Source organism: Limanda limanda, chromosome 17, assembly GCF_963576545.1.
Source record: "Limanda limanda chromosome 17, fLimLim1.1, whole genome shotgun sequence".
Taxonomy (NCBI): Eukaryota; Metazoa; Chordata; class Actinopteri; order Pleuronectiformes; family Pleuronectidae; genus Limanda; species Limanda limanda.
Window position 1 is genome coordinate 17685974 of NC_083652.1, and position 139401 is coordinate 17825374.

At 43.0% G+C, this 139401-nt stretch overlaps 11 protein-coding genes and 2 long non-coding RNA genes across 22 annotated transcripts; 7 read left to right on the forward strand and 6 right to left on the reverse strand.

Moving 5' to 3' along the window:
- Positions 1-1271: 1271 nt before the first annotated feature.
- Positions 1272-2111, reverse strand: rln3a (relaxin 3a). Its single transcript, XM_061090647.1, has 2 exons — positions 1952-2111; positions 1272-1552 (listed from the first exon to the last, which is right to left on the reverse strand). Exons 1-2 carry the CDS (start codon positions 2109-2111, stop codon positions 1272-1274), a joined length of 441 nt encoding a protein of 146 aa, XP_060946630.1.
- Positions 2112-4514: 2403 nt separating this feature from the next.
- On the forward strand, positions 4515-17110 carry rfx1a (regulatory factor X, 1a (influences HLA class II expression)). 4 transcript variants are annotated; one of them, XM_061090308.1, is made up of 18 exons: positions 4515-4720; positions 7017-7397; positions 7569-7678; positions 7762-7860; positions 8457-8551; positions 8644-9067; positions 9796-9977; positions 10779-10898; positions 11176-11312; positions 11475-11593; positions 11796-11902; positions 12003-12154; positions 12858-12955; positions 13321-13470; positions 13845-14053; positions 14475-14628; positions 14726-14771; positions 14858-17110. In XM_061090308.1, the coding sequence occupies exons 2-18, from the start codon at positions 7037-7039 to the stop codon at positions 15016-15018; spliced, it is 2724 nt and encodes a 907-aa protein (XP_060946291.1). In that variant the 5' UTR covers positions 4515-4720; positions 7017-7036; the 3' UTR covers positions 15019-17110. The 4 variants fall into 4 exon arrangements, with proteins under 4 accessions (XP_060946291.1, XP_060946293.1, XP_060946292.1 ...); XM_061090310.1 differs by lacking the exon at positions 4515-4720 and having other exon boundaries at positions 6111-7397; positions 8644-9016; XM_061090309.1 differs by lacking the exon at positions 4515-4720 and having other exon boundaries at positions 6111-7397; positions 7765-7860.
- A 2123-nt stretch (positions 17111-19233) lies between these two features.
- Positions 19234-25623, reverse strand: LOC133023017 (far upstream element-binding protein 2-like). Of its 2 annotated transcripts, XM_061089934.1 has the most exons (18): positions 25438-25623; positions 23742-23844; positions 23572-23631; positions 23399-23435; positions 23189-23241; positions 23015-23086; positions 22850-22907; positions 22389-22560; positions 22112-22210; positions 21930-22028; positions 21738-21840; positions 21422-21543; positions 21044-21337; positions 20825-20940; positions 20646-20734; positions 20094-20300; positions 19443-19630; positions 19234-19303 (listed from the first exon to the last, which is right to left on the reverse strand). In XM_061089934.1, exons 1-17 carry the CDS (start codon positions 25564-25566, stop codon positions 19449-19451), a joined length of 1995 nt encoding a protein of 664 aa, XP_060945917.1. In that variant the 5' UTR covers positions 25567-25623; the 3' UTR covers positions 19234-19303; positions 19443-19448. The 2 variants fall into 2 exon arrangements, with proteins under 2 accessions (XP_060945917.1, XP_060945918.1); XM_061089935.1 differs by lacking the exons at positions 19234-19303; positions 19443-19630 and having other exon boundaries at positions 20228-20378.
- Positions 25624-26001: 378 nt separating this feature from the next.
- Positions 26002-37463, forward strand: atad5a (ATPase family AAA domain containing 5a). Its single transcript, XM_061090863.1, has 22 exons — positions 26002-26062; positions 27067-27130; positions 27232-28988; positions 29483-29567; positions 29661-29792; positions 30070-30211; positions 30299-30541; positions 30705-30850; positions 31110-31260; positions 31445-31711; positions 32168-32264; positions 32549-32631; positions 32727-32860; positions 32946-33117; positions 33249-33416; positions 33542-33784; positions 33872-33936; positions 34042-34231; positions 34602-34744; positions 34865-35751; positions 36219-36377; positions 36716-37463. Exons 2-22 carry the CDS (start codon positions 27080-27082, stop codon positions 36792-36794), a joined length of 5394 nt encoding a protein of 1797 aa, XP_060946846.1. The 5' UTR covers positions 26002-26062; positions 27067-27079; the 3' UTR covers positions 36795-37463.
- A 526-nt stretch (positions 37464-37989) lies between these two features.
- adap2 (ArfGAP with dual PH domains 2) lies at positions 37990-42414 on the forward strand. The gene is made up of 11 exons (XM_061090864.1): positions 37990-38080; positions 38690-38814; positions 38938-39029; positions 39278-39366; positions 39605-39717; positions 40490-40639; positions 40739-40822; positions 40958-41020; positions 41362-41439; positions 41542-41770; positions 41900-42414. Exons 1-11 carry the CDS (start codon positions 37993-37995, stop codon positions 41926-41928), a joined length of 1140 nt encoding a protein of 379 aa, XP_060946847.1. The 5' UTR covers positions 37990-37992; the 3' UTR covers positions 41929-42414.
- Positions 42415-43529: 1115 nt separating this feature from the next.
- On the forward strand, positions 43530-57495 carry LOC133023202 (mitochondrial Rho GTPase 1-A). 2 transcript variants are annotated; one of them, XM_061090172.1, is made up of 20 exons: positions 43530-43876; positions 45426-45484; positions 45613-45694; positions 45902-45945; positions 46048-46101; positions 46246-46298; positions 46811-46919; positions 47571-47672; positions 48282-48380; positions 48568-48676; positions 48849-48969; positions 49095-49179; positions 49419-49564; positions 49705-49805; positions 50004-50134; positions 50323-50406; positions 50578-50700; positions 50790-50992; positions 51667-51789; positions 56340-57495. In XM_061090172.1, the coding sequence occupies exons 1-20, from the start codon at positions 43840-43842 to the stop codon at positions 56455-56457; spliced, it is 1983 nt and encodes a 660-aa protein (XP_060946155.1). In that variant the 5' UTR covers positions 43530-43839; the 3' UTR covers positions 56458-57495. The 2 variants fall into 2 exon arrangements, with proteins under 2 accessions (XP_060946155.1, XP_060946157.1); XM_061090174.1 differs by lacking the exon at positions 51667-51789.
- A 3086-nt stretch (positions 57496-60581) lies between these two features.
- c17h17orf75 (chromosome 17 C17orf75 homolog) lies at positions 60582-65738 on the reverse strand. The gene is made up of 11 exons (XM_061089644.1): positions 65727-65738; positions 65466-65623; positions 64923-64997; positions 64396-64521; positions 64151-64281; positions 63915-63973; positions 63704-63823; positions 63505-63569; positions 63238-63377; positions 62712-62815; positions 60582-62487 (listed from the first exon to the last, which is right to left on the reverse strand). Exons 2-11 carry the CDS (start codon positions 65606-65608, stop codon positions 62272-62274), a joined length of 1179 nt encoding a protein of 392 aa, XP_060945627.1. The 5' UTR covers positions 65609-65623; positions 65727-65738; the 3' UTR covers positions 60582-62271.
- Positions 65739-66787: 1049 nt separating this feature from the next.
- LOC133022836 (BUB3-interacting and GLEBS motif-containing protein ZNF207-like) lies at positions 66788-73008 on the forward strand. 2 transcript variants are annotated; one of them, XM_061089742.1, is made up of 11 exons: positions 66788-66888; positions 67087-67213; positions 67286-67424; positions 67905-68087; positions 68352-68427; positions 68521-68591; positions 68707-68861; positions 69058-69150; positions 69986-70213; positions 70441-70579; positions 70827-73008. In XM_061089742.1, the coding sequence occupies exons 1-11, from the start codon at positions 66848-66850 to the stop codon at positions 70988-70990; spliced, it is 1416 nt and encodes a 471-aa protein (XP_060945725.1). In that variant the 5' UTR covers positions 66788-66847; the 3' UTR covers positions 70991-73008. The 2 variants fall into 2 exon arrangements, with proteins under 2 accessions (XP_060945725.1, XP_060945726.1); XM_061089743.1 differs by lacking the exon at positions 69058-69150.
- Positions 73009-73460: 452 nt separating this feature from the next.
- LOC133023189 (uncharacterized) lies at positions 73461-75605 on the reverse strand. Of its 3 annotated transcripts, XR_009683043.1 has the most exons (5): positions 75545-75605; positions 75302-75389; positions 74777-74843; positions 74649-74687; positions 73461-74496 (listed from the first exon to the last, which is right to left on the reverse strand). It is a non-coding gene; the product is annotated as an uncharacterized LOC133023189 (long non-coding RNA). The 3 variants fall into 3 exon arrangements; XR_009683044.1 differs by lacking the exon at positions 75545-75605 and having other exon boundaries at positions 74777-74840; positions 75302-75501; XR_009683042.1 differs by lacking the exon at positions 75545-75605 and having other exon boundaries at positions 73462-74496; positions 75302-75501.
- Positions 75606-76015: 410 nt separating this feature from the next.
- On the forward strand, positions 76016-77733 carry LOC133023039 (uncharacterized). 2 transcript variants are annotated; one of them, XR_009683037.1, is made up of 3 exons: positions 76016-76079; positions 76320-76396; positions 77617-77733. It is a non-coding gene; the product is annotated as an uncharacterized LOC133023039 (long non-coding RNA). The 2 variants fall into 2 exon arrangements; XR_009683036.1 differs by having other exon boundaries at positions 76065-76115.
- A 5304-nt stretch (positions 77734-83037) lies between these two features.
- On the reverse strand, positions 83038-85940 carry LOC133023697 (zona pellucida sperm-binding protein 3-like). Its single transcript, XM_061090768.1, has 10 exons — positions 85575-85940; positions 85382-85497; positions 85205-85308; positions 84954-85128; positions 84229-84346; positions 84059-84141; positions 83813-83982; positions 83494-83655; positions 83326-83394; positions 83038-83246 (listed from the first exon to the last, which is right to left on the reverse strand). The coding sequence occupies exons 1-10, from the start codon at positions 85938-85940 to the stop codon at positions 83038-83040; spliced, it is 1572 nt and encodes a 523-aa protein (XP_060946751.1).
- Positions 85941-88144: 2204 nt separating this feature from the next.
- LOC133023698 (uncharacterized) lies at positions 88145-90255 on the forward strand. Its single transcript, XM_061090769.1, has 4 exons — positions 88145-88190; positions 88251-88595; positions 88679-88785; positions 89786-90255. Exons 1-4 carry the CDS (start codon positions 88145-88147, stop codon positions 89996-89998), a joined length of 711 nt encoding a protein of 236 aa, XP_060946752.1. The 3' UTR covers positions 89999-90255.
- Positions 90256-96137: 5882 nt separating this feature from the next.
- LOC133023801 (trinucleotide repeat-containing gene 6C protein-like) lies at positions 96138-131923 on the reverse strand. Its single transcript, XM_061090871.1, has 20 exons — positions 131861-131923; positions 126289-126391; positions 125461-125482; positions 115545-115901; positions 106554-109148; positions 104834-105028; positions 104140-104315; positions 103953-104030; positions 103615-103833; positions 103089-103235; positions 102569-102688; positions 102224-102307; positions 101838-102078; positions 101571-101735; positions 101060-101236; positions 100513-100662; positions 98939-99157; positions 98157-98230; positions 97638-97777; positions 96138-97549 (listed from the first exon to the last, which is right to left on the reverse strand). Exons 2-20 carry the CDS (start codon positions 126349-126351, stop codon positions 97171-97173), a joined length of 5601 nt encoding a protein of 1866 aa, XP_060946854.1. The 5' UTR covers positions 126352-126391; positions 131861-131923; the 3' UTR covers positions 96138-97170.
- Positions 131924-139401: the final 7478 nt, after the last annotated feature.

The window sequence follows — 139401 nt, forward strand, 5'->3', positions numbered from 1 at the left end:
CACTTTTGGATGTTCAGCCAAATCCAAAACAACTGAAGGAACTGTAGGCACAGATTCTTAAAAAACGTACAGAAAAAGAACACATAAAAGACTCCATACTCCATGCTCCTGAGGTGTCATCCAAGTGTCTGATATTCAAATTCAACTGGAAATAGTGAAACTATGTTTTAAGCCTTAATATCCGTGGACGTGGCTCCAGGCAGGAGGATAACAGTGGACATTTAGGGAAAAGGAGTAACAAAACACACAGACTAAATCTTGTACCTGTGTCCCAGTCAGGACACTCATGGGCCCAATGCGTTCCCTGGCCCCCTTACCATAAGCTTAACTAAATGCCTGATGCCACACACACACACAAAAGCATTTATCACTCCTAAATGAAGGAGTGAAAAGTTTTTTTGGTTCTGTTTTGTTTTCCTACAATATATCTTGGCAATGGGGCTGGCACTGACAAAAAGCCTATCTGTGTATTAAGTAGATAAAAAAAGCTCAACTGGAAAGTGTTGCTTACACATTTATGCAATCATATTTACCGTTGTTTATTGTAATATAAAGTATAATAGTATATGTTGTAGTTATAACATGTTGTTTTATATGCAAATAAAGAACATTTACTTTGGATATTTTAAGTAAATTTTGTTGAAAATACTTCTGTTTAGAAACTTTTACTTCGGATCTAATTACCTTTGCCACAGAAAATGTCTCTTTCGCTCTCTGATCTATCAAATGTAAAATATGAAAGCACAGGACATCTTAGGCAAAGTGGCCTTACGCTATGGTAATGTAGGAATGACGACATATTAATAACATACATTTTTTTATTATGGTCGCTCAAAAAAACAAATGCAAGATACTAACATTCGGCTAACATTTTTAGACATTTTTAGACAGTAGTGACAATCTATTTTGCTGTTGATCCAAACAAAGAAATTCATTCCCTTGAGTTCTAAGGTGCACAATTGAGAAAGTAATGCAAAAATACAAAATCGATACATTCAGTTGAATTGATTTAAGAATGAATAAATTGGGCTGTTTATCACAAAGCCTGGAATGCATTTTGACACATGACAGCCCTTTCCGTTCAGATACTAAAAATTCAACATTTCTTACAGCAAATAAAATGGTTTAACTGAAAGACACTGGCTATAAAATAATATAAATGCAATAGGATTTACGTGCATTGAAAAAAGGACTGTGTGTATTTGAGTATCTGTTTGTGTATTAATATATGCAATGTGCCGGGATTTCACTCAGACGGGGGAGATCAACTCTCAGCAAAGGGAGCTGATCTCACTCTTGCTGCAGCCCCACTTGCAGCAGGCATTGGACAGACCCACCACCACATCGCGGCCCTTGCGGTCAGCCTTGCGCAGGGCCTCCAGGATCTCTTCAGTGATGAAAGAGCGGGTCGGCCTGCTGAACACTCCGTCCTGGCTGTCTCTAGGTGGGACTCTAAGATCTCTGTTCCTTTGGAGAATACTCTCCAGCGAGTTGGGACTCAAGCCTTCGAAGGACTCATCCTGACGGGAGCTAAACGGGTCCTCTGAGTCATCTGCGGCAGAGGTTAAAAGAATATTTAGAGGTTGTTTTACCAGTACACAGGTCACAAGTCTCATCTTATAACCTTGCAGACCACAAATGTAGCTCTCTGATTTCAGCATAGTCTTCACATGTTTTAGTCAACATATTAAATGTCAATGGCAATGTCAATTTTATTTATACACCACATTTAAAACAACTTGGATGACCAAAGTGCTTTACAGGAGTTATGGTACAACAAAAGGACAGTAAAACGTAAAACATCATGTAAGTGCAAGTAATACAAATAAAATAAAAATAATTAATGTAAAATAATAAAAATGTAAGCATTTATAAAATCAGCAGATAGAATAATCAGCTACAAATAAAAGACATATCAAGGTGGTGAAGATGTGGCACCTCCAAGTCTCACCTGCGCTCCTGAGTGATCGTTTCCATCGGGAGCCCCCACAAGTGAAGATGACCGCCCGGATGAACTCACGGCCACAGAGCTTCACCCCATATGCTGGGTCCTCCTTGGGCTGAACCCCAGCCACCAGCAGACACACAGCGAGTGCCACAGCTTTCCACATACTGTCCCAAGGAAATTCAAGATGGCGAGATGTGGTTTAAACGACGGTAGATTATTTGCTTTGAGCAGTACTTGGCTTTCTGCCTCCCGGTTTGCAAGAGCTGTGCCTTTCTAGGTGACCCAGGCGTGGTTTATAAAGGGGTTCGGAGCCCTGAAAGGGAGGAATACATATTACGTACGCACTTGCAGGCCTTCTACGTGAGGAGAACGGATTCGAAAAACAGATACAGTCAGTGACCTTTATGGAGACAAAAAGCAGACCAAAGGTGGCATAATTAACAAATATATCAAAGGCCCCTATGATCTTATAGTGTTTCAGCATGTGAAGCACTTTGCACCTTTGGTTTCCCATAATAATATAATGACGTCATCAGATCAAACTTACATTTAATATGTAAAACGTTGGGTCATGTGGTGATTATGCATGAAACATTTAGAACACTGACCATTTACAATGCTCTGTCTCTGTATATTTCCCACATTTGCAGATATATAAAGGCTATAATGTATGTAGGCACTGCAAAACCATCTTTCATGGTCTTGTGCCGCCACTTGTACCAAAGATTGTTGTGTAGGATGCATGGACTTTACAGTCTAAATAAAGTAGTCAAACTAAAGTGTGAAATAAATACAATTTATTGTGAATGAATACTGGCACAATAAATAGCTCAGGAATCATCAAAAAACAGAGTCCTACAGGAAGAGCCTTAAAAATTGGAATTTATTTCAAAAATAAAAATGATAAATATTATAATAGTGAGCTGACATTATCTGAATACATGGTACAATCGTTTTCGGCCTAATTACGCATGTTTCCATGAATTCCCTTGATAGGATTTAACACTCATAGACACCACTATGGGGATATATTCAAGGCAGTGTGATTGATATCATAATTATTTATAGCAGCTTAGCCATTTTATTCCACACATGACCTGGTATAACTTCCACATGTATAATTTTCATTTTCTCTTGAAAATTGCTTTTCCCAAAGGTGAACTGAGACAGGACCAGTGACATTTTCAAAGTCAGATAACATAGAAGTTTTATTATGAGTCAGACTGAAATAAAACACATTTTTATCTGAGTATCGCCATAGCCAAAGGTCGCCCATTTGGAAGATTACAATGGGGATGATGAATTTGTAATTAATGTGACGATGACATGCAAACAAAATGGCATTTGAGGAAGGTGTTTCACCCTGACACTCATTAACACAGTGTCAAAGAAGTGACCTGTGGCGGTCATAAGCGCAATATCAAAATGCTAGGGACTATTTTGTTACGTACAATGAACACAAAACGGCTTAATTTAAACTTATATTCTCTGTCAACTTTGGTAAATTAAGAAATTATAACTACTACTAAAAGAAACAATAATTTCAAATAATTGCTTTCAGAAATTTTGCATCTCTATACCCTTCTGCTGAGTAATGGCTAAGAAATGACTTACAGTTTGCCGATCGTCTATCCTGTGACACAAGTAGCGTGTGTTTCATCTAAATTGCGCAAATTGTTGTTGTCATTACCCTGGAATGGGCCCTTTATATCTTAATACGTGAGATTCAAGATTCAAGATTCGAGCTTCCAAAGTTTTTTGTCACGTTCACAACATTTACATTTAGCAGTCACTGGCAATTAAATCTTTGGGTCACAGCCTCTCTTCTAGCAATGCTCAAAATATTACACAAGCAAAATTTATATATAATTATACACCTAAAGAAAAAAAAATTATGTTTACATCGGGAGCGGATCCTCTCCAAGGCCATTTATTTTTACAGTAGCCCAGACTGGACAAACTAAACACCTTTTGACTCTTTTCACCACAACTAAAGCTACCACGGGTTCTCTGTCATGATTGGAAGGGGAGAGTCAGGAGAGGTGTGTTCAGCTGCAACCTGCAACTTCACCACTAGATGTCACTAAATTCTACACGCTGAACCTTTAAATTGTTTAGTTCGGTCGATAAATTTGTAAACATCTTGTTTCCAGGACAGTCGTAAAATTTCCCACAAAATGGGCGTGGAGTGCTTTGTAGTGAAAAAAAAGAAAAATAAATTCTGTCCTTGTGGCTTTAAGACAGTTTGTCCGCCTCCAGCCAATCAGAACGGGGGACGGGGGAGGGAAGGGAGCGGGTGGGTAGCAACAGTTGCCCTGGTGAGGACGAAGCGCCATAGCCACGGTAGCCCTGGCGACAAGAACCCAGCAACGAGAATCAACAACAACAACAACCGAATCGCCATAAAAATAAAAGAAGACATTTTACCGGTGGGAAACACACACGTGGAACCAGAGGTGAAGCTCTTAACATGCAGGGAATATTTTTTTTTTTCCATATCGGTTAATGATTCAGCTGAATCGGGCTATTGCTTCCCCCCCCTCCCTTGTTGTTCCAGTAGCCATAACAGGCATCTGTCTCCACAGTGTTAGCCGAGGTTAGCCTGCGAGCTAGCCGTGGTATCGATAACCACTCGGGGTCTTTTCTCTTTGAATGGGGTCGTTTGTGTTCGCTCCTCGTTCGGGTGACAGCGGATTGTGTGTCTGCCATGACGACGCGGCCGCAGATGCATACTCAAGCAGGCCGTTGTTATGGCGATGTCAAATGCAAAAGGTACAAAATGGCGGTTGTTGTAGAGACCAGCTAGCTTGCTGGGTAGCTAGCGCCCGGTGTAGCCCACGGTTGACGGGGGGCGAGGTACAAATAGCGGACGTCTTGTGTCGTTAACGCCGTTTAACGTGGAGTCGATGTCGGTTCAACACATTTTTCTCTTTATCCCCCCACCCCCAATGGTTTATTCAAAATCAAACCACCGGGTGCCCAGCGTCGCCCGCACTGGGAGGAGGCCAGTTTGGGTCAGTCCAGTTCAGAGAGTCACTGGTCAGACAGGTCGGGGTTGAAGGAGAGAAATGGAGCAATCAGTGAAAATGGGGGAAGTGGAGACAGCTGTGGGCCAGAGGCGGACATGAGCACCGAGGGGCCAGGGGGGATGAGGGGGTTCTGCAGGTGCTTTTCATTCAGCATGTCACAGCTCTGTCGTGTGAGCAACTTCATTTCCCTACAAACAGGGTTCACTGTCGTAGAATCCCTCTTGTGGGTTAAAAGGCCCGGGTCAATCAGTCCGTGCACAAAGTGTGAATATCTGGTGTTTATTGCCACGCAGGTATACAAGGAATTTTATTTCTGTTGTTGAATTTGTGCGAGTATAGATGTAAGAAATATAAAAAGAAGGGGAAAACAGCAGGGGAGGGATTGTGCATTTGTGCAATACGTTGTAAGCATGTGTTATATCTCACGTTATTGTGTGTCTGACAGGAAGCATAACTGTAAAACACTGCAGAGGGAATGCAATGTGGTGAGGGGGGTTTTCTTATTTGGATTATGTTATTTCCTGCTGTGTGTACGTGTGAGACAGGCCACAGGTTTTGTGTGATCACATTTCAAGTAAAGAGACACTGAAATGCGTGTTCCCGTCAGGGCTCCTCCCCCACACGTCAGGTGCACCTGTCCTCTCCCCTTATGGATCAGCATCAAGGCAACAAACGACCAAGTCTCACAGGGATGAACCGTTGAACACACAATGTTGCATCTGATGTTTACTTATTGTTTCCCACTTAAACTCAGTGGTGGGCAGTAACGAGGTAGAAATACTTTGTTTCTGTACTTAAGTAGATTTTTCACATATCTGTACTTTACTTGAGTATTTCTTTTCCTGACGACTTTTTACTTTTACTCGTTACATTTGAACAAAAATATGTGTACTTTCTACTTCTTACATTCTCAAACTGGCTCGTTACTTGAGCAGCGGAGGTTGGTTCTCTCTCTCTTTCTCTCTCTCTCTCTCTCTCTCTCTCTCTCTCTCTCTTTCTCTCTCTCTCTCTATCTAGGGTTCAACATTTTTACATTATATACATTATATTCATATTGTTGTTAAAATGTTTCAGTCAGTTGAGATAAATCTTGAGGAGAAACATTTTGGGTTGTTTTGTGTCTGTATAGCCCTACTATAAAAAGCACTTTGCATTTTTAATTTTGGTACTTGTACTTTTACTTTTGATTCTTAAGTACATTTCAACACCAGATACTTTTGGTACTTAAGTACTTTTAATATGAGCTACTTTAAGACTTTTACTCAAGTGATTTTCTGACGGGAGACTTCTACTTTTACCGAAGTCACTTTCAGGTAAGATATCTGTACTTTTACTCAAGTATGGCTCTCAAGTACTTTATACACCACTGCTTAAACTTTAAGATAACCTGCATCAGTCATCACTTGCCTCATGTCCAATTTTTCCTTACTCTATAATCGAATAACTGTACTACCAGTAATACCTAAAGTCAATTTTACTTCCAGCTGTGATGAGATAGAAATTGTCTTAAATCGAATATTTACCCGTCTTTCCCTCTATGCCTTGTCTGTTCCTGCCAGAATGATTTGACAGAAGCTTGTTAGATCAAGAAATATTTAGCTGTCCTAACCAAGAAGAACCTCTGCAAAGATCTACAATTTCATTTTGATCGGCAACACTGTAAATGTACATGTACACACTTATCGACTTACCAACTCCCTAAATATGTCTGAATATATTCATAAAGAGTCACACATAATTATCTGAAAATTCAACGCAGATGTTGAAAAATGTTCCAATTCTCAATGACATTTTTTTTCTGGTTCTGCCCCCTAATCTAGATTTGCATCAAAATTGAGTGGCCTCTTCCCTGACCTATACTTCATCCTTCCATTAAGATTCATGGTGAACTGTTGAGTAGTTTTTGTGTAATCCTGCTAACAAACGAACAATCAACAATGAAATCATGACCTCCTTGGCATAGGTGACCCGGACCAAACTGTTGTATATTAAGGATCTCTGATATTTGTAATAATTTGTCACTTGTTTCTTCTTCCTAGGGTGATTCCCAGCTCTTGTAATGGCCACCGCAGGCTACGTAGGCGAGATCCAGCCGGCAGCCCAACCCCAGGGGGCTGGTGTCACCGTCACACCTGGGCAGCCCGATGCCAGCTCCACCCCTGCAACTGCCCCTCAGTTTCTGGCTGAGATTCAGACTGCTGTGGCTACTCCCACTGTCGTCACATCCACGGGCCAAACTGCTCCCACTGAGCAAGCCACTTCCATCATCATTCAGAAGCCTGCAGCTGGTAGTCAAGCTCAGCCCACAGCACAGGCCCAGTCACTTCAGACTCAGTATGTGACGGCAGAAATCCAGGGCTCCCCTTCAGAGACTGGAAATGCTCAAAGCACTCCTCAGTACATCGTTGTAACAGTCACGGGTAAACCCTGAACTTCACATACTGCCTCAATACATTAACATTTAACTTTCGTACTTAATCATGCCTGAAAAAGTTATATCATTTATCTATTTGCTGTCATCCATTGATGGAAGCAAAAACGAATCATGTGTTCTGCTTGTGAGATCCTTACATTTGCTCTATCTCCTTCAGAGGGCTCCCTTCACTCAAGTGACAGTTTGTCGGACTCTAGTCCTCCTCCAGCTGTGGTGCAGACAGGTGTTCCCACACAGGTTGTTCAACAGGTGCAGACGGCTCAGCAGGTAAAATACACTCGCAAACACCCAGACAAGCACACCAGGAAATGGCCGGTGACTCTTAAAACTAGATTGTGTCCTTATCTCAGCAGAGGTCTGTGGTGCAGGCCACCTCCCAGATAACCAAGACTGAGCCAGGGACCCAGCTCAGCGTCACCAGTCTACAGCCTGTTCATATCAGCCAGGAGGTAAGCTGCAACCCTCTAACACAGTTCGAAAGTGGTGGTCTAATATGATGTCTGACAATCATTTGCAAGACCATCATTAATTAGACCCTGGTCATCACCTCTTGTACTACAAAACAGTATCACATGTGACCTTTATAGCATCTGCACATTTTGGTTTACTATTGGTCAACTAATCACATTCGTGGTCAAACCTGCCTTTGTCGGCTTCCAGCTCCTCCCTACCAGAGCAGTAACAGCTTAGGTCAGGTAGAAAGATCATCCAGAGTGCCTGGACTTGGAAATCAGTGAAAAGCTCCTCCACGTCCTCTTGGATCTCCTCCAGTATAACCAGTAACTGGTAATGCAAGACATTACAACAATTTTCCAAGTAGGTAAGGGACACAAGGGACCGCTGCTATTGAGTTGAGGGTATCGACATTCTGTTTGGAAAGTTAAACAGTTAGACAAGTTAGAAATATAAAGGGCAAAGTATGGAAAAACCTGGGAGGATCCCCCTCAGGCGATACAGGAAATATGGGCTGAGTATCCGAGGAGGGATTTATTTGATGCGTGCGTTTGTGTTTGTCTGCGTGTGTCTGACTCTGCCTTCTCCTTAGGTCCAGCAGCTCACACCAGTGCCAGTTCAACATGTTTACACCAATCAAGTGCAGTATGTGGAAGGAGGAGACACCAACTACACCACCAGCACCATGTCAGAACAAAACTGCATCAGTCATTTTCAAACATATGTCCAGACATCATTTTTCGTATTTTCTAACCCATCTTTCCCTGTCTTTTATCTAGTCGCTCCAGCACCTTCCCTTACACTGACACACCCCTGTACACCCAGACCACAGCCGCCCAGTATTATGAAAGTCAGCCAACTTCAGGCTCTCAGGCCTCCACCCCTGGCACTCCTCTTACCGTCTCTGTGACGGCTGGCACGACAGGGGGCTTGTCCATGTTTGTGGCACAGCCCACCATTGCGGCAGGGGGAGGAGCCACAGTGGTGACCACAGGTGGCACCACCAATGGGGCAGGGGATGGGGCAGGCACCAATGGTGGCACAGCAGGCAGCTATGTGATCCAGGGGGGTTACATGCTGGGCAGCAGCAGCGGAGGGGCAGCTGGCAACAGTCAGAACTACTCACACACCGCCCGCGCCTCCCCAGCCACTGTGAGTATTACAGAGGGCGAGGAGAGTAGCGTGCCGTCGGCAGACAAGAAGGTATGCAGAGGCGCCAAGCGCAGGAATTCCCTCTCGTTTTGTTCTCATCAACACAACCTTTAGTAGCACACACTGACATCGCATCCCAGTAGAGTTTGGACAAGTGGAAAGCACAATTAAAAATACTGAGATTCGTTTTAGAATCAGAAAATGTGAGCTGCTGGGTGATATTATAATATACTATTGTTGATCACAATAACACTTGTTGCAGCATACAGAATTTTTAACTGTGATTTCCTAATAGAAAACAAAACCATGACTTCATCATTTTCATATCATTAGCGTGCATGTGAAGTGGGGCATTATCGATTTGCCTGAAATGCCCCAACATTATATTGTTCATGACAAATCCATCATACAGAACTCCCATTTGATAATGGTCAACAACTTATGTCCAGCAAACATCCCATCAGTATTACAGATCATTTATCCATTGCATACCAAAGTTGAATGCCACGGCACGCAAACAAATGTATTCGTGTTTTCCTTCCCGAATGATCAACAAACTGAAAATGTGAATGAAGTTTTACGTGTTTGTATAATTTATCGATTTGGAAACTGTGTGCGCATGTACCGTATATCAAGCTGAAAACTCAGTGTAATGCAGTTGCAACTTTGCATGTATGTCTATGTGTGCACATACAGTATGAGTGTTTTTTTTCCCTTTGCATCTGTTTTCTTTGCTAACTGCACCAGCTATTTCTTTTTTTTCTTTGCCTGTTTGTCAGGTACAGTGGTTGCTGGACAACTATGAGACAGCTGAAGGAGTGAGTCTGCCGCGTTCCACCCTCTACTGCCACTATCTGCTGCACTGTCAGGAGCAGAAACTCGAGCCTGTTAATGCTGCCTCTTTTGGGAAACTCATTAGATCTGTTTTCATGGGGCTACGCACACGACGCCTGGGCACTCGGTAAGATGGGTGATCAGACACCGCTATAGAAGACATAATAGACCATATGCACACGCCCACTTATTTCCCTCTAATACACAAGCTCCCCAGTTGACATTGAAGGGCTTTTATTCGCATCTTACTAATGTGAAGACTTAAAATGTATTTTTCCATTAAGGTGGTTTCTGCTGAAAATCTTTTATATTATCGAAGTTTTGAATGTAACTGTGACATCACAGAGAGAGCAGGGAAACAGACAGAAAAGTGCAGAGACGACACTTTTCCCAACAATCTTCCTACTACAGTGAAGCACATTAGTAGACCAGAGCTTCGTGGCTTACAATTTATTTCACACACACTCTATGAATGCAAGTAATCCATATTGATCTCAAAAAGTGCATGCACGAAAAGTTTTTTCCTGCTGTAGAACAATGGAGATTTTTCCAGGAATATCAGCAGAGGTGTTTGTGTAGAACTAGTGTAGGAAGAAATGTGGGTAGAGGTGGAGACAGACAGTGTGTGTGTGAGTGAGTGACTTTGATAAAGGCGAAGAGAGTGTGAAAGACTGACGTTTTAGAAATGTTTTTTCTATATCTGTCAAATTAAATCACATGGTATGGTTGGTTATTGTATTTTATGAAATTAAAGATATGCATGTATATATTAGTCACTACTAATGTGACTTTGAATTGAGTTACTGTCACTTTATTTAGACAACATAAACTTGCTCCTCTCACATCCCTTTGCTTTTGTCTCTGTAGACCTAATGTGTTGTAATATGTTCAATGTCAAGTGAAAACATGTTTTGCCTGTTCCTGACAGGGGTAATTCAAAATACCACTACTATGGCCTGAGGATCAAGGCAGGTTCCTCTCTTCTCCGTCTCATGGAAGACCAGCAACATCTGGCCATGAGGCAGCAGCCCTTCTCACAGAAACAGAGGTACACACATAGTTTCCACTTCTGGCTCCATTTCTCTGTAGTTGTTTTCTTCCTCTCTTTCCATTTCCTTTATATGGTCACAGCGTTGACTCATCTTTTCTGCCCGTCTCTCACACAGTTTTATGTTTTAAAAAAAATCCGGTTGGAGGTCCAAGCACCTTTTATTGTTAATATGATAAAACAGAATTGTTACTTCTTTTTACTTGAATACTTATCTCTCTTTTTGCTGAATATGTATCTAGGCTGTCTCATGTAGATAACTCCTTGTTCCCACCAGGTTGAAGCCTGTGCACAAAGTGGAAGGAATGACAAACGGCACTGCGGCAGGAGCAGGCCAGCAGCAGCAGCAGCAGCAACAGGGGTCAGGACAGGTGGACATCAGCACCCAGGTTCAACAGTACCAGCAGTTCTTAGGTCTGTTCAGTGAACAAATATCTGTAGCTATGAAAGTAATGGCTTAATGAATGTGATTGAACATGTTTAAATAGCATGCTATAAACAGGTCATGCCAATTGCTCTGTGCAAGTGATGTGATTTCTCTCTGAGTGTCCAGTTTTCTCGTTTCCTGTGTTTCAGATGCGTCTAGATCTCTACCAGAGTTCGCAGATATCGACCTTCAGGAGAAGTCTCTGCCGGAGGGTATCGAACTGGAGCACATAAAGAGCTTTCAGCTGCTGTACAGAGAGCACTGTGAGGTAAGCAGCTGAAAGGACACTGGTTAGTGAGTATTAATGAGTGACTTTTCTATCCAGTTGCCATCGAGTCAGTCGTAGAGAGTCAAAGTTCTCAGCCAACATCAAACAGGAAGTCCAGCAGTTAAGCATAGTCCTGACATTGTGTGCTTGGTCATTCATTATCGGTCAGTGATGTATGAGATATTTGTGTTTGTTCTTTCAGGCCATACTGGATGTGATGGTCAACCTGCAGTTTACCCTGGTGGAGACACTGTGGAAGACCTTCTGGAGATTCAGCCAGAGCCAGGATGGAGATCCCACCTTGGCTGTGTGAGTGGTTAAATATTAAAGGCAAACATTCAGAATTCAGTTTCTGTCCTTGTGGCAGTAGCAGTACTATTTTCATACAAGCTGTGTGCCTGTCTTGCAGTCATGATGAGTCAGAGAAGCGTCTCCCTAAGTCCTGCCTGGTGATTCTGTGCAAGTACGACCCAGTGCTGCGCTGGAGCCGTGACTGTGACAACAGCCTGTACCAGAGCCTGGTGGAGATCCTCATCCCTGATGTCCTCAGGCCCATCCCCAGTAAGGCCCTACAATTAGTATGCATTTGCAAAATACACCTTGACTTTCCTGCTGTGAAAGTGACCACACAGAAAAATCAGATAATAATATATGATTTAAAAAAAAATTCAACTTGACTTCCAGTTGGCATTAAAGCATATTGTATATCTGCATACCTACAGCACATGCAAATATAAATACCCAGGTAAGGGGTCTTCTTAAGCCCAGGTGTCAACTACTGGAAGTATTAAGAACTTAAATGTCACTACATACATCCAAAGGCCCAACTGTCCCATTCTGAAACCACTTTTAAATTGACAACCGCCTTGGCGGAGGTAATGAGAGAACAGAGGTCAACGTTTCACATGTACAATCTATAAATGGCACATGGAGAGAACACATACCACAGACATGGCTAGCGTCTGATGTTGCCATGTTAAAGTAAGGAATACATTCCTGGATCCACCTGTTTGTCCCAGTTCACTGGACATTTGAATGGGTTCTTCCTCGGGTCATGCCCCACCTCATCTCATAATTTCATAGAAATTAAACTACATTAAATATATTTTATATAATACAGTACATGACCAAGAAATCTGTTTATCCTGCAAATCTTCACTCCATGTGAACATTGTGTTTGATAATCATTGACCCAGGCCCATTCACAGGCAATCTGAAGTGAACATGATTAAACTTTATTTTCTCTTCTTCCTCCTTCTCCCAGGTGCCTTAACTCAAGCCATCCGTAATTTTGCCAAGAGCCTGGAGAGCTGGCTGACCAATGCCATGATGAACATCCCAGAGGAGATGGTCCGAATCAAGGTACTTGTAGAGCGCTACAAATAATACATATGTGAAATAAGTGAAAACGTATTTCTGTTTGAGAATATCTCCGAGCATTAAAATCTCTGTGTGTAGTAACTTGCCTTTTCATATCAAGTCTCACAGTTTAATTTACTTCTTCACCAGGATGATTGATCCTGAAAGAGTTGTTGAGTAAAGGCTTGTAACACTTGATCAATAACATGGAACTGCTCATGAAGACCTAAGTAATGAAATAACCCCAAAGCTGGTACATGTGGTTGTTTGCAGAGTTATTTGTATGTTTCCAGGTTATTGAAATGAAGCGTGTAAATGTTTTGATATCTGACCCATCTTTTCATTATTTGCATGACATGCTTTTTCAGGTAACTTCAGCCAATGCGTTTGCTCAGACACTGCGTCGCTACACCAGTCTGAACCACCTCGCCCAGGCGGCCCGCGCTGTCCTCCAGAACACAGCTCAGATCAACCAGATGCTCTCGGACCTCAACCGCGTTGATTTTGCAAACGTCCAGGTCGGTTTAGTCTCTGAGTGCTGTGTGCTGGCAGCATGCATGTCACCTCATATGAGTTTCAGTGTTCCTGGTTGAGTAAACTTCTGCTGTAGCCTGTAGTGTTATTATGGTTTCTGTGACAGACATTCTGTCTTTTGTGCAACTTCCCTCTCCAGGAAATGTAAAACAAGCTCTGTCATTTCAAAGAAACGCTCTTTCTCCTTCCTTCAGGAGCCTCGGCCGGTAGCAGAGAACTCTTTGTAGCTGCCCTCCCTCTTCTGTTTAAAGTGTAGCCTGTGTAAATTTGAATTCATCCAGCAGACCCTGGATGCAACTAATGCCAGATGTGACAGCCTCTTACTGACCCACTGACATGTCCTGTCTGCCCTTTGCAGGAGCAGGCTTCGTGGGTGTGCCGGTGTGAAGACCGTGTTGTGCAGCGGCTGGAGCAGGATTTCAAGCTGACCCTTCAGCAGCAGAACTCCCTGGAGCAGTGGGCTGCGTGGCTGGATGGCGTAGTTTCCCAAGTTCTTAAGCCCTACCAGCACAGCTCTACCTTCCCGAAGGCCGCTAAGCTCTTCCTGCTCAAGTGGTCCTTTTACAGGTTTGTTGCAAAAAGTTGATTTTGGAATCGAAACTTTAAGGCCAAGAAATTACGAGGGTTTTTTCTTTCTTTCTGTAAGCGGTTAGGTATTTAGCGGATTAGTTTATTGAAAGATTGATTGCTAAACTCTCTCTGGTCCCAGTTTCTCAAATGTGATTCTGGTTTTTCAATCAATTGAGAAACAGAATGGCCGATTATCTTTTACATCAGTTTATCTTCACACCTTCATCTAAAATAAGGAAATTTGAGGTAATAAAGTAACAAGGAACAAGGAACATTGAATTCGGAGGTGACTCATTCTTTACCTTCTGAACGTTGTCATTGTGAAACAGTACTTCCTGTTTCTGGTTATAGAAGATGTGATATAGTTACAGAATGTATTTGTAACAGTTCCTTCATTCCCACCGTCCCTGCTCTCCAGTTCCATGGTAATCAGGGACTTAACCCTGCGGAGTGCAGCCAGTTTCGGTTCCTTTCACTTGATCCGCCTGCTCTACGATGAGTACATGTACTACCTGATTGAGCACAGAGTTGCCCAGGCTAAAGGAGAAACCCCCATCGCTGTCATGGGAGAGGTATTATCAGACACACACACACACACACACACACAAGCAAAGACACAAATAACTGAAATAAGCAACGTAAGCTAACAAATTCCCTTCTTGCTATTAGTTTGCCAGTTTAGGCCGGGGTCTAAACCAGCTGGATCCTGACAAAGGTACTTCCCCTCTTCGCAATATCTCAGATTATGATCACGTTCCAAGCATTGTTTCTGACCAGCTGCTTTCCCCTTGTCTATGCCAGAAGAGGAAGAGGAGGAGGATGAGGAGAGTGACGAGGATGGTCAGGAGCTTTGTCTTCCCTCAGACGGGGTCGTGCTTGGAGATGAGTCTCTGGAGCCGCCTGCTAAGCTGGCCAGAACTGACCAGAGAGTCCTCTTCACCACCGGATCAGCTGACGACTAACCACATAGTAACACTGCTAGATGTGGGCTGATTATATTAATCATACAGACACTTAAATGTACAAAGAACACTAATTTATACACTTGACACATGTATATAGATCTTGTAAATGTGTGTGCACACCCCTCGCTGCATACTGTAACTGTCCCACTTGTTTACACACACAAACACGTACACACACACACACACGCACAATCAAACCACGCTCATGCAGTAGCCGCTGCTGCCTGAATGGCACGACTACCTGTTGGCACCATTGATTCAATACAAAATCATTGTTTCTGTAACAGGATGTGGTTTCAAAAAACAGACTCTCAACGCAAAGAAAAACACAAGGCGTTTTCACCCTCAGCTCTACGATCTTCTGAAAATACGAACTCAAAGCCAGACATGTCATTTTTTTTTTCATTGTATTTCAACCTGTAGCCTTGCCGAGAAACATCTGCTCACTCTGGATCCTCCTGAAACCGTCACTGCCGTATCAAAGTGATCTTGAAAATACTGTGATGTGTATGTGTGTAAAAGTAAATTCTAGAGAGTGCCGGTCGGGACCTTTTACAGTCAGAGGTTTCTGAATTTAGTTACTAATTCATTCAAAGGAAAAACACATTTGTAAAGACAGGTGGTTGGGATTGTGTGTGTGTGTGTGTGTGTGTGTTAGTGTGTTAGTGTGTGTTCGTGAGTGTGAGGGGTCACACCGCTCTGCTGTGATTTCTGGAGGCTGACTGAACATTGCTTTTGTGTGTGTGTGTGTGTGTATGTGTGTGTCTGGTTGTGTGATTGTGAGTCATGCACGTGTTGACTGGTTTCCTCTGTAGATATTTTCTAAGGCTTTCAAATGTTCTTGATTTGGGAGACGTGTAGATTCTCTGTTTGATTTAATTTGCCTGTAAAGAAAACATAGTGGTGTTCTTGGAGTGCCTGTCGCGGCTGCTGCACACACTTGTAAAGATAAAACTACAGCTGTGGAATAGGGGCTCTCATTAGTTGCTGCAAAAAAATCCTTTCTCTTTTTATTGAACCGCTAGTTCCACGAGAGAGGTACTGTTTGTGTCATATATTTAAAGTGCTTCATTCCTGCTCATCTACTAAGCTCCTCTGTTGCCTCATTTTTCTTTGAAATATAATTTCCTTGCCTTATTTTGATGCATTTTTCCACGTGTGTGTGCCAAACCTGTTTACTTTGATCCCAGATCCTGTCATTTATGAATTTTCTCTCTATGTTTTACGGAGGACTGTGCCTGAGTAAGAACGGTGATAAACTTATATTCTACTGTATATTTATCCACTATTTTGAATTTTGTTGTCACTAAGTGAACCTCTCGTGCCGTGTATGGTGCTGTGTTGTCACACATTGTAATCAGCCTTTGTGTGCTTTCTTGATTTGTGGTTGTACGTTCAGTTATCAGTCCTATCTCATACCTTTTTTGACTTTTCCGCAAACCCTGCCTCTTTGCACACTTTCAATTGTTGTCTTTAAAGCTCAGAGAGAGTCCATCTTGTTTTCAATAATCCTTTACGTCTTAGGTGTTTGTTTGTTTTTACGGTGCTGTGCATGTGTCAGGCTTCTTGCTCCGTTCAGTGTGGTTCAGAGAATTTTGCGAGAGGGGAAATCTCTGTCTGCTCTCCCTGCACAGTCCACTGAGGCTCATCTCCCTCGTCTCTCTCTGTGATTCCGCCCTCCAGCCAATGGCTTTTTTTTGGGTCAAACATACATGTTTTTACACTGTTCATCAGTATTGGTTGTTGCAAACATTTCCTTTTACCTGATTTGAAAAGCTATGTCTTGAAATTGCTGCAGTGCACATCTTTGACGGGCAACGCCAGCCTCAAACCAGCACATCACCCTCACATGGAGTCTGATGCTACCACGGCAGGACAGTACATATCACTCCAGTCTTTTAATGTCAGAAAGCATATAGAATGGCCATTGTTTACCCGGTAAGATAATGTTTAGTCATTTCTTTTTATAGTTTATTGTTTCTAATGTAAAAAACAAACTTGAGAAAAAAAAAGATGTTCAGTGGCAGTGTTTTATGAATTTGGTCTGCTCTAAGTATGACTGTGCCTTTGGAGGTGGTAGAATGCAATTCAGATGTTTTTAATTTTAAAGATATAAATTAAAGAATTTTTAAAATTGCAATTGCGGCCCCTGCTGTCGATTTTATTTTTCTCAGCGTCGTGTCTCAATCTACATCACTGTTATAAACTCTGTGGCTAAAGGATGAGAACGGGATAGTTTCTGACTCACAGCCGCCACAATCTTGCTCTGTTGTGTGTAAAACTCATGACTTCCTGGATTCTGCTGTAAGTTACCGAAAGTGACAGTGGGACAGATGCCACAAAACCTTCAGTCTGTTTTATGAAAAGAAAGCCAGCTTTTCCTGGATTTACCAACATATAAGTTGTGTTTTCAGGCAAATTGGAAAGTTTGAAATACTTAATGTGGGAAACACAGATCAAAGTTGATAAAATAAAGTAAAAAAGTACACTATTAGTTTTAAAGTATCCGCATCTTTTTATTCAATTGAGTATTTCAGTTACCCTTTTTAAAAAGATGGATGATCTTTATAACGGTATCTTTATTGTGAATAAATGGGCTTTCATTTTCTTTGCATTCGTTTTAGAGAATCTGCAGACATGTGCAAGCAAGGCGACAACAAACATTCACACATTTTAAAGTAATTGACATATGCCCCTTTTTAATTCAGAGTATTGCTGCTGGTGGTCATTTATTAACAATATCAACACTGTTGCCACAGGGAGGCGCTGAGAATACAAGAATCATACCTGATACATCTCAGACAGTCACGTCCAACAGCTTTTTTTTTATATTGCTGAATTTGTGTAATATATCTTGAAATGGGACACAATGGAAGACTAAATTTAATTATTTTGCAAACAAACGACATCTGTGTGCGAAACGTTCATCAGGTTCTCGTTGGCATTCTTCAAACAGTAAAAAGCAAAACATGCAGCCTTGAGGTGAAACAGCTGAGTGGAAGGTTTGAATGTCGCCATATGCAAAATATTCCCATTGTAGACCTACAGGGGGCGACAGAACCTCCACGTGAAAACATTAAAGGTCACTGCATGGAAAAGACACATTTGCAGTTGCTTCAAGGTGAAATCCCACCAGATGTATATGTTGGCTTTAAAAGGCCTGACAATCTCGAGCAGTAATAACAAACACAAAGCTGAGCAAATTTTAAATCATATTTTTCCTCATCATCTTGGCCCTCCATCCACAGTAAGCCGGCATTTGTTTGTCTAACCCTAAATGGATATTTGAAGATGAACATAAAGGTGATTAAAACTACAAAATGAACAGAGGCAAGCAAAAATGGCAAAAATTATCCAAACATACTTTCAACCGAGGCAAAACAAAGATGCATAACCTGTAGTAAGGCTGTTCATTCCTTCAACCTACAAGTGATGTAAAAAAAAAATCTCCTACAATCTTTGAGCACACAAATATTTAGTACAACAATCTTCAAAGTAAAATCTCATAAATCCTGAGTTCTACTCTTCATCCATCAAACAACTCATGGCTTTACATCTTGGAGAATACTTCCACATCAGCACAGTTAAGGTCTTGCATGTCACCAGTAGAGGGCAGACTGAAGCTCCCCTGCAGGTGAAGGGTGTTCCTGCTCTATTAATGCACAAATTAACATTGTAGAATTGTCGTACTAAGTAAACCTGTTTAGCTCGTACAAAAAAACATTTTTACACCAAGCAAGCCTTACTAGAGGAAACTGAAAAACAAAAACACAACAATGAGCAAACAAATGAGCTTTAAAAAGGATTTCCGTGGATTTATTACTTTACCAAATACACAAGGTGATCTGAATTAATTTCAGTAAATATACAACTGAGATACGCAGGTTAGGGTTTTATAATTACTTAGTTTTCTTGAGAAGATAATAAAAGATATATGAGACACAGACGATTTGGCGTTTCAAGGCTTCCGTTGTTTATAATGGCAAATGTAAATGTATGTAGAGGTTTTAAAAAGCTGTGTGTACCTGACATGAGGGGATCATCAGTCTTATCCCTTCCCTCGGGAGCAAAACACTAGAACGTCTGCTCGGTTCACATTTTAAAAGCCAGGTGTGATTGGTTCTGGGGAAGGATTGGACTTTTACTTGGAACAAATGCGAAACAAAAACAAAAATAAAACTTAACAACATAGATCCTGGCTCAAAGTTCGGGGTTTTCCTCTTCGTCCTGTCTTCTTGATTCTCTCCAGGTTGAGACTTTCCGCTGGGAACTCTCACTGCCTCTAAAATACAAATGGTTGAAACCATGGACAGATCAGCTTGTTACCAAATGTTGCAAATTGTATGAATTTAATTTAAAAAAAAATCTCAGATGACACTAAAGACACATGATGAAAACATTGCAGCAGCCTCAGTACCAACCTGTCCTTACTGGGGAGGGGCTGGCTGCCCAGGAGCCTGTCCTGTCGGCCCATAGTACGCAGACTGCTGCCTGTAGTACTCGGCCCAGGCTGCGCTATAGTCCGGCTGACCTCCCGTTGTGGATGCCGCTGACCCTGCTGCTCCCGGAGCTGCGGCTGCAGAGCCAGGGACGGAAGCTCCTGTCTGGCCTGGAGGTGACAGACAAAGGATCAAAATAAAATGAATTATTATTATTATTAACTAAGTTTGTCACACAGAACTAAAAGTAACCCCCCACAGTTTCTGCAGAAAACAAACTGAGCTCCCTCTGACTCTAATTGCTGATGATAAAGTTTTAAAAAGGTATTTAAGCAAGAGATTGAATTGTTGCAAAGACACAGAGCAGGATCCTTAGGAACATGAACCCAAATATACCAAAACTCATTTAAATCCTAATAAATGTGTCATAATCAATGAATTTCTTTAATCAATCTAAGATTTGGGCTGTACCTTAAATTGACATCAATTCAAGTTTGATTTAGTTCATTCACTTGATGAACATGATGATTTTTAAGTGCTCATTAAAATGCTATAAATGGCACAAAGGTAAAAAACATCTTTAATTAGCTTGTTAACAGCTGAAAAAGTTACAGACGATCTTCTTTGTCTCACCCATCTTCTTGTAGTACTCCTCCCAGGCCTTGGTGTAGTCTGGCTGCCCCCCCGGTGTCTGTGCGGGCTGGGTCTGGTCGCCTGATGTATGGTCTCCTCCAGTTGGGTTTGCGGGGTACTGGGTCGGCACAGCCCCCGACGGCTGCTGGTAGTACTGAGCGTAGTATGCCGCCCAGGCTGCGTTAGGGTCATTAGCTGCTGCCTTGCCTAGAAAAGACGCAGGGTGGAGGGGGTGAGGTCCTCATAGGGTGAGGGTGAGCCCCTGCTACTGGCCTGGAGACCGGGCTTGCAGACCAGGGGGAAAACAGAGACAGGGTTAGCCAGAACTGCTTTAAGTGCAGGAACTGCATCTCAACACATCATTTCCATCAGTGCTCTTGTGTACCTTACTCAGATTTCGCAAAAGATTACTCATCAGAAAGGACAAGGAGGGGTCAGAAAATGACCTGGGATGAAAATACTGTGTTGGGGTTGATAAGTTGCTAAGATGGGTAAAAATAAATGTTAATCCCAGGAAAATCAGGAGAGGCAGTGAATTCCAAGGAGACTCACCTGGGTCGTGGTGTGCCTGGGGCTGCCACTGCTGGTAGGTGTTGCTCCAGCCCTGAGGATTGTACTGGTGAGGACCTGGAGGACCACCACTGAGGAGAAAATGTTTTATTATTATCAAAGATGCTCTAAAAGGTCTGCTGCTCTGAGCTAATGTTACACATAAGTTGAACTTCACTTACTGTGGTGGTCCAGGGGCCCCAGGCGGTCCAGGGTTGTAGGGGTTGGGGTTGTAGGGACCCAGTGGACCAGCAGGACCTGGTCCACCTGGCCCTGGGCCCACAGGACACAAAGGACCCTGGGGGACACATCAAAGTCACACATCATATGAAGATACAAGTCTATGAAAAATAATGGCATCTCGTTCCAAAAGAACACACAAAAGGATTTAAGGTATGTACTTCAATCTTTTCCTCAATGAGCTGCTTGGCGTGGTCGACCTGCTGCGGTGAGCCCCTGATGATAAACAGCTTGAAGTTGGGGTCTCCGTTGGGGGGCGGCTGTCTTGAGATTTCCACAAATGCCCCCGTCTGCTGGTTGATAGACTTGACATTCTCACCTCCCCGGCCAATCACGAGCCCACACTTGTGGGCAGGAATAGAGAAGGTCATTTCCCCTCCTGGGGGACCCCAGTCGCCTTGTCCGCCTCCTCTGCCCCTGTTACCTGCAGGCATGCCTGGAGGACCTGGAGGACCCTGTAGATGGAGGAGAGAGCCTCATGACTACAGCACTTTTAGAGTGAGACAGTTTGTGCATGTGTGAGAGAGGGTGATCCATACCCCCTGTCCCTCCTCCCTGACCCGGATGCTCTGCAGCAGGTCGTTGATGATCTGGGCGGCATGTTCGCAGCAGTCAGGAGGCCCACTGATGTGCGCAATCTTCTCTGGACCAGTCCCATCATCTGAGAGGAAGATTTAAGTCTGCATTAGCTTTATTTTTTACCTTAATTTAAAAATATTAATGTGAGAGTCTGTTGTGCTGAACTCACAAAATTAATTCACATAATCTTGAAAGCTCTTTAAAAATGTTAGATCACTAAAATATGTATTTTTTTTTTGAAAAATAATTTCATCCATTATCACCACAGGGTCTAACCTTGTTTGAACTGTATCCGAACTCCAGAATCATTCTGGATTTTCTTGATCATCTCTCCATTGCGTCCAATGACAACACCAACGGAGTGTCGCGGCACCGGGACCTGAGTTTAACACATAAATATTTACAGTATAAGCTTAGATTTGGTTCAATGGCAACTGACCCTATTTCCAAACACACACACACACTCACATCCATGCCACCTCCCATTCGGGAGCTGAAGTCATTTCGTTCACTGAAGCCGGCGTGGTCTCTCTCCCTCAGAATCTCCTCCACCATTTCCTGGGCTTGCTGAAGGGGATAAATATGATAATTAAACTCCATGATTAATTCCATTTCAATTGAGATTTTGTACGATTTTTTAATATTTTCACCTGGACTTTATATGGGTCTCCAATAATACGCAGGGGTTTGTCAACATTAGGTCCCTGAGAGGCATCCTGGATCAGGATCATCTTTACTCCTGCACGCTCCTAGAGTATCACACAAACGAACATGGTTTTATAGGCCTTTACTGATGCTCCTGGATTTTTTTGTCTGACTTTATTTATAAACCTTTTTCAAAAAACAGCTATACTGCAAAAGTGGGAACATATATCCTGAGATAATCACAGTTTCCAAACATGCTAAAGCAAGAGCCATGCAATGTACCTGTAGTTGCTTGATGGTCTCTCCTCCCTTGCCAATGACAAGGCCGGCCTTGCCAGCTGGGATCATCATTTCATGAACGGTGCCATTCTGCCCATTGGTGGACTCGTGATAAGAAGCAGTGGGTTCGCCCCTCCCTCGTGACACTATCTCATCCAGCAGCATCCTGGCTTTTCTGGTCAGAGAAGAGTTGAGCAGTTACTCCACATCCATTTTACAACACCATGACATAAAGCTGTCAATAGGGTCATTATAGATAACCAGTTAATAATGGTAGGATAGAATGGGGCTTCAGAGCTTCAACAAAACTAACAATATGATATGTTTGTATCCTGCCTCCAACTCTGACTAATTTTGTGATTTGCATACACAGGTTAACGGGACCAGCTTCATTATTAGTGACCATTTGTGATGGTACAAAATTTCTTGGTATTGAGCCTATTTGGAAAAAATGTAAAACTTACTGTATCGAGTCCTGGGAACCAGTGAGAGAGACACTCCTCTCTGGAAGGCCTCCACTGTCTGGACACACACAGAAACAGGACATAAGTGAAACCAAAAGGAAAACTACATTATAAATTGTAAAACTATGGATAACTGTTTGGACTCCGCAAAAGTGCAGCAAGTACCTGGAGCTATCTGAACCTTGCAACCTGACTCCTGTTGTATTTTACTGATCTGTTCACCTCCACGGCCAATAACTGTGGAGGAAGAGAAAAGAAAAAGAAAGGTCCTGTTTGTCTTATATCACAGAGACAGAGTGGCATCAGTATGGGTAAAAACAAGAGTTAAACCTCACTCACCTAGTCCCACCATGCTGTCAGGGACATTGTACTCCTCTGTGCCGGAAGAAGGCCTTCATCAGCAAGGACAACGACAAAGAGTGAAAAAGAGGGGGAAAAAGATAGGATATGACTTTTTTTTCTTTTATTTTGCCACAATTTTGTTTTCCCCCCAGTCACGACAAAAGCCGCTTATTATTTCCCAATCAACTTAAAGCTATTAGCTCTCACCTTTGTTGCGCAAGAGCAGCAAGCTGTGCACCAATAGCTGAGAGATGACAGCAAAAGAGAGAAACATAGAGATGTTATCACGAATATCGACAGACAAGGACAGTTGAAGTCTATATTAAATATTGTCAACTGTGAGTCAGTAAACATAGCACCACTTCCTGGGATGGACTCACATAGTGCGTTTGCTGAGTCGAAGTCCCTTTGTGCAGCCAGTTTCTTACTCTCTGGTTCATCTGTCAAGTGCGACAAGAGACAACATATCTGCTTTAAAAACATCTTATGCATCTAAAGACATAATCAACCAAGAAACAAAGAGGTGATGTGGCAGTGTGGTCACTGCTACCTGCATCCTCCAGCTGTCGTTTCGGTGCAGTGAATGGAAAGCCATCGGATGCAGCGATGATGTTCACGGGAGGACCGGCATCACCCCCAATCTTAGCTGCAATCTGAAGCACAGGCATAAAAGTCACCATTATCACCAGAGACACTGATATCCCTTTTCCACCAAGGAAGTTCAAGGGCAAAAGAAATGGATCTTGGACAGAAAATCTGGTGCGACCATGGCACCTACACTTCGCTGGGAACAGGGATTATCATGACCATAAGATATTGTTAAATAGGGATGACAAAGAGAGGCAGTAATTGGCTGTGGAGGAAAGAAACTGTCTCCTTGTTGTGTGTTCATCAGTTGAAAAACTAGATGGAGCCTCACAGACAAAGCCTATGTTCAAGAGAAATGGATATATCGACGTATAAATTGATGTAATGCTCTATGGTAAAGGCAAACTGGTTCTTAAACTCTGAACCAGCCCTAACACTGGTTCCCCTTGGTCACTAAACTACTCTGATATGTGAGTCAACACTCATATAATGCTGTAAGGTAATTCTGGATAGGAAAGCACATTCAATCACACTATACAGCCTTTATCTAGCACTAATGTACAGCACAGTATATTACTACAATTTGTACCGTGTTCATTCAGGAAATTGTAGTTGGAGACGGAAAATGTTTTAATTACTCTACTCTTCATATATTTTAACAGCCTCTTAGAGAAAGGCAATTAAACAATATCAGGAATTATTGCAATATCACAAAGGTTCAATATATATATATGTATTGATATGTTAAAACAAACTGAAGAAAAATCAAAGGAAAGGAAAAGAGAACAGGAAGTAAATATACAAAAACATAGAGGTCATGATGGAGCCTCCAGTAAATCTTGCCTTGTGTTGTGTTCTCTGACCTTATGGAGGCGAACCAGTTCATTTACAGATAACAACCACATCGCAGGTAGTTTATACTCGTTCTAACATGTATACATTAGTTTAGAGAAAGCTAATAAACTTCATTTACAATTATCTAATTCAGATTTTCGTCTGTGCAGCCCACTCTCCACTGCAATTGGACACACGCCGACGTGTTTATAGCTGAGGGAGATCGAGCTTTGTTGTGCTGTTGTTACACAGTGAACCTATGTGTGAAAACATGAAGCTGGGTTAGCCCTGAAGCTGCCAGGTTAGCCCTGAAGCTGCCAGGTTAGCCCTGAAGCTGCCAGGTTAGCCCTGAAGCTGCCAGGTTAGCCCTGAAGCTGCCAGGCTAGCCTTGCAGCTACCAGGCTAGCCCTGAAGCTGGCAGGTTAGCCCTGAAGCTACCAGGTTAGCCCTGAAGCTCCCAGGCTAGCCCTGAAGCTACCAGGTTAGCCCTGAAGCTGCCATGCTAGCCCTGAAGCTGACAGGTTAGCCCTGAAGCTGACAGGTTAGCCCTGAAGCTGCCAGGTTAGCCCTGAAGCTGCCAGGTTAGCCCTGAAGCTACCAGGTTAGCCCTGAAGCTTCCAGGCTAGCCCTGAAGCTACCAGGTTAGCCCTGAAGCTGCCAGGCTAGCCCTGAAGCTGCCAGGCTAGCCCTGAAGCTGCCAGGTTAGCCCTGAAGCTGACAGGTTAGCCCTGAAGGCTACCAGGTTAGCCCTGAAGCCAGCAGGTTAGCTCTGATGCTAACAGGTTAGCTAACCATCCGTCCACACAGCCCATCTCAGTCCTCACCTGCCGGGCCCGCTGCACCGCGTCTGCGAACGCATCTTTCTGGATGGCCGCAGACCCGTTCCCAAGAGCCGCCTGCCCGCCGGGAGGAGCCCCGGGGCCAGGCGAGGGGTCCGTGCTGAACTCCGACATGTCGACCAGGCGAGCGAGCGGATGTCAAAGAGACACTGGACAAGAGCTACACAGGAGCGGGGGGGGGGCACAGTCGAGAAGTAGAGGTCGCTGTCACTTTATCCTTCCCCCTGGAAACGCGACTCCGGCCGCCATCTTTGTTGAGGGCGGAACTGCGTCAGCGGATGACTGACGCGCCGCTCCTCCGTGATTGGCGGATTCGGCCGATGCCAAAGGTCACGCGTATTTTGGCGCCCTTCGTCCACGGCGGGTTCTGGCGCGGTTTTGAAAGCTCACGTCCAGAAAAACGTATCGTGGATTTTCCCACTCGGAACCATTCGGGTAAAACGAACCTTCCAGCGTCTGGGTCCACGCAGCGCCGACATGTGCGGGTCCGGGCGGGGAGCTGCGGTGAAAGGAGGAAGGAACTGTAGCTAGCTCGTTGTTGTTGTTTGTCTCACAATGGACGTGTCCTCCGTCAGGGGCTGAGACTCGGAGACACTTCTCTGGATCGTCGGTGAGTGTTGTCCTCTCCCTGTGTGTGAGTGTCGGGGACAATGTGTCCCGCTGTCCCCGGGTGAGACCACACTTTTACACATGCTGCCTGTGAGCATGATCATATTACACAGTTTACTTCACAGGACTGTAAGTACATCAACATATGTTTCTGCTCGACACCGTTATCCTCGTCTGTTTGCACGTAGTAGTTACTCGGTAGTGTGTTTTTGTTCTACTGTATGTGTATTTGTGTAAAGTGTAGTTAACACCGGAGTCAGATTCCTAGTACGGGAACACACACAGGACAAATAGAGCTGATGCTACATCATGTTTACAGTGTCAGATACTGACTGATGAGGAAAGGGTTCCTATAAAAGAAGCACTTCTAAAACACCAGAGGTACAATATTATTATTTTCTTTAATGTGCAACAGTACCAATCGTTTGCAACAATACTATTCATGTTTTTATTACATCGTTTTATCTCAATATGTGCAATATCCCATATTACACCTTTTTATCATGAATACTTATTTCCATCTTTGTGTAGTATCAGTTTTTCTGTCTCCTGTAACTTAGCTTATTTGAATATAATTTCTATTAGGCACTGGTTCTGCATTACTCTGCATTTACAATACGCTTTATACTCTTATTTATACTCAGGTTTTCTATTTTTATTGAACATTGTGCAGTTTAATCTTGGATCAAGCTGGCACAAGAATTTCCTTCAGGAGTTTGTAAAGTCTTCTCTTATGTTTAGGTGATAACCAGCAGGTTGTTTTGCTGCTAACGAGCACTTGTAAGGGTATTTATTGCCTTTGTTATCACATGATGCCTTGTGTCATGGCACTTTAGCCTGTGTTGATTATAACAAACAGGAAAGTAAGGGACGTGACAGACTGATTAGGAAGGCCAGCTTGGTCCTAGGAGACCCCTTGACCCAATGGAGGTGGTGGCAGAGAGGAGAATGATGGCTATGCTGTGACCTGCTGCTATGTGCATAACAATGTTTCTTTTGCTTTAGATCTCTTCAAATTATGGCTGGTGTTGTGGCTATGGCATCTGTCATTGAGGATTTTGACACACAGGTATCTTTATGATGATTATTTTAAAGCTGGTGTGTTGCATATAATTTCACTTCATTCACATGCATGCTCATGTTTGATTCACTCCGTCACCTGTATTACAGCCTTGCAAGAAATCCCGCAAAGATGGTGGCAGTCCGGTTGTTAAGACAATCACAAACTATTTCTCTCCGGTGGCCAAGCCTGCGGAGAAACCCTTCTCTCCTCCTCGGTCAAACAACATCATGGACTACTTCAGCAGGAGACCTCCGACCTCCAAAGAAAAGACCAGCCCGTCGGAACAGTCTAAAGAGAACTGTCAGACATCTCAGTCTACCGAGAAACACAACGGCTCAGAAGCAGCAGTGAAACCGCCATCTCAGAAACGGGGTAGAAAGGCCATCAAGGCTGCTAGAAGACTTGTGGAGGCTGAAAATGTTAGCTCGACAGGGGAGATGGACTGCGTGATTACGGATGAACCAGAGCAGTGCAAGGACTCAGCAGCGGAGGTGACCAGTAGCTGTGGGGTGCTTGGTAGTGACACAGCAGCTCTGTTGGCCCAGCGCAGCGCCGAGGCTTCTGACAGTGCTGGGACATCAGAGAGGAGTGTCGCTGTTAAACAGACTGAAAAAGATGATCTTGACAATGGTTCCCAGTGTGGTAACAAACTTAAACCAGAGCTGAAGAGCATTCCCTCATCTCCACCTGTACCTGTGAGAGATAAGGCAAAACAGGTTAAAACTGGTGCACGGAATTCCAAGAAGAAGCATCAACAGGAGGCAAAGCAACCAGAACCAGAGGAGAAAGAGGCAGAGACCTCTCTGTGTGAGGTTGACATGGAGATTAATGAAGATCAGGCCTTACAGTCAAGAAACAGCACGGTCACAGTATCCTTTGAGGATTTTGTGCGAAGTCAGAGTCAGGACAAAGATGGAGAGGGCAAAGACGAGGAAAGTGAAATCACATCATATGCAGAGGAAATGAAAAATGATCAGTCGAAAACTGTGGGGGCTGCGGAGCCATTACTCCAAATCTCACCCCGAACTGTAACCATCCAGGCTCAGGTGCATGCAGTCTCACCCAAACGGGAAGCAGTCAAGGCTGTTGGAAAGTTAGCTTCTATCTTTAGCAAGAGAAAAGGGCCAGTGAGCCCTGCAGAAGCAGTATCATCTCCCCCGACAGAAGCTGAACACCAACTTCCATCTACCTTGCTGAGTGTCAAAAGGAAATCCAATGTGGTTCTTCAAGAGGAGGACCTAGAGCTGGCTGTGCTCGAGAGCGAATCCACGCCGAAGTGCACCGTGGTGGAGAGGAAGCAGTTCATGGCTGCCTTCAAACAGCCCAGCCTGGACGGGTCCAAAACCAAACCTGTGAAGTGTCAGGGGAAGCAAAAGCAACCTGGAGAGAAGAATTCAGATGATGCAGCAGAGAACGATGCTGAGGAGGACAGCGTCATCCCTCTCACTGTTGAGCAAGTCCCGGCTGACTCTCAGGAAAACAGTGTACCTAAAAAGAAACCAGGAAGAAGAGGCAGGAAGAAGGCTAAGGACGAAACTGAGGCTGTCACCACCTCACTTACTGTGGCTGCTGCTCCTCCTCCTCCTGTGGAAGAAGCGGTAGTCATGATCAATGATGATAAAGAAGAGGAGCCCGCCATCCCACCTGTGAGGAGGTCCAGAAGAGAGGCTTTAGTCAAGCAAGAAACCAAATCCACTCCTGTAAGAAAAACCAGAACACATCCCAAGTCAAAGGATACGGCTGGTTCTGCAGCTTCCCCTGACGGCCCTGCCCAGATGTCCACCCCAAAGACACGGAAGTCCAAGCACGGAGTCTTTGTAGCACAGATGGTGTTTGAGCCTGACACAGAAGAAAGTCCGATCAGGTAACACATGCTCATGCTTGTGATTTGATACAACAATGCGTGCTTTTGAAATCGTTATGGCAGTTAGGAAGGTTATAATGTTTAGCGAGCTGTTTGTTTTATTTAACCTAACATCATCAGTATAAACAATAATATTTATTTATATAGCACCTCTCAAAACAAAGTTACAAAGTGCTTTGCAAACAAAAACACAGAAATAAATTATAATAAAGAAAAGGAACATAAAATGTGTGAACCATTGAAATGATTTAAAAACTAGAATTTAGTAAAATCAGGGAATGTGGTAGAAAATGTGTACGAAACCTGCAGTGTTACACAGCACAATTCAACAGGCGCAAAAAAACCAAAGCCTAGAACATGAAGGTAGGTTTATTCATTATTAGACTGCTGTGGCCAAAGCTATGTGTACCTAATTATCTGGCAAATGGAAATATATTTTAATGTTGCTTATGATTTTTTTGTGTTGAATGAATGTTTCTTTCTTTTTTCACAAGGATTAAATTTACTAGGATCCGTAGAAATGTTTCTGGGTCAAAGGCTGAAAGTGGAAGTGGCATCAACACGTCTGTGGCCACTAAAGTGAGTATAATGTTTTTCTTATCTCTCAATGTAATGAACTTGGCAAGGAGAAAAATATTTGTAATAATATTCATAATCTTTTATCTTTTCCAGACATCAAAAAAAAGGAAGCAGGCAAAGAAGTTGGTGGAGAAAGCCAAAGTGATACAGCAGAGTAAGAAAAGTGCAGTCAGGCGTTCGTCACGAAATGAGGCGTCCTCTAAGAAGAGCTACTCTGAAAATGAGGTACAGTAAAATAATGGAAATTTCATTTCTCAGTTGAAGTTTTTTTTTGATATCGTTGTGAAATTAGGCTGTGTTAGTGGTGTGAAAATCTGCTCAAGCAGGCAGTGCTGGGGTCTGACTCCTCTGGCTTTTGTTCATAAGCACAGGAGACTTTTCTTGCCCTGTCATCTTCCTGACGAGCACTACCCTTTCCTCACTTGTCTCGATAACATTAGGTGTTAATACTTTTTGTGTCCACCGATTGGTTTTCTAATAGGATTGTGATTTGTTATGTCAGGATTCTGTCATCTGCCTGGAGGAGGACAAGACTGCCACCCGGGTGGCACTAGAAAAGAATAAAGCCCGGAAACGTATGCGAAGTCTAAATGATGTTCTTGGCAAAGCCTCACCAGCTGGCAAAGAGACCAAGGCTGTCCCAGGTAGGTCTCCCACCCCAAACAAGCTGTTGTTTCATATTCTGTAATCTGTCGAAATATCATTTAATGGTGCTGTATTTCCTCTCATAGCCTGTAAAGAGAAGAGTTCTCGGAAGGTGTCCGGAGTGATTTCAATCTTTGATGAGGGCAGCCGAGAGGGCTCTGAAAACTCGCAGGACAATGAGCAATTCAAGGCTCGAAGAGACTTTTTGAAGAGTGGTCTCCCAGAGACCTTCAGGAAGCAGATAGCCAAGACCGCTGCCACAAAAGAGGCATACTCTGTCTCCTGCTCCTCCTTCCAGCCAGTCATACACATGAAGCAACCACCAAAGGGTAGGTGTTTCCATTTTATCACCTGTTACTCGAGTAAACACAAGTGTTAACAACACTCATCTTCATGTTTATGTTCATTTAAGTGTGTTTCTTAGCTCTGAGTGTCTGTTAGGTGCAGATTACACAACATATCAAGGTTAAACTTTTAGTTTTGTATTTACAGATTGCCCTCTTTGGAATCTACCGTGGCCTGAATCTCCGTTACTGTCTCCACTGAAACCGCTTCGGAGCCAAACATCCTCCTTTCCAACTGTTAGTGGCTCCTTGAGTTTGAGGACTGAACCAGCTCGTAGAGACTTGTGTGAAAGGGTATGTTGACATGACCGTGGTGGTCTGTGGGAGATTTACTCACTTTTTTAGCAGGGTTAATGTTTTAGAACAAATCGTACAGTTAATGGCAGCTTCCTGCCTGCTATTGAGCATTTACAAGGTAAGATTCTACTTGCAGACACAATTAATGCTCCATTCCCTCCAGCATGTTATGTAATTTCTGTGAAATATTTCTAGCAGAGCATCAGTGGATATTTTACAGCAGATGTATCAAATATATTTTTTTTAAACTGTTCAGGGTTCGGGCTGGAGACCTGAGATCTCTGAAAGTGTTCGCCGGCTTCTCATCGAAGAGGTCAGGACCTGTAACCCTGCCTTCCCTATTCAGATGTTCATCAGTCGCTTCCTGAAGAGACGCACTGACCACCAGCAGCTTACCTCTGCCTCAGGTCAGTGGAATGACCAGTAGATCATCTGAACGCAGATATGTTGCAGTTAAATCTAAGCTGCAGTTGCATCAGCATTCTCATTTTTAGCTACAAGGAAGTTAAATAATATTCAAACTTTCCTCAAAGCATCATTATTGGAGCTGCATTTAAATGAGTTAGGTGACCATTGTTTTTTACCTACTAGAAACGGCACCAACAGTAGGAGGCAAGAGGAAGAGGATGGATGACGAAGGGGAGAACAGAGTGAAGGTTGCTAAGAAGCCGCGGGGCCATTCAGAAGAGAGCAATTCCACGTCTGAGCCAGAGCCAACAAAAAGAAGAGGCCGCCCGAGAAAGGTGCAGAGATCCAAGCAGGAGGCAAAAGAGAAAGCCAGGCCCTCCAACACAGCTGCTCCCATCTCGTCCGAGGACGACTCTGTGATTGTGCTGGATGAAGACACTGTGGAAAACGGTGAGGCAGCAAAAAGACAATTCCTGATTCAGTTAAGAAACTGACATAATGACAGTAGAGTAACAGAGAAGATATCTAATCAATCAGGGAATAAGAAGAGAGTTAAATGACAGCCAGGTGTCAGAAAGCTCCTGGATATGTCCAACAAATATCTCACGACAAAGAAAATGTATATCCAAGAGTGATAATATTTAAATGCCCGACCATGAAATGTTTGCTGATGTTTTTTAATGTTCCTCCAGTTTTGATTGTTACAAATGTGTTATTACTGAACTTAATGACAGTGTAGTTGAAAGTACTAAACTGGTAAAGACTTTCTTTCGGGAGGTGATTTGTACCTTAATTGTTAAGGTGTTTGTTCGTTATATTCATTCAACTGGCTTCTGTAAACTCCACGGGCTGTTTTGTCATGTTTGATGTTGGAATCTCAGAAACTCAGTGAAGTTTGTTTTACAGATGTGGTGAAGGAGGAAGTGTTGTGGACCGACAAATATCAGCCCCAGCACTCCAGTGACATCATGGGCAACACTGCCTCAGTGAGGAGGCTGCACAGGTGAGGAACTACTGTAAAGCGGCTTTAACTGCACAAAAACAATGGCTGCTGTATTTGTTTTATAATGACTGACCCTAAGATGATATCTAAAGATGGACAACTCTCTACTTAGTCCTACTATTCAGAAATGAAGCTAAGATTTTCTGGACTCATAGGGTGCCATATTGCACATTTGGAGCCAAAGTTTCGCAGTAGCTTTCGCGATAGCAAGGTCCCACCGACATTTGCTTGCTTGAAGAATATGTAAACTAATGCTTAATTTTTCCCTTTTTTCATTTATACAGTTGGCTAAAGGAATGGAAACTCCGTGCAGACCGAGATGAGAGAAAAAAGCAGAAAGACAAGAAACAAGAGGAAGGAAGCAAGGGTGGGAGATTCTAAAACTACTCAGTTTATTTTCTCTTCATAACTCTGAGTTTGGTCTAAATTTATTTTGACTATATCATGGACTTTTTTGTGCAGACTCAGACTGGGACTGTGCAGAGGAGGACTCGCAGGATGCAGAGGACATGTGTAATTCAATGCTGATCACAGGACCCACCGGAATAGGAAAGACTGCTGCCGTCTATGCATGTGCCCAAGAGCTGGGCTTCAAGGTACAAACCCCTCACAAGTGTTTTGAGCAACACATTCGTTTTGTGGATCGTCACTAAACTGACAACTTTACTCTGGTCTCTCAAGGTATTTGAGGTGAACGCTTCGTCTCAGCGGAGCGGCCGACTTATTCTGTCCCAGCTGAGGGAAGCCACTCAGTCACACCAGGTGGACAGCCAGGGGGTCAACGCCCACAAACCCACCTACTTCAACAGCTACGGCACAAGCAGCAGCGCTGGCAGGCCTGGATCCTCTCCTAGTAAGTTCACAGCTGATAGAAGTAGCACTGTTGCCATTAAAAGATCTGATACTGTTTATGCCATACTTTAGTTGTTTGAAATGCACAAGCTGAACTGTTCATTAACTGTTTTTTCCTTCTTCATCCTTCAGGAAAGATTAACTCTCCTCGCAGGGTGGTTTCCTCTCCCAGGAAACCTCCCCAGTCGCCAAGAGGTGCCAAAAAAGGTGCTCTGGCTCCCACCTCTTTGGCCAGCTTCTTCAAAATGGGGCGACCCGCCAACAAGGAGCAACTAAACAGTAAGAAGAATGAACAAACAGGTACATGCTCTCTCATAGTCTCAAATGTTTTATTTGATCATGATGATGCCTTTCGTGGAAATGTAAGGACTATAATAGTAAGTAATTTGCCATTGTTTGTCTCTTTGCCCCATCTTTTCATGTAGCTGCTTCCAAGAAAGTTGGGAAAATAAGTAATGAGGTTGCCAATAAGCATAAAGACCTCACAGTGAAGTCCCCAGCAGCTACGACCCCTAAAGACAACAGTGAAGAGCAGAGCAAGAAGACGGCCACCTCGCTCATCCTGTTTGAAGAGGTGGATGTTATTTTCGATGAAGACTCTGGGTTTCTAGCTGCCATCAAGACATTCATGACCACCACCAAGAGGCCTGTCATCCTCACTACCAGTGGTGAGTAGTAGGAGCACGGATAAACACAATGTTTTACCTCGTGTTGTCCGTTTTTTTAGTTTTAATCAAGTTTTATATTTCCCCTAGATCCTGCTTTCAGCGCCATGTTCGATGGCTACTTTGAAGAGATCCACTTTAAAACGCCGTCAGTGGTGAGTAAAGGAAATTTGAGTCCCAGTCTTAGTTTCACTCTGCGGTTCTATGGTGTTGTTTGAATTTGTGATGGTAAAAACTCTCCTCCTCTCCCTCTGGTCCAGTTAAATGTGAGCAGCTACTTGCAGCTGCTGTGTCTGGCTGAAGACATGAGAACAGACCAGTCAGACATCAGCTCCCTGCTCAGACTCAATGGCTGTGACATCCGGCAGAGTTTACTGCAGCTGCAGTTCTGGACTCGCAGTGCAGGGGGTCGCCACGTAACCAAGCCACAGACGCACACTGACAACAATGGTGAGCAGATGATCTGGAAAAATGTTGATGATAATATTCACTTTATCCTGGTTCTGCTTTGTTAAATGTTGATAACTCTCCCCTTTTGTATCTTATTATTATTAATGACTTTATTTCATCTTGTCTAGAAAATGCAATAATACACGTGCAGTTCAATATTGTATTCATCTTTCACAAAATGCGTTAGCTTCAAGCTCCAAGCTTTATCTCGGAGCTTTTGCATTTAAGGACATTAAAAGATCATTGGGGTGACATTGGATTTACTTTGATGGAATTTTTCATGACTCCGGTTGCATTTTTAAACAAAGTGCAGCACTAACTATTTAATTTCATGGGATTTTTTTAATTTCTCCCTCGCTCACTTTCAAAGCTGAACTGAAGCCGGAAACAGACGGAGAGGCAACAGAGACGTCTGTCCCCCCCACTCTCCCTCCCTGTGACACTGGCTGCACTGAGAGCAGACTGGGCTTCCTGAATATTGAACCTGAGAGAGACATCTGGGAGCTGCTTAAGGTGAACTCTTCACAGCACATAACATAAGACTTCTTCTAGGTTTCTTTAATGTAGTAAAAATTCATGTTGAATCATATTGTACTTGATGTAAGATATTGATCGAGTATCTGCTACCAACAGAGCCAGAGTCTGGAGGAGCCGGTCTGCTGGAAGCTGCTGAAAGACTGCAGGCGACGAGGAGTTGATCTGCTTTATTCCAACATGGAGAAACTCTTACCTCTACCACTCACACAGTTGACTGCACCAATCTGCAAGCCAGAGAAATCTGTTTCTGAATCAGAAAACCATCCTTCTGTTGATCCCAAAAAGCAGCCGTCATCCACCTGCCTGCCGTCCGACACGCTGCTATCTCATGCCAGGGTTTTGCACGTGGCAGAGTCCGGTGATTGCTCAGATGATGGCAGTCCAATTAAAGTTTCCAACAGAATGAAGAAGAACAAGAGGAGGCACTGTGTGCCTGGCCAAGATGGACTGAACTCGGACTCTGACTCAGAAGAAAGTTTTCTGTCATTGTCCAAGCCGCAGGGGGATCCTCAGGCAAAGGAGGAAGTTAAAGAGAGGTTAGTTTCAGAAAAGGTGAAAAGGAAACAGCTGACTCCTGAAGAGCGCATGAAAAGTCTCCCAGTCTCCCAGTGTCTAGCATCAATAGCTGACTTTTTAGACAACATGTCCTACTTGGACTCCTCCTTGCACGTCCATCCAGAAGGAGAAGACAATCACAGTAGAATGGCACCATTCGGTGCAGTGGTTAAAGACGGGATGACGGATGAGTCCAGGGTCGAGACTGACCGAGGGAGCTGGGAGACGCGAGAGCGCGTCTTGGAGATCCAAGCTGCCGTGGAGGCGCTGAGCTTCCACAGGTGTCGGTGTTCAGCTGCAGAGACCTGGGACAAAGCCCAACAGCTGGAAGGAGAGCTTGGACATGAGGCTGCAGGAGAACTCACCCTCCCTGTGGCCCCTCATCGTGAAGGTTACAGCTTCTCTCAGGAGGGTCCCTGCAAACCACAGTGAGTCTTACTACAATCTCTTCAATGATAGGCCTCATTTAAACTTAAATAAAATGTAAACATTAACAGAATTGACCCCAAAAATACATGTGAATCCTAAGCCAGTTCAAAGAAAGCCAACATGCATATTGCAATTTGACACCGTTCACTATTTTGTATGTTGCATTTTGCACTTTTTACTTCACTTTTTATATCTTTTATCTTTTATATATTTTTATATAGATATGTTTATGTCTAAACAAATGTTACTTTGTATAAATATAAGAAAAAGTGAGTAAATAAGAAGTAAATAGTGAGTAAATATTGTGTTTTTATTGTTTTCCTTATGTGTGGTGTATTTATTGTGTTTTTATGTTTCTATGTTCATTGTATGCACCAATAACCAGAGCAAATTCCAGGAAGGTGTAAACCTACTTGGCAATAAATATCTTCTGATTCTGATTCTGATTCTGATGGATGTGTTCCAGGCTGGTCCAGGTGAGGAGAGAAGTGATGGAGGGTCTGACGCTGAAAGGAGGGGTCGGTACTCTGGGAAACAGACCAGCGGCTGCTCTGGACTATTTGCCAGTGCTACGCACCATCTGCAAATCGGAGAGGCTGAAGGAGAAGGGCAAAGTTAAACGGAGGTGAGAATTGGTGAAACAGTGCACAGAATATGAATATTAAATGAAAAGCACGATGGATCATTTGTGTCTCCAAAATTGATATCCTATTCACAAAAGTGAGTGAGAAAAGCTACGAGTGTGGATACCCGACCTGAGCTGGGTCTGGCTGGGTTCGGATAAAACATTTGAAATGATATTGGGTTCGGTCACGTCGACTGTGACCTACTTAAACAGACGAATACGATTAGATGTAGGTTTTGTTTTGAAACCAAGCAAATTACCGACAGGCTGCAAAGACATGGGTATGCATCCACAGACCCAAAGCTCTGAACTGTGTTTTTCCTTTTTCTTCCCTCCAGGTTTCTGCACTACCTTGATGCAATCCACCTTGGTCTTGACAAAACCACACTACAGCACCTCGCTGAAGACTTCCCCTGAACCACAGAGAAGCCCTTGAGATCACAGACTCTCTCTTTTATGGTCCACAGGATGTTGCTCTCAGACGCTAACACAGAATGTGTTTACAGAAAGTGTGGTGGCATCAGGAGCACAAGGACGGACACTCGGGCAACTTTAATCAGTGTTGACTTTTGTTTCATGCTACCTACTTCAGAGCAATGAGGTGGTCAGACGTGTGTGTACACTAAACACTGTCTGGTGGCGTCTCCACACAGTTTCCTCTAAGATGGAAATGACTGAATCACTGAAGTCAAGTGCACAGCTAAAGTGTTGACTGATTCTTATGGTGATTTTGAAGAAATGTTTTGTAATATTAAGGGGTGCTGGATTGTGTGTGATGGGTTTTTGTACAGTAGTAATTTGTAGCCTCATTTATGAATTTGCTTTGCACTTTGCAAAGTGTTTTTTATCAAGTAGAAATTGCTTTTGGGGAGCAAGTGTTAATATTTGTAACAGATTAACATGTAAAATAGATATTTCCTCTGGTTTTGTAAAGGCTGTGTATAAATAGTCTCCACACCAAGTACTGTTGATGCACTTAGGATTTTGTTTCTATTCACATTCATAAAAAGCAGCTGTTTTTACACAAGATTCTGCCTTATTTCACACTTTCACACATCAGTCAATTATTTCTTTTTTTTCAGTTTTATCTATGTACACAAACACAATGGGTTTTAGTTGTGATCAAATAAAGGATTATCACAACAGAAAATGACAGGCCTCATTATTCAATTTCAGCAAGTAACATTGTCCATGGACTCGTGTTTATCCTCTTCCGCAGGTGGTGAATGAATTTGCGTGCATGGTTTGTATCGTGTAGTTGTCACTTCTGAAATGTGCGCAGAGGTAGGACTGGTTTTTCAGGTTCCTTTTGTATCATCTTATGGATGAAGTTCAAAATGCATTCAGCGCATGAAGTTGTTGATTTAATAGAACAAGGAAACCCTCTGTGATTAAAACTCAACGTTCTGTTTCTGTCAGTGCGGCTGGACTGGCTCCAGAGGAGGAAGGAGAAGGGAGGTTTGCTCTGTGTTGTAACAAACATAACGTCTCTGGCAAGTTCCACTTTTGGTCTTGACTACTTTTTTTCCTTTGTGTGACGCTATGTGACCACCATGCTCAGTTTAGACAGAGGGATTTATAATTGTGAGAGAAGAAATCCTGGCTTTGTAGCGACATGGCAAACAGAGAGCGAAACAAAAAGATCTTACTGGAGCTCGTGAAGCTGCCGGACAACAGCAAGTGTGCGGACTGCGGCGCGTCTGGTAAGTGATCTGTAATCTAACTGTGTGCTGCTCATTAATGTGGCAAAGAAAGATTCCATTATGTCACTTAGATCACACATTTTATTTTATCTCTGGTTCCTGGCTTGGTACTCATATCCTTGTGGGTGTTAAACTGTCTGAGCTACTTTGTTCAGAGCTGTTGAGTTTTAATGGCTCAACAGACACTGTTTTATTATATTCATCTTCTCTACATGTGTGGATGTGGACCTGACAGAAAAATATTTTGTACTGTATCTGTATCAGCCCTAAATATCGTTTATCAAAACCCTTGCTAAATGTTTTCATGGTATAAGAAGCAGAAATATAAGATAGATTTTCTTCTAAGGCCCACAAACTAATTTTTTTGAAACCCACATGAAACTAAAACTTGAATTTGAAAAAATAAACAAGGTGTTTGACATGAGGGGCCACACCCACATTCTGCTTTTATGTATGGAATCACAAACCCCAAAGATTTGGACTCTAACAAAAAAAGTACTGTAGTAAGTATTAAGTAAAGTACAATGGACTTCAAAACTGCACGTTAGTACTACAGTGCAGTAAACCGGGATTGTTGAATTTGAATCCCGTGTCTTCTGCACACCTCAGATCCAGACTGGGCGCCTTACAAGCTGGGTGTGTTTGTGTGTCTGAACTGCTCTGGCGTCCACCGCAGCCTGTCCACCCACGTGAAATCTATCAAGCTGGACTTCTGGGATGATGAGCTGGTGGAGGTATACGGGTTGCTTTTTCCTCCCTGTTATTACTGCTATGCCAACACAGCAATGCTTCAGGTGAGAGGATCAACTGGAGATGTGTAATGTGTATGTTTGTGTGTCTTCTTGGGACCTGGGAAGTTCATGAAATCCAACGGCAATGCCAGCGCCCAGGCCGTGTATGAGAAAGCTGTTCCACCGTACTACTATCGGCCCAGGGAAAAGGACTCTGTGTAAGTAATTTTACAGGAAGTTCAAATTCCTCAGAAAACCGTCTTTGTGATTGCGTAATGTCTCCGTGATTAATTGTTTGGTTGTGTGACGTTCATGACCAGTCTCAGTCTGCTGACGGGGCAATCCCACAAAGAAGTAGACCTTACTCCTGACTGTAGAATTAGAATATGTCTCAATTTCAACATCAAGGCTCAATGTGTTTGTTCCTCATCTTGGAATAGTTTCATGTTTGCTCTTGAAACTGCAGGGTCCTGAGAGAGCAGTGGATCCATGCCAAATACGAAAGGTTGGAATTCAAAGGGGAAACAAAGTATCCACCAATTCCATACACAACAGGTGATGTGTTCACCGGTTCTTTTTTTTAACGCACGTGTCTACTGCAGATCGTTAATCTTTATCAGTCTGTTTGGTTAAAAAAATAAGAACGATGTGGTTCCTCATATGCACAACTGTGAAGGAAAAGCCTGTTATTTGCATAATGAAGTGTGAGGGGTTATTACTCTTTGCAAAATGTCTGAATATATGAATTTTGAAGTGAAGCGCCTGTGACTCAGTTGTGCTGGACTGATCCCAGGTTTCTATGAAGGGTGGCTGTGGAAGAAAGGAAAAGAGAACACACAGTTTCTGAAGAGGAAGTTCGTGCTGTCAGAGAGACAATTCACACTGACTTACTACAACAAGGAAAATGTGAGTTCCCTGCAGCTCAGGCACAGTTGAACTGCACCATTTGACACATCCAACAGTAGTTCTCTTTTGACACGTTTTAAACTGTTATTACTTTAAGATTTATAGTGATAGTGATATTCTTTAGGTGTGATGTGAAGTTGATCTGATTTGAACAGTTTCCTCTGTAACTTAAAGCGCTTCCCGCCAATGTTTTAACTTCATTGCTTCTCCAAACCAGCGACAGCCAGTGGTCGGAGGGATAATGTTATCGGGTTGTCCAATGTCTCATGAACAAAACATCTCAATTTTGAGGCCTTGAGGGAATTTCAACCAATTTTGTACAAACATTATGTTAAACTCAAGGATGAGCAGATTTGATGTTGATGGTCAAGGTCAATGTGTCCTTGACCCTGTGAACACAATATCTCAAGACAGCCTCAAGAGAATCCTTTAAAATGTTTTGCAAATGCTCACTTAGAGTCACAAACTGATTAGATTTGTATGGTTGAAGGTAGGGGGTCAAGTTATTTAGATCTCACAAAACAGTTTTCACTCTCACTTTTAACTGATCAGATTTCACTGGTCAAAGGTCACAGGTACCTCATATTATTGGTTTGTGGACCACGTTATTCTAGTGTTTTTAAAAAAACACAAATTACACTGTTAGTTAATCACTTTTGCATTTTTACTCTCCACTAAGACCAAAACTGAAAAAACTCCCCTAATTTAATGACGATCCAACAATTGGATACGTGTCACTAACGAACTGATTGTCTGTATATTTGTGGTCCAGGAGTCCAAAGGCCCCAAAGCTGTGATCTCCATCAAGGACCTGAACGCCACTTTTCAGCCGGAGAAGATTGGTCATCCTCACGGGCTGCAGCTCACCTACCAAGACGCCGATCACACCAGGAACCTGTATGTCTACCACGAGAGGCCTGAGGTGGGACTGCACAATTTTGTTATAGCATAGGTTTTATTGCATACGTCACACTGTGGCAATAGGGCTTTGGAGAAACACTCTATTATTGTTTTCTTTTAGGAAATAGTCACATGGTACAACGCCATTCGCGCTGCTCGCTATGCATATCTGAAAACAGCATATCCGACTGGAAGCGATGAAGAAGTAAGAATCAGTTGTGTTTCAGCCGATCCTTGAAGTGCATGCTCTTTAAATACTTGAAAATAATTTATTCATAGCCATTTGCTTTTATGTTTTAAAGCCTTACACAAGTGTTTTTCCTTTACATCTCTTTCACAGCTGATACCAAAGATAACAAGAAACTACCTCAAAGAGGGATACATGGAAAAGACGGGGCCGCTAGTAGGTTTCTTGTTTATGACAGTGTGTCTAAGTCGTTCATTTGAATGTGTGTTTCTGTTCCTCCTACACACATATAATCACACTCCCATTCATGTCCCTTTCGTACCCTAACTTTAACCATTACTACAAAACGCCTAATCCTGTCCATAACCTCAACTTTATTCTAATCCTAGATCCAACATCAAGTCTTAACCGTAAAACAACTTCACAACTTTAATAAGACAAGTTCAGACACACAATCACACTTGTCTCGAGTTGAGAATTGGAGCTTAGTTAGAAAATGTTTAAGTATTATCATTTATTGATATCACATTTTCACAATTCATGCTTTTCTTCAACAGCAGAAGGAGCTGTTCAAAAAGAGGTGGTTTATTTTGGACTCTCAAAACAGGAAATTGTTCTACTTCAAAGGCCAGCTGGTGAGGACAAACACTCTTCTCAATCCAACTGTAACGATATTTCTCGAACACTGTGACCGACGTTCTGCTCGAGTGTTCATGTTCTCATCGCTGTCAATGTAGGACGCAGAGGAGTTGGGGGTCATTTTCATCGGCACCGACAGCAACGGTTACTCTGTGAAGGCGTGCATCCCGAACCATGCTCGGGGAAACAAGTGGCAGTGTGGCGTGAAGGTGGAGACCCCCGAGCGACAGTTTGTCTTCATGTGCGAGCAGGAGAGGGAGCAGAGAGAGTGGCTGGAGGCTCTCAGACAGGTCCTGTCCAGGCCCATGGCGCCGCAGGACTATGCCAGTAAGAGAGGCTACGTACACAAGCACATATACAGCATTTCCTTGCACTTGATAAAGTCATCATGTTCAACCACACAACCACTGCACCGTATGTGTGTCCTCTATCCAATGCTCTGCTGTTTCGTTCCAGTTGAAGCCAACCTCCACTATAAACAATGATCTGAAGAGACGCGTGTCCACAGGACGACAGTGAGACGACTGCAGGGACTGAGCCACTGCTGCACAGCAGATGAACCTGCTGACAGCACGGACTCTCATCTCTGTCTTAGAGTAAAACATCATGAACCATGGCCGACTGTGCCACGGTTTGGATTAACCTCCATTTCCTCACTTCAACTGACACTTGACCCAATGGTAATGGACTGACGGACTTCAGAGAGCACTGTATCAATATGTAAAATCCACTCATGACCAAATATACACTCCTATCTTTGAAAGAGTGTCAGGACCAAGCATGTGGGAGAAAATACTCTTCCCCACCTGTCACTAGATTATAGTAGCAGAATATATGTTACCATCCCTGCATGATATTATGCTATTTCATATGATCATCCTTGTTTTGTTTTCATACTTTAAATTTCCTGAGGAAAAAGCATATATTGTCGGTGGTGAACTTGTTTCATGACGTTATTATTCCCAGACAAAATAAAAGGCGTTTTTTAAAATAAAATAATGTGTGTGGTTTGCTTCATAGACTACATATAAATTAAGAGCCTGTTTGATGGAATTGGGTTTCCAGTTTTCTGTATCCAGAGTTTTATCATTTGTAACAAGTGTTTTCCAAATGCAAACAAACAGCAGTTGAACATTTAATCAGAATAATGTCTCTGCTCACCCAACCGGTTGAGGCAGATTGCTGCCCACATTGAGACTGGTTCTACAGGTTCCTTCCAGTTAATGAGGGAGTGCTGGCTCATCGTGAGAACTGTTGGGTTCCTCTATAAATTCAAAGGTCTGGACCTTACTATGGAAAGTGCCTTGAGACAACAGATATTATGAGTCGGCGCTATACAAATTGAATTGAATTGGAAAACAGTCTGTAGAAAATAGAATGTGTATTTATCATCGACCCACATGATACGATTTAAAGTCACCTGTATGAATCATTATATTCTGAATGCTTTATAATCCTAAATTTGCCTCTGGATCAATAAAGTATCTGTCTGTCTGTCTGTCTTTCTTTCTGTCTATGTGTCTATCTATGTGTCTATCTATCTGTTTATCTATCTGTCTATCTATCTGTATCTATCTGTCTGTCTGTCTGTCTGTCTGTCTGTCTGTCTGTCTGTCTGTCTGTCTGTCTGTCTGTCTGTCTGTCTGTCTGTCTGTCTGTCTGTCTGTCTGTCTGTCTGTCTGTCTGTCTGTCTGTCTGTCTACTAAATATCTGTCTGTCTATCTGTCTGTCTATCTGTCCATCTATCTGTCTATCTATCTGTTTATATATCTGTCTATCTGTATCTGTATCTGTATCTATATCTGGATATGTCTGTCTGTCTGCCTGCCTGCCTGCCTGCCTGCCTGCCTGCCTGCCTGCCTGCCTGCCTGCCTGCCTGCCTGCCTGACTGTCTGTCTGTCTGTCTGTCTGTCTGTCTGTCTGTCTGTCTGTCTGTCTGTCTGTCTGTCTGTCTGTCTGTCTGTCTGTCTGTCTGTCAAATATTGTAGTTGCAGTTCCACCTCTCGGCGCCAGGGAGCAGCGTAACGCGTTGCTAAACGTCGGCTGAGGTTTGTCCCGCACGGCTCGCTGTACTTGCCGGCTACTGGAGGTCAGGTTCGCGTATGTAACGTTCACTGCGAAACGCTACGAAAGCGCCAAAAGCTGAGAGTTGAACGCGAAGCGACTTGTGAACCCGTGTCTCCGATGAGCCGATGAGTCGCCAGCGGTGAAAGCGAAAGCTCGCGGAAGGAACCGAGGCGCCACCGAACCCTGTGCGTCCGGTTTGTCCTACAAAGCGACCGGGAGTTTGACAGCGGCGGGGACGCGAGTGCGCAGGCCCGACGGGTCAACGGGGGACACTACATGAGACGATAAACACAAAAGTGTTGACACCCGAGAGGACAAGAAGCTCCACCATGAGGAAGGACGTGCGGATCCTGCTCGTAGGGGAACGTGAGTGGCAGGTGTCGGTGTCCCCGAGGCGCTGGGACGCAGTGCTAGCTAGCATGCTAGGGAGGGAGCTAATGCTAATGCTAGCAGGGGATTGTGATTGCATGTGGTAGACCATCATGCCAAGGCTGAGACATGTTTAACACCTGGACGGGCTTCTGTCTGTGACTGGTGTCCTCCGGTGGATGATGGCTGAATGTCATCGGTGTTTCCGTGTGTTAGCGCTCAGACCTCCACACAGCCACAGGACGGGGGGCTGCCATAGCTCCACAGCCTCCCCAGGGGGTCGTTGCTTCACAATCTGTCCAGCTGAATATGTTGTTGCACCTAAAATACATCGTATAATCGAAAATGTGGTTATAAAACAGATCAGATTACAAAATACTTCGAGAAATAAGGGGTAATTGTATTCTATGTGAGTGTAATTGGAATCAGGTACACAGGAAATAGGGTATCATCAATTAGTTCCCAAAGTCCAAGGAAGGATCTGGACGATTTGGCCAAAAACGATATCAAGATAAAAATAAAAATATTTCATATCGGTGGATATCGATACTTCTCGTGATAAATGTCACATAGTTGTGGTTTCAAACGTCATACAAACCAAATTCTGCAAATCCAAAGTAGAAAGCTTATGTCTTATCCTCACTCTGCTTGCACAATGTAGAACTATTATATCCATATTTATTTAACCTTTTGTTGCATTGATTTTGATGAAAAATATTGCCCAGCCCTAGCCCAAGGTAATGTTTCCATATTACTTATTTAATTTGAATAGCATTGCTAAACCCAAACATATATTTTAATATCCTGTAAGATAAAAGGACTGCAGCAAAGCCTCCTGCTTGAGAACCTTTGTTTGGCATCTTGTATTGAAAATTACCCTAAAAGATTATTGTAAATAGTTTCCTGATAAACTTCCAGTTGGCATTGAGATGAAATGATTGTTGAGCAGAATAATGGTTTGTATCTCAGCCTTTTAATGCTGGAGTGAGAGCAGAGTTAAATCAAAAATGCAAAATATCCCATTGTCTTTAAACTGTTTCACCTTGGGTGTTTGTTCTCTTCCCACTGCATGTGTGGTCAAGACTATATATATATTTCAGGCATGTCTATGCAGTGCGGCCTTCATTGCCTCTTTAGGCGAGTTGGCACTGAGTAGCCACAAAGCTGCAGGCCCACTTCAGTGGTGTGAAGTAAGAGTTGGTGGCGTAGCTATCCTGTTAAGAGTGATCCGTTAGAAATAATGGAAAGAGTAAACTGGTTTTATTTGATCAATAGTTAAAATTACAAAGATATTCAATTTGCAATAATATCCAACAAGGAAAATCTGTAAATTCTTACATTTGCATGAAGTGGAAACAGCAAAAGACACTTGTCTACTGCCCTTTACCCTCTTCACTGTTATCTGCTCCCTGTCACTTTACACATTACCCAGAACACTGCTTTAAAAAAAGGCATGTCACATGTTAATGACACATGGTCTTTAAAAGATGAGTGTGTAACCAGATTTCTCTAAAATGATTTTCCTGTTTCCTTCCCCTGTGTACAGCCAAAGTGGGGAAGACATCACTGATCATGTCTCTGGTCAGTGAAGAGTTTCCTGATGAGGTAAGTGTCATCAGATCATCAACACACCAATAGAAATGGTCATTATAGCCGTGAAGTGTATACACATACTCGGAATATATACAGATACATGTAATATTCATTTGGGATACTTGTCCTCTGTCTTCCAGGTTCCCCGCCGAGCTGAAGAGATCACCATCCCAGCTGACGTCACCCCAGAGAGGGTGCCCACACATATTGTGGACTACTCAGGTAAATCCTCCATGGCTATGCAAACTCTGTCCATCCAGTAGTAACCTTATTGGTTGACCTTATAAGCACCGGCAAAAAAAACAACCAATTTATTAATTACAGAACAAACCTAATGATACTCACTAAATATGAATAATAAATCAATTAATTAATTAATTAGCAGCTATGTAATATGCTATACCAATGTTTATTTTTGAAATAATTTAGAAGCAGAACAGTCAGACGAGCAGCTGTATCAAGAAATATCCAAGGTTGGTTTGACTTAATTCTTCCGCTCATTTGTTCTCCTAATGTCTCAATTCCAAACACACGTCTTATGTGCATCCCACTGACTTTGCTGTTTGTCTTTATAGGCAAATGTTATTTGCATAGTTTACTCCGTCAACAACAAGAAGTCCATTGAGAAGGTGAGCAAGGTTTCTAGCTGTGCCTGCATTGTCCATTCATGAAACATGACGCCTCATGTGACAGTCATCTTAATCTGTGTAAATCAACTGGTGTCAGTAATGAATGTCCTCAACAGTGTTTGATGTTGTGCTTCCATCCTCTAGGTGACAAGCCACTGGATTCCCCTCATCAATGACCGTACGGATAAAGATAGCAGGTGTGTTCATGTCATTCATGTCTGTCTTGCCTGCATATCACATGCATGTGTGTTGGTTTTGCATCTGTAATTTTACCATTTTGAAATTGTAGAATGTGCAGCTGCTGATCAAACTTGTTGTTGGAAGTCTGTCCCATATTAAGCTCACTTTATAGCAACCATGTTTTGAATGGGCTTTGATTGTTTATTTTATTAGTTAACTTATTAAAGTGTCTCCTTCTTACCGTTGTTAGGTCTGTGGCATACTAGCAGATGTAAATGTAGACTGCTGTTGACAGCATCATATGTTGTTTTGTCCGATCAACAATCCAAAATCTTTAATAAATCTGGTCAAATTCAATAAAACAGAGATATCCAGCAAATCCTCACATTAAAGAGGCTTCAACCAGAGTATTTCTGGCTGATTTGCAAAAAAATCCCCTTAATCTACAGAGGTTCTATTTACAGATTATTTGAACTAATCGTTAGGGTTAACAGTTAATGTAATAATAACTGGTTTTACTAAATGACAGGGTACCATTAATCCTTGTGGGAAACAAATCGGACCTGGTGGAACACAGCAGCATGGAGACCATCCTGCCAATCATGAATCAATATCAGGATATTGAGACCTGTGTAGAGGTAGGAGATCAATCCCAAACAGATTCGACCACACACACACCCACAAATGCATTTATATATGTTGGATCCACTGGTTCAGAGTTGTTAAAGTGATGAGGCACTCAAGAGCAATGAAGTGGCAAATGAAAAACTGATGGAAAATACAATACTAGCAGACGCTGTCACTTTGAGCCTGGCTGTGTGCAGGACAGATTAGCCCCCAGCTGCTCTCAGACTGCAGTGCAGCGCCTGCCTCAATTTGCTCTCTGAGTCGTTAAAAGGTTTATGATTCCGCACCCCCTGCTCCGAGGCCTGCTGACCAATAGACTGTGAGTATGTTGCGAGACTTGACTGTCGTGGAAGACGCTGGCCCATTGTCGCTATTCAATTCGAGTTTCCCTCTGTCGCATGATATGCCTCAGTTATGCCCCCCAGGGCTGGATTAGTTCCAGAGTTAAAAGGTCGGAGGAGGACGTGAGGGAAGGCACATACACAGTGGATACAGTTTGGGACAGTCACACAGCTCATGAGAGTGGGACTCGTATGAAAACTACCAGTGTTACACCATTGTTGAATTCAAGTGTAATTGAAATCAAAATAGTAAAAACCCTGGTGATCATTGAAGGCTGCTCTCAGTTGTGTTATTTACACATGTGTGCTTTGTTTCCTCAGTGCTCTGCCAAAAACTTGAAAAACATCTCTGAGCTGTTTTATTATGCCCAGAAGGCCGTTCTCCACCCGACAGGACCCCTGTACTGCCCAGAGGAGAAGGAGGTGAGGTCCATACAGTAGAGGCAGATACAGTCCTTTAACATGACATAGGAGGAAAAGCCCATTTGTTAAGAATGACCGTAACAATAGCTCAGTTCTTGTCAAGTGTTACAATATATCAGGACGGTTAGCCAGCATGTACGTTTTTTGGTTGAAGTTCTAAACCAGGACCCAGACACTGAAGCGGCTTAATTCAGCCATCATTAATTTCCCCACTGTGATGTCAAAGTTTTATGTTAAAGAAATAACTTAATTTCAATTTTTCCCAGAGCTCAGCATCCAGAAATGCACCAGTTGTATGAAATCATCAACCTTTAAGATGACTAGATCATAGAGATCTAAAGCGCCTGCAATTGGGTTTCTCTGTTTACAATTATTATCACCGGGCAAAAAAGTTGGAAATTGAAGAAAGAAGTAAAGAATATAATGCAAGTCTCATGTTACGCATGTTCCAGTGAGTGATGTATACAGCATTTATTTTGGTAGTAGTATGCAATATAAGAGGTATGGAATAGTATAGTATCTTTAAAGTTAGCTGCCATAATTTAGATCTGTGTGTATTACAGCAATACATGTAACCACCTAAATAAATGCATTATTTTTGTATTACAGCTGAAGACCTCTTGCATAAAGTCTTTAACTAGAATCTTTAAAGTTTCTGACCTTGACAACGACGGAATCCTCAATGACAATGAGCTCAACTTCTTCCAGGTAATGTTTTCCACTTTAATGGAAGTTTTCATAAAGTTGTGCAATATGATATAATAATAATTATAATAATAATAGAGGAAAAATGGCTGGACTGGTTTGGGGTTGCAGATTAAGACATGGATCTAATGAATGAGCTTTCTAATGTAAACTATGTGTGACATTTTTTTTTAATACTGTTTTTATATAGAAAACGTGTTTTAATATGCCGCTGGCACCACAAGCCTTAGAGGATGTAAAGAACGTAGTCAGGAGGAACATGGGAGACGGAGTCAAGGACAATGGACTCACACTCAAAGGTCAGAGTCACAGGTTTTCTTATTCCTACTCCTCTCTTCCTCTTCACTTCTTATCTCTCTGCATGTCCCGTCAACTGTCCCCTTCCAGCTCATCTTTTCAGTCCCTTCTTGTTCTTTCCCATATTCATCGACCTTTAAATGCTGACCCTCTCTTACTGGCTCGCTGTCGCAGGCTTCCTGTTCCTGCACACGCTCTTCATTCAGCGAGGTCGACACGAGACCACCTGGACCGTGTTGAGAAGGTTTGGTTATGACGACGACCTGGAACTCACCCAGGAATACCTGTTCCCCATGTGAGTCCACATTTGAAGGTCATTTCTAATTTAGGTCGAGTGGAGATGGCAAAGGAGATGCAGGAAAATGTTGCATCTAAATGCTCTCTGACGAATTAACTTTTGTGTCTGATTATGTTTTCTAGGATAAAGATTCCTCCAGACTGCACCACGGAGCTTAATCACAACGCTTACCTCTTCCTGCAGAGTGTGTTTGACAAGCACGACAAGGTGAGTGGCCAGATTTCTAAAGCTTTCCTGTTCTTGAACATACATCTGCAGACTTTTCATTTTATTGAGTTATAAATATTGTTCTTTTGAAATTGTCTGAACTAATCTTGTTTATAATACAATAAAACATTTTCAGGAATAACCACTTTTATGTTTTGTGTCGACCTTGTTTTTTTGCATCCAGACTTGGTTCAATTGTTCAAATGTCTGTTGATTTATGTGCACTTTGAATTATCCAGGATAGAGATTGTGCGCTGTCGCCAGAGGAGGTGAAGGACTTGTTCAAAGTGTTTCCCTACATGCCATGGGGTCCAGATGTCAACAACACCGTTTGCACTAACGATCAGGGATGGATCACGTACCAAGGATACCTCTCGCAATGGACGTGAGTGTGGAACATGTCTATTAATAAACACGTCTCCTATAGGACATGCATCATTCGTTTAATGCTGATCGTCTAACACGTGTAAATCTGAAACCAATGCTCCTGGTGTCATGTTGTGTCTTCTGTGTTTTCTGTGCCAGGTTAACAACTTATCTAGATGTGCAGCGTAGTTTAGAGTACTTAGGTTACCTTGGCTACTCCATCATCTATGAACAGGAGTCCCAAGCAGCTGCTATGACAGGTGAGAAATTTACATACTTTTGTGTTGATTGTTTGACAAATAAAGTACCTAATATTAATTATTAAAGTTCCACTGATGAGTACCGGTTTTTAAAAGTTTTTATCTTGTCTTTTCTTTGCTAGGTGCGAAATGAAAACATGAATATTGCAGCATTTTCCCATTGTTCATCGTATATCCTTCCCTTCCCTGTTCTTTCAGTGACACGCAACAAGCGCATTGATCTACAGAAGAAACAGACCCAGCGCAGCGTCTTTCGCTGCAACATTTTGGGGGCGCGGGGTAGTGGGAAGAGCGGCTTCCTCCAAGCTTTCCTGGGCAAAAATCTGCAGGTCAGCAATGATTTGGCTAAAGCTGTTTTTAATTGTGTGTAGATTTAGTTGGGATATTTTGAGATGTTTGTTTCGGGGCTTTTTCCACTCTCTAAAGCTTCAAAGTTGACAAAGATGAATCAAACCACTGTTGAAGTGAACTAGCTCACAAACATATAAAAAGCTGTGATGTTTATTTTCCTCTGCAGCATCAGAGGCGGATTAGAGAAGACCACAAGTCCCTCTATGCCATCAGCACAACCTATGTGTATGGTCAGGAGAAGTACCTGCTGGTAAGCACCATTCACTCAGTTAATCATGTCGTCTTCTCTTTGGATTATTGTTACATAATCTTGGTTGATTTCCCTTTACTGCGAATCAGCATTGTTACTCTCCAAAATGTTAATCTGTCCATCTGTATGCTCCCTCTCTTTCTACTCGCTCTCTTGTCTGCGCACTAAAAGCTCCATGAGGTGATGCCAGATTTTGACTTCCTGTCAGAGGAGGACTTAGCCTGTGACGTGGTCTGCCTGGTGTTTGACATCAACAGTCCAGACTCTTTTGAATACTGTGCCAAAGTGTACAAGGTGTGTAGATGGCATTTGTTACATAAGACACCTGAATGTTTATCGATGTTTAGCGATATCGTGTAACATTGATTGCTTGTGTTTGGCAGCAATACTTCATTGACAGCAAGACGCCATGTGTGGTGATCGCGGCCAAGTCAGATCTACATGAAATACGGCAGCACTACAGCCTTTCACCGCACGAGTTCTGCCGGAAGCACAAGCTTCACCCGCCCCAGCCGTTCACATGCAACACGACCGAGGCACCAAACAAAGACATCTACACCAGACTCACCACCATGGCCATGTATCCGTGAGTATTAGACCCCTGTTTTTGGTTTCACTCTTTACACCTCGGAGACTCCTGCATCTGTATACACGTGCCTTTTCCTACTTTTACCTAGAGATGTTCCCAATTCCTGCATCGAAAATGCCTCCGTTATTGCAGAATAACGGAGGCATTCACAGAGTACGTGAATCTTTGTACCAATTTGATATCACGAAACTGTTTTGCTGTTCTGCCGCAGCCAGGTACTGTTTTTAGAGCGACTTTTTTCAAAGTCAAATTGGGACCGAATGCAAGACTTAAATTTCTGATCGGTAAACGGTAAAGTCCAGGTATTAGTATTGGAAAGGGGAAAATGGTATCGGAACCATTTTCCTCTCTCCTCGAAGCACAGGGAGTGATATTTTGCCCTTTCATATTTTTTTTGGAATCGTCTACCCATTGCACTCAGCTACTCAATTTATATAAACATAGATGTTTTCTTGTCTATACTTTGGTTAAGATTAAGGTAAATAGCAGCAGTTAAGGTTTCAGCTCAGAGTAAGGTCCTCCTTTGGACCTTGTGGTTAAAGAAGGTTGAGGTTTTTATTCACCTGGCTCTGGCCTCCTCTTCCTCCTCCTCCTCCTCTCTGTCTGTTATGTGGTGCGTAATGTTTTTTGTATGGTGGTGAATACACGCATCTTTGTGTGTTTTTCCACAGTCACGCCCGTCACCGCTGCATGTGTCCCTGCAACAGGTGCACCTATTGCCTGTGTCAGAAACTCCTCAAGTTGGAGCTGCTGCGCAATATAAAGGCTCAACTCCGCAGGGTCGTTTTCAACAGGTTCATACATAGAATAAGCTATAGTGTTGTAACATAGTTACCTTCCTCTGTCTCCCCCCTCGAGTTGGACCTCCAGGGCGGGTCACAGAGGGGCTCCTTCCTTCACCCAAGCTCTCTAACAGTGGTGACAGAGACCGCTCCTCTGTGCTCTTTCCTTCTCTGCTCGTCAGTCGTCAGATTTACACCACATATCCACTGCAGGGAAAATACTTAATGTTTTGCGTAGTGATCCCTTGTGCCCAAGTATGATGTTGAATCTTCCTTGTTTTGGGGGGAAGTTCTCCTTTTGCATTCTGTTGTGTTCCCACATCAGCTGCACCTCAACAAGTCGGATGCTTGTTGACAAAGAATAGCCATTGGTTGCTGTGGTCTCATCAAAACATCAACAACCTGTCTTTTTTTTTAACTAGGTGAAATATTCGTGAAAAAGGTTTTAAGTTGTTCTTAAACAGCTAAATTAGGAGAAACCCTTAAAAATAGAGGACGTGAGTGAGTCTTGAGTGTTTTTGTCTGAGAGTAATTTTGCCGATAAATGTAGTTCCTAAGTCTGAGAGAGGTTAGAGGCAGCCCAGAAGACTTCCTAACAGTCAAATGCTGCAGCTAATAGTGAGCTGAAGTATAATTCACTTTCACACATCAGTCATGCTGGGTGTCTTGGTCTCTGCTCCAGCTCCAGCGAACCCACCTGCTCGCTGTACAGTCTCTCACAGCAAAGTGTGTCCATGCTGTGCCGGCTAACACACAGGCTGCTTGCCAGGGAGGTAACAGTGTGTCAGAGGCCATGTTCAAATATGCATGACGTTAATTTGCTTGTGAAAACACAATACTAATAATACTGACTTAAAATGTCCAATTGGATCAAGAAAAGAGAATTTGAAAAATGTTCGTCTCCTTGAGACGAATGTTCTTGAGAGGTCAGAGTATATTTATTTCTTGTTTTATAGAATTTGATAATGTTACAATTACTAAATTATTCCATCTTCATATTGAGCTGCTATTAAAAATTGAGTCATTCTGACCAAATATTAGGTGCGATCACAAAGGACTAGAAGAAAGTAGATCTGTTTTACCAGATGAAACATTGATTCTAGTGGTGAAAGTTGACAAATGCATGTTACAAATGGACATGAACCTTTTATTTCTGACAACTCCCTCCCCTGTCCTGCAGTGGATATGCAAACAGTAAATCTTGACTAACGAGCATTGTATTTGCATAGAAAATGAGAGAAATACAACCAATTTCTATGGTTTGTGTTTCATTCAGACAGAAAACATCATTGATGTCTGCATGTTTGTCCTGTGATTTGATTTTTCTTGTCCATTTTTCTATTACACCAACTTTCTTCAGTTATGAAAAAGTGCTGGATTGATTTGTCTATGATGTTTTCAGTCTTCATTTCCATTCCTAACACTGAAGTCTGCACCTACAGGAGACTCACATTTTGTTATTTGTCTTACTTAACTTGTATCGACACCTCCGTGCATACACCGAAATAATAACTCATGGTCACCTGTTCTCCTGTGGGTTTAGATTTCATAAATGTTACAATGTTTCCTGTTTTTAAATTGATTGTCATGTCATTTCATTCTGTTTTCCCATTTTTTTTCCTTTCACCCTGTAGGTGTTCACACGCATGTTTCTGGCTGCCCTTCTTTCTCTTCCTCCTGCATGTGCTCACCCTCTGCTAATCTGCCTGTTGTTTATGTTGCATGGCTCATCTGTTCCCCACCTTTCTCTCCGCAACCAATGGCATGTCTTCAGTAAAACAATGCCACCTATTGGCAGATGGTATTTTTTTCTTTAGTCCATTTCCACGGTAAAGAGAGCTTGGTGTTGTGAATAAGACGGGAGCTTTATTGGCCGTGAGCGCAGGGTTTGAGTGGCTGTGTTTGCTGTTGGATTGCTCAGTCAGGTGTAATATCTTTAATGATTTTATCCAAAATGGCCTGAACGTTTGCCAGCGCGTGATCTCTGTGCTCATGCCTTTTTGAATCACTGGTGCTATTAATAGCATGACACCAAACAGGCCAGACCAGGCAGTGCAAGGGGCCGACATTCCCCAGTGAATTCCGAATCTGTTTTCTGAAAACAGGGTTTTTTATGGGTGTTACATTTCATTTCAAATGACAGGAATTCAGTTGACATTGTAATCCAAGTCATTTTGCTTCGTGGGCAAAACTGAATGAACCAAAATTACCCCTTTTGTCACCAGAATTACAAGGAGCTAAAGTACCAATAGTCCCAAGCCAGTGTGTTTTTAACAAAGATGAGAAATTAACCAAGCAAGAATTGCAAGTCCCTCATAGTCAATCATGACTTTACGCCCTGTTCAATGTAAGTAAATTAAACCAAACTTAAGGGAAATCTCAGCACTTGAACATTCATCAGTGTGATAAGAACTTAAACTTGAGCCATGTCCCATCCACCAACATATGATCGAGAAAGCAGCCGGTCACCAGGACGTGATTGAAATGTTTGGTGTACAGTCTATGATTTGTGGATTAAAAATCAAATACACCAGAGCTGCCAGTTTCTGTTAAATATGCATAGGATAATGTAGGGGGAAAAAAGTGGGACCTGCTTAGAGTCAGAGATGTATTTTATTTTCAAAGAAACTTGTACTTGAGGGAGTAAAATTTTACCCAGCAACAAAGAGATCAATAGCTTTTCTAGTCTGGCTGCCCTGTGGTGTGTACAGTTTGGATATGTGATGTTTGTGTTTGTGTGTGAAGCTTTTCATTGTTTGAAGTGTGCAGTGACATTTGACGAGGTATGGTTGCACTTGTGCTTTTAAGGGTTTGGGGGGTGAAGGAAGTTCCCACTTTTCGTGCTGGTTGGAGCTGGTGATATTGATGACATTGAGGTTGTGTGTGTGTGTGTATGGGGGGGGGGGGAGCTGCCTGCTGTCAGAGGAGGATTTCAGCCTGACACAGCAGGTTGCAGCTGTCCTGTGTGGAGGGCTCCATCTTTGTGGAGGGCTTTGCTGTGCAGCTAATTCCCTCAGACAGGTAAAGGCAGAACCCAGGTCCACAGAGAAGGATGACTCTTAATTAACACCTATAAGCAAAATGCAACTCGAATTCAGATTGTATCTAGATATGATTCAAACCGTATATATAAATGTGTCCACATTGAGATCTGAAGACCACCTCGAGGGGGTTTTACTGGTCAGATCACATTCTGTCAAACTGCACTTTAATGTCCCATTGTAATCTGATCAAAACACATTTTGGCCCTGTTCAGACTTGTTATGAACATCCATCCTGAGAGAGAAGTGGAAAGTGTCAAGTTCATCTGTTCTTGCAATAAAATGTGTCCTGAGTCAGGAGGGACTGAATGAAATGAGGCATCGCTATGACGAAAGATTTTACCAATTTAAGAAAAGTATCAATCATCATTTGATGGTCTGATCCATCTCAATCTCAGGACGCTTTCATACACGTTAGGTGCCTTCAGACCTGCGCTGCTGACCACACCGAATGGTTCACTAGATACAAAACATGTGTGTGGGCAGATACACACTACTCAAGGGAACACAAATGACCTGTGTGTGTGTGTCTGTGTGTGTTGTAGGTTTAACCGTTGACCAGTCAGTGCTGTGTCCTGACCAGCTGCTGCAAGGTTTTATTTTGCAGACTAAGGTCCCAGCTGAAGCCACGCGCCAACGTTTAGATTTCTCTGTTTGTGCTTTGCTGACTCCTCCTTTGCTTTTGGCTTAAAGTCACCTTGATTAGTCTGTTTAGTTCTCCACTGATTGTTGTTCCTTCCCAAGCAGCTGGAGTTGTGTGTCATCGAGGAGGTTTTAATTTCAAATCTATCTCAGCAGATGTCAAAGTTAACTTAAATGATTACAAGTCGTGAATTCAATCACTTGCGCTCTTGATTTTGACTTACTTTCACGCTGTTAGTGTTTCAGCCCTTCACGTAATATCTCACCATCCATCTCTGATTCAATATTGGTTTCCTCTGATCTTGGACTCAGAGATGTGGATATGCAAGTACTTATTTGTTAGATTCCTTCAATATTGACTAATCACTATTTGAAAACTTGATAATTGCCTTCTCGTTGCCGTCGTCTTCAAACTGCACTGACTGAATTGAATATTGCTTTGTGTTTTCTTGCCGCTGCTAAATATCTAATATTTAATAAATAGCAAAATACTTTTTTTATTCACTCTTGTGTTTTCCTCTTTGGTCCATGACACCTCCGGGGTTCTGTAATATTTAAATTTTTTCCCTGCCCCGCAGCTGCTTCTCATTTTCGTGCAGCTTTCCTTCTCCCCCCCCCAACCGCGTCATGATTTAGTGTTGTTCCCTAAACCAAAACCAAAACAAATGTCAAGAGAAAAGTGTTCCTCTTTCAAGCTGGTGTCACAGGGCACTGATAATGGTCATTTATCCTCCCGATTGAGGAAGTTTTAACAGGAGAGAACACGTGACTTTGTTTTGTCTTTGTTGTCCCACTGTGGTTTTTACAAATGGATAAAATACTGTGACTATTGTTTTATTCTGTCTCCTCACCTGCTTCCTGTTTCGCTCCTCCTCACAGACACATGGCTCAGGCAGACCTGAAGAACTCTACCTTCTGGCTGAGAGCAAGCGTTGGTGCCACCGTGTTTGCCGTGCTGGGCTTCGCCATGTACAGAGCTCTGCTCAAACAGCGGTGATCAGACAGCATGACACAGATACTCCCCCCCCCAGGTCCCTCTGTTGACTTTGCTCATCCCCTTCTACCTGAAACACTCTCAAAGACTTGACTAACCAAACAACCAGGCTCATCGCCTCAACATCCTCCAAGTCATCCTCGAACAAGATCAAAAATCCTCGGTACATTTTATATGCAATTTAAAAAATAAAGAGTTCGGGTTATTTTTTTGTGTTTTAATGTTGGGGAAAAGGTGGACAGCCTCATTTGAAATATCACTTGTCTATCACTCTGTTAATGCTGACAGTCTGTGATCTGTTGGACGAGTTCGGCTCAGATCCTTTACCAGCTCCTGGATGTTTTTGGCTGATTCAGATTGTTTTTTCCCCCCAGGTCAGTATTATGAGGTAGATGGTTGGAGAGCAGAGAGAAGCAGCCATACACAGAAACACCACAAAGGGACGTGAATCTGTTTTTAGTTGTGTATATGCAGTATATCATGTATGTATTCCTTAAACAATTTTAGGAGCAGCCCCGTAGACAGCCTATGAGCCAGAAGCAACACGGTGTTAGTACGAACAGCGCTACATCTAACACTGGAAATGTCATGCACTTGTTTATTTTGCGTGTTAATTTATTAACCTGTTTCTTTGTTTTCTCGTCTGTTAAGTGCATGAGATCGAGGGACTTACATTTTCTATGTATTTTTGTATTTAGTATTATCAAAGCTGTCCTTGTGGTTTATCATTTATGACTTTCCACTTCTGTTTTTTTTTCTTTTTCTGGTTTTCAAATAGAGCTTTGTCCCTCATATTATATTTTTATGAATTTAGAGGCACCATAGAGCAGGGGTTATGCTATTAACAGCCATTCAGCGCACCTCCTCCACCTTAAAGCCCAGGAAGTGTTTCTCGTCAATCTCTTTTCCGAACATTTACAATGGAGAATTGTATCTGGTACAGCCGTACGCGGGTTTCCGGATGAAATGACTGCTAATTTAACAACAAAAAGGAAAATGAAGTGGTTTTAAATATCTGTAATAAAAGACATTTACACCCTCTGATGTGTTAGTGTGTCCTTGAAGAGAAGTGGTGGAATCAGCGGTTTCAAAAGTAGATGTGTTTTTATTACCTTCGTGAACTGGTACTTTACAGAAGCAGAATGGAGAAGTGGGTAAATGATGAGGTTGTGAACGATTCAGTTTTCAGCGAACCTGAGGAGGAAGTCGCCGATAAACAGGTAGATGGAAATCATACAAGCGGTAGTGGCCGTGTGAAATTACTGTCGCGTGAGGGCTAACATGTCTGTAGATGGGACCAGGTTATTGTTCGAAGGCTTCCTGCAGAAAAGAAAGGACTCTATCGTAAGTTGTTGCATTTTATGGTATTTAATGTGCTTATATGAAACCTCAATTTGAAGAATATTTTGAAACGTTTCCTTAGAAAATACGATGGGCAACGTACTGGTTCAGGCTTCAAAATACAACCTTGTTCTTCTACACCAAGAAGAATGGCAGTGCTGTAAGTGGACAAACACTGTGATATAATGTCGATATTGAAGGACTGCATTCACGTCACAAACCCATTAAATGATGGTCAATGTGATCTAAATAATTGCTTATGTTCTTTTTAATATCTAAACGATGAAAGTGTTATTTCTATTTCAGACACACTTGCGAAGCTATTACTACATTTACCAAGTAAGTCATCCATTATATACAGGTCATTGGAAATTACTTTGTAGTGAAAGTATTTTTTGACAACTCTGTTACTGCATTCGATATTTATATATGGTGCAGTACGTGACATGAAATGGATATACATAGAAATACTCAAGTGCAATTGCAATGTATGTGAGAGGTAAATGCAGTTAACTTGAGTAATTCCTTGTCACCATTTCATGTCATGTTATATTTATAGGCAAATGTATTATTAATAATAATTTACCTTTACTTCCTTAATTGATGTATTATTATGTACAGCTTTGCCCAACAGCATATAGAGTTGCATTTAATACCTATTTTAGCAGAAGCTAAATTAAAGCACCGTTTACACATCAATATGTATAATTCATTAATATATGTTTAATATGATTAGTACTCTCAGTATATTTGGATGTTAATACTTGTAGATAGAGTATTTCTGCTTGAGTATCCACCAATGTCTGCCTCTCGGTGCAGGTGCAGTCGGTGCGAGAGGTGCAGCGAGCCGACAGCAGCCGCTTCATGTTCGAGATCGTCATGAAAAATGGAAAAAGGAAAATGTTGGTGAGTCTCCACTGAGGTCATGTTTCCTCACTTAAGGTAAACCATGTGGCAGGTCTGATTCCAGGGTTCCCGCTCTGCTCACATTCTGTCCCACTTTGCCTCCATACAACTGTGTGTGTCTGTTTGTGTCTCTGTCCGTCCATGTGTGTGTGTGTCTGACTGCCTTCATACCACTGTGTGTGTGTGTCTGTCTATGTGCATGTGTGAGACTGCCTTCATAACCTTGTGTGTGTGTGTGTCTGCCTGTGTGAATGTTTGTGTCTGTGTCTTTCTCTGTGTGTGTGTCTTTTTGTGTTTGTGTGTCTGTCTGTCTTTCTGTGTCTTTCTGTGTGTGTGTGTGAAGGCAGCAGAGACGGCAGATCTCAGAAAGCAGTGGGTAGCACAGCTGTGGCTGTCCATGCATCTCTCTGGCTGTCGGATCTCAGATGTCTCACCCAGACAGTAAGTAAGAGGAAGACTTGTGAACACATATGTTCACCTGAAATAACATGTTTACACGTTTGGACTGGACTTGAACTCTTTTTTTATGAATTTTGATTGTAACAGAAAACTGTCAGCACAACTGCACACGACAGTCTGTGACCTTTGCACTCTCTCTTCTCCTCAGCTTTGACGGACTGAACAGCACGACTGGGTCCCAGCTTGTTCGGCGCCTTTCAGCCCCGACGCCTTTCACCCAAAGCCTCCGTGAAACCAGGAGTGTGGCCTCGGCCGTCTGCCTGCCTCAGGAGCTGAACAGTGAGGAGGCCGTGTACCACATGCCGTCAGCCTGCAAATACCAGCAACTAACTGGTAAACTTTCAATTGATTTACATATTTGCAGCGTCACAAGTCTTTAGCCGAGTTAATATTTTCCTGAACTCGTTTGTTTCCAGGTGACGGACTCAACGTGCCTCAGGGGACCAGCGGGTTGAGCAGTGCACGGGGCAGACAAGAGGGAGAATATGATGTTTTACCACTTAGAATCAGTATGATCTTAAAAATACTTCATCAGCATCTAAAACAATAAAACATGCAGCATAACTGTGGTTAAACTGACACCATCATATATATATATATACAATGTCTTCTCAGAGAAATGTGAGATCAGCATTTCAACACAGATGAGCGAGGTTGTGTATGACACTCCTCTGTCTTATAGGCCTGCTGGAAACCAAGGTGAGATTATTTGAACACTTATCCAAAGAACTCTTTACAGACTGAGTTACACCAACATAATGATCTTGTCAATCCATTTCAGACCCAGCAGAGAGCATCTACGACGTACCGAGCTCTCTACTGCGGGAGAGGCCTGCTCTCACAACAGGTAACTAGTGTAACACTTGGAGAATACCTCTTCCCAGGAATACATATTATACTAATAAAGTACAATGACTTCAGTTATGGCTAATTTTGGAATCATTACGTTATATATTGTTGTGACATTTATTCATCATTCTTAACCCACTGTGATATTGTAAAAGTGGTTTTCCACACAACCTGTTCTCTTATCTACCAGACTACTTGCCATTCTTTACTGTTTACAACCAGGCAACAATTGTTTTAGAACATTATTGACTTTGCCAAAGCAACACTTTTGATATCTGATAGATTTTTAGTATTTTATTATCATTATACTGGTGAGTTGTAACTCGAAAGGCTTGTGAGACCACATGTGCAACTTCTGCACACATTTCCTCATCGGTTTCTCTCTGGTTGCAGAGAGCGAGCAGGAGGAGGGAGTCTACTGGAGGATATGATGTGCGCTTTCCAGACGACCAGTTTGCACAGGAGACTGTTAATATCTTAATCGATCTCAAGCTAAACAGTTTATACAACTCTCACAGGTATAGATACTGTTTGTCACCTTTTTGCAAATGAGACAACGTGCACAACACAGAGAGGTTGCACTGTGGTTTTTATTTCATCTCTAACTATCGAAGCAGAGAACTACATGTCATCTATAACAACAGAGAACACACTGTACAGAAACGTCTACATATACTCACTGTGGGTCAGCAGCACCATTGTTCACAAGAGGAAAATGTACATGTCACTTGCTTCACAGTTTAAAGTAAACACCACCGATATTTATATTGCTGTACTTCTCACTTTGGGAATGGGTTGAGTTTAACCCTTCATTGTTTAAATGGAATAAACATATATAGCACGTCATGTTGCAGGTTCACAATAAGGAATATAAAGTCTAGGCATGCAGATATTATCGTGAGGACATTTATTCATCTTATTAGATTTATCGTAATTCGTATCATTTTTTTCTGAGTATTAATAAACTTTGAAAACACACATGTTAAGTACATGTAGTGAGTGACTCGTCACATAGTGCCTGATGTCTTCTCACAAACTCATAAATTGGTGAAGGAAATAATTTATTCTAATTTACAAGTTATGTCCAAAGATTACACAAAATCTACAACACTTAATTTCCAGAGAGGAATTACACAGATGTCTAATATACATATAGTAGCAGTATCCAGTAGACAGAAATAAAACAGTAGTGCAAGTACTGGGTTGAAAGGAAAAAACAACAAGCCAAAACAATGTCTATGGAAAAAGCAATGCATAAAAGTGATTTGTGCTTCCTAAATATGCTTCTTCAAAAAAGAGAACTAATACAATCAAATAAAATATAAAGAAAATTAGAAAAGAATGTTTGCACATGGAATAACAGATAAATCTGCCCCCATGAGCAGAAGCTTTAGTTTGGATCAATTCCTTGCTGTGGTCATTGTCAGTTAGCGAAAACACTATTAATGATATTTGGTTTATGATTCTGTCACACAAACACTTAACAATGACTTTAAAAAGAAATAGATTGTGATGTAAAGTGTGATCTACAAGTTGATCTAATTATAAATGTCAGAGAATGTGGTTCTGTTTTCACCCATGTCTGCTAGTTTGTTTGTGTGTTGGTTACTTTATCGGCAGGATTACACAAAAACCTCAACCTCTGTGAGTGAATGGGGCCTGGTTCGTGCTGATATGAATTCAGTGGCCGATCCAGGATTGTTTTTTTTCTTTACTTTCTTTAACTTGGCAACACTGAACACTTTTTAAATTGTTTGTTAATTTCTCAGGGAATAAATTCAGGTTATAAGACAACTTATTTGTTTCTTTCTGATTTCTACCATAACAACTAAGTATGTGCTCTACTGAGTGCCATTCTAGTCTTAAATTTAAATTCACCTTCACTGAGGACTTTGCGTTTGAGTTTAACTATGAATGTACCTTAATTGTATGTGATGTTACTGAGTCAATAAACAATAACAACAACTGAGTGAAGGTTGTCAGTGTTTTACACTAGATATTTCAGATCTGAACTCCACTGTTCCATTTGAAAAGCAGCCGTACTTAAAGAAGACAAAACTGATATTTTATTACTTATATTTAAGTTTTCTGTCTGTTCTGACAGCTGGCGAATAAAACTTTTCCAAATTTTATCTGGCAATCTGCTAATCAAAATTGGATTTAGTGTTCAGAATGATAATTAGTTATCTACTTTGTGGCTGGTAGAGCAGTCTGTCTTACCACCAACTGGAAAGGTACTTGGAGTTAAGTGTCATATTGGAATCAGGCCTGGGCTTGGGACTGCTCCCTGAGGAACTCCTCCAGGACGGCGATGATGCTGCAGGCCTCGGGCATGTCGCTGTGCTCCACCCGGGCGTTCTGCAGCAGCACGTCCCCATTCCCACAGCCCTGCAGGAACTGGCAGCAGCGGAACAGGGCGTAGTGACTCATCTCTGCCTGTCGCACCAAGCGCTTCAGGCTGTTCATATCCTGGATGGCCTGTGGAGGCGGAGTGGTGGTTGATAGAGAAAGAATAGATGGAGACAGATAAGTAAAAAATGATAGTTCAATCAAATTCTAATAAATAACCATAGCATTTTATCCCATTTTATCAACAATACAACAAATAATCCGCAGATTCTTCTATGAAAGTAGCTGACAGTTGCAGTCCTTAACTTTTTTTAAACCACTGCTATATTCTGTATGTGTTTGTATTTTCCCACCTTAAGCTTGAAGTTCTCCAGAATCTGTCTGAGCAAGAAGGGATTACAACGCTCGGCAGCGTTTAGAAACGCCTGATTCCAGTCATCACAGAAACGATTACTGACTAAGGGGAGACAAAACATTTTTATTGGACTCTAAAGACAAACGTACAAAGTATATTTTCTTTATCAAGTGGCTCCTATGGTACGGATCTGTATTGTATTCACTTGAGAGAAAAGAAACATCCGCTCTTGGTTTTTGGAATTTACGAGATTCTTTGTGAGCTTTGAAGCAAACATGTCCCACCTGTGTAGTTTGATCCAGTTTTATTTTTGGTTTGCAACATTGGGAGATACTTGTGTCTTTTAGAAATATAATCGACATTTTATAGTGTTGGCCTTGCACAGGCACCTACGGGCCTGGGAACTGTAACGTAATGTTCGTTTATTCAGAGAAACAAGAAGGTTTCTTTTTTGTTAAAATTTTCAGAGCAGATTTTGTTTTCAAGTGAATGCAATATGCTTCTGTAACATGAGCATGACCTACCAGTGTTTAAGAGTGTGGGCGGGCTGGCGGAGCAGTCTATGACCAGGTCACACTGTGGCTCCTCTGAGATCGCCTTACACAGAGAAGCTGCTGTGGTGTCTTGTTGGGACAGACCCTGTAAACTGGCTGCTTTGATGAACCTGGTGCAGAATACAACAGATTGGATATATATATCACACAGGGCTACATAGAAATACACTACAGACAGGTACACCTGCAGCTCTAGAGGTAAAAGACATTGTGATGTTGTTTCGAGGACTGACTCACCTGGACACGTCCCCCTTCGTCCTCTCGTCCGAATTGACGACCTCCACATGTGTGTGACTCAGAGCCTGTATACAGAAAATGCAGGGTTTATAATGTATTGTTCTACAGAAATATGTATATTTGCATAAAAACAGTATTTCCAACAAGCTGTCTCGATATTTTTGTTTTTTGGACAGTCTAGTGGCGAAAAATGACTCACAGCGTGCAACAGGAAGCTGATGTTGCTCTGGACCAGCTGTGCCACTCTGTAAATGTGCATAACAGACTCCTCGTACCACCGGCTCAGATAGGGACGCACCTCCGTCTCCAAGTTTTGCAGCTGAAACACAAAGAGCAGAACAGAACAAATCTTGCATCATGGATGTAATGACAAATATACAACTTATCAGAGTTTTAATATATTCTCATACCTCTGGTGTTTGCAGGCTGCTGTGAAGGCCTTGGACATATTTATCAAGCTCTAATCTAAATGTATGTTGGGTCAAGGAATTGAAACAAGTTCTGGCTTTACAAAGAAACATATTGGTGGACGGACTGTAACAATCAGGAAGGACCTTTCTGTAAGAGCAAGGATCATGTATATAATTAATGCTTGCAGAACTTGGATGATGCTTTTAACTTGGGTTGACCTCCCAATGCAAAGGATATAGGTTCAGTCCTTTTTCAGAGCCACCCATGAAACAGATAACATATCCATTACCATCAGCATCCGGCTGCTCAGGAGAATGTTCCTGCTCCAGGAGGCAGCAGTAGCAGCCGACCGACTCCTCTGGGAGACTGGAAAAAGTAAATTATCAACACATTTGTGTTAAACACCTTACTGATTGGAAAGAAAATGTATGTTTTTGCTACTGATGCAAAGCTTTTTATGGGAATATGTCAAATGATTGCCTGAGTTCCACGGTGGCGATGTTTCCCATGCCTCCGAGCAGCGCTCCTTTACTCAGCCTCCTTGAGATGTAGGTCCGCAGCTCAGGCTCCGCCTCCGATGGCAGGCTGCTGTCGATCAGCGTCAGGCTGTGGGTGAGGCAGAGAGTCAGTGTGGATACGAGGCGCCAGTGGAGGCCATGAGAAATCTGGAGGCCACTCAAGTCAATGGAGAGGAGATGAAGAAAGCCGATGATCATAAGCCACATCCAACACAACACACAACTGAGTCACATGGCTGTGCAAACTGTTTTCTACCACACATTCAGAGGTTTTCATTCGATTGAGATTAGGAAGAGACCTAAAGGCAATGTCACTCAGCAGCACAGCAATGACCAATCAGAATGAAATCACAAATGAGAACAGAGTTGGTTCCATGTTGAACAGATTTCCAGTAGCAGCCCGTGGATGCACCAATGCACAACAGTGAAAGCCAAAGAGAAACGACCACTGAGAGGAAGGAGAAGGTGGGCGGACGGGTCCTGCGTTACCTAAAGTCCTCCTGACTGGTTGTGGAGTCTGCTCGTCTCTGGTTCCATGCCACATTTTCCCCAGAAGCCTCAGATCTAAGACAATCGACAGTTTACTCTTCAACCTGCTGCTTTGTTTAATGGACAAATCTGGATTCACCTGCGTGAGCGTCGCTGTCTGCAGGTTCAGGGAAAAGATCACTACAACAACTTAAGAGAGTTTAAAGGTAAGAATCAGAAAAACACTCAATGCACACCTAAGATTTTCAACAAAGCATCTTGAGAACAAATTTTCTAAATATTTCAGAAGACGGTAAGAGAAAGGTTTGTGTCAATACACCCACTGTAGTTTGAGCTAACAGACCTTTAATCACCTGGAGAAAAGATTTACCTCATAATTCAATAAAACAAGAACAGCTCAATTCAAAATTCACTTAAACCACCATTAAAATGTAAATAAGGTATAAGAACCATCAACATGATAACATCTGTAACACTCGCTTGTAGCACAGCTGTTATCTTGAGGTAAACACACAAACACCAGGGAACCCCCAGTCCTCTCACCTTGTGCCCTGGTACAGGTAGATGGTGTAGTAGCAGTTGAGCTGAGTCTTCTGGCTGTACCCGGAGATGTCCTCGCTGTCGAAGTCATCTCTCTCCTCCACGTCGATGGACTCCTGGAAGGACGAGGTCTGGGAGGTAAACATGGAGGAAGCTAGCAGCTGAAAGGGCAGAAAGCAGCGGAGGTGAGGAGAAAGCTGAGCTGTGGAAATGGATGCATGTTGAGATGGAGGCTTCATAAAAAGTATTTAAACACGCACGAACCTACAGTCTCTGGTACAAATACGAGCTCTGGTTTATAAACAGCTTCTCGGTGATGTGTCAACTGCGCATGTCCGCTGTGTGCGTTCCAAAAATAGGTCCGACTGCGAGGGGTGTTTCGGATGTTGGTTCCTCGGTCAGGCAAAATGTGAAATTTCATATTTATTATTCATGTATTCAATATAATCTAGTATTTATTATTTATTATTTTTTTATATGTATTTATTATATTGTCAAATTGCTCTTAGTCTCTTAGCTATCCAAAATGTACCTGTGCTGGTTTGAAGTCACTTTGTAATTGTTTGAAATGTATTGGTGTTGTTTTTGTAACTTTTTAGTTGTTTGAAATGTATTTGTGTTGTTTTTGTTACTTTGTAGTTGTTTGAAATGTGTTTGTGATTGTTTTTGCCACTTTGTAGTTGTTTGAAATGTGTTTGTGATTGTTTTTGTCACTTTGTAGTTCTTTGATATGTATTTGTGTTGTTTTTGTCACTTTTTAGTTGTTTGAAATGTATTTGTAGTTGTTTTTGTCACTTTGTAGTTGTTTGAAATGTATTTGTGTTGTTTGTGTTACTTTGTAGTTGTTTGAAATGTGTTTGTGGTTGTTTTTGTTACTTTGTAGTTGTTTGAAATGTATTTGTGGTTGTTTTTGTCACTTTATAGTTTCAAGAAATGTATTTGTTGTTTTCGTCACTTTGTAGTTGTTTGAAATGTATTTGTGGTAGTTTTGACTCAAACTGTAGTTGTTTTGTCTCTTTCTAGATGTCTAAATTATGCTTTTTGACTATTTGTGCTTGTTGTGAGTCTGTCAGGATGTCTGAATGATACTTTCGGTTGCTTACACCCCTTTTGTGGTCATTTTGCTGACTTTCTTTAAAAGAAACACGAAGAGTCACTCGATAAAAAAGACTTTTAACCTGTTGATCAATGATCCCTCATCTGAACCCCAGACCTGAACCAGCTCTGATGTTGGCGGTGGGGATCGAACCAGTAGGGGGCGCTGTGGCGGGAGCTCGGTGGGAGGAGGGAGCGACGCCATCTTGCTCACTCCGTGTTTTCCTCGCAGCCGGAGCTCGGTGTGGATGTAGCTGCTGTCAGCTGCTGTCTTGTCAGGTACAGGAGCCATGGGGAGGAAGAAGAAAAAGCAGATGAAGCCCTGGTGCTGGTATCCTTCTCTCACAGCCTCCATGTTACTGCCCTGTCTTGTTCTGAAGGAGTTGTTGTGTTTTTAGAGCTAACCCGAGCCTCCATGGAGACGTGAACCCTGTGGAGCAGCTTCACTACAGCCCCCCCACGACAGGTTCAACTTGAGTCGAACCAGCTGTGAATAGAAAACATGGCATTATCCTTAAACTAACGTCAGGTACTGCAACCGAGATTTTGACGATGAGAAGATCCTCATCCAGCATCAGAAGGCCAAACACTTCAAGTGTCACATCTGTCACAAAAAGCTGTACACGGGCCCTGGACTGGCAATCCACTGCATGCAGGTGAGGAGACAACGAGAAGGTAAAGGGACTGAGTAGAGTTTGAGCTAAAAAAAACCATAATTTCTCGCACAGGTGCACAAAGAGACCATTGATGGGGTTCCTAATGCAATCCCTGGCAGGACTGATATTGAACTGGAAATCTACGGCATGGAGGGAATTCCAGAGAAAGACATGGAGGAGAGAAGAAGAGTGTTGGAGCAAAAGAACCAAGGTATTGTCTCCAAAATAGCTCATTATCTACTCGCCACTATGCCGACAGAGGGGTGGGTGAAAGGTTTGAGTCCACAAAACACTTTCGGAGTTTCAGGGGTTATCACTTCTCCCGTGGCTCCAGGTAGGAGGATAACATTATTCAGTGAACTATGCCTTTTAGTTACCAGGAGGGATGGCAACAAATTATATGTAAAAAAGTTGTTCTTATTAGATTTTATACATAATGATCACAATAAATGTCCTGTTATTATTTCTATCAAGTTTAAAGACTGATTTATTTAGCTCCTGAGTGAAGGTTGGGGTTTTAAACTCTGTGAAGAATCCATAAATATTACATCAATCTATATTGAACCTTTGTATTACAACTGACGATTAAAGTTACGTGGGAATAACAATTGATGTTTTTGATCACCCTGCCCTCACATGTACTGTGATATGGTCTATTCTGACCATTGATTGTGCTGCTCCTTATTTTCAGAGACTCAGAAGAAAAAGCAGAACCAGGATGACTCTGATGAGTTTGATGAGGATGATGAGCCTGGTCCCTCCTTCCAGCCCCCGGCTGCAGGTCAGACCCAGACGGGCTACATGCCCCCCATCACCCAACCCGGCATGCCTCCTGGCGCTGGTGTGACTGGGCTACAGCCTGTCAGCTACTCAGGTGAGAAACATGGAATTAAGCTTATTATGTTGTGATTGTACAGATACAACATTCATGTTTGTTCTTACATGTCTTTACTTGACAAAGATTCCGATATCGTGATCTAAGAATCTGTCTTTATGTTGCTGATGTGCAGCCATATCTTCTTGACATGTTTTCCAGCCACTGCTCTGAACGCTCCTCATTTTAGATCTCCACATGAGATTCACACAGTAGATGTCATCAAGCATCAAACTTTTGTAAAACTGAATCTCTTCGTTTTAGGAATGCCCCCGATGATGCCGGGTGTGCCACCCATGATGCCAGGAATGCCTCCTGTAATGCCAGGAATGCCTCCAGGGTAAATGTTTGTTATCATTAATGAGGACTGTAATAAATAAATGTTTCATTTCCACCGTGTATTTTAAACAAACCCCCCCACACACGTATTCAGGATGATACCAATGCGAGGGATGATGCCTCCAGGTCTCAGGATGCCTCCAATGATTCCAGGCATGCCTCAAGGTAACCAATGCCCTGCAATTAAACATCTTCATAATCACTCCATGTAATTTGCTCAATGGGAGTGACTGGAAACTGAAATCCTGATGTGGTAAACCTCCATGTTACCCCTTGTCAGGTATGCCTCCTCCTGTGGTCCACCGTCCAGGAATCCCACACATGGCTCAGGTCCCCCCTGCTGGAAACATGCTGGTCAGACCTGCTGTTCCTGCTGCCACTGCCCCCTCAGCTCAGCCTGATGTCACCAAACCTCTGTTCCCCAGTGCTGGACAGGTAAAATCTTTTCTTCCATCTCGTGTAACACTGTGATGCAGCAGAACATTAACCTCTCCTGCTGAATACAGGATGTTTGAATAGCCTATCTGTGCTAATACAGACTGTAATAAAGAAAACGTAACCCCAAAATTCCTTTATCTGAAGGATCATTTTATTATTGTTTCTTATTCTTTACTTGTTTCCTGTACTACAGATGGGCAGTCGGGTTGCAAGTACAAGTACAAGGTCTCCAAGTGCAGACTCAGAGTCCGCCTCCCCAAAAGCTCTGTTCACTATCACAGCACAAGTACGCAGCTGTTTCCTGCCTCCAGTTTGAAAACCTGCAGCAAAATAGTTTGCCTGTGGTGTCTATGGGCAGATACATTATTTTTTTTGCCATAAAATCTATAAATGTGTGTGTAGAAAATGCTCATTTAATGTTTGGTAAATCCAGCAAGACGCATTTATTTGCTTTTTCTTTTGCTACAAATCTGCATTCATAAAACAGTACTGGCACTAATTTGCTTTGATAATTCAGCAAAATTTGTCGCATTATGCAGATTTGTAAAATGGGCTTAATTTTTCAGAAGGGCTGTTGGGCAGCACAGCACAGCATCCAGTTGTGTTATATACTTTTTTTTTGCAGGCTGAAAGAAATAAGTTTTGCGTTGATCGTACATTACAGGGTTACCTTCCCATGAGTGGTGTGAACCACTTTTGGCATAGCCAGTACTAAGACCCTCTTTTATAGACTTTCAACAAGTTGAAAGATGATGATATGATCAAAGTCTGGTCAAGAAAATAAAGTGTGAAATGAGGATGTCAAAATCCAAACTGATACACCAGTGGAAGAGGAAATACAAATTGCGCCTGACAGATGTTGAGTCATTCTCAACTGTCTATGAAGATGTTTCACATTGACCTATACTGCAGCCAACCACCAGGGTGATCAAGACACTTTGAATTCTCTTCTGGGGAGCAGTCATGACATCCTTCTTTATATACAGTATATAGTACAAACTATATCAATACCAAGCCCAAAGGGAACAACTTCAACCATGGGAGTAACCTCAAAGTATGACTAAAAGTTTCATTTCATTTCAGCAGAGTCTCTCATGTGTTTTCCTCTCTCCCTCCATCAGAGTCAGCAGACAGTGTCAGGGTCCCCCCATCCTCCCCCTTCGACTTCCTCTGACCTCTCAAAGCCCACATTCCCCGCCTACACTCAGACCACTGCAGCTGTGTCCAGCCCCAGTGCTGGCAGCAGCACAGTCTCCAAACCTCCCTCTACTTTGACCAGTAAGCCTGCCACCCTCATCCCCTCCAGTGCTACCAGTAAGTTGATCCACCCTGATGAGGATATCTCACTGGTAAGTAGTCATTACTAGAACTGTCTCTATTTATTCTGTTAACAATAGCTATTCAGTTTGAGTGCCTGTAAATCATAGATGAAGCTTCTGTCAATGTCACAGTGTAGAAAATATCATTTTCTGGAATTAAAGTCATTGATTCATTTTGACTGTATTTATTTATTACTCCTGGTTTGGGTACAGAAGTCAATTGTCAAATTATTTCTACTTGTTTTTGTTTCCTGTAGGAAGAGTGGCAAGCTCAGATGCCCAGGTACAAGCGCAGTGTTCCCCAGCAAGGCCAGGCCACTGCTGCTCCCCCGTCAGCAGGTCCCATGGGTGGCATGATGGCCTCCCAGCAGCCCGGCATGAGGCAGCCCATACCAAGTATATACTTTTCTTTCTTAAGATCAGGAAAAACTTTAAGTTTTGCTTTTAGCTGTTGCTCCAAACTTAGGTTTTATGCCTTTCTTGCATTGTTTACATCTGATCAGGTTAGTTTTTGTTTCACATTGCAGGTTAGGGCTCGTATTAAAGAGTTTTGCTTACCTCCTCTCATCATCAGTTTTGAAGGCTGCCTACTTGTTTTCTGCTAATGTTTGATTAAAAAGCCAACAAACCTGTGTTCCTGCAGGCCAGTATGGTGGTCCACCACAGGGGATGCCAGGCTACATACCAGGAGGAATGCCTCCATATGGACAGGCCCATCCTGTGGTTCCCCCGGGGTACCAGGGAGCCCCTATAGGGCCGCCCATGGGAATGAGACCCCCTGTCATGTCTCCTGGAGGCCGCTACTGAAGCCTGCCCTCCTCTCCTTCTATAGGTTTGGACACTCAACCCTTTTCTAATGTCCTCAACTGCTAGTAGACAAACCAGTATTGGTATTTTAGAACCACGACGTACTGTGTATTCTACTACTGAGCTATGAAGAAGAGACACTGAATAAACAGCAATCAAAAGAGCTTTAAAAGCATCACTGAGCGCATGGGAAAACATTTACACTGTATCTAACCAAGACTATTAACTGTTGTTTCAAACCATCTCTGTGGCTTTTTTTCTTCTCATGTTTCATTTAGGTGTATAGAAGTGTAATAGATATGGTTCGTAGTGTTGTGAAGGCGCTGGAGTTACATGGGCAGTACCCACCCTTTATCAAGGCAAGTTTAATGTACAGACATTTCTGTTCTAAGCTAAACAATGAGGCCTTCACAGCACATTGTGCTGTTGGACTTTACGTCCCCAACTTTGTTTGGTGAGGGCTTCAAGTTACTGTCTTGTATTCATTCTGTTTTGTGCTAATAATTTAATGAATAACTACCACCTTAACTTTAAATAGATAAAATAGTATATGTATCGTTGAAATACTGTACTGTAATAAAATGTGGTAAAAATGTAAGACTCTTCATTGCGGGACATTAGTCAGAAAAGAGACGTCACAGCAGGTTTGTACTTCAACTAAACTGTTTTTGTTGTCCTGAAGATGAACAATGAAACTAATAGAAATGCTTTATTGAGTTGCCATGATAATGTTGTTAAATGTTATCCTGTGACAATAAGCAGTGCATTGAAGTTCTATTTATTATGCTCTATACACGGCACTGGCAGACCGGCCCCTTTGAAACCCAGAGTGCATTGTACAGCTGCATAACTTCCGGGTCGCCAGTGGCTGTAGTGCTAAAACCCAGATTTCTCTTCTCCCTGTAGCAATGCCATGGGGGACTGGCTGAGGCCCTGTCTCAGTGTAGCCCTGTTTCAGCCTGAGGCAAGTCTCACCATTTTCTGTCTTCTCACTCATTACCAGGGGCCCTCACAGCTTTCATGCTGTTGGATCTTTATGTCCCCAAACTTGCAGCAAGTTTGGTGAAGGCCCTTGTTTGTGTTGTTGCGTTCAGGTTCCATTTCCTCCAGGCATGTTTGCTCATGTGGATTATTGTCTTTTTGTGCCATTGAACCTGTAACTTCATTATTTACTGGTGAGAGCACCTGGAAGCTCTGTTTTCATTTAGAAGCTATTTACTGAATGTGTAGAGCTTTTAAATGAAACCACTCCTTTTGATATTAACTAGTCCTACAGTCCACTGCAGTTTACAGTCTCAGATACTGATGTCAAACAATTTGTGAGGTTGCCGCACACATTAACAATCTGTCACCTGCAGCCATATGTTCATTAAATGTGTTTTTGGAGGGTTTGTAAAATGGCTTTACCACTTAATCCTGTTTGTTTCATCAGCTTTCCCTACTTGATCATTTGAATTAACTTCTTGCATGAAGGAGAATCTCTGCCAGTAACAGGTTTGTTAAAGCTGTAAGTACCACTGCCATTCTTTTAATTACCCACAACATGTGTTTTGTGTGCGCAAATAATATGACATCTAAATGCTTCCTTGGTTATTTTTGAAAAACGCAATTCAAGCCCACAACAATCATTTAGCAGTTAACACCAATGGCAGCCAATTACTCACTATGATGTCAAGGAATGTCTAACAAATCCTATTTTTTGCTGCAAATAACTTCAATTCAAACCAATAATTTGAAGTTGCACAGGAAGTCTTCATCGGTAAGTATGGGCTCATAAAGATTCCCATATCGCAAGGAAAAAAGATCCGATTTTATCTGCTCAAGAATTTTTCTCTTAATTTTTTTCTACAATTCATCTGTAAACACGATAGTGGACTGGCTGGCAAGCTATGGAAGAGTCTATTTAAAAACTGAAACTTAAATCATGAATATTTGTTGTAGGATCTGTGCTGTGAAGCGATCTGCTAAGTTTTGTCGATTTATGTGCCGATGTCTGTTTACTCTTTTTCTTTGAATAAACCAGCTCCTTAACTCTAAATGTGTTTTTGTGATGTTTCCTCTCCACATTGTTGTTTTAGGGGGTCGTGAGGCTGTCAAATTTAGAGACAGGAAATAATAGATGTAGTGTTTAGGTCCAGTGACCATATTACTAGTAAGCCTAGCTGAAATAATTTTAATCAAGTGTCACACTTTTGCTGAACAACTGCATTTTCCTCAAACTGCTCATGTGCAGAGATCTGACTCATATCCAACACCTCGCTTTCTGTATCAGGACAATTTCCTCTTTCTTAGAAATTTAAAAACATGACCAAGTAATTATGTTAAGTCGAAACATACAATAAAAACTAAACTGTGAAAATAGCAGGATGTCAGATTTGTCACTCATTTATTTTTTACAATTCAATTTATTTTTTTAGATCAATTGCTTAACTTATAAAAATGAAATGATAAACAAAATGAATAAACAAAAATTTAGCGAAAAGCCAAATATAAATGTATTATTAAACAACCAAATTTAAAGTTTGTAAGTTTCACAGCAAAAAATATGGTTCACATCGAGATGAAGACAAAAAACTTTATATGCATTTCATATTTACAATTTTATCACAAAACCTCGCTCTTATTGACAAACAAGCTAATTTCTTTTGGTTCTGGGACACCACAGTAACACATATCAGATCATCGTCCTTGCTCTGTCTAACAACTGCACATCGTATTTTTCCTCTCCATCTCCAGAGGATCTGTCGTGCCACAGTACTTCCACCACTGCCAGGATGATGGAATATGTTCATTCTCTCGATGGCATTTCTACGATGTACTGTCTGGTCCAGGACTGTGTTTACTTGTTCGTAGGCATCCCTCTTTATAATGGACCCACACATGTTCGTCAGCAAGCAAAAAGTTCATCCAACCTATCTTTCCACCTCGATAGAAGTAGGACTCAATTTGTCAGATATCATCTTTGCTCATAACCTCCAGTTTTTGTGTCGTCACACTGGTCGACACTGATGACTTCCAGAGAATCCAGCCTGGCCTCATCAGCTGACTCGAGGAAGCATAGCCCTCCGTTCAACACTGGTAATGTCCTTGTGGGTTTATTCTTTGTTAGCGGAATGCTTTGAACCGATGCATCCACGTGACTCAGTGGCATTTCTTCAATGCTGATTTGTTTGAGTGTAGACATGTGACAAGACAGCTGGGCAAAATTCCTTAGTCTCTCATATGACTGTCAAAAAGTCAGGTCCATTCAGCTCTGCATAAAATGTATGGAAGGATTGAACAATTGGCCGCTCAACATCAGACGTTGACTTTTTCTTGTTTTTATCCAGGTTTGTTCATCACAGGTTTGATCCCCACCTGGGAAGTTTTTTCTCCCATTGCAGAAAAATCCAGTTTGTTCTTCTTGATGAAGAAATAATGATCAATTAAGCGATGGTCGATTAATTATGCCCATCCCTTGACAGAGTAAAGCTTATCTTTTACAATGCTTGCTTCTGGGACAACATCTGTGAATAGTCATAAAGAGGCATATTGTCAGGTCTTATTTATTTATTTTATTTTTTAAGTGGATTTATTCGGGGGTTTTATTTTCTGTAACTGCAACCTATACAAGCCCTTATTTACACTGTTGTGATGTTGTGTAACATTTCATACTCACCCATTTCTGAGGATCTGCTTTCCATTTGTATGAATCTTCCTAAGGACAGTAAACGATGAAGCTTTAGTATTTGTTCTAACTTTGTTTTGTGAAGCACTGACACAACACACTTTAAAAATAACACTTACCATGTGCACCACAAGACTTGAGCACCTGTGTTCTTCTCGATCAGGTATCTGTCTTTCTGTGTTTCTGCTGGAGACAAAGCAGCTTTAGCACATCTTCCCTTTCGTCATATTTGTTTGAAAGTTACATGTTTTATGTCTGAAGTCAATTTAATTTAGCACAATTGTCTGATGTAATTATGCATTTTTCCATCTCTTGAAAACTACAAATGTGTAAAGTAAATTCATAAATCATGCATGTGTGGTGTCAAATTACATAAATGCTAAGAAATTAAGTTACAGGTCATTGTGTCTCTATGCAGCTGCCTGATCAGGACTTATAGGTTTGGTTAAGTTATGGTTAGACTGAGCAAAGACACCAGAAGAAAGGATACAGAGTAGGGATATAAATATACATTAATTATCACTAAAACTAAATAAAAATAATTAACAAATAAAATAAAATACACTTTACATAAATTAAACAATCTAACGTACGTGCTGGACATTAAGAAAATAATACAACAAGACATACATAAACTCACATACCTGCAGTTGTGGAAACAAACACGTGTCTGCATGAAGTCGCTGCGTGCCCATCACAGTACATACACGTGCAGCGCCGCAGACACACACTCTTCATCAGATGCAGGTTTACACAAATACAATATTTAGCAACACAACAAATGAACATGAAATCATTAAACAACATTATAGAACATGTACACCAACTTCTGATGTTATTTACGACTTGTAACTAATAAAAGTCAGAAGTGCGACGACAGTACGTACCTTCCCAAGGGAGTCGAAAGTTTAGTGGAAGAACCACCCATGGAAGCGGGGGTAATGTCATTGTCAAAGTAAGACTCCCAATCCCACAGGTAATCTGCTTCGTTATTCTGGAAACATTCAATTATATGAATATAATATCTATATGTAGGTCGAGCGGTCGTCCTCCAACCAGAAGGTTGACACTTCAATCCTCAGTCTTCCCTTCTGCCTGCCAAAGTGTCCTTGGGCAAGATACTGAACCCCTCAATGGCCCCTCATAGATGTTGAATGCACTAATTGTATCGCTTTGGATAAAAGCGTCTGCCAAATGACATGTAATGCAATACATATATACGCAGATATACATATAAGCAAATATGCATATTTAACAGTGTAAATAATAGTAGTTTATTGTTAAATTCCGGTTAAACCGGGGACTGCAACCAAAGTTTTACTATATGGGTTTTATTTTGAAAACCCACAGCGGAAGTTCCTGTTTCTACAACCTGTGGCGCACTTTGATTATCTCTCAGTAGTAAACGATCTGACACTGTGGGTAAGGTGCCGCCCTGGTCGCTCGGACATAAACTAAGTAATCACTGTAAACTACGTTTCACATGATGTGTAAAATGTATCAGCAATTACCAGAAAAAGTTTGTGGAATTCGTAGTTGTATTGCTTCGTAAAGAATTTGTGCTAACGAGTTGTGTTTTAGCTAGCTGCTAATGGATGCTAATGGATGCTAACGGCGTGCACATGACATGTATGTGCACTAATATGGAACTCTCCTGTGTAGTTCGAGCGGAAACAGACTCGATCAACTTACAACTGTACTTCACAACTGTGGTTGTGTGCTTGTCCAATGGATTGCAGGTATGTTTATTCAGAGTTGTTACATGTTTTATTAACGTGTAGCTTCCTAGTTAACCTGGCTGAAGTTAATGTGCAGGTCAGATGTGTTATATTTAGTTGTCACCACAAGATGGCAGCATTGCCTTTTCGATGCTGTTATTACAGAAAATGTCTTTGGCCTGTGTGAATATTCTTATTCAATGTGCAATGTAATATGTAATTTGAGCTATTTTTATATACTGTCCGTATAAATAATTGAATTATATTTCTAAACAAATGGTACAACTATAAGATCACTTATCTCTCAGTAGCAAACAATTTCACAATGGTTTGAGCGGGAACAGTATTTTCCGTAGTTACTATAATCAATGATCCTATGTGGAAAGCTAGCCACGGCCTAGTTCAGCGTCACCTGGGAACATAAATAATGGACTTAATAGCTGATAATCATGGAACGTGCAGCCTCAGCACTGCAGGAGCATTACTGAGACAATGAATTACAAGAGCCATGGACACTTTTAAAATAATATAAACAATAGACATTTAGGTTAAGGCTCTGTTTTATTTAGATTATGAATATAATACATATAAACTCTTTTTGTAGAGCAATAAGCACCATTATGAAGGACTGACTGATGCAGTTTACCCCAAGCAAGGAACTGTACTTTATTTTATTCTATATAATTTGTCTTTAACCTCTCGCGTACTGTCTGGTGTTGTAGTCTTGATGTTGGTACATATAAATAAATGGAATTCATCACAATACAAATAAATAAATAAAATCTCTGCCCATAGAGAGGAAGCTTATACCAAAGCTGTTTTGGGGGATTCTTCATTAATGTCTAGCCAACCAAACCCGATGGTCTTTACCCCATATTCTTCATCTGATTCCTACAGAGCAGTAAATAGATAAAGAACAATTGCTTTGTCATGTTTTAATGCTGCTACAAAAGAAATAATATATTAAGCCTCAATGATTACAGTCTTACCCAACATTTAGCTTGACTTTTTATTTCCGTATTACTAAGTTGTGGTCAAGGTGAGTCAGACTAGATACGAGGATGGAAGCAGTCTTACCAGAAATCTGCTAAGGACACTGATTTAATCCTCTACATGACCTTACCCTCTCTAATCTTAGAAGAACACATGTACACAACAAGTATGATAGATCTTGTAGAGACTTCTGAATTATCATTGCTAAAAATAATACTGCTTTCTGTTCTTTCTCCTCTATGATGAAGCACTTGCATCGCTCTCCAACCCATCTGGCGACACCCTTGCTCACCGACCATGGTTGAAAACGCATGACGAGATCTCCTCAAAGCTTCGCAATCCCGGCCAGAGCTGAGGCCTAACACCTGAAGGCTATCCGCCGCCCCCCCCCTAGCATGTGGCACAGCTACGACTGCAGCTCTCCATCATCCATGCTCCTCACGCTATGTCAGACACAACAAGAAGGAATATTGACTCTGAAACATCATCAGTTGCTGCACCCTTGATGTTTTAATATGTACTCTCCGCTGCCTAATTCCATTGTTGCACGGCAAATTCCGGAGACCACCGTGTCTCCGCGGCTGGGGCAGTGGCAGGCATGCTTCGGCACATAGTTTCTCCTGCAGGTCAATGTGCCTACGGTGAATGGCCACACCCCGGTGGTGAATAGCGCACACGGCAGTCTCACTAGGAAGTACTTTCTCCTGAGTCTCTGAAGTTGATCGATGGCTGATAGAAGGATCTGCGTATCCGAAGAAGCGAGTTCATCGCTTGTCTCAGTTCAAAACAGAATTGAAAGAAGAGAGAGGTCACCGGCTGATGACATATTTCTCCCTTCATTGATAAACCTCTTGCTTAGATCTTGTAGCTTTTGAAGGGACAGGAGCTTTGCGGACTCGGGTAGAGTCCTGTTCTTTATCTTTCCATATATATTTGTATCACCATGAAAACACTGGAAACTCTGTTTACACTGGTAATGTCCTTGTGTCTTTGTTAGCTGAATGCTTTGAACTGATGCATCCACGTGACTCAGTGGCATTTCTTCAATGCTTATTTGTTTGAGTGTTGACATGTGACAAGACAGCTGGGCAAGACATGACCATTTTTTGTAAAATTCCTTAGTCTCTGATATGACTGTCAAAAAGTCCTGTCCATTCATCTCTATAGAATTCGTGGAAGGTATCAACAATTTGCCGCTTCTGATCTCCTAAGTCAGCAGCTGTTTGATTGCTTGGAGATTCTGTCTCTCTCTGCATGATGTGTTTGCTCCTACTCTGTAAAAGGGGACTTCCTTTTCTCATCTGCCTTTGTTTTGCTTCTCAGAGAAATATGGGACACTGACAGAGTGAAGCTTATCTTTTACAATGCTCGCTTCTGGCACAACATACTATTTGTAGTGGCCGTTCCACTCAGTTCCACATTACCATGCCCACTTGTTTGTGTCTGAGGAGTGTCTTTTAAGCATTTTCAGGGCGTTAGCCACATCTTCAGCACAGGCCAGGTCCGCTTCAGTTAAGGTCCACAACTCTTTGGCATTCTTCCGCACCTCAGTGGAGAGCAATGCTGCGCGAATTGCGGGCTGCTGCTCTAAGAAGCGCTCCAGTATATCGCAGGCGCTGTTCCATCTCGTAGTTACATCTGTCATGAGCTTGTGCTCGGGGAGATTAAGTAGCTTCTGCTTTTCATTCACGGCATTGCTTGCAATTGCACTTTTCCTTAAAAAAAGCCACGATACTGCAAATTCTTCCCAGTAGACTGGAAACAGTGGGTGTCTTAAGTACAAATTCAGACTGCGCAAAGCATTTCACATGCACAAGTTTCACCAGTTTTTCACTGTTTCGTTCCATGTTTGTTTTGAATTCAGATGTGTGCTGTTTTTGCCCATGTTGCCAGCAATTGGGTTTATTGTGCACTGCACCATAGGTGATGTTTCGTTGTCAAGACGGTCGTAACAGCATTTGATGCTGTATCGATACAGTAGCATCTGCATCAATGCGTGCATCAGCAAGGGGGACATCACGATATATTGCCATCGATTTTTTGAGCACAGTCCTAGTAGCTATACCAAGACATGCGCATATTGTGACACTGATATCAGTTCAGTTCAGTTCAAGATGCTTAAGCTTTTCTGAGAACAAACGTTTCTCTGAGTTTGACAGCTTGTGTATGACTGCGACTGTTTGAGATGCCGATGCTCTGCGCATTCTCTCAGGATCATCTGATCTGCTGCAGACGAGCAGAATAAAGCACAACCTAGATTGACTTATTTCGTTGAAATGACATCGCAAGCTCCCGTCTCAGATCATATATGTAAACTGTGTGTCTGTCCTGCAAGAGCAAGAGCACTGGCAGACAGTTGTATTTATCTCTCTCGTTGTGTTCTCTCAGTGTCACTGCATGCTCACACATGGTTGTGACGTCCTTGCACTGTAACAACTGCACATCGTATTTTTCCTCTCCATTCCCAGAGGATCTGTCGTGCCACAGTACTTCCACCACTGCCAGGATGATGGAATATGTTCATTCTCTTGATGGCGTTTCTACGATGTACTGTCTGGTCCAGGACTGTGTTTACTTCTTCGTAGGCATCCCTCTTTATAATGGACCCACACATGTGTTTGTCAGAAAGCAAAAAGTTCATCCAATCTATCTTTCCACCTCGATAGAAGTAGGACTCAATTTGTCGGATATCATCTTTGCTCATAACCTCGAGCTGACTCGAGGAAGCATAGCCCTCCGTTCAACACTGGTAATGTCCTTGTGGGTTTATTCTTTGTTAGCTGAATGCTTTGAACTGATGCATTCACGTGACTCAGTGGCATTTCTTCAATGCTGATTTGTTTTTGTCTTGACATGTGACAAGACAGCTGGGCAAGACTTGACAATTTTTTGTAAAATTCCTTAATCTCTGATATGACTTTCAAAAAGTCAGGTCCATTCATCTCTGCATAGAATTCATGGAGGGTTTCACCTTTTCTGGTTTTAATCCAGGTTTGTTCATCACAGGTTTGACCCCCACCTGGGAAGTTGTTTCTCCCATTGCAGAAAATCCAGTTTGTTCTTTCAAAAAGCTGCAAAGAATTTATTAAATCCATATTTCCAGAACTGCTTTCTTTTGAGGAGTTGGCAAGACAGTGAAGGTTTACAGCCTTCTGTTTGTTAAAGTGACCACAGAGACCAGATGTCTCTGAATCAGGGTCAAAACCAAACACACAGAACAGAGTCATGGGAAGCAAAAAGCTTATACTGTCGAGATGCTCAGGCTGAAATTTGTTTGTAACAACTATGTAAAGCAGAGTTGTCCATTTGGGTTTTTCCACATGTGAAGAGGTTGGCCTCTATTTATATATTAAAATTCAGTGATGGTTATGTAGCTCTCAGCTGTTAAAGCTGTCCAGCAGTCGGTGGTTAGAGCAACTCTTTCAGTGATGCTCAATTCTTTTAACAGCTCCTGCTTCCGTTCTTCTTGGTGCGTTTCTACCGGTCTGGTGATGGTACGTCGTGACGGAATGTGATTTGCCGGTTCCAATAAGTTTATCAGTGGTCGAAAACCTTCGCGCTCAACAATACTTAAGGGTAGCATATCCATCTCGATGAACTTGCAGATCCGTTGGGTAATTTTCTCTGCTCGTTGTGCATCGCAGCTCCTCCGTGCTAACACCGAGTTGATGCTAGGTTGAGACCGAGAGCAGGATGCACCGCCACTAACCAGGGTCGGATGTGCGTTGTTCAAGTGGTACATCATTTGAGTCGTGGCCGAGTTGTACTTATACAGAACATGCATTAGTTTTATCGATGAAAAAATAACGATCAATTAAGCGATCGTCGATTAAAGGGACTCTTACCTTTGTTGCATTTTTTTGGATAAGGTTAAATTGGTATTAATAAGGTAATGACACTCTAAAATGCAAGACAGACCCACCAGGAGTAAAAACAAACAATTATTTCACTCTCATAATATTTAGTGAAAACTTCAACCAATAAAATTCTTCGGACCGAAGGACCTTATTGGCCGACAGACCTGTCTGTTTGCTGCATGGACATGCAGGTTTTCCGTCTGCTTCTTGTGGCGCATTCGGGCCCGCGTCATCAAGGCGCGTCCTCATGTGAATGTAAATGTATATAACTTACCGGTGCTTCTGAATCCGAATCCATTGCTTTGGTAAACAAAAACTCACGTGCGTGCGCGGAGGCAGTAGGTTGTAAGTCTGCTTGTAAATAAAGTTTCTTCAATAAAACACCGCGGATGGGAACGAGGGGGTGGGGCATTGGAGGAAGGCGGGATGATTTGAATGTGCTGTAATTCTCAAATGCAACAAAGGTAGGAGTCCCTTTAATTATGCCCATCCCTTTGACAAAGCTTATCTTTTACAATGCTTGCTTCTGGGACAACATCTGTGAATAGTCATAAAGACGCATATTGTCAGGTCTTATTTATTTTATTTTTTAAGTGGATTTATTTGGGGGTTTTATTTTCTGTAACTGCAACCTATACAAGCCCTTATTTAAACTGTTGTGATGTTGTGTAACATTTCATACTCACCCATCTCTGAGGATCTGCTTTCCATTTTTATGAATCTGTCTAAAGACAGTAAAAGATGAAGCTTTAGTATTTGTTTTAACTTTGTTTTGTGAAGCACTGACATATACACACTTTAAAAATAACACTTACCATGTGCACCACGAGACTTGAGCACCTATGTTCTTCTCGATCAGGTATCTGCCTTTCTGTGTTTCTGTTGGAGACAAAGCAGGTTTAGCACATCTTGGCACAAATGGCACTTACTTATAGCACTTTGTAGTTTGGCTTTCTGGACGAAATTTGTACTTTCTTGACTCTTGTTCTGTGTTTGTACCTTCATGGTTGAATGCACTTATTGTTAAAAGCTTCAACTAAATGTAATGTTATCAATGTTAGCTTTCTTCATATTCGTATGTGCTGGAAAAATACATGTTTGTCGTAACTCAATTTCATTTAATCACAATTGTCCGATGTAATTATGGGTTTTTGTTCATCTGTTTTGAAAAATATAACTGCAAATGTGAAGATTAAATTAATAAACCATCCCCTTGAATTCATAAATCATGCATGTGTGGTGTCAAATTACATAATCGCTAGGAAATGAAGTTACAGGTCATTGTGTCTCTATTCAGCTGCCTGATCAGGACTTATAGGTTTGGTGAAGTTACTGTTAAACTGAGCAAAGACACTAGAAGGATATAAATGTGTTTCACATCTCAAACGACTGCTTCAGGGGTTTGGATGTAAGTAGATTGACACATGGAAACAACACGGGTGGTGAGTGATACAGAACTAGAGACCAAGTCCACCAACTTGTGCTATAGTTTTAAAAGGGACTATGGGAGGCAGAGGAGAGCACATAGAAGTACACATCTAAATATAAAACTATAACTTTGAATGTCAATCCTACTTAGAAATTAGTATTGCGACTGATCATACTAATAGTACAAAATCGTAACTTTATATACATTTCTTAAATCCACATACTTTGCCAAGATAAGATCTAGTAACCTTTTGTGAAAGTCATGATGTACGGGAGTATTAATTTTACCTGCTACAGAAAAGTTTCAACTGAACACCTCTGTAAATCTTAAACTAAACATTTACACATCCAGAGAGTCAAAGCAAACATTTAGTAAGTAATAGTTTATTTTCTCTTTGGGTCATTAGTGTCAGGAAGGTCAGATTCTGCAGCTGTTGCATTTGACAGAGTCTCATCCAGTTTCATCCGAGCGGAGGGGCTGACGTCAGTGGAGGCTGTTGTGGAGACGTTGTCCTTCGCTGCACCGTTGGATTTGATCGTGATCTCGGGAGCCATCTTTTCTACAGGTGCCGCCTCATTTTCTTCATCTCCATCTGTAGGAAGAGAAAAAGAGTTGTCATGTTTAAAAACAAGGGAAACTTTGAGATTTAGTCAAGTCTCTTCAGGCTTCACCTGTTCCAATTTGGTCTTCTCCCTCCTCCACCAGGTCTGGTGTAGATGGACCACGGAGCGGCTTCAGATCTAGGATTAAAGGTTTTTCTTTTTAGCCAAAAAAACCAACAATGTTGTGGCCTAAAAGCTCAACATTGGTAAAGATATTGTTTTGATTCAGACACGCACCAACTCTTCTGTTGCTCACTCCACTTCTCCACCGGCTGCTGTAGAGGGAAGGTCTGCTGATTTGACTGAGAACAGAAGGGAGATCTTCCACAGGGAGAGGCCCACTCCTGGGTTGAGCAGGTAAGACCAGCATTGGACCCACACTTGCCTCCTGTTCCCACACTAAGAGCACAAGTCCACAGTTTTACCAATGATAGAGGACAAACCAGGGGAAAGCCTGACATCTAGTGGTAAACTCATGTATTATTGACTAGTATCACAGGGGGAACCAAAACCAGCTAAGATCTGACAAAATGCCATTTTCCATTATAGATCTTACCCGTGTTGGCCTTTAGTACACTTCTCCATGAGGGTTTAGGTTCAGCCGGCTTCCCAAACCCACGGGGACTGTACTTGCCGGGGCTGCTGGGCTTCCCGAGGGTTTGACCAGCTTCATTTGGGTTTTGACATTGTCCACATAGGAAGTCATTACTGTCAACTGAGCGCCATCTGAAAAATCGATTTGAGATTCTCAGCACGCCTGCTTACTGCACTTGACATTCACACCAGAGCAGAGATAACTTGCCTTCCGTTTATAAAAGTGCAAGCTTTATTCGGCGCTTCTGCGTCATTGACCGGTACGACATTCAGGTGACAGGTGACGTAGAGCTGCATGAAGGGGAGGGACAGAACACAAGTATTGAACAAACAATACGAGCGGTAATGCCTTACAACAGTTTTAAAATGTGATCTCACCTCTCCTCTGTCCTCATTATAAAACCTAAAGGCATCAATGACCATCTGGAGCTTGTCATCTTGCATCCTGGGTAAGAAGTGGGACCTTGAACCAGGAAGCTGGGAGTCAACCAAGCAACTAAAAGAAAGCAATCAGGTCATCACACTTGTAAAAAAAAGCCATAAAGAATTGAGTACATCCAGAGATCTTATGTTCAAACAAACATTGTATCTACATGACAACTGCAAACGTTTGACTTTTAAGATTTAGTTCGGACACGTCTAGTTAGATATGAAACTGTATTTGGTGATTTGGCTGTTCCAGGCCCTGCCACAGGTCTTTGTGGAGCATGAGGCAGCTTAAAGACCTGCGTGCAGAACTTGTGGAAAAGAATGCAGACAACGAAACATTGTTTGTTCATTCTACCAGCACAAGAATTCACCGTTTGAGGAACAAAACTGTCAAACAACTTAAAAAAAACATTTAGTCTGCCAGCTCCAGCTGCACTAGCTGCTGTGTCTCTGTGAAGCAGTGCCACGCCTCAGATGAAGGGCGGGTTCCTGGAAACGTGCTTCACCTCAGATCTAACTGACACTTTCAGGTACGTCACTAGACTTGGTGTCAGACGTCAGCTTCCTCTAGAGCCACATCAAGCTTCATACAACTTCTCACTCAAACAGGACTGATGAGAGTTCCTCCTCCTTTTAAGAAACAGATTCCCCACTATTATAATTAATGTGCTTACCCGTTATTAACAAAGACGTATCTGGGCACGGAGTAAATGTCCGTGTCAAGTGTAGCAACGCAGCTGCTCACAAACACCCGCAGCCCGATGTGATGTCCGGCTCGGACCGAGGCCTCGATGTTGATTGGCTCGCCGAGGAAAAACACGTTAGAGCCCCTTTCATAAAGAAAGTCATCTGCACAAAAAGAAAAGAAAAAAACAGTCAGCATACAAAAAGGAAAGGTCACTCGTTCGATTTAAACAAAACCCACTGGTCATGATTCTCAGGTTGAAGTCCAGGGTTTCCACTGCAGCTTGTGTTGCCATGAAGGAGACCCAGGTCGGTTTGAGGGAAGAACTGGACAAACTGTACTTCCTGCAAAACGAAAAACGAGCATTTTATAGCAGCACATCGCACAGTGAGGTTGTAAGAGTCGCTGTAAACTGACCTGTCGTAGTGACATTCAATCGGAACGACAGCCTCATCCATCCGAATCAGCCCATCCGGAGAGGCCTCGGGGGAGTAGATGAGGAGGTTTGTGTAGACCAGGTTGTCGTCAGTCATCTGTGGATCAGAGATGTGTTTAGAAGCAGAAGGTCAAACACGTAGAGTCGCCTGAAATGCTACAAACAAACGGTTACCCAGTGCTTGGTGCCGCAGTCCATGAGTCCGACGAAAATCCTGAACTCTTCTCGTGAAATGGCCGCAGCTCTGCAGTAAGCATCGTTCTCCACTCCGAGTCGCAACTCGTGCCCTTGAACAGGAGCGCCGACTCCAAACAGGTCGGCCTGGATGGTGATCTCCATCGAGTCCGGGTGGCAGGTCACTCGGACAGTGTTCACCTGCTCTGGTTCCTCAGCTGGAGGCGTCTGATGCTCTTGGGTCTGGCTCTTCGTGAGCTCGGGGGTCTGGAACGAAGCATGCTGCGTGTAGCGGGTCGGTGGAAAGGCCACGGACGACCGAACCCAGAGGCCGGACAACAGGAGAAGGAAACACAAGGACGCCATGGAGGTCACTCAAAAAGGCAAAAGGGCAAACTGGCTCGGACTGCACACGCTCGGCTCTCACCCACAAGGCAGCTGAGCAGTGAGAGCCCAGGAGCCTTTTACACTCCTGCAGACAACGAGCCTCAGCCCGGCACAGCTGCAGCCACTCAGCCAACAATCAGCTCTCAGTCACTCAGGCCTGAGACACAACATCTGAATGGAGTCGAAGGGGATCCACACTTGATGTACACATTTAAAAGTCTTCAGGCACGTTGCTACATGCAAAGCAGGTAATTGACTGGTCTTGTTTTCTGTTTAGTTGCGAGAAAAAAAGTCATTGCATTTATTTATGGTCGTGTTCACACTATAAAATCCACTTTCTTTTTTTTAAAACTCTTTATTTATAGATAATTTTCATCTTTTAGTACAGGAAGGTAGAACAAAAGACAAATACAAAACATTGAACAATTACCCAAATTCAAGGTCCAGGGGTGATCAATAAATCCAAAAGACAAAGTATCAAATCCAGGACGTGCATACCGTCTCACTCATTGGCCAAGTAGGCTTGCCATTTCTGCCATCGTTTTTCACCTAAGTCTTTTTGGAGTCTGACTGAAGAAGTCATTTGCTCTAGTACATGTCGTTGTTTTACAATATTAACAAAAGAGTCTGTAGTGGGAGCGTTTTTCTGGAGCCAACATTTTGTGATGGCCTTTTTACTTGCAGCCAGCAAGACCCTAAGTAGGTATATAATAGCTTTACTCAACCCATCTGGCGTATTCCCAAGATAGAGAGTTGTGAACAATACATCCATATTTAAGCATAGGACCTTTGAAACAATTTTTGCCACTTCTATCCAGAAAGACTGGATGGAGGGGCAAGACCAAAAAATATGGGCATGATCAGCAAAGACCTCTCCGCATTCTCTCCAGCAGGCCAGTTGATAAAACCCACTTTCATGGGAAAGTACCTAGTGGAGTCACGGTTTCTATAAAACCACGGACTTCAAAAACTGTTCACCTGAACTTCCGACACATCCTGTGATACAGAATGAAGAAACTGATGTTCAGTTGAAATATTTCACCTAATCTGTAAGAGCGCCCTAAAAACAGAAAGGGTTTTATTGAAGGAACAATGTTAATACTAAAAACTTAAACGTTTTTTAATGAAGGGGTGTGTTCACAGGGGCTGGAGCCTTTTGTATTTAAAGCTTGACATCCTGATTGTGTCTCAGACCAACCACAGTGCCGTTACTGCAGCTGAATCTTCCTCTTCCTGCTCTGAGGCAAAGAACAATAAATAGAGTGAGGTTGACCAGAGTCAGAGAAGCTGGAGGAAACAGGCGGAGTTCATTATGACTTAGCTCGGGTGCATCTCACTGCTTTCACAACTGAAAAGGGCGTGAAGATGAATTTAGCATGTGCTCTTATTTTCATGCAACTCGTTGAAGGTAAGAGAAATGTCTTCTTATAAAATAATGTCAAAGGAATTACTCTGTGATATGATTTATATTCAACAAATGAGAATTCACCTCACAGGGTTTAATAATCTGTACAAGGTGTGACGTCCTCTGTCCTTAACTCGACAAGAGTGAAGAAAAACTACGACGAACCGAGGTGCCCTAATATTGTTAAAGGGTTGAATCTTCCTGACGTTAAAAACATATTGATCAATTTGGCTTCACCTACTTGGAGAAAACTTTTTCAGCACTATGTATTATTGATCTTTAACTAAATTGAGATGCCCTTGAGTTAGTTTAAAACGTTTTAAATAAGAAAACAACAAAGCAGCGAGCAAATTAAATTCTGAACTGATGATGCACTAAAGGAAAAGTCAGGTTGTAAACCAAAATATTACAACTCATCGTCTGGGGACCATGAACACAACATTTGATGTCGTCTATGTAATTGTAAACTGTTTGTTTGTTAGTCAGCAGCATTATGCAAAAACTATTATGGATTATCATTCAACTTTATGGGTCAAGGAAGAACTTGTTTTTCAACATTTCCCTTGATTTCTTAGACAATAATTCATACATCTGAAGCACAATCCCCAGTATCTGTAATTTGGTAACAGATCCAATTAAATATCTAGAGACTTTAAACATGTTTGCTGGAGGTGTCCATTCTTCTGAGTGACGTTCTAGTTTTCAAACTTTGACCTACTGATGGTTCGAGAGGAAACAAACTGATCACTAAAGAGAGAAGGTACTGAGAGCAAATGTCATGGACATCGATCTAATAGATGATAAAACATTTGACTCTCGGACCAGTGAGTCTTGGTCAAGTCTTGGTTAGCAGAGCTTGATCTGGATTTGTCTTTCTCCTCCAGCCTCTGCAGAGCTGATCTTCAGGCGTCTCACGCAGAACCAGTCCCTGGAGTTCTCCTGCCCCCTTCAGCGGGAGCTCGGCAGCCTGAGGGGTCTCCACCTGTACCACCGCAGGGCCCAGAGCCAGACCACCCTGCTGTCCATGGCAGAGGGCGGCGAGCTCAGGGTGGACCCCGAGCGGAGGGGCCGTCTGCAGCTGGGTGGAGGGCTGGACTCTCTGAGGGTCAACGTGACCATGACCCAGTTACAGCCCAGTGACACAGGACTGTACATGTGGGAGCTGAGCTTCAGGGGGGAGGAGCTCCTGCTCAGTGACACACAGCTCTTCTTACTGGTTGAAGGCAGAGGTAAAACAACACAACACTCTCACACTGCTGCAATTCAGTTGAACTAAACTTAAACAACCCCCTTGTACTGGTTTGTGCTGCAGGGAGGCCGTGCCAGTGCTCTCCCAGTTACCCCCCCCTGCTGCTCACCATCTTTGCAGCAGCAGGACTCATCGGGCTCACACTCAGCTGGCTGGCCACAGACAGATGTGTGAGTATTTACACTTTGGCTGATATTTAACAAATCCTGAGTGTCTTTGTGAAGTACCACTGCTGAGTGTGTGTCAGGTTCCACTTTATTGTCTATGAACTGGTCCGGGCCACACATACTAGGTTAGAATTTATGGCTTCAACCAGCCTATAAACAAATTTGTTATCTTCCTAATTTTAATTTTTATAATGTTTTAATTCAAAGTAATCATGAATTTACTTAATCTGCTAAACTGGAGTTTGGATTTTTATTGAAAATGATTCAATGTTTTGCTCTGGGTTGTTTAGCTGTTTTATTCCCATGCAATCTGTAACTTTGTTTAAATGAGAAATACAAGTTTTATCAGGAACCTTTCTCAGCACCTTTCAAGTTCTTCAAAATGTCTCTTATCTCCACCTGATTAAAAGGCTGAGCTCAAACTTCAATGTAATTACTGCCATGACTTCAGTATGGAAACAATCTATTAAACATGCACAGACGTTGGCAGAAATCTAAGTTAAATTAAATGAATACCTCGTGTTCTAACCTTTTTAGTGATTGAAAACTGATTAAATTAAATACCTGGGTCTCAAACTCACCTGTCAGTTACAACTGATGAAGCCTCTTTAAGCATCTATTCAAACATTACACAAAAGTCCAACTTTATAGTATAGTATATTGTAGTACTTTCTGGGTTTGGACTATTTGGTCAATTGGACTTGAATAAACAACTTTTGGGTTTTGGGGAATATGTGTTGAGTATTTGTCACAAATGTCTGACTTTAAAAAGTTGATAGACCACAGGAGGAGACAGCAGTAGGTGGATCAATTAATTCACATGAATGTTGTTTTTCATTATTCAGCTGAGTGATAAAGAATTGCCTTCTAGAGTAAAAACTCACAGGAGCTTGAGGCCCTGAGCCTAAAATACACAAAATTGAAAAATGAATTACAGAAGCTTGTAAGTGTTCCACACTGAGCAATAATGTGTTTCTAACCATGAATGAAATAATGTTTGTAGCTGAAGGCGAGGCGTCATCACAGACCACAACCTCCTGTTCCCATCTATGAGGAAATGACCAGGAAGCAGCAGCGCGCCGCGGTTCCCCAAAATAACCAGGAGGACCCGTCACACCTGGAGGAAGACGACTTCCCTTTGTACGCAAACCCAAACATCCGGCAACCACAGGACAACTACTACGCCTGCCCCAGACAGCTCTCCCTCAGAGCCTGAGCTGATGCTGGCTTGGAACTAATGGTGCGGTACAGGAAGTGACACGTGACCTGAGAGCTGCGGCCCGTGCACTGGTCCTCTCAGTGTGATGCAACAAAGGCAAAGAGAGACGAGCAGGCAAATAACCAAATGTCACGTTTTTTAACAGCCAAGAAAAACGATGCTATTTTATTAATATTTGAAAGAAGCTCCATAGTTCATGAAAACATTTGTTTCGGTGCATGTCATTTAACAATCACATTCTATGAGGAGAAAGAGATATACAGAGAGAGAAAAATAAAACATTACAAGCCACTGACTTCTCATTAAATCTCAGTACAGACATTTTTACTTAATATTTCAAAAACAAAAAAGGCAAAAAAAAAAAAAAAAAAATAGCCCTAATCCCGGACCCCCATCCCTCCCTCTGAAAAACCTTTACAACTGAGGAAACAACCAAAACAAAAGGTTGACAGGATAGGATCGATCCAACAGTGCTAAAGAGTGAGACGCTCATTGGTTTTAGGAATACACAGCATGGCAATGGAGCGCTAGATCAATCTGAATCAGGGGAAAGGAAGCTGGAGGCAGAGAGCTCGGCATCCATCACCTCTCCACCCACCTCCCTGCCTCCACTTCCTTTAAAAACAAATCAACCGAAAAACAAAACCCCACATTGGATCCTCAAAACCCCTGCGATAGATCGGCCCCTTAAGAAGTAGGCCTGGAAACCCCCTATCTCCCACCCCCCAAAACACTTGTGCATAGTTTCATGATCCTTTTACAACCAGCTCATGTTTTACAAACATTCTCCGAAAATGTGAAAAGTTCCACAAATGTCTGATTTATCTATTAATAATAATAGTAATAATAATAGTAATACCCGCTGTGGGAGAATGAAAGAGAGACAAGAGAGAGAAAGAAGAAAGATTAATGCACAATGTTCCTGATTCATTCAGGACGGGACCTCATAAGAAAACACAATAAAGATTCAAACATACAGCATTTTGCATGTAATTCACTGTCTCTTTTTTTAACAATCAAAATCATTGACAATTTTTTTTTTTTTAAATGTAAAGCAATTTTTATATATAGATTTATATATAAAGCACTCCATTTTCATTTAAAGTCCATTATTTGGTTATTATGTAACTGCTACGGATTTAGAAACAAAAGGTATTTTCTCTTCTTCTGAAATCCATAACTTTCAGTGCTTAAAATTGTTTCTTTTAAATCATCCTTTTCTTTTAACTCATCATAAAAATGTACATTAAAATGGCGTGGAGTTGGTACTCTGGAACCCTGGCCTTCCTGAGACAAGATCCACCTTTTCGTGTGTGTGCAAGATAGTGAGCAATTATGTCATTTTTTTCTTTTCTTCTTTTCTATAAAGGAAAAAATATATATATATATCAACATAAAACATACAGGCTTGAGATAGTCCATGAAATCAAACATCGACACAGAACAAAGAAGGTTAAACAGAACAAGCAACACTGTTCAATCCCAGAGTTCTGAAAGTAGCACAATAAATTTTCATTCTGTGAAGCGTTGTGTTGCTTTGTTGTTAGTTGTTTTCTCGTTTTAAATGGAAGCATTTGTCCTTTTGTTTCTCCAACACTCCCATGGTTTAACTCCTTTCTGTCGCAGGTTTTTCTTTTATTGAACTCCAGAAAAAAACAAAGTGTTTGTAAACTGTCAGTGGCCTTGCAGAAAAAAAAAAGACAAAGACATGAGTGAAAACAGAACAAAAGCTAACAAACCAAAAAGGTAGGCACCTCTGAAGTGAGCCCTAGAAGCCAAGGCTCAGTCTGATGTCTTGTCCTTCACTCTCTCCGTTGCTCAGATTCTGGAGAGTTGAAGTCTTTCTACCCCAAACTATGGCCACAGGTCTGCAAAATACTTTTTTTTGCTGCATTTTCTTTTTATACATATGTGATTTTTTTTTGTCTTTTTCTTTTCGGTTTATTGTCTGAAAAATGGTGCAATACTCAATTATGATCCATACTTTCTTGGATTATTCCACAATGAAAGCCACTAAGGTAGATAAACATTACATTTTAAAAACACACTTATTTTAGTCCTTGAGTAAACATGTACACGTGAACTGTCCCCGTCTCCCCTCAGTACTTGTATCATGTTGTTCGTTTAGCTGGATGAGGGGTGAGGCCGACACTCAGTGCAACGCTAGAGGCTAGTAACAATTAACATCAGAATATATATTTTTGACGAGCAAAAAGAAAAACAAACAAACAAACAAAAAAAATCAACAACATAAGTATACTGAATTGAAAAGAAACACGAGGCGGATATTTCCTCCGCTGTAATCATAAGCTCTCATACATGTTTTTCACCTCACGCTCCGAACATTCATACAACGTACAGTACAAGCAGCCTTGTGCAAACACTCAAATACAACAGATGTAAATTTGCCTTTATAATCGATCTTTGTTTTCAACGACACTTGTATTTCAAATTTGATTCACTCTGAACCGATGTTATCAAAAAACTCTTTAAGTGTATGAATGAGACAAAAAAACCACTAGAAAAAGTGTTCACATTACATTATTGGCGCTTCTTTTGATTCAAGTATTTGTTTTCATTATTTTGTATTACTCTGATATGTTTATGATCTTGTTTTCTGGGAAATACAATGTTGAGGAGGATACACAGGGTAAGGGCTGAAGCCAGGGCCGGGGGGGGGGGGGGGGAGGGCTTAGGTCAAATGGAAAACAGAAATCTAGTCATATACACACATACACCCATTATACACATTATATGGTTGTACAGCGTATATGAACTAGCATGTGCATATTCAACCCAGGCCTTTGTTTTTTTAAAGAGATTTGCTAATTCAAACCCTTTGGGGGGGGGGGCCCTGCCCCAGAACCCTTGTCTGATCCATGATTGAGAAGCATATTTTGCTCAAGCTCCAGTTGCCTTTTAGTCAATGTGACTTTAAAAAAAGGGAGAGCGTCCGGTTTCCAACACTACACAGGTAGATGAGGGAGCAGGCGAAGGGTGTGGGGGGGGGCAGGGCTCTCAGTGCTGGTGCTAAGTCAAGAAATCCAGGGCACGTCTGAGACTCGACCTCCGTCCCGGTCCCCCACCGTCCGTCTCTGTTCAGCTCCGCACTTCAACGCCAGCTCCTTGATTAAAGTCCAGTGTGGAGTAAATGCAGGAACAGACAAACACACAAACAACACACAGGCAATAGTGATTGTTTTGTTGAATGACGCGAGTCTCAAGCAACTCTGGAAGAGGGCGAATCCCCCAAGTTTTAAGACTTGGTACCGAACTTGAGGTTTGTCGCTGTTTCTACTGATACGCTGGGTCCCTGCTCGGACCCTGACCCCAAAGCCAGATGTGCAGAGATAACCTGTTATACATTTGCTGGAGCGACCTTCAGGTTGGAGGTCCCAAAAGGAAACCTCCGGGATACAGCTTCCCCACGCCAGGCCCAGACGGCGAGCCTGGGCGGGGGGGGAGAAGGCGGCAGCTTGCAGAGACACAGACACATCTCAGCCTCAAAGTGCACAGCTGAAACAGACCACTTTTAGTTTTTTTTTTGTTTTTTTTGTAGTTTCTAGTTTTTGCGAAAAACATTGATGCTAAAGAAAAAGATAATGTTTTTGGTTTTTAAAGAGATGTACCCGATGTGACCCATAAACAGTGCACAGACACATACAGGGACCACCCCACCCCCCCCTCGTACTCTTCTTGCAGCCTGGTTCTCCACTATGTTTCCAGTCCCCTGTTGGTGAAAGACCAGCACCATTCTTCTGTCCTGCCCTTCTTCTACTCAAGCCTCCAACGACTGGAGGTTGTGGTGCACGTTCCGCCAGCGATAAGAGGAACTTCAGTCTCATCACGCTAAAGATAAATTAGGATATGGCAAAGTGGAAGTAGATATTGGAAAGATCGGTTGGCACAAGACTGAAGAAGTGACTGTTTGCCGACCACTTGTGCCTCCAGCAGGTCAGTTAGTGTTATCGAGTAGCTCTGTCCACACAGTGGGAGACTAAACCCTTGAAGAGTGGGGGGGGGGGGTTGTTTCAAGGGAAGCTGCCTGGTAGTAAAGGTTGAGAGATGAGTGAAGATTGGCAGATGTGGGCGATGGCTGTGATTTTCTAGATGGCTGCGAACGAACACCTCCTTGTCTTTGCATAGAAATGGAAGGCTGTTATCAGTTGAGGTGGTTCTAAGCATCACTGAGTGCTCCCAGAGTTCAACGTAAAGCACCAGCGTGAGTGAGGAGCGTCGACATTTAAAGGAAGTGTGTGTGTTTTTTAAAAAGACGACAGAGTGGAGGTGTGGTGCCCCAGGATGGACGGGGGAAGTCGGCTCACCATCCCGGACAGAACCTTTGATTACACAACCTTTCCCACTTGATTTGACTCGCTCCGACATTAAGACCTCCCCCCCACCTTGCTTTTCCACTGATATCTGCGGTGTTTGGTACGGCCCTGCTGCACGAGTGAGGTGTCCCTCTGATCTACACACTGGCTCCGCCTCTGAGGCAGTGGGAGGGGCAGGAGAGAAGCTGAACACTGCATAAAGACCAATATTAAAAAGCCATGAATTATCATCGGAAAACAATCATTAACTATATCATCAATCATAACAGCAACAATATCAGCAAACTTCTTAGAACAATAAAATAAAAAAATGCACACTGGCAATTCTATAAGTGAAAACCAAAAAGAAAAAAACACACAAACACATCGAGCGCCTCCATCTCTGGCTAAAGTGAACTTTGCAGGAGAGACAGAGAGAGTGGAAGTGGAGGTTGCTGAGGACAGACTCTGGCGCAGTAGTAGTAGTAAATGTAATACATGTGGGCCAGTTCTGAAAGAGCTGCTCTTGGCCTGGAGGGCCGAGGGGTAGGGGTGTGGGGGGGGGGGGAGCGGAAGAGGAGAGAAGCCAGTCTGTAGGGACCCGCAGGGAGGCAGCGAGCGAGGGAGCGGGAGGGGTGAGGGCTGCCGCAGAGAGAGTCGCTCTGCAGCAGGCAGGCACTCAGTGGCCACACTATCACACAGGTTGGCAGGGCCTCCAATAGACAGACGAAGAAGAAAAAAAAAAAAAAAGGAGGATGAAGAGAGAGATGGAGATCCTCCCTGCTGGACCCAGTAGAACATTAACACGTCGAGCGTTTCCAGACACCAAGGCTAAAGATTTCAATGCAACAGTATGCAATGTAACAGTGATATTTACTTTGATGGAGAGGGAGAGGACGAGCGCTTCAGGGTCTGTCCCTGCTGCAGCCGTCATCAGAGGAGTTAGTTCTTTCTTTGTATTTTCCCTTCACTTTGCTACTTTGCTGTGTTAAACTTCCTTCTTGGTCCCACGACTTGGAGGGAAGAAGGACTGACCAAAAAAAAAAAAAAAATCTTCACATCCATGTTAAGTTAAAAAATAAGTATATCGAGAAGCCACTGAGCAGATTGCTTTTTTTTTGTTTGTCTTTGTTTTTCAGTTTTTACACGTCAGTGCTGCTTCTCCTCTCTTCTATTTGTTGGCATTGAGGGTGGAACGAGCTGTGGGCTCTTGCTAAGTGCTGTGACCGATTCCCAACATCTTTGCTTCATACTACCAATGCAAATTTGGGCCAAAAGAAAAAAAAAAAAGGTCTTCTGGGTAAAAAGAATAATAACAGGCTCATCTTATTTTGGTTTGATGCCTTCTCATCAAGCACACACACACACACACGCACACACACACACACACTCACACACACCTGTCCCTCCCTCTCCCCAACATAGTCACTGGCATAAGTGTGGAGAGTAAGCTGGCTGAAGAAGTGCTTTTGGGTACATGTCCTTGTGGTTGAAGATGGTTTCAAGACCAGCTTGCTACTCTCCTGAGTTCACACACTCGTGGTAGGAGGGGGGATGAAGGGTAGTAGTGGCAGTTTTGGGGTGGGGGTGGGGGGGGTCGGGAGGGTCGGGAGTTCCAGGGGGCAGATACAGTTTTTTGCAGTTCGATCATTCCTTACAGTCTCCCCTCTTTCCGAGAGAGGCCACGCGAGGGTGCTTGGACGGTAGAGTCTGTGGCTTATATTGCACATCACTTGAAATGGTTGTTTTTGCGGGGGTGGAGTGGGCGGGGGGGTGGGGGGTGGGGGTCGTTGATTACACACCGTTTGGGGAAACAGGTACGACTTGAGTTTTTCTTTTCCTCTCTCCACTACATCAGGGAGAGACAAACTGTGAGTTTCCCCACAGATGAGTTGAGGTGTCTTTACAGTTCCATAGTAACAGCAGTGGTTCATTGTGTCGTCCTCCACGTCCATAACTGTCTGTACAAGCAATGACCCCCCCCCCCACACCAAGTACGATTGACAGACACATTTGAATAATTTCATTCGCTTTGTTTGCAATGGTTCAAGAAGAAGAAGAAAAAAAAACAAGAATACAAAAATAAATGGCTTGAACAAGGCGAACAGAGTTGCATCATTCCCTTTGAGCGAAGTGAGGAACTCAATCTGCTTGCAAAAGAATGCACTGAAGTCGTGAGCTGTGGTTGCTGACGTTGAGCAGCAGCAGCAGCATGTACTTCCCACTCAGGTTTCACTGGCTCAGAAATAAGGGTGTGCAAGTGTCCGTATGCTTCTTCACCGAGTACAGAGTGAATGAGGATAGCAGGGCAGGAAAGAGGTTAAGGCTAATATTAGTGCTGAGAGAAACAAATGTGTCGAGTCTGGACCAGCTGAAAGTTCCACAACCGCTCTGATTGAAGGGTTTTTACTTTGGGAATGATGCCTTTTCCATGGATCTCTGAGGTGCAGAATGATTTGCCCCAAAAAGGCAGTGAAGGATTACGCAGGTCTAAAGATGGCGGCTCGTCACTGTGTCAGTTTGACCAAAGTTCACACGGTGCGAGATCTCAAAAGTTCATGTCTGTAAAAAGAACTCTTTCTTCGTTGAATGAAAAGACTTCTTGTGTCTCCGAAAGTAAAAGCTGAACACTGTGACCAGAATCCCTCGCTGAGATTCACATAAGAACTGCAACTGAAATGTCATTCAAACCTTAAAGGAGCAGAGGAGGCTGACGAGGGGGAGCAGCGAGGATGGAGCCTCGTCCTCCTCTCGTCTTTTCCTTTTCATTTCTACACCCACACTGATTATCTCCACATTGATTTGAAAGATTTTTGCTCCTGTTGGTGTTTTGTTTTTCGCCCGGGATCTTCCGTCCTACATGGACTCTCCACTCAGCAGGTCCCCAGGCAGCAGCGTATTGATTGTTGTGGGACTCCCCATGATCCGTCCCTCCTCTCCACTCGGGGGTCCCCACAGGTTAGAATACTGTTGCACGCCACCCCAGAGCAACTCCCCGCCTGTCTTTGCTCCGCTTCCCAGGCCGCCGCTGCCGTTGTTGTTGTTGTTCCAGTGGGGCGAGTGGCCGATCGGATGAGGGGCTCCGGACTCGGTCCTACCCATCCGTGTCTGATTGGAGCCTGGAGTGGCCTGCCAGCTGGTTGTTACCCCGAGCGACTGGCCCTGTGCAAAGAAGCGGTTCACTTCCTCCTCCCCAGCAAACTCTGCCAGGATGGTGGTGTTCCCGAGCACACACCTGGAGGGGGATAAGAGGGAAAACAACAAATAAATAAAAGTTGAAAATCCCAAAACCCAAATTTGAGGCAATGCATTGGTGGACATACATGTGCAGGGACTTCTGAGCCTTGGCAGCCTCGTCCTTGGAGCTGTAGCGCACCACAGCGTTGCCCTGGGTTAGGTTGAGGTGGAATGTGATGAGGGGGCCGTGCTGCATGCACAGCGTACGCAGAGTCGAACCATCAATCTGAAAGACAAGGATCATACCCGTCAGTGACAGATGCAGTTGAAAATGCTTAAAGGCTCATTTATGTTCAACGTTAGATACATATAAGGAAACGGACAGAAGAATTCCTCTGTGCTTTCCTTCGTAGGAAACAGAGGAAATAGGGCAGGTCAACCGGAAATCCAGGGGTGCAGTCGAGATAATAGTTCAAACAAGAGAACCATAGGACACAAGGAAGGAGTTTCAGCAAATAATTAAAACTCCACATGCTGCAATGTATTTAATGGCCTCTCAGACCACTGCTGTTTGACACATGGAAGTCTGTGGGCGGGGACGGTTACATTGTTCAAAGGCAGCATAAATGAGCTTTAAGGAAGAGCATCGGATTGTTAACTGTTACCTGTGGAGTGAGGTTCCTCAAAACCAGCCAGCTACTGGTCCTGGTGGAGCTGTCTGTACTCCATGCGGTGCCTGCTGTGGATGAAGACATACGGCAGCAATTTAAAAACACAAAGTTTATCATCTCCACGAATCTCTGAAACGAAAAATCCGTCACTAAAACTGAATTTGAGGTGCTGATTTCTACTGAGAAAATAAAAAACCACAGAGTGTCAGTTGACACTTCTTCACCACAACCTGAATCTTACTAGGGTGTCGGCACTACTGTCTACGCTCTATATTGCAAATCAGCGTGTGGTCGTACGCCACATCAAAGTGCTGCTCGCTCTTCCAGTAAGTTCGTACTGTAAACTTCATAACCGTATAAACAGACACGCCATGCCCCATTATACGACCTTAACGCATTAGATGAGTGCATAAGAAAGGTCCTACATGTTGTGTCTGAGCTATGCAGTATGCTTCAACTCATTTCAGTTTTTAGAAATGCATTTTAACATGTTTTTATGTTGTCATCACGATATGTTAAGTGTGTCTGCATGTCTTAGCTGCCACATGGACTCCAAAAAGTCTCTCAGAGTTGCAAAAATGTTGAATAAAGTTGTATAACTTCCATGAGTGATCAAGTAATTATTCAATTTAATATGATTTTGGCCAAAATGACAAACCTATCTTTGATAATGGAGCCTTGTTAGATTGTTCTGCTAACTGATAGATAATGAACCTGTTTCATTATAATATCAGTCTTTTCAGTTGCTACAACTAAATATTTCACAACATTAATACCTGAGGTGTAAGAGTTGCTCCAGCCTTGGGCCAGACCCAGGGAGTTGCCCCCCCACGTTGAGGAAGGCTTGCTGTGGCTGAGGCCGGGTGGGGGACGTGAAGGGGCTATATTGCTGCTCCGGGGCCCCTGAGGGACCTTCCACAGCTCGTGGGACAGGGAGGCCTGGCTATGAGAGACAGGGCCAGAAGACCAGGTAGATTTCATCTCTGACAGTTTACCTGGTTGGAAAAAAGGGAGGGAAACGTTGGCATTCAGAACCAAGTGACAAATGCATGATGCACAGAAGGGCGCGCACACACACACACACACACCAAGGAAGAGCGTCCTGCAGAGCAAAATAAGTGCCTCAACAGCAGGGATACATCAAGACAGATTGACATATCCACTTCCTCCCACTATATAGAAATAAAGCTCAAATATCTTGGATACAAACACTGCCTTCTTGCACTGATGATGTCATCTGGAGTCACAGTAGCGATCGCAGGATGAAGCCATGTTATCAAGCTCCTACTCATACACACACTCACATGTTCCTCAAAGAGACTTTTATGTTTGGTCCTGATCCCATTTACTAACACAGAGGAAGCCACGTTTATTATCAATTGGGCAGGAAGCCACCTGGAGCCGAATTGGCTTCACTTTTGGAGAGTCCTAAATCTTTATAAAGGGTCTTTGGTTGGAATGAAAGCAATAATAACTAAGTCCAATGAACTGCAAAACAGGTTTCTACAATTCTTCAAAATATCTCACTACCAGAAATTTACTTCACTCAGACAGGTGTCATCAATTTCAGTCCACATCCAGTCACAGTAAATCAAGGAAAAACAACAAGCTACACCCTTAAGTGTTTCACACTCTCCATGCCACACACAAGGAGGAAGGAGAAACACCAACACCATGTGGGGAAATATCCACAAGGGCAAGGTTCACGGGGAGAAATCTTAAATGAGGGTCAGAATTAATCAGGAGCATTGGATTGAATGACTTGAGGCTCTGGGTTTTACAGTAACAGGAGGGAGAGGATTGGCAGCAATCGGGCCACTACAATGTGGGAAGTGGGGGGGGTTACAGTTAGACCATGTACCTGCATCGTCCATCTCCGGGGACGACAGACTGAACGAGCTAGTGTAGGCACTGACTGGCCAATCAGTGGAGGGAGGCAGAGCCTCGATCTGAGATGAAGTGGGAGAGGAGCCTAAGCCGATACCAGCAACACAAAAAATAGACAGACACAAAGAAATAAGGAAAAAATAGCAGAGAGAAAATGGAGTAAAGAATAAAAGACACTACAAATGATGATAGTCAGCTCATTAAGCAGAGAAGAGTATAAACTGGAAAATGACAGTGACCACAGAGGAAGATAAAAGCAGGAAAATAAGAACGAAACAATAAGAAGCAGGCTCTCTCTGGTGGCAGCAGCTACATGGTATCGTCACTTACACACAGACACACTTTTCTTTAAATGTATTTTTAGAATATATTTCCCTTCTGTTTGACATGGTGTGTTGCTGTGCTGTGACTTATCACACCCTATGTCACTTTTGTCTCTAATATACTTTGGTCCTGCTCTCACCTCCACTCCTGTCCCGTAGCAGGTAGCGGTTGACATCTTGGATATTGGTGTTGATGGTGGGCCCACTGGGGACACTGCCCGGGGTCATGTTGGGGTCATTCTCGGGGTCGATATTCTGCAGACCCTTCCAGGGAACACCGGGGCAGAACTCTGAAAATTAGAATTAAAGTGTTTGCTGAAGTTTTACCATCAGGACATAAATAATAACCTGACAAAGTAAAGAGCACCCATCAACGTGATGTATATTATTATCAGCTAGTGGCCAGACATCAATCTTTCAGTTAACTGGATCGTTCAGATATATTTGTAAAACCATGAAATGTTCACAGACCTGTGTAATTTTTCATACTTTTTAGAAATCAAACTCTCATGTTTCAGTATTTGTGACAAAGTAAATAAATAAAACAGCGAATTGACCCAGATATAACATTTTACATTGGGAGCAAGTAACACAGCAGTAACTATTGCTAACATAGCTTCCAACTCGGCAAACCATATTAAACAACATCTGACATTGATCCACATCCGACTCCCTGATGTTACTAACCTGGCGGCCAGTTGATATTGGTCCCATTGGCCATCTTGTCATTGTTACTTTTGCCCTGTCCCCAATTGTCTGCGGGGACCAGGGGGCTGGTAGGAGAGTCTGAGCTGGACATGAGGTTGTAGGGACTGTACGAGTCCTCCATCTGTGGGGGTTTACCCGGGGGACCCAAGTTGGCACCTGAGACAAGTAAACAGACAAAAAACTTTGAGAAGCTGATATGAGTGAAATATTTATGGATTTTGTTACCCGTCAAGAAAGAAAGACCTATAAAGCTGTATGTTAAAGTTTGTGACTAAGACTAATCGGCTATGTGGCTAATTTGAACTGTAAGAGGAGCTTAAGGTTTCAACCAGGAATAAAAAGGAATTTACCAAACATAGCTATAGTTATTTTGGTTTATTGTAAAAAGTCCTGTCTACATGAATTTAAACTTTGCATCAGGAGGAAACAAAGTTTTCTCTAGTGGTGACAAATCCTCTTCCACTACACAGGACTCTCTCTGGTCTCTCACCATGCTTGCCCAGGCTGGGCTCTAGAGGAGAGGAGTTACCAGAAAGGCTTTCGATGGAGTTCGGGTGCGTCCACTGTGACAGGCGCGATTGGGGCTGGTGAGGTATCTTCATATCCAGACTTCCCACCTCCATGCAGTTTACATTCATGTTTGGATTCAGTCCGGCTGAAGAGAAGACACAACAGTGAACTGTTACTACACACGTCCATGTGTATTAGTGCAGCATTGTCTGTTTCACATCCAAAGAGCAAGGCTAATGCCACTCACAGAGAGCGTAGGGGCTGTAGGAGTTAGGAGATGACTGCAGCTCTTTGGTCTGCAGGTCAGGGAGGCCTGGAGCCTGGGGGTGACCTGGAAACAAATCCAGGGTGGATTTGGTCCCACCAGGATGCAGGCCCGAGTGGGAGGGAGGCGGCTGCTGTTGTTGATGCTTCATCAGCAGGGCCTGGGCCAGCTGACGCTGGTGCTGTTGGATCTGCTGCTGCATGTTATTGATTGTACGTGCAACCTGCGGCACACACGCGATCAAAAAGGAGACAACTTTAGGAATTAGAATGAACTGTCTTTACATTATTCAGATTTATTCAAAGAAAGTAATATGTGACAGTGAGCTGGATAGGAGCAGAGGTTAGAAGGTTAGGAGAGACACCTACTTGCTGCTCTTGTTGTCGAATGGGACCAGAAACATTGCGCTGCGCCTGCAACATCTGCTGCTGAATTTGTAAACGCTGGTATGCCTGTGTATCAGGTATAAGCATAGTTTCAATGTCAAAACATGTCAGCATATCTGAGCACCCAGATTCTAACGCACACAAAAAACAATAAAATGGTTTAATCTAAATGTAGAGAAAACAGTTTAGAATTAAATTGCTCTTAATGCATTCAGGGCTAATCATTCAGGGTTTGTGTTCAAAGTTATGAACCATGTGCCACATCTATGCCAGTTAAGACAACTGTTCTGTCTCAACTAAAAGCAAACAAGGTTGAAGGAAACTCACCAGTTGCAGCTGGTAAAGTTGATTCAGAAGGGTCATATGTTGAGGGTTTATTGGTGAGGTTAAAAGTGCAGGATTGAGACCAATGTTTTTTGCTGCAAACTGTAAGAGCTGTGCTTGAACCTGTGGGCAAACATTAAAAACAGAATCTTAACAAAATAATAACGTTACAGAAAATGCTTGTTTGCTCGTGTTTGGTGTTTAATCTGCCCCTTTACTGATGTGTATAGTTTAAAAATGTCTAAACTGATATAGAATAAATGGGAAACTCAAATCAGAGATGTTTTTTAAAGACCGTAATCTGAATATAAAATATTCATCACTGCCTATATTAAAACACCCTGCCTACGAATGTGAATACATAGTAAGTAAGAAATTAGGTCATATGTTAACGAGTATCTATTTCTGTATTTATGTATCTTTGTGTGTGTGTGTGTGTGTGTGTGTGTGTGTGTGTGTGTGTGTGTGTGTGTGTGTGTGTGTGTGTGTGTGTGTGTGTGTGTGTGTGTGTGTGCGTGCTTACCTGAGGGGAGAGAAACTGAGGCACTTGAGCACGTACACTAGGCTGAGAGGAGCTGAGAGGCGGCACTGGCGGCTGAGGAGGCTGCTGCGTCTGCTGCATGGTCCGGGCTTGTGCTGCTCCACCGCCGCCAAACATTCCACTCTGCATCTGCTGGATGAGGGTGGAGAGACTCTTAACTTCTGCCTCAGTCACACGCATAAGCCAGGTTCATTGTGGTTATTTGGGAAAATAGGAAGAATTTACGACGTCTCTTTAAATAAGGAAAAGATTTATATTCATATTCTTAAACCCTTTTCGTATATAATAACGACAGCTTGTCTCATATTTTTATGACTTAAGATCTTACTTTTGTATTTGGCGTCTCTCTTTATTAAATAATATTCTCAGGGATCCCATTCAAAACGACTCATTTAATATTTTCTACAGTACTTGTGCTGCTATTCTGCATCAGAAATTAAAAACTATTTCAATGCACAGTTCATTTTTTAGCCATTATTTATTTTAAACCGATGAGTTCCCTGCTCACCTTATCCATGAAGGGCAAGCGGGGGTCTGCCGAGGGGTCTTTGGAGAGAAGCGGGGGCCGAGGGCAGCTCATGGGCTTGTTGATGAGCCCGTTGTTGTAGTCGTGGCCGGCCATCCCCATCCCCCGCTTGTCCAGCTCCGTCTTCTTCTCCAGCAGGGCACTCATGGCCTGGTCCAGGTTCAAGTTGTTGCTCTTCAGAGCCTCCTCTGCTGGATCCCTCTGTAGAGAAAACACAGAATGCTTCAGTGTTAGGAGAAGATGAGAGCATGAGGGCTAGTTTGTTTGTCCAGTAGTTAGTACTAGAATAGATTAACAGCAGTTTAGTCAGTTCAACTCACAGGGAAGCCCATGTCTGTCAACTGTTTGATGAGACGATTCATGATCCAGGCCTCTTCCTGCTTTCCTGGGACCTTCACCTGGAGGAGATGATGAGGGACATTGATTATTACCACCCTAATAGTACTTCACACTAAAATAGTTTCCCCTTACAAGACCATAGAATATGCAATTTGCTCTGCTTCACACCTTCTGTGGGACCTTTTTGGATGTATTGCCCCAAGAGTTGCAGGAGTTGCTCTCCTGGGAGGGAGCACTATTCCACATGTCTCCCTCCTCAGCATCCCACTGACCCCCTGACAGGCTCAGCTCCTCGCCTCCACCTCCACCTCCACCTCCCCATCCATCTTGCATAGGTTTGGGGGCTAAAAAACACACAGGAAAAGTTGTAAATCAACCATATGTAGCTGTACTTTTACTTTACACATGATAACTTATAATGTTAGCTTTCACTTGGAATAAACTTTTGAAGCTCAAGTTACTGTTATTGCAAAACAAAATACATCGTAAAGTATAAACTTATCCCACATAACAGTGATTCTCAAGTTCTCAAGCCATCTTGCCTTTAGGGTGAAGCCTTGAGTTTTAACATTTTAAAACATAATAAAGTAACAAACATGAGATTAAAACTAGTCTTTGATGAAAAAAAAAAGAAAAAGTGAATGAATCCAAGGGGGGAAAAGTAATTTGACTGAAATATTTGACAGCCACTAGGGGTCAGTGTAGATTTCTCTGCAAAATCTTGCTTTCCCTGTGCCATATTCATGTCCTTGACTTGAATCATCAGGAGAGAATACATGTTTTAAGCAACAGAGCACCAATGTGTCATTATTCATCAAGAGGTATACATAATCATAAAACCATAAAAGGTTCAGCTATCTACCAGGTTTGCAGGCTGCAGACGTCATTGCTTGGTTGCCCCTGCTATAGCCGTCCTGGTTACCGTCACTCCAGCCTCCACAGCTCCCAGTTTGTTTGTTCCAGGTAGACGTCCCGTTGTCCATGCTGACCGGAGGAGGTGCAGGTTCCCCCCAAGTGCTCTCCGACTTTGTGTGGGAGCTTGGTATTTCTCCCCAGCCTGGAGGAGACACAAGGACAATGACTTGTCAGTTAAAAATACTTAATGATATCTAAACCAAAAAAAAAAAAAAAAAAAACTGAAAAAGGGATGCTTTACGTATAATCAAAATTTTATATGAATTCTGGCATTGATTCTTGTGTGACTCATTACTCATAAAAGGGCAGAAGGCAACACTGTGGGAAGTTCGAATGATTGGGAAACTATGACAGTAGGGAAAACCATTTTGTTGTTATTGCTAAAAGTCTCATTGACTACAACTATCTAATATTCTATAAGTCTGTCTGTATGTGGAGATTTGTATTTACCATATATTGATTGCCTTTCATATTACCACTACTTTCAATTAGAATAAACTTCTCTGGAGATGGTAAATACCATCTCCAACTCTATCCTTCTGCTTGTGAGTGTGAACCAGCAGTCGTGCAGGGAGGCAGAGACCTGGGCTTGGCTTAGAAGGATGGCTGACAGAGGGAGGAGATGCCCATTTAAAATTTGGCACAGCCTGGACCCTTTTGGCGTTGGAGGCAAAGTGGTGTCTCCGGGCCTGTTTCAGTGCCAGACTCAGTTTACGTCTCTTTCTCTCTCTCTCTCTCTTCAGGGAGAGGTCAAGTCGAAAACACTGCTCAAATATTATTTAATTAAATTCACCCTGTTTTGTAGGACTACCTGAAGTGCCACACTAACGCACTTGCACAAACAAACTTTATCATTTTCTTGTTTATTATCTTTAAACGCCATTTTCTGCCCTCAATGATGAATACTTAAGGGTTGTGCTTATTTATTTTTCAACCCACTATATGCACAACATCCAGCAAATATGGACTTAGCATGCAGGGTCAAGTGGGGGACAGTAGGGGGCGTCTGAACCCTCTCAGTTCTCAGGGGCTTGCTCCAACCCCTCCCCTCAACTACTGGCAGATGGTGTCTCCCTTTTAATCACACACTTCCGATCCGTCTCAAACTGTTTGTGGTGAATCGCTATTTTCACAAGGTACTTTGTAAACAGCATTCTTTTTCTTCTTCTGGGTTGCCATGTGGGGTTTCCAGGGTGACCTGCACACAGACCTGCACGGTGTTGTGAAATGTGAGGAGCCTCGTGGAGGAGGCACGGCTGGCACTGCTTAGCTAATTTGGACAGTCGCTTATAAATAAATCCAAGGAGGGCAAACTAGGTCAAGATTTTACCTTTAAGTGGATCAACGGCTCGGAGCTTAACAGTGCAGTGTGCTAACAACCTAACCAGCATTCATGTTTGACACCTTTATTTTAACAATGAAAAAGAAAAGAGAAACAGATATATACATACTAATATATGGTCCTGATATAATTAGGCTCGAGTTACATTGATCTGAAATCTAATGAACTTTAAACTAACCAGTATGAACAGTATAAATCAGGGTCTGTTATAGCCTTTGAATCTGACCCATTTAGCCATGTGGTATTGTTAAATCAAAATAAAATAGAGTAAATTACAGAATTACAGAAATACACATAACACAGTCACAGAATTTTGTTGTCTTACCTTGAGCTATCAGGGGAGCCCTGTTGTGAGATGGCCCAGGCTGGTGTGGCACAACAGGATCCATAGGCCCACTGGTTGGCCCTGGGTTCTGAGAGTTTTGACTGTGATTCTGTAAAGGTGCAGGTGGCCCGTGATATGGGTGATTGTGAGAGTGGTGATGGTTGTTGTTTGGAACTGGGGGATTATTGCCTCCAGTGGGAACTTTAGCCTGGGAATTTCCTGGATTATTCTTGTCCCACAAGTTGACCGCCTTGCTGTAAACACCAGGGTCACCCCAAGCTGAGGTCCCGTCATCTATCTCCATTTTACGTCGGATTGAAGGTGGGGAGGGCTCTTCCCAGCCTGTGGAATCAGCTGAGGATTCTTGCTTACTGCCACTCCGACCTGCAGCTTGCTTCACTGAGTTTGAGCCACCCCAAGAGCCTACGCCCCCTCCTCCACTATTACCACTGGGCCCATCCTGAGGCTTGCCAGCCCATCCTTGAGGAGGGCCACTGGGCCCATCCTGAGGCTTGCCAGCCCATCCTTGAGGAGGGCCACTGGGCCCATCCTGAGGCTTGCCAGCCCATCCTTGAGGAGGGCCACTGGGACGCTGGGAAACTGGTTCTCCCCAGCCACCATTTCCTCCAGCTCCCGATACCCCTGATCCTGAAGCTGGCATTCCCCAGCCTCGTGGCTTTTCCTTCCAGCCTGCTGCCTCGCCCTCCCAGGCAGGGTTGGTGGGACTTTTTTTGCTCTCTTCTGGTTCTCCCCAGTCACCAGTGTTATTGCTGCCTCCACTATTGCCCCAGCCGTGGGATGGTTTTTGTTGCTCTCCCCAGCCTTGGGATGTTGCCTTGTTGTGAGATTCGTCCCACCCACTTGACTTCTCCTCTCTCCATGACTGACCACCATTCTTAGGTACACTGGTGGTGGGGCCTCCTGCTGGAGAGTTCCCCCAGCCACTGGGGGCAGCTGGGGGCTTAATGTTGTTAGGTTGCTCTCCCCAACCAGAGTTGGGCTTGTTGGTAGCTGCTATGCTTCCACCCCAACCTGAAGCTCCCTGAGAACCAGGCACATCATTTTTGCTCCCAGGGTCAGTCCTCTGAGTGGGGCCCATGCTAGTGTTGGAGGGCCCCTGGGAATTGTTTGGAGTGGTTGGGCCAGAGCCCCGTGATTCAGAAGCTGCATCTTTCTTGCGTTTACTCTCCACCATATCCCATGAGGTGTGCTGGCGAACAGGGGTCTGTCCCCACCCAGTGTTACACAACACCCTGGGGTCCAGATCCTGTGCAGGGGGCAGAGGAGCTGGATTATCTCTGGATGAGTCTCTGCATTGGGGATGTCCTTCCATGCTGTCACTGCTCCCTTCACTGGCAACAGCTGTGCTCACAGCTCTGCCCCAAGGACTAGCCTTTGTCTCCTGTGGAGGAGAGCTGGGGGTATCCCAGCTTCCCTGGGCCTCTTCAGTGTGCTGCTTCCCCCAGTCTCCACGGGACTGGTCACCCCATCCTCCAGTATTTCCTGCTCCATCTCCCCCATGGCCCCAGCCAGAGTTCCAGCCAGGTGCCTCCTTAGATGAAGGTGCCTTAGAGTCGCCACTGTTACCCCATACTGAGCTACTATCTTCTCCATTGACCTGCGGGCCCCCTTTTGGAGGTTGGCCCATTGAACTCATCCCTACAGGTGCATTACCCCAGCCAGGCAAGCTGTGGATAGGGCTTGACGGTTCCTGGTTATTAGTGTGATTTGGTCCATCAGTTTTAAGGTTCTGAGGTTCTGAACTGAAAGACACATTCGTGGATGGGGAGGGGTGTGGCTCTGACATTTCAGAGGTCATTAAACCTCCCCAGGCGCTGCCAATCCCAGAGGAGTTGCTGTTAGTGTTGGCTCCAGTACAGGTGCTGGTCTGGGCTGGTGGAGGGCCAGGCTGATTACAGAGGTTTGGTGTAGGTTGAGGAGGTGAAATGGTGTTGGCTCCCCCTGAGCTGCCTCCCCCTGTACCAGGTCCATCATGCCCCAGCATTGGCCAGGCGGATGGGTTGGCATTAGGGTTTAGGTTCAAGTTATAGTTGGTGGTGGAAGATGATGAGCCCCAGCCCCTGCTGCCTGCTCCCCCCACTGGACTGTCACTCTTTCCTTCATTCCCCACTGAGGACTGAGGGGGGCAATGGGAGGGTCCAGGTCCAGAACCCCAGTTGCGATTGGCTGCAACCTGGCTAGAGAGCATGCTGGTTCCAGTATGACTGGCAGGACTGGTTCCACTGTTGGCCTTGCTGCTTAGGTGGTTGGCAGGGAAGTGGCCTGTCTGGCTGTTGGCCCCTGTGGCCATAGTAACTGTACTACAACTACTACTAGTACTGCTGCTGCCGCTGCTGCTGCTGCTGCTGGTCAAGCGACCAGGGTCAGTATCCAAAGGGCATCCTCCAGGAGGGGCCTGGCTCTTGCTGAGGGTAATAGAAGGCCAAGCCTCTGTGTCCTTCTGGTTAATAATCAGTTGATCCCAACCACTGAGATTGGTGGAAGAGGCAGCACTTGTGGCACTCCTATTAGTTGGCAGGTGTCCCCAGAGGGGATTATCATACTGGGCTCCCTGGCTGCTCTGGGGGGGCAGTTCTGTATGGGAGGAAAGAAAGAAGATATGAGCTATGTACTGTACGTCATCACAACCAAATATGCTAAGAAACGTTGGAATTCCATGACAGCAAGTGCGGTGTCTATGCATACACTGAATTTAGAAGATGTTTTAATAATGAAAATAAACAGCATTCACAGTGAGAGTGAAAACAGAGATGATAATGACTCATGTGTTAAAATAGCAACCTTTACAAATAAATGTAATATCTATGTATTTTAGTGCATCCTGGCTCCTCCATTACAAAATGTCCATTAGCAAGATACAGAACCCCAAAACTGGTGATTGTGTGTGTGAATGACTGAACATGCCTCATAATGTAAAGCACTTTGTCTAGTCATTTAAAATAATAAATTGAAATAATAAATGCAGTATATTTACCATTTAACACTTTCCACTAAAATAATATTTGCAGTCTACAACAGTGTTGTTGAAGCATATCACCGAAATAAAGCAGTCATGGAGTGATCTAGAGGACTCGTCACATTCTCATTGGATTTTTCTATTATCCAACTGTGAAGCCTTAAAACATCCATGAAGCTATTTTATAGTCATCACTGTAGATAATATTCAAACGGAGAATTAGCTTTTAGCCAAACTGTTTGTGCTTGTTTCTTTCTAGAGAAATGTAACAAATTAAATTGAACACCTAAAGTGAAAATAGAACATAAATGTTACAGTATTACTAAAGAGTATTTTTAGAAAATAGCGTACAAATTAACCAGATGGAAAATTGTATCACACGCAAAATCATGAAATCCCACAAATGCAACGATAGACTCTAAATGTTAAACATTGCATCTTCCAGATAGTTCACCCCAAAAAGACGCCAGATTTGAGGATGCAATCAATGACAAAGGTCATGCAGAAGTCAGCCTCAACTTTTGACCTGCTAACTGTTACAGTTATGACCTCTGCTTGACATGAAGCACAAATACTCTACACTCGCCTGAGGCAACGAGTCTCCTAACAAACACGTCAGCCTCCCTGTGCTGATACAACTGCTCTGACAGCAATTTGAGTTTCCTTCACGCTGCCTGAAGTTCCAGTGTGCATAAGGATTGTTTTGGTACAGTGCAAGCCCAGCCGCAGATCATGATCGCGGCACTGATCAACTGGCCCCACCAGATTCGCCCATTTCCACCATCCATTGTGCTGCAGCTGCTGTTGTTTACAAATACCTTCACATGCATACCGCATTTGTTTTCATAGACTGACTGTATCATGACGGTAAGAGGGAAGTAACAGTATTTGTATACCATCCCATATTTTATTAAGTGCTTGCAACTACAGCAGAGTGAGAGAGAGAGAGAGAGAGAGAGAGAGAGAGAGAGAGGAGGCAGTGAGAGCAGGGGGGGAAAGAGGGCACTGTGTTTCTGACACACACAGCACTGTCGTTCTGTAGCGTCACTCCACTGAGAAGTGCAGGACCGCCATTTTCTCAGTCCTGAAATAGTGCCAAAAAGGCTCCGAGCTACCGTCTGTAAATCCACCATCGCTGCTTCAACAGCATGCATGTCTCGTTCAGATTAATAAACAAGACACAAGACGTCAACACTGCATGCGTGCACTACCCTTTTTGCTGCAGTGTTTAAAGCGCTCATTTGCAAAGTGAGTAAATACAAGCCATCAAAACAGTGCAGTAGAGCCAGACAAGAAAGAGAGAAATGGGGAGAAAGAAAAAGAAAGGAGGGGGGGAAATACCTGTGGAGAGGTGCCTCCCAACCATCCTGTTAAGAGCTAGGTTTTGTGCAACGCAGCGGCCATCCTTGTCTCAGTATGTCTGCTCGGCTCGCCAAGCTTCTGAGGCTCATTTCTGAAGTGCTGCCAAGAAGTTGCACAGCTCTTGCACGGCATGAGACAACCCCCCGCTCCCCCCCCCCCACCCCCTCTCCTTCCTCACCCCTTATGCTCTGTCCCTCCCACCAACACTGCTTTGGCTGGGTTTCTCCTCTTCTATCTATTGCCTCCCTCTGCCTTTATTTATATCGTGCCCTATTCCTATCCTGACGGAAGATATTCTCTCTCCCTCTCTCTCTCTCTCTCTCTCTCTGGTAAAGCACTGAAAGAAGGCAAGTTGGGGGAGGGGACGGGAGTGTTGGAGAGATGGGGTGGGGAGGGCTTGGTTAACAGCTAAACGATAATGCCGGGAGACTTTCATTATGCACTCATGAGGCATACGGTAAAACAAAAACAAAAGGGGTACTTCCAAACTCACCCCGTCCATGCATCTTTCAACCTTTCAAAACTGTCATTAAATATTTATCCAAGACCACTCCATCCGCAATTAGCACTGCCTCCCACAATGGAAAACATCATGAACAGCAGTGGCGGGCGAGAGAGAACAAGAGAAACCCCACAAAACCCAGCTTCAACCCCTCTGGTGCTCGGATGGCAACTTTCTCGCACATGTTTATAAATGTAAGCCCACACCATCAGATCGCACGTGATGCACAATGTCTGTTTCTATAAGTCACTACAGGCCAGAAATGCAGTGATGATGAGCAGCAGGACCATCTCTTAATATGGGTGCTTTTAGGGCATAGGGCAAGGTTATCACATGAACAGGTTCATATGGATCTGTCACAGATGGCCAGGTGATCTGGTCAAAAACATAAAGGGTGTTGGGAAGTCAATAAGAGTTTTGGGAGCATGGCAAAATAAGAAAGGAAAAAGAGCAGCATTCGCCTGGATCAGGGCTGGTATTGTTTACAAATGATCCCAACGCCCACCCAACAACACAATAAGTCAATGTTTGATAGAGAACAGAGTCCCTTTATGGACCAGGCTCAGCCCCCTGTGCCTCTCCACTGTGAGGACCTGACAAGCGGTGAGGTCACACCATACTACTAGATGGCCACTTGCTCATTCATGTGTAAAAATACGCACAGTGACAACACTGCATCTCCTCTGTGGAAGGAACACGCTGCTGGCAAACTGAAAAAGAAAAAAAAACACAATACTTCCTGACAACTCTGAGAGTAGAAAGGCCCCCACTGCTGCTTTCCAGCATTTTACATAGAAAATGGACATGTACGCACAACATGTTGTGATGGTGCACAAAGATGGCAAGGACGAAATATGAAAAATGACAGACAGAGATGGATGTGAAAAGAAGGAATCTGGGGGAGTTGTGTGTGCCTCAGCTGGACTGATCCTGGCTTAATGAAGTCCCTGAGGGGCAGAGAGACTGGATGGTACAGTGCTGACAATGCACGCTGCCAGCCAGACGAACATGCTTGTGTGTGTGACAGGCACGCGCCCATACACACACAAGCCCCATTTCCCAGGAATATGCCACCTCTGCATTTTAAGGCTATATATGACAATCACTGCCACTAGATGTCGCACTGGTACCTGCATCTCAGACCAAAACAAATCATCCACAAGTGCTCCCGTCAGTGTGAGATACTTTGTGTTGGTAAATGTGTGTTTTTGGCTTTCTCACTGCGGGCCTGCACGGCGCCTATCTGCTACTTTGCATGGCTAGCATTGTTAGTGTGCTCTGCTGTTGGGCAATACGCTTGATTGGCACAGAAAGTTGAGTTATATCAATGCAGACAGAAACTGGGAATGATAGGGATAGTGCAGAAATATATGCATCAAATACTGTGGATGCATGTGTGGATGCTTTCTGTGCAGCTGCTTTGCTGTTCATGCATTCATGTTATCATCTTATTATTCTCTCAGGGGGAAAAGACTAACAGAGGGACAAAACATGGCTTTTGAAAAAAAACTTCTGAGACATCTGGCCGTCATGTTTGCCTGCGAGTATCCTATTTCTCTTCCTCCTCTAAAGGATAAACCAGGTCAAGGGCTTTCTCCAACATGCCAGTCTTAAAATAGCTTGCTCTCTCACGCCTCCTCCACATGAAAGGGCCTTGGGACATGGATTGTTAGCCAAGCAAAAGGTAACATTGGGAGACGGCTTTCATAATGGATAGATCGACAGACATACATATAGTTTGTGCAGCCGGACTAAACCTAGGCACCCTAGGGCCAGCGAGGGTTATGTGTGAACCGAGGTGTTGGTATAGCGGAGGAGGAGGAGATGAACACATGAGCATCAGAACAACAAGCGCTGCAGAGAAAGTCAGAGGAGCAGAGGCACAGAGCGAGAGGAGCAGAGGCACAGAGCGGGTGGAGCGAGATAGAAGGAGAGATCGAGTGCCGAACATTTGTGGTTAACAGAGAGCTGATGTTTAATCACATCACAAGACGTCCCAGTCCTCTTTGAGGGGATTCCCAAGGCTCTTTAACAGCATCGTCAGCAGCAGGCTTAAAGAGCAAATCAAGTTTAGTCTGTCCACACTCTCTATTCTCCACGAGACGACCTATTAGCACATTAGGTACACTGTTCTCTCACTTGACGAGGCCCGTTTGCATTGTGATGTTTTTTGTTAGTGTCTGTCTCTGCTGTAGTATGCACACTGGCACATAAAACCTCGATCATTACTTTACGGACAAGGGAGTAATTATAAATCCTGAGTGATTTCACTAGCACATTATAGGACTACATAAAATCAGAGGACAAGACTGTAAGGACAGAGCCATAAATGTGGGATTACCAGTGGTGTTCTCATTGTGTGGTAAGTCACACACTGCTGCATACTTTACAAAACAGAAACTAGGCTAAGAGGTTTGTGAGACAGTAGATGGTGAAGGTGACCCCTGGAGAATTGTGAGGGGGAGGTTCCTGACTTGTGTTGAATGTTTAGCAAACAAGATCTGTATTGGTGTATATGAAGCCCTCCCACTGGACTCCTATTTGACGTTCAGTCTTGAGGGTCCTCCAGTCTGTCTGTCATAAGGCAATCAGTCAGCTCAGAGACACACAGGAAGCAAACCAAAGCAGAGCAGGCCTGCCAAAGAAGGGCGGAGAGAAGCAGCAGCTTTTACCGTAAGCCATGAGTCACTGCAGCCCACAGCACTGGACCTCTGCCATGCAAGCTCTCTCTTCATTTCTTTCTTTCCCTCTCGCTCTTTCTATCAGTGCCAGGTCAGGCCCACTGAGGCGCCCAGCCAACGAGCTAGCTCCATATTGCTCCTCCTCCAAAAAAACAGTTAACACTGTATAGCTGGTCAGCAAAGCCTGACGAAGAGTAGGAGGATGACGAGGACAAGGAGGAGGAGGAGGAGAAGACGAAGACGGGATAAACATCTCATCACCAGGGAGACAGAGATGTATTCAGAAAGCATCACAGGGGTTGGATGATGCTCAAACATACACTTCTAAAACCGTTTTCTTTCCCAGACAATTAAAAGTGCCAAGTGTCCTAGCAAAATGTAATCATCATTATCAAAGAGCAAATAATAATTTATTACGAAAGAAACGACCTTTACCACTTTGAAATACACGAGAACCCAGTTTACTGAGACATGCAGAGCTCCAGGAAAGAAAACACATATACAGAGATAGCCAGCTGTGTTTACTCTCCATCGTCTACCCCTGTACGCCTCTGTCCCAATTTCGAATTCCCAGCCAGGAAGAGGCAAAGTGAAAACAAACAACAGTCAGCAGCACCTGTGATACAAGTGCCTTTGTGTTGCTCTACAGGTATACCACGCTGTTACCACCACGCTGCCAAACAACGACAAAAGTCTGCATAGCAACTGTCATTCAGGAATACCAAAGCCAATAAAAAAGGAACAGTATTTTATATTGTGATCGATCTCTAAGACGTCCACAATCTATTTGTCAAGTGAATCGTACAGATTGTGACATCTTGTCCTCCCGCTAGATCCAGTCTACGTTCACAAACCTACAAGATGGCTGTGCCGATAGGCCAGATTATATCACGTCTCTCTTTCCCAGGGCCTCTTGCATGTATGATGTAAAACTAATTCAGCATCAGTAGTGTGGCAGTGTTTCAGCTATGTAGTCAGAATTTCTCAAGGCAAGAGCTTCCTAAAGCTATAGGTAGACACTATAGTGGCTAAGCCTGATTAAACAATTAACTGGTCAGCCACACTTCATTACAGAACCGGACTAAATAACTCCCAAATCAAGTGAGATCTTTGTTTTTTGTAGTCTGAACAGTTGCATAGTCTGATCTTTCACATGCCTGCTGTTTAAGATCAGTTCAATTTTAGTAAGCTGGGGTTAACAAAGCAAAGTTTAAGACGGCTGTGATATAAAACTGAAATTCACTGAAGAACCAACCATACCGTTTGCGTCTTGCAACCATCGAACGCTCCATATGAGTTTCTCTTTACTTTCGATTCAGAGTAAAACTACACGAAAAGCTTTTCTCTGTTTGTCAACACAACCTGAGAGGAGTTCTGTGCTTGTGTTCAGTGTGAGCAGCAACGTTGGTGTCAGTCAAGTGAAATTGGAATAAGACATGGTGAGTTGCCAACTGAGTGTCTAGGCTGACCTGTAGGCAGGCTGGCTGTGGAGGAAGAGGAGCAGGAGGGAGAGGAGTGTGCAGGTACAGCTGCTGCTGCAGGTTCAGTAGTGCTGGGACGTGTTGAGGTGGTGAGAAGCAGGCTCCCAGAGGGCAGAGGCTGACCCCTCTTCAACAGCTGCTTGTGCTCCTGCTGGCGGAAGCGGGGGGGCACCTCTCTGGGTGGGTAGCGCTGCTGGAGCAGAGTCTGGGGCTGCTGTGCTGTCTGTGGCTGACCTCCGGAGGGAGCGCGCTTGCCATTGCCACTGCTTGGGGCTACAGACGGGGCGGCACTGGGGTTGATGGGGGGAAGAGGAGGGGTGGGGTCGAGCTTGGCAGAGTCTGGCACTGTGGAAGTTGGAGAATGGTGAAGGGGGGTGGGGGGGGGGTAATGGGGGAGCAGAGATGCAGGGGATGGGGAGGTGGGGGGGTGGAGGTACAGGAGAATTAGGCAAAAGCAGAGTTGTTGAGCGCACAACAATGGAAAAGCATTTGATTGACTAGTTAATCATTATAAGTCATAAGTCAAAGACATTGTTGTTTGGTTGCATTTTTCATTGTATTTGAAATATATTTTATATTTGAGTCATAATAATAACAATTGCATACACATATAGATAAAAAATGTAAACATGTTAAAAGGAAATTCAAACAATAGGGAGCTGATTTTAAGAAACATGTTAAAATGATATTTTAACATGTTTCTCATGAAAGAGAAATAAAATTTCAAAAAAATGATAAATACTGAAAAAAAGGAAAATGATAAAAAATATAAGAGCGCAGCTAGGATGTATTAATTGTTGCCCTCGCAAAAATGCACACAATTACCAGTAGATCTGAACTCTGCTCTGTAAAGCTGCTGTGGCTGAGCATTTCCACCACTGCTTCATTTGAAAACCAGGGTCATTTTTGGATGAGGACAATAAGGCAAACGAGGAGAGGAGTCTATAAATGCACCAGATTCACCGTCTCTCCTGCCTGGCTGAGCCTTGGATTCAAGGCAGTGGTCAGACTGAACACAAGGCTGCTCTTTGGAGGACATGAGGGCCGTAATAATCTCAGGGTTGTTCTGGAGTCAACCTTCAGCTTCCAGTGATGGCCAAACAACGCGGGTCTCAATGTCCGCCACGGTGCATGGTCACCGATTAGAAGTGTTGAAGAGTTCAAGCAGCAGATCATGGACATACACTGCTGTGGGCTGTTGTTTCCGTCAGGACTGTACTGTAATGAGTGCTCTGCTCCATTAACATACGGTATTCATGGTTTGTGGTAGGTTATGGCCCCTGAAATAATCACTTCTCAGTTCTCCACCAAAGCTGTATTAGCTGCTTGTAAGGCTGCTGAAGCCAAGTGTTCATGTCCACATGATTTAGTTACCCTCGGCAACATAGTCCCTCTTGCTTTTTCACTTAACACACCTTGGCTCTGACCATGAATTTCCCCTGGAGGACTTTTGGCTTGGATTCTCTGTGTTATCTTTTTTGTAACATTTCCGCCACGCAGCCAAGCTCAAGCGATGTACTATGTTCACCAGCTAGTCGTTCGCTGTGTCTGTCTAATGAGAGAGAGGTAGTGTACAGTGGGTTTTTAGAACTCCTCTGTTACAAACAGCTGCTGCTAAAACCAAGCGATGAAAGTGAAAACATTTAAGTTGTAGGTCTGACTGAAAAATGACCTGAAATGTATTTGAAGCTTTGCAAAGCCGAAGGGACACTCTCACATTACACCCAGTCATTTCATACTATCTGCTGTCATGATTGTTTCAATTAACCTGTATTGATTCAATCCTGCCGAGCTGGTGGCTTAGCTGACCCTGGAGTTATTACCATCCTCAGCAGGGAGACCCGACACAACACACGTGTGTCACCTACATGTCTGCAGGTTTACACAAGAGCAAGCAGCCTCAAGCTTGTAGTTGCAGATAACCCCCTTAATAATATTAAGTTGCCATTTGGCATTCAGGTTGAATCCAAATTATGGATATATAAGTGCTTCTATATGCAGAGGATATACAATCCTCTGCGTTGTCTCTGGGATGTTCCCGTCTTAAAAACAACTCAAAATGCATTTTACTACCATAGAGAACTAATAAAACCAGAAAATATATAGAGCACTAAGAATATATACATCCTAAAAAAAAAAAGAGGCTAAAAACATTGATTTACAGTTAATCATTATAGCCCTATTTGAAAAACTGTAAACGTGTTAACCATGAAAAGAAAAGAAGAGGAAGCCAAAGCTGTGAAGCATGAAGTCCTCAGGAGGCTAATATACTGTGGCTGAATGTGGAAGTGCGAGGTCAGAGGTCCCCACTAAGTCAAACAAGATGATCAGCTCAGGGTCAAACAGCCACTGCTGGGTGCATTATGGGACACAAAGCACACTGGATAATCGCCTCAGTACATTTCATTACATAATAGAATAAGCCGGTAAACTAGAATGTAAGCAGGATGCAAAAAACGTGTTTAAAACCTAAACATGCTGTACAATATCAAACCCAAACATCAGCTTATCGGACATAATGTGCCCTAAGCATAGATGGTGTTTTAAGTTCCCCGTTGGTCAAACAAAAAAATAAACAAGGCAGGAAGAGACAAAATAAACTGTAAAGGCAGCGAGCACGAGAAGAAGACAATCTTTGTGTGGCCTAAATGAGTTATAAAGAGCAGTGCTTCGCCATTGGCTGCCATCCCGAGTGTGTGCAGTGAAGCAATGAATAACTTGCGGCCAGCCCGACACACTGAAAAACAAAGAGTTATGTAATGCTGAGGCCCACACTGAGGGGAGAGGACAGGATGGTGTCGTGGAACATACACTCGCACAGCCTTGTAAATACTGACAGACGTGTTCACTCCCATAACGGACTGCTTCTCTGCCTAGTTTTACTGTGTATGTTTATGTCTGTCACAAGTGTGTATGTGTGTGGGGGATGTAGCGTTCTGAGTAATGGATTCCCCCACTGCTGCAGCCTGTGTGAGCTACGACCACTGACTGCACAGCTTCACCTGTATCTGTCTGAGGGGTCTCACTGCAGGAATCAGGGGGGAAACTCTGGAGCTGGAGCTCGCGTCTGGTCAGATTTCTCTACATCTGCTCCACTTCCTCCCTCTTCTCGTGCTTCACCCATCCCCACCTATGTTCTCTACGCTTTCACTTTCCCCCCATTCACTGTGATCTACTATTATTCACTCGTCATCAGTGTTTTAGGGCTGGAAGACGCACCCAGTCATTAATTCCCCGCTGATTTTAAGAGGTGATTCCCTATTTAAAAATACTGTTGTGGTTGTGCCTCAATGTATAAAAATAGTTATGGAGGCGATCGTTATACAGTTGGGACTCTCTGATGTGTGACGTCGGTTCTTCTCGGGGCTGGGGGAAGGGGGAAGCTGGCTGGCTCCTCCGTCAGCCAATCAGAGGGAAGAGACGAGGAGGGAGCGGGAGGGAGAGCGAAAGAGAGAGCTGAATGTACCAGAGGATAGGAAGGAGGTAGAGCAGGGAGGGTGAGGGATGAAGAGAATGGTGTGTGTGAGTGTCTGTGTGTGTGTATGTGACTGTGTGTGTGTGTGTATGTGACTGTGTGTGTGTGTGTGTAGGACAGTCTCCACCCCCTTGTGCGATCCACTGTAAGATCGAGTCACACTGTTTGAAACCAGCTTTGGTCTAAATCCGCTTACAATTAGACTACTATTTTGCCCACAGTATTCCACACAATTTTAGATTCCTCCTCTTACAAGAGACCCGTAACCCTGTACGCCAATACCAATAACAACAAAATGACTGATGCATCAAAGTCAAACTGTCTAATATTTATGCGATTATGTTGAGGATGAATATCATACATTGATTCTGGGTCAGAAAGGGGATTAGGAGTAAAAAAAACAAGAAATTACCTCTGGCACTGGCGAGGTTTATTAAGCCTCATTAAGTCGTACATGGCAGTGCTTTGCAGAAAAAAGTGTAAAAGAGTAAAAAGAGATCAGAGTCACTCTCTCTGACAGCCTATTTGCAAAAACACCATCCTCAGCTGTGCGGGCGCACCGGAGAATTCCCACTTCATCAAAGATGCACATCAGACTGTGGCTTCGGGGCTGTGTGCGCTTCACGCAGAGGAAGACATCCCATTTTCCACTTTAAAAGGAGTCTTAATTTTCTGAGAGAGAGAAGATGATAGCATGCCTGCCTGGCTGTTTAAGACCTAGAGGTTGGGGGGGAGGTTGTCTGGAACGATATCAGAGAGTTGAGGGTATGCGGGGGAGAGGAAACTGAGTGGAAAGCATCAACAGTCTCTCTCTCTCTCAGGTAAAAGCTGAAAAACAGGCCACATGACCTTGAAGATAAAGGATCCTTCTGTGTACGAGTTGTATAAGTGGAGGTGCCCAGATAGTTTCTACTCAGGACCCACAGGCAGGGGCGCAGCTAGAAATGTCAGCCCTATTAAGAAGATCAGTAGTTTAATAATAGAGAAAATTAAAACAAGAATGAAAAGAAAGAAAACATATTGGGCCCTAGAACAGCCCCACGTGAGCTAGATTACCACTCTATATATTTTCAATGCGACTGATGGACTTTGTTTTGCAATAGAGATGGACAATATATATAAAGTTTTTTTTTAAACACAAAAGAGAATTTTACATCAATAAATTAGTCAAACTTGCTGCCTGGAGATGGATGCATAAAATCAGAGCTGGGTAGTTAGTTGAACCTGCTAGTAAATGTTTCCTAATTTCATAGATCCGTTAAGTTACATTGCTTACACTTTCAGCTTCTTAACTTTTTTCTCCCAGCTGTTTTGCCAATGACTTAAGTTTTAAAAGCCAAACATGAATGTTTGCCACACTTCCTGTAACTGTTTCAAAATAAAAGCTCTCAAGCGGTTCTGTATACTGAATCCATTCATTTGTTTTTAAAAAGCTTTTATTCTGAAATATTTGCAGGAGAAGCACAGCTTCATACTCTATAGTACTGGTGATTATTTAAGTATAAAGGACTAGTTTTATAGAAGGAAATACGTTAGTCACAGCAGAAACCTCACAAAGGCTGTAGTCCTAGGCTGTTAAAACTTATCATTATAACTTCAGGTGATGGGCAGTAGGCTCTGAAGATAAACATAAAAGCTAGATTTAATTATAAGCATTATTTTTATCATCATGGGCATCGGACTTTTAAAAGACATTGCTGTTAATTTGGCCTATTCAGGTGCAAACAAATCCCTGATTTGGATGAGGTTACAGATAATGTGCATCAGGAACGCCCTATTCATTTTTAATTTACAATGGCAAAATAATTGTATTTTTATATTAAATGGAAGACACAATCCCAAATTCTGCAGGTTACAGACTTGTATTCAAACCTCCCTTCTAAGTGTATCATACTGCTGGTGTTACTGCCAAACTGTCCAAGTAAACTACTCAGATATGAGAAATTACTAGAATGTCTAATTAAGAGAGGCGGCAGGAGAACACGTGAGCGAGATCAAGAGGCATGTCTTCAGGCTCCTCCATCTCCTTCCTCCACTGGGCTTTAAAATGTGAGCAGTGCACCTCATAAGAGAGGCTTAATTAGAAGTGAATAAATATGACACTGTAGTTAAGAGGGAAAACCCTCCCTTGCTGCTTCACACATAACACAGATAAAAAAATGCTATTTAAAAGCATTTACTGTCTGACAGCACTGGGTTTAGTCCACTTGTAAGTCAAGTCTTGTCTATTAATAGGTCTGTTTCTGAGACAGACAAGCTTCCCTGGACTCATTACTATCATGTCCCTGGCCCTTTGTGCCAACAGCTGCAGCCAGACCAGATTCCACTGCCTGTCTGAGTAGCGCACACTGGACCAACACAAGTCAACGTGAGCCCAACATTCACTTCACACAGAAACTGCAAGAGGCATCAACAAACACCACTGTTAATAAATATATTTGGAGACATTTCACAAACCTAGCTATCACCCAATTTACCGCTAATAAAACGACACCCATTTCTGACCTGCTTACCTCTTCCGAGTTGAGTTAAAGATAATTCAAGTATCTATACATTAACTGGCAATTGGCTCATATGCATAATTTATAGTGCATGACACTCCACAGCAGCATAATCAAGCCATTACCTCTGTTGCTCTTTAAAATGTAGTTAATCATCACTGCTGCTGCATCCGTTTAAACTGTGCTCACTGGGATACGACATGTAAAAGAGGCTGTGGCGATGACAAGAGGCTCACTGGTATAAACTCCCCCCTGATCGAACCACAATTTATGACTCTCCAACACAAAGCGCTGGGCGTAATTAAGGGAATGTGAAACGGCAAATTAATCTGTTATGAAATTACTGCCGCAGCACTACTTTATAATGTTATCTTTTATTGCACTGTGTAAATGTGCGCCTTGATGTGCATGTTCGTTGCCCCCGTGTCTTTTGATAGGGATAAAAAAAGCACGGTGTGAACAGAAACACAATAGCTCATTAACCCGTAGACATCAACTCAAGTGCAGCTTGTCGATGGCAGACGGCCTCTGGTGTGGGACACAGTAACTGTGATGGGGCTGATGCTTAATACTATGACTCTGTAATCGGGTACTTTCCTAAGGAGGGTTGGTCTGTGTTACAACATAGGAGCTGACTATTCAAGGTTTTGAAGTTACAACTGGTCACACACACACACACACACACACACACACACACATACAAGCACACAATCACACACAAAGATTAAGGTCTGGCTTTACTGTGATGTTGACTTGGACTGTGACACAGTGGTGACAGACAGCATCTCCACTACACAGAAGGTTCATTGGATGTATAAAAATTCCATTGACAGGTGGGAGAAAGCTTAGGAGCCTTTCCGTGACGCTTCTTCAGAACACTGATTTCTGATTAACAAGCGAATGACACTGACATTAATAAGTTTGGAGTTTAAGTAATATATTTGCATCAATACATACAAATTAAAATATGTTTACATTATCCATCACAACCTTAAAAAACTATTAATGACAATTAATTTAACGCAATATGATTTTCATACAAAAACCCTGACTGCAGATATGCTTTCCATATGTGCAAATACAGTCAGATTGATACCGTAGATACATATAGCTTTTAAAGATCATATATAAAATCCCTCTCATCCCTATCATTTTGTGAGCCCACCCCTCTCTCTGCTCCGCTGTTTGGTCTGCAACAGAGTTCATTGAACAATGTTCACTCCGGCCCACAAAAACGACACTAACACACGAAGTTTGAATATATAAACATGTTGGGTGTAAAAGCCCCCTCACAGGTATTTTTGTAATTGGAAGTGAATGAGCTGCTTTTGCGAATGAAGAATCACAACCATGTCAGTGTGGGCTAGTGTGGCAGAGGGGTCGGTGTAGTATTTGTGAGATTAAGGCAAAACTATATGTGTGTTTGCAGTGGCACATGTGCTGTTAATGTTTGCCTGTCGCATCAGGGGACAGGGAGAGTGACAGTGAGTGTGTTACACAGAAATGAGCCAGAAGAAGTATCCTAGAAAAAGGCCCCCGCAGCTGTGCCGGCAAACAGGAAACTAGAGTCCATTCTGTCTTCTGCTCTCGCATGCCTTTCTCCATGCAGCTCTCTAAAATCGAGTGAAGGCACCCTGTTTTAGCAGCCCCCCCCCCCTAAACTTTGCATAAATGTAACTGCGGCAACTTGTCCCATCTTCTTCCTTACAGCCCACCTTCTGCTGCTACCTATTTCCTCTGCTCATTCCTCCTGTTGGTCCCAGGGTGGGATTCTCCATCAGGCAAGACGGGAGGTGGCGTAGTGTTACTATGGTGCTCGAGGTCTTCCTGGAGATCTCCAGTGTATGGATGCCTGTTTATTCAGCTAGCACTGTTTTCCTAATTAGTTCCCAGTGTACCCTGCATTAGCATCCCAGACAATCTGCCTCTGATGATTCGTCAGTTAATCACAAATCTTCTCAAAAGGGGGATTTTTTGGTCAGTTTTCTTTTTTTTAATGCCGACTGAGCAACTAATGTATCTTCATTGATATAATAATAACATTCATACATATGCTGAGATCTTTAAACCACCTAGCAGGTTTTACCCAAAGTCGACTCATTCATATGTTGAAGAAATCAATTATCCTCTTTCTTCAGTTAAGAACAGGCCTATAGAAAACTGACCACACATGTTCACAGCACACAAATATATACACTAAAGTCAACTGTGACATTTAAGGGAGTGACGATCACAGTAAATTGAGGTCAAGGCACGTCGCTGTTAGGGGCCGCAGCCAAGAGAATAATTGTGCAAATCACAGCCTGGTCTGCAGATGAGGAGGAAAGAGTGGTATATAGGTCAATTTGCAGATGCAGCGAAACAACACAAAGTAGATAAGAGACAAAGAGAACGCTAACATGGCTAATTCACAACACATTCATTAGGGAAGCAAACACTGAGGGGCTAAGGGTGACTCAGACAAGGGGTCCGAGGGGAGGGGGGGCTACCTCAGTGACCATACAGTCTCATTAACTCATCTTTCAGGAAGAGAGTGGGAGGTCTAGGCGCTGACCCTTGAATTCACCGTTGTACGCAGCCACAAGAGGAGAACGACTTACTCCTCCTTTTTAATGATAGAAAAAAAATCAAAACACAACACACTAGTGTTTGTTTCATTACCCTGTGGGGACGATTCATTGACATAGTCCCCTCACGAGCACCCTTTCCCAAACGTTAACCATCGCCACTGAAGTCGTTTTCAGACAAGAACTCTGGAAAATGTCGGCAAAAATATTCTTATGAGTATAAGAAACATCCATAAAAAACAGTAAATGGCCAGAACATTAAGGTGAGGGGGGGGCGCCTGTATAGAGCATGCAGGGGGCAGGTCATGACGTATAAATTCTGCGGCGGAAAAATCCAACGTTTCGCTTTGCAGCAAACTGCGGCATCGACCCTTTTCAACAAAGCTCTCAAATCTCTTCATCTGCTTCTTTTACATGTATTTCCTCTTTTTCATGAGATATATTCCCTGACATATTTGTATTTTTTCTAATAAATGATCATCAACACACCCACTCACTTGCTGTGAACTGCCAAGACTTTTTCCTGCTGTGTTCTCACATGGGCATCCAGTCTTTTGCTGACAATAAACTGCTGTAAGGCCAATAAGCTGATGCCCACCAGAAGTTCTAATCAGATCAGCCCTGACTGCCCCTTGAAAGACACTACCCTCCCACTCCCATCTGCCTGCTGAAAGCAGCAAGGGGATCTGCTCCTTACTGTCCATATCTGCCGCTCTCTGGTCGTTAAGAGCATTGGTTTGGGGGAGACAAGATGCAGAGAGTGGGTTTGCAGCTGCCACTGAGGACGAGTTTAAAACCTGCAGACTAAGCATACTCTTTCCTACAGAAATCACTTTTTAGTCCAGTTTACTTGAATCTCTCTCTGTTGTTTGTTTGGTGGGTTTTTCCCTCTTGTTCTCTTCTCCTCTGATATTCCTCCTCACCTCTTTCCTCCCAGGTATGCCCAAGGAGCCAATGGGGAGGCCTGAGGAGCAGCTGCAAAATCCCCATGCTCCTTATTAGTCTTGTATGGGCACCTGGCCTCTTTCTTGGCTCATGTAGTATGGACCACCTGGCTGCTGCTAATGCATTCAGTTGAAGATGTTTGTATGCCTCACATAGACACTGCACAGCGGTGAACGGTGGGTAAATTGAGTCTCGGTGGAAGAAAAGTAATCCTGTAGAAAATCAGCCTCTCTGTTTGAAAACCTCATATTTTAAATTCATGGAAAAGATAGACAAACCTTTGCCTGCGCAGATAAACCTTGTGTTAGCATGAACACACTAAACAAAGGAAGATCTACACTTGCAGGCAAAATAAACATACTAGAAGAAATGATGATGCAAAATACTTTAAACAAACAACTTAATAAGTAACTCACCTTTGGTTATCTGTTCTGTGGCCTGAAAAGAAGAGAGAAATATATTAGCAACAGAAAGAAAGAAAAACTTAAGATGACACAATAAGCATATTTTCCCACGTATACGTGAAAACTGTGGGAAATCGCGATCAACGCTTTCTTTCAACCTGCACGACCAGTCAGGAAAACAGTTTTAGGGGCTGGTTTTGCTCATCTGTTGAAATGCTAAGAGGTTCATGTTCATTCATAATGCTCGGTGGGATAAAAGGGTTCATTTGGCTTGTACCTACAGAAAATAGATAATACAAATGTTCCTCTTACAAGATACACAACCTATATTTTGGCAGCACTGACAAAAAGGTTTCAGGGATACAGACTACTTAGGGCAGCAGGCCAACCCGTTAAGCCAACAAGGAAACCAGACACACGGAAGGAAACAGTGAAGAGGAGCAGTGGAATTGGGAGCACACAGGGTAATGATGAGGATAAGGATGACGTAATGCATGGGCTCAATGTGCATGTGACTACACATCTCTGCAATGTGCTTTTAAAACAAAACAACGAATACAGGAAGTGGAGATGAGAGGTGGGAACAGGTAAGAAGTGAGTGGGAGCATGAGAGCCACGTTTTAGATAGATCATTATTACTTTTAGATATTCACTCTGACAACCCCATTTGTCTCTGTGCCCTCCCTATCTATCGGTCTGTCATTCATGTGTGTTTGAGCATGCTGCATCTTCCAGGACTGGAGCCACTGGGATGTTGGCCAGAATTAGGACAGCACTGGAATTATGATATCAGACAAAATCAAAGGTGAGTGAGTTTGTCAAGAGAGGCCACAGGCTTACCTTTTTCTGAGCGGCTTCTTTCTTTTTCTTCTCTTCGTGCTTTTTCTTTTTCTTATCTTCCATCAAATGGTTCTCTTCTGGTGAGTTTTGCTTCTTCTCACAGCTTAAATACCAAGAGAGAGAGAAAGAGATGGACATCGTTATTATAACCAAACACCAGCAAATGAGAAAGATACTATGTCTCATCAGGTGATGCAATTTCTGTTGTTGTAGTAGTCTGTGTTGTCAGTGGCCGCTACACAAGGTCACACGCGTAGCAGTATTACAACCAGCAGAGAGAAGAATGTGGGTTTGTTTTGCACTTGACTCCCAAGCTGCACATTTCTTGACTAAGTGTAATGCCTTGAACCCTGTGTCTGCACACACGTGCTTTAGTTTGGTGGTGTTTGGGGTTGGTTCTGGAAACCATTAAGGAGGCCTTGTAGGTTTAGATGTGACCAATGAGACGGGGCCCCCATTCTTAAGTCTCCACCCCCGGCCAGTGCAACAGATCCCAACACAACTAATCAGGGAGCAGACTACAAAAACAACTGCCTCCTGGTTGTTTGCCTCTGCCAACTGGTCAAGCAGCAGGAAATCTGGTCAAGTCCCCTTCTCATAGCGTTGAATATCGGCCAGTAAAGGCCAATTGGATAGAAACGTCATTACTTTATCATTTTATCCCATGAGACATTTGTGAGGTCACAGTGGTCTTGACCTTTGATCACCAAATTCTAATCAGTACATCGTTTAGTCCAGTTGAACTCTGCACCTACACCTCCACTTCCCTGTCATGAGAGGAAAGATGTTCACAACAGACACAGATAATACCCCTTTGTTTCCCTTGCAAGTGCTGAGAGGTCAGATTTAGTCTTTATAAATAACCCTTTACAGAGAAAAAAACAGATTTAAAAATTAGAACTAGTTACTAAGTTTTTAAGGACTCCACACAGACGAGCTAGTCTGGAAGAAAAATTACATACAACGGAATAGTTCCTTTAAAAATTGCCCATAAAACCATCAGCCTTTTTCTACTTCCAAGCCTTGAATGCTGCAGGCTACAGAGGTGTGTGCCATTGCCTGGCAACAAGCGCTCCCTGAGGCCCTGGTGAGCAGTCAGGTGGAGACAGACTGTGCCCTTAAGCAATCAGTTTGGTTGTGGAGGTTCAAGGATGGAATTGGAAAACCGAAAGAAAAGGAAAACTTGTAGAAGCGCTACACGTTAAAATACAAATCTTAGCTTACAGTTAAGAGCTTTAGTCAGTTCTTTGGCTCAAAACTATTACTGACAGTGTCCTTTTTACCTGTCCCGGCTGCTTTTACTTGATCTCAATGCCAAATGTTAACCAAAACTGTCCAGGAACATTCCCAAACTACTTGCACAACTAGCAGTTATTGTCATTAACTGGTAGTGACTGGTTGAACATTTGAGAGTAGATTTTTCCAAACTCAGTTTGCAAAGTGTGCAGCAATGCTTTGTTAAAATTGATGACAGAAGCTTCTGCCACAGTCGCCAAAAAAGCCATGTTCACCTCTGCCCTTAGACTGTGTGGCTAACAAACAGGTGACATATAAGGTCACCATGACAAAGCCGCCCATTGGCCTCAAACATCAGACCCCCGCCCCCATTGTCTGTTCTTTACATCATCTTTTATGCTGCTATCACATGTGAAGACACCGATTATGTCTACATGACTCATGTCAGCATCACACCCACTTGCAAAATGGTCAGAAGAAATCATTTTAAGTTATGTAATCTGAGTAAACAAACAAACAAACAAAACACAACCTGTGTCATGTGTTTTTTTTAATTTAAAATATTATCAGTAAGGTTCAAAAGTAAATAACTAACTACATTTCTAGACAATATCCCTCACTCGCACACTTCCAAGTCTGTGCGGGCTGAAAGGTGAATGTTGCAGCACGACAGGCCTGATGGCTCAGAGGAGCTGGGATCAAGAGGAGCTTTAAGATAAATTGAGACTGTATTCCAAATTCGCTTTGACACACAAACGTCTCGCCACTATTCACCTATAGACTGATTTTTACCTCCTGCGGGCTGGTAGGAGCCTTCCTGTGCAGCTGCAGCTCTAAATATATCTGGTGCTGCTCCTTTCAAAGGAATCATTGGGCTTGTGTTATGAAGGATCAGAAGATGAGAGGGATGCTCCAGTTAATATGAGCTGCTGTTGGCCTCCGACCCAGACGAGGAGAGCGTGTGCTGAGAAACGCGTCAAAATGATTTCAGTTTAAGAAACATTTGGTCCCTGAGCTGGAAAGAGAGAGTCTCCCTCAATGAAAGCTGCTGTTTCATTTCTAAACATGTGCCTGGCTTGGACAGATGTGTGTCCCATGGGCTCTAAGTGCTAACTTATGGTGAGGACCCAGAAATGGAACCTCCTGCCCACTTGCTGTTTCACCTCTGGTAGTATAATGGTGCTATATGGATAGGAAGAACACATAACTTTAAACTACTATTTAAAGATACAGACTCCACCATTGATCACTAAAGATGCTTTTAAAATAAAAACAATTCTAAGGGCCTTGCTTTCAGATATAAATGAATCCTTCACAATAATAAAACAGTCTGTAAATTGATGAATCAGCCAGAGAAGCTACACCAATATTATAGTTTTTTATTTACATATTCTCGTAGTAGCGGGCTAAGCTACATCGTGAGCAGCCGTTTGTTGGAGTGAGGCAGGGTGAGTGTCGACATGAAATACACGGGCCAATGACCTCGGCTGTGTTGTGGAATTAAACCGTCCTGTCAGAACAACAGGATTAGAGCCTGGTGTCCGTCTCAAAACCAGACACTCACTACACAAATCAAAACAAAAAAGGACACAAAAACTGGGGAGAGCCCAAAGACAGAAGAATGACAACCGGCATAAAGCTGGTCGAGAACCGCATGGAGAAGGAGAGGAAGAGGGGAACTGTCACAGCCAATGCTGTAAATGCCAGACTATCCCTGAATGAAGCACGGAGGATGAGGGTGCTACAACTGATGGGGCTGGTTTGTGTGTTTGTGTGGGCGATGGGGGAAGGGGTGGTAGACGGCCGTCGCTGGGCACATAGCCAGGAATGCCATCGCAAGCCAAACAAGAGCCCGGTGAGCCTTTGGGAGATCGCTTGCTAGCAGCCACAGCAGGATGATCAGCCCACGTTAGGGGCGACACAGCTTTTATGCTAACTCTGTAAAAACATCCGATTTGTCGCTTTGTACAAAAAGCAAAAGACCAAGCAGTCACTGCCACCTCACAATGTGTGTGAAGGTTTAAAAACTGCTGGGTAAGCACTGGCAAAGTCCTTGTGCTCTGCAAAGAGGATTGCAGTCTCTTAAGTACTTGAGGCTATTCTCAGTGTGGTCATGTTAATGCTTTCTGACCCGGGCTAACGACAACGAAAAAAAGAAAACTCACGCCGCACTCCTAGTGTTCGGAAACTGGCCCGAAAATAACTTGTATGGCTGCACTCCAAGGGTGCTGCCTCCAATCCCAGTTGTCTGCGCCAAATGTAGTGGGAACACTTTCACAAGCCTGCTTGACCATTTATTGGACCAAGAGACAAAAAAAACTCACAAACAAACGATTAACCAAAGAAATGTATTATTCAAGTACAATCACGTCGCGTTGTCACCATTTTCATATTTGTATGCGAATCCAGTACGAGCCTGTAAGAGAGCTCATGTTTTTTAATTTCTGCAAAGGACGATTAAGAACATGTTTTAGAGTAGCATCTATTAAACAGACGGGACTTCCTTTAATACTGAATATGAAAGGAGCACCACGAAAAGCCATGAAGGAGTAACCTCTACAAATCTGCTCTACCTTTGCAGTATTCACAGAAATTGAGCGAGCATTCTAACAGCTTCTATTTAAAAAAAAATTGAAACGACAGAAACGTTTCTTCGACCACGATAAATCGCTCTCGCAGAATGCAAGCTCATCGTTTCCACTGAGAGCTCCACCAAGGCGTCTGATCATCGAAACCAAAACCAGCCGCCAAACCAGATGACACAACCTGGCAGAGCGCCCCTCGGTCCTCCGGTCCAGCAGCAAGTAAAAGGCCATTGAGAGTTTTTAAACTGAGAGAAGGGCTATGACCTATAAGCTGTATAGTAATCACAGTATTTAGTGGCCTGTTTTTGTTATCAAGCCCCCTTTGGCGCCTCTTTACACACTGCTTCTTTCAGAGGCTTGGGTGCTGACTGGGGCCTCTGACCTGGCAGGGACAGAAAATACCCCCCCACCACCCCCAACCCCCCTTCCCTTTACCGCCACCACCGCTTCATCCCTTGCCAGGCCCGGACCCAAATTAGGGACTCTCTAACACATCAGTAAGACCAGCAGGCCTTACCGCTGACGTCAGCCTGCCCTCTCTCTACATGCATGCACACAGGCAATCCCAGTCTGCACACAAACACACACACACACACACACACACACACACACACCCCCTGCATGAAGAGTGCATGCCACTGCAGGATGTGGAGCTGCAACAGGAGCCTGACTCACTATAAACATTACAGCAGGTAATGGGCTTTTAATGCTGTGGGATATCAGCGTCTTTATGACTCGGGTTTCGGAATTTAATACTTTATTGTCCAACAATGCAGGAGTTTATCTTCTGTTGATGTATGGCACAAAAGAAAACTACACAATAAACATGAGAACGCGCATACACACATTACCTGGATTACAATTTCAGAAAAAACACTACATTCTGTCCAGCACCAAGAGGTAAATAATAGTAAAAAACCTGGGAATTTGAAAAACTGAAACTACACAACAAATAACAAACAAGTTCAGAATTGACTCAAACTTTAAAACACAAGCCTTGGATGTTGGGATCAGGGTTTGCACAGCTGACGAGATGCAGCTCGACCACATGACTCTGGATCGAACCCCGAGCAGCCCTGGTGGTGCAGCTTCCACATCCAGCCCCCGGTGATGACACGTCTCTAAACTCACCATTTTATACTTAATGCATAAAAAACAATAACAATCTTTTAAAGCCAGGACCACAGACAACGAGCCAGTGTCAGTGAGTGTCTCCCTGGGATGAGCACCGATGCAGAAAGCTGCAGGTATCCTCCGTGGAGGCAGCGGGAGAGGCCGGGGGAGCTCGGCCGGGCGAGGCGAGGTGTTCCCCGGGTGGAGGTGCACGGTGGGTCCGGTGCAAGCAGCGTCTGGACCGGAGCTGTGCCCCCCCCCCCCTGTGACCCAGCCCGGGTTGCCCTTGACTCGCTCGTGCTGCAGGGTTAGTTCGAGTTAGCCTGACCAGCGTCAAATCAACAACAACAACAACCACCCGTGCTAAGGTCGTCTGAACACAACCGTGCCCGGCAACAAGCCCCTGCAGCCCGGGGACGTCACAGCGGGCCGAGCCGGGGACCTTCTCCTGCTCTCCTTCTCCCAGCTGCCATTTTTTTTTTTCTTAGCCTCTTTTCAAAACAACTCCCCCCCCCAAACACTCCCTCCCCCCCACACACCCCCTTGCGTATCTCTCCACGCAGCGCGGAGCAGCGAAGCCGTCGAGCAGGACCCTCGACCCCCGCACAGAACAACCCGGCCCGGGGGGTCTCTCCTACCGTGGGGCGTTCAGCGGGACCTCGGCGGCGGCGGCGGCGGCGGAGCCTCTGCAGCCATTTTGTAGTTTCTGACCGGAGCAGGGAGCTCGCGTCGCTTGAATCCGTGGTTATGGGAGGAGGAGGAGGAGGGAGGGAGGGAGGGAGGGAGGGAGGGAGGGAGGGAGGGAGGGAGGGGGGCGGGGATTCACCCTGCCACGTGACCGTCAATAACAAAACAAACTGTCCCCCCCTCTCCTCTCCCCCTCCTCCTCCTCTTCTTCCTCCTCCCCACCACCATTAACCCCCCTCCTCCTCACCCGGCGTTTCCATGACAACTGCAGACCCTCCATCACTGCCCCTCTCATCACATACTCCCCCACCCCCCATCCTTTACGTTAAATACGTAGCGACAGAGCAACGTAGGGAGTCTAAGTTTTAAAATGCATTTAATTCAGCTCCTTAGAATAAACCAGTCCACTTAGTATTTTTATATTAATTGCCTGATCTCAGAATCAGAATCAGAAAGTATTTATTGCCAAATAGGAATTTTCTCTGGTTATCGGTGCATACAATGAACATAGAAACATAAAAACACAATAAATACACCACACATAAGAAAAACAATAATAATAATAATAATAAAACAATATATATTTACTCACTATTTACTTCTTATTTACTCACTTTTTCTAATATTAATACAAGGTAGCATTTATTTAGACAAATATATCTATAGAAAAATATATAAAAGATATAAAAAGTGAAGTAAAAGGTAAAATGCACAATGCAAAAAGCTAAACAATGAACAGTGTCAAATTGCAATATGCAATGTAATACAGTATAATATATATAATATAATATTTGTTCATTTAACACATCTTAAGGGTGTGGGGGCGGAATAAAAGTCCAAGACAGGTGGGGGTCACTGGGGGTCACTGCGGCTTCCACCAATGAAAAGCACATTCAAACGTGAATAAAACTGTAATATTAATTGAAATATTAAGTATGTGATGTGCAAAGATGTGCATTGGCGTTCCCTTGAAAATAGTTTGAGGGTCTAAACATATCTTTGCAGATGAAATAACAAAAAGCATCTTCTCCTACTGCTACTTGTAGCCACGCTGCTTCTTCTTTGGGCTGCTGTGTCATTTGATAATTTCCTCTACGGATGAACAATAAATAAACAATAAAGGTACATCTTATCTTAACTTATCATATCTAAACTCAACATATCTTAATTTACCATCCCTCTTCTAAAGGCCTTGAATATTTCCTCTGATAATATCCAGAGAACACCTGCTTTTCCAACGTTAGGGACATTTTTTGACTTCCATTGTAATGTATGTAACATTCTCAAATGATTCCACTGGTGCCACAACTTAAATGATAAACTTTATATATTAATAAAGCACCTTTGCAAACACAGCTATAAGGTGATTATTGATTGCAAACAATAGGAAACAGTTATTACACCGAAATAGGAATTAAAACTTGAATTGGTAACACACAAATGAATATAGTTCTTTCAAATTAAGCTTAGAAATTGTGTTAAGTGGCTTTCACACTTTGTTTAGTCCAACCATAAGGAGGACATTCACAATTTTCTCTGACACAATGCTAAAATCATATTGAGAATGACCTCATATGTCCCAAAATATCACCTCATGATTTCCATCTCTTTCATCCCAGTTTAAACTTTGCACCAGGTCACTGCAAAGATTCGTACACAGCAGAAACAGAATATGATGTTTAACTCCAGTCACCAGGGAGTTAGGTTCTTTCCAGACACAAACAAGAAGTGCTATCCCACGTTTTCTCTAATCAGATGTGTTGTTGTTTATTCTCAGTGGTCATTGTGCTTGTGTGAAATGTCTTTGTGTTGTTGTGTTTGGACCCTCAGGGCCACCGTCTTTATATATACTCCATGTGATAAACCCTGTCGAAATTCCCATCGGAAACCTTATACCCGCCACAGAATCGAGGAGAAATAAATATGACTGGAGCACTTTCCAGGCCAATATGTCACCACTCAATGAGCCGGATAGCTGAATAACTACCCTTGTCTGCATCTCATTAAGAGCCAATGAGTCCACTGTAAATGAGTCTCCAGTGGCGTCTGATAAGGAAATGAATCCGGGAGAAACATCAAACGGTGAATGCCCACAAGAAATAACTATGAATCTGATTACGAAACAGGATGATCACCACCGTGTGCTCGCAATTACGGACCCGTCTGAACCTGGTGTCGCCAGCACATGTATTTTACGGTATCCCCCCCCCCCCGACATCTGGATAATTGCAGAAGTGTGCATTAAAGTGATGGTGGCAAAACACAATTATTCAGCCTACAAGATGATGGAGTGAGAGCGGAGACAAGTGCGTACAGAGGAGGGGAGGGGAGACACTAATCACGCACCATGGTGATGAATCTTCCAGGAGATATAAATAATCTATTGCCTGAGTCCTTTTCGAACTTTGTGTGTGCGTGTGTGTTTGTACATGAGCACTGTGTAGATGCTCCAATCCCAGAGAATGTGTTTTTGACAGGCACCTGGATGGAGTAATGATAACTGGAGGTAAATGTCAGTGAGCTAGGATATACAGTAAATGTAGATTAGTGAGATGGATATTTGGCAGCATGGTAACCGTTAGTCAGATATGATTGACAGGTTTGCAAAAAATAGACATACAAAAAAGTAGTTTGACATTTGTCTTTTACCCAAATTACTAAATAAACCCGATGCAAATATTTCGACATGCACTCCTTGCAGTGAGTTAAATAAAGCCTCTGTGTGGAAGACAGTGGGTGACTGGGATCCACACAAGAAAAACTTTGGTCCCCACTGAGAACGTTAGCAGCATTGATTGGTGCGCACGGCCAGTCAATGAGTATGAGAGGAATTAAATGAGAGAGAGAGAGAGAGAGAGAGAGAGACTTTATATTAAAGACCTGGTAGGAATGTGATTTGGTCCTTTGTGGCATCAGTACGTTGTAGGACAGAACCTGCAGGATCATTGTCATTTTCTTACTGAATATTTAACAAGGACTGCATTTTAATATTTGTCAAATGTTCTGTTTAATATTTAATTTAAGTAATTGTTCAATTATTAATTTCAAAGATTGGATGATAAAATTGCTGGAAACTTTATTCATATGTATCCGCAACTAAGTGATCACAAACTTGTTGAAAATAGAATATGTGCAAAAGCAAAGCTCATTTATAGGATATATGTTAAATATCATTGGTGGTGGATTCTGACCATATCCATTTACTCAAGCAGTTGTAAATTTCAAGTATCTCTTTACTTAACTTTTTGCTATTTAAAGCTATTTTATACCATATTACATGTATTTGACAGATATAATTATATGTTACAGATGATGATTGTAAGAGCCATATTAACCTTTATGTTATCTTTCTTTATTAGCCATGCATGTGTGTGTGTGTGTTGGTGTGTGTGTGAGTGACACTGTGTCCCTAGGTGTTTTTACCCCACCTAAAGGACACCTGAACTGAACCTGAGAGGCGGAGGGTGGAGCCAAGGGGAAAGGCTTAAGGAGCCAGTCACAAGGGCATCTGGTCGTGCCTGAGCAAGGCAACACTTTTTTGACCGTGTTTTGGGACGTTCGATGTGCTCTACGAGAGACTCTTTAGTTTAATGTATTTTAGTTTGTTTCAAGCAAATTCTAAACCATCTTTTCTACAATAAATGGTCAAAGGGACCAACTGGACAAACCTCTACTCCTCATATTTTATGCACACGTCAGGATCAAACCGAACTCAGCCACCAGTAGCAGTTAACTAGAAATTGCTGCTACAATGATTTTGCACTGAAAATAAATGACAACTTTATGAAATCCGATCCACTGTTACAGATCCAACCATCCAACATTAGCTTATAATCGGTTTAGGGTTAGAACAAGAGACTGCATATGTTCACATTGCAGTATTATATTTATTTATTTAGATTAATTCAAAGTAAGTATGGGTCTGATGCGATTTTGTCCAGACAAGCATGACAAATTGGGCCGTGCACAGTTTGAAAGTCTCTCTTTCGGCTCGGCTGTTATTTCAGCATTTCTGCCACTGATGTTTGCTTTCTAAATAAGAAAAGACTGCACAATTAGTTTGAGCGATACATCATCACACTTCATTTCATAACTTGTGTGGTAATAGAAAGAGAGATAAGTGACAGTGCTTCGCAGCTAATCAGACGTGAGCTGTGTGGGTGGGCATCAGCCGACTGCCAAGCCTTTGCAGAGCGGCACTCTGCGCTAATCAGATTTATGGGATGCATAAACATAATTGTGTTCCTTTATGGATTCAAATGATTCAATTGAACAATTAAGCTCCAGCAAACAATAATTTGCAGTCTCAATGTATTTTGTTTGCCTCCTGTCTCATGTCTGATTCTCAGTTTGTGTCATATCTATAAGATCATTTATCATTCTCTAACAGTAGGTTGAGTCTGTCCTTCCTCTTGTCATCAGTGTAACGTCTTCTTAATTATACTCAGTTAAGCACACACACGCACACACACACACACACACACACACACACACACACACACACACACACACACACACACACACACACACACACACACAGAGCATAACATCTCTCCCACAGAGAGAAGACAGTGGGAGGAAAAGATGGTGCAGTCACATGCTATGAAAGCTGGTCTGCTCGTCATCCTTCAAAGTCAGCGCATCCCATCACTAACTATGGCTGCCAAGGTCTCACTCCTGTATGGGTTGGGGGGGTGGGGGGGTGCTGGAGAGTGGCAGGTGTGCTACACAGCTAAAAGTGTCATCCCACCAACAGCCATGATTGTTTCTATTTTCATTTGAGGAGAGATTAAAGTCCTTGGGGGCAGCGATATCAATCTGCTGTAACATAATGAGTCTTTTCTAGTGAGCAAATAGACACTTGGGCCAACAATGGCCACGGTCGATATTTGTCTGCCACTCATGATTATATTCAGAGAAAGAAGAAGAGAAACTGAGACTCAGCACAGAGAGAAAGAGAGAGAGAGAGAGAGAAGGGGAGAGGTCTAGCTGAGAGGAGCAGTCTTTCACCAGAGACAAAGACTGTGTTTATTGTAAAAGAATCATATCACTAACTAATTACAAATTAACAACAGCATCACACAGAATGCAAAATGAGCTGAGCTGTTCGTTGCAGTGCAGGCGATGACGTATACCCTGCATATCTCCAGTTAGTGATTTCATTCTATTAAGAGCACAGACATACTGCATGGAATAATAATGCAATAGTAGTAGTTGCCCCCCCCCCACACACACACCATCTTTTCCCCACAGCATCCATGTGTCAGAGTGATGAATGTCTCCTTCCTGTGAGTGACCTTCAAGGTCAATGGTAGTGGGGCAAACGCAGCCGAGCCGCCTCATTTCCCCCAGCAGCCTCAGCAAGGTAACAGCTCAGGCATAATTCACCATCCATCCCCTGGCCGCGGCTTTAATCGCAAATGTAATCCAACTGGCAGAGGCGCTACAGGCTCCGCTGCGCTGGGCTGGAGAAGTGGAGGGTGGTGGTGGTGGTGGTGGTGGGGTGGGGGGGACGACAAGGAGGGTTTCATTGTTTTGATGCTGAGGCATGCAAGTGTCTGAGGCGACACATTCTTCTTAATCTGCATTCACATCTGCACGGAGATGCCTCCAAAGCAATCATAAACACACGTTGCTACACAGGGTCTAACACCTCTGATACCAGTGCATCGCGGTGCTGGGCATTTCCACACTCCAGCAGACTCTGCCATAAATACAGATATGAATACACGCTGGACATGCTCCATGCTTCAGTACACACACTTCAGAGAGCGAGAGAGAGAGGGATACAATATAAAATGCAGGAATCGATCAGGCCCAACCTATGGCGCAACACCGTAGCATTTAGAAACCAAAACTCCATATGCCCAGTGCCAGGAAACCCATTTGTTCCATTCTGTCACGTATGCCACCTCTGCTTTGGGATGTGCCTGTAAATTATACATAAGTATGTCATTACGCACAGAGGCCGATGACAGTGGCTTAATGAATATGGGCAGCGTCGCAGTCGGCAACATCCCGTCGCTGGAGAGATCCTATCTGGGCCACGGCATCAATCTTCCTGTCAGCGCCGCCGCAACCGCCAACTACGCCTCCCCATCATAAACAGATATATTATTCATGAATTAGCATTATTGTCCACTTAATTATTCAGCAGGTCTTAATTATCTGGCAGATAATCTATTCCAGGTCGTGGGAAATTAGATGAGGAAAGACAATGTTGTTTCAAGTGTCTCAACGTGTCGGGTCGAGTGCCGAGTGTTTTCTGCTCGAGTGCTTATAAATTTATGAGTGGTTATAAGTGCATGATGGGAAGGGTGTTTTTTTTTAGCAAAACTGGGAGGAAAGGAGGGATAAAGTACACGAGACATAGAACTAAACAAATGTGCTGTATTTAGATTAATAGAGACGATTCTACAAGGCTGATGAATTAGAATTAGTGCCCGAGGACTTTGTAATGAGAACATTCATTTCAGAAATCTTCCGTCAATTAAGGTAAAGACTGTCCTTAAGGCCCTCTAAACTTCATTTGAAAGAAATAAGATAATGCTGCTGCATTTTTACATTGACATGTGGTAAATCCTGACAAAATAAGAAACCTCAAAGAAAATCCTGTATGTGTTGTTCAACCCAAAACCTCATAATGTGCTTTCTCTTTCATATTGTCCCTGCTGCTGCTGCTGTCCTCCACCTGAGGCTACACGCTCTCTCTCTCTCTCTCTCCGTCACCTCATCTTCCCCTCCTGCAACCACCTACCTTACCCTCGCTTTCCCTCCTTGTTGTCTAGTCCGTGCACATACACACCACAGAGGGCAATGAATCATTCATAGCAGCACGTAATGCCCTCAGCCCCCTCCCAGGGGAGCGGGAGACAGACAGACAGTGAGTGTAACAGAGACAGAGGGAAAGAACAGGGAGGCAACAGAGGAGCGAGGAATGAAATAACACGCCAGACAATACTGTGTGAAATAGATTAAATAGATGTAATAGATTAGAGTCGCATGTAAGTGGCTGTTAAAGATATCTGACAATCTAATAAGGTCTGACTCGGTGATGTAGACGATTTTCATAAAGCACAAGCGGTGAAGCTGACATGAATTTATGTGTTTCATAAATCTGCGAGTCTAAGCACTTTACCGTTTAGTTAAATGAGATGTGTATCTGATGGAGAAAATGCAGGGTAATTGCAGATCTGGGTTAACATGATAATATTCTTTTGACCATAAACTGTAAATAAAGATGGACGTCGCGTCCCCACTTCCTCCCACGATCCAGAAGTGAAGCCAAAATAACATCGAATTCATAAGCATCAAATAACAAATGTTCTTCTCATACAACTAACCTGAGGCTTATCTTTTAAAATATATTGAAGCGGTAAGACTGACGTGATAAAATGATTCCTAATGGCCAAAATAACAGTCACAGCAGTAAGTGTGAATATGGAAATGCTGCTCTGGAACCACAGTGGGACCACAGATACCAGTTCTGGCA

Coding starts and splice junctions, on each gene's coding strand:
- atad5a (XM_061090863.1), top strand. CDS start 27,080: ATGGCTGGTGTTGTGGCTATGGCATCTGTCATTGAGGATTTTGACACA. Junction 27,131..27,231: donor TTGAGGATTTTGACACACAG/GTATCTTTATGA, acceptor CCTGTATTACAG/CCTTGCAAGAAATCCCGCAA. Junction 32,861..32,945: donor CCCAAGAGCTGGGCTTCAAG/GTACAAACCCCT, acceptor TGGTCTCTCAAG/GTATTTGAGGTGAACGCTTC.
- adap2 (XM_061090864.1), top strand. CDS start 37,993: ATGGCAAACAGAGAGCGAAACAAAAAGATCTTACTGGAGCTCGTGAAG. Junction 41,440..41,541: donor TCTACTTCAAAGGCCAGCTG/GTGAGGACAAAC, acceptor CTGTCAATGTAG/GACGCAGAGGAGTTGGGGGT. Junction 41,771..41,899: donor GGCGCCGCAGGACTATGCCA/GTAAGAGAGGCT, acceptor GTTTCGTTCCAG/TTGAAGCCAACCTCCACTAT.
- c17h17orf75 (XM_061089644.1), bottom strand. CDS start 65,608: ATGTTTACCTCCCAGACCTCGTCCTTCCAGGAGTCCATCGACGTGGAG. Junction 62,816..63,237: donor GCCCACACTCTTAAACACTG/GTAGGTCATGCT, acceptor GTCTCCCCTTAG/TCAGTAATCGTTTCTGTGAT. Junction 62,488..62,711: donor TGGAGAACTTCAAGCTTAAG/GTGGGAAAATAC, acceptor CCGCCTCCACAG/GCCATCCAGGATATGAACAG.
- LOC133023202 (XM_061090172.1), top strand. CDS start 43,840: ATGAGGAAGGACGTGCGGATCCTGCTCGTAGGGGAAC. Junction 50,701..50,789: donor ACTGTGCCAAAGTGTACAAG/GTGTGTAGATGG, acceptor TGTGTTTGGCAG/CAATACTTCATTGACAGCAA. Junction 50,993..51,666: donor ACCACCATGGCCATGTATCC/GTGAGTATTAGA, acceptor GTTTTTCCACAG/TCACGCCCGTCACCGCTGCA.
- LOC133023017 (XM_061089934.1), bottom strand. CDS start 25,566: ATGTCGGAGTTCAGCACGGACCCCTCGCCTGGCCCCGGGGCTCCTCCC. Junction 22,211..22,388: donor AGACCATCAAGCAACTACAG/GTACATTGCATG, acceptor GTGATACTCTAG/GAGCGTGCAGGAGTAAAGAT. Junction 20,941..21,043: donor TCATTGAGGAAAAGATTGAA/GTACATACCTTA, acceptor TGTGTCCCCCAG/GGTCCTTTGTGTCCTGTGGG.
- LOC133022836 (XM_061089742.1), top strand. CDS start 66,848: ATGGGGAGGAAGAAGAAAAAGCAGATGAAGCCCTGGTGCTG. Junction 67,214..67,285: donor TGGCAATCCACTGCATGCAG/GTGAGGAGACAA, acceptor TTTCTCGCACAG/GTGCACAAAGAGACCATTGA. Junction 68,428..68,520: donor ATGCCAGGAATGCCTCCAGG/GTAAATGTTTGT, acceptor ACACGTATTCAG/GATGATACCAATGCGAGGGA.
- LOC133023698 (XM_061090769.1), top strand. CDS start 88,145: ATGGACATCGATCTAATAGATGATAAAACATTTGACTCTCGGACCA. Junction 88,191..88,250: donor AACATTTGACTCTCGGACCA/GTGAGTCTTGGT, acceptor TTTCTCCTCCAG/CCTCTGCAGAGCTGATCTTC. Junction 88,786..89,785: donor GGCTGGCCACAGACAGATGT/GTGAGTATTTAC, acceptor TAATGTTTGTAG/CTGAAGGCGAGGCGTCATCA.
- rln3a (XM_061090647.1), bottom strand. CDS start 2,111: ATGTGGAAAGCTGTGGCACTCGCTGTGTGTCTGCTGGTGGCTGGGGTT. Junction 1,553..1,951: donor ACGATCACTCAGGAGCGCAG/GTGAGACTTGGA, acceptor CCTCTGCCGCAG/ATGACTCAGAGGACCCGTTT.
- rfx1a (XM_061090308.1), top strand. CDS start 7,037: ATGGCCACCGCAGGCTACGTAGGCGAGATCCAGCCGGCAGCCCAACCC. Junction 11,313..11,474: donor ACAGTACCAGCAGTTCTTAG/GTCTGTTCAGTG, acceptor CCTGTGTTTCAG/ATGCGTCTAGATCTCTACCA. Junction 14,629..14,725: donor CCATCGCTGTCATGGGAGAG/GTATTATCAGAC, acceptor TCTTGCTATTAG/TTTGCCAGTTTAGGCCGGGG.
- LOC133023697 (XM_061090768.1), bottom strand. CDS start 85,940: ATGGCGTCCTTGTGTTTCCTTCTCCTGTTGTCCGGCCTCTGGGTTCGG. Junction 83,983..84,058: donor TGCACTTTTATAAACGGAAG/GCAAGTTATCTC, acceptor TCGATTTTTCAG/ATGGCGCTCAGTTGACAGTA. Junction 83,395..83,493: donor AGTGAGCAACAGAAGAGTTG/GTGCGTGTCTGA, acceptor CTTTAATCCTAG/ATCTGAAGCCGCTCCGTGGT.
- LOC133023801 (XM_061090871.1), bottom strand. CDS start 126,351: ATGGAAGATAAGAAAAAGAAAAAGCACGAAGAGAAGAAAAAGAAAGAA. Junction 109,149..115,544: donor CACAGCCAGCCTGCCTACAG/GTCAGCCTAGAC, acceptor CCTCCCATACAG/AACTGCCCCCCCAGAGCAGC. Junction 101,736..101,837: donor CTACAGCCCCTACGCTCTCT/GTGAGTGGCATT, acceptor TCTTCTCTTCAG/CCGGACTGAATCCAAACATG.